Below are 143,801 nucleotides of genomic sequence, written 5' to 3'. Positions count from 1 at the left end.
ACTCCTTTTTCTTAAGTTAATTAAAGGGCAGAAAACTGTGTGTGTTTAAAAGGAAGAGGGGTATAACTAATGGCATTGCCCAGGGTAAAATATTGAGACCATGGCTTTTCTCAGAATAAAGAAACCTGGGCTTTGTGTAGGGGACACGATATCAACATGTCGACATTTACAAGTGAGACCAAAATAGAGAACACAGAGACGAGGACTTCAGGAGCAATACTTCTGAAGGTCAGATAAATCTACTGTGGAGAAATGAAAAGTGTGTTTTGGGAGGAGGAATGAGAGGCAATTAACACCAAATGGTAAGATTTAAAAGAGGCAAAGGGACAGAGTCACGTGCAAAAATCTTTTTATTAAAAAATAAAGATGGAAGCCAAGTAGATAAAGTTGCAAGTGGGATCCCGGGTGTGATGAATGGGAACTTGAGTACAAAAGCAAAGAGCTAATGCTAAACCTGTACATGTGAAGTTAGATTATTGTTCACGAGGCAGTCTCTTTAGGAAGGATGTGAAGACTGTGGAAGGGGTACAGAAGAGATTGAAGAACCATATAACCACAGAAGTTTATAAACAGGCTGATTAAAATAGGAAATGGCTATTTTCTTTTTTGGCAAAGAAAACATGTTGAAGGAGTATGAGGAAAGTGCAGGGGTTTGGGACAAGGGTGTACGATAAAGCTCTATGGAATTACTGCCTCCATCCCCACATAATTATTCAATATCTCACATTAGGATTTTATTTTACAGAAAGATTTAAAGACAAAAGAGAACTGGCCAAATCAAATTCACCTCAGCACAACCACTAGGAGACTAAGGGAACATTATCTGTTTTCAGTTGCCTCTTTGAGTTCCTTAGCATCTGCTGGGTCCCCTTCTTCCTGTAAATGTGCTCCCCTTTTCCGCCTGCCACAACTCATCGTACTGGGTTGTGTGTCTTCAGTAGACATTGATTTGACCTAGCTTCCTACAAAGCCCCACGATAGTACACTGCTGCTTGCTCATTTACTGTCTATATGATCTATCCAAAATGCAAATTGGTGTTTCATTTGCCATTTTAGCCACTTCACGGAATCCATAATGTATCAGGATGGCGGGAGTTGTTTAGCAGGCTTACAGGGAACTTTCTATTACATTGTTGCTGTCCTGACTCTTCAGGGAGCTGTCCCGTTTGATCTTGATGCCGAGATCATGCTTTTCCTCTGTGCCCGTGTTCCTTTATAACTCCTCTTCCCTCCCGTGCTGTTCAAGCCCTTGCTGTTCGTACTCTTACTCTTCATCTTCATCCAGCAGGCAGTATCTGGCGTTACGTCAGAGCGAGTGCATCTTACGTGCCTTATTTGCCTCCTCTCTGTGACCCCAAGGACGGGCATTTGCTTGTGGATGGCTGCTATGTAAACAATGTCCCAGGTCAGCACTACAATCGCTTCCTATCTACACTGGCCAGGCGGGGGACATTGCAAACTTGGGGCTTGGAAGGAAATTGAGCATGTGTGTGTTTGAAATCTCTTGTAACACCATTGACATTGAATATTCAATTATTATTGCAGTTCCTGAAAGCTGTGGGCAAAATAAAGATTTAAAAACTGGAAACCTGTAGTGGTAAATGTTCGACAGCACTGCACGGGTAATTGGCTGTAAATGTACTCTATGTCAAGCAATTCAGTGTTTTGTCCTGCTTTGTTTCCTTCTGAACCAAGTCTTTTCTATGAAGGTTTATTGTCCTCCAGCCCAGGAATAGGCAGGAGGTGGATAAGTCTTGTGTGGGGAACCACTCTGCTCTTTCGCAGCTGTGCTGCCAAACACTAAATCTGCACAGCATCAAGGGGGCCCCACGGGCTGACACAGGTTTGTTTTTCCTGGACTTACCGTCGGCCGCAATGATGAATTAGTAGCCTGCCAACTCTCCAGGTAGCCCTTTGACTTGTCCTCGATTCATGAGGATAGTGTAATGCTGCTGCTTCAGAATTCACTCTTTGCATTCTCAGCTGACAGCCACATCCTGTCAGACCCAAACCAATTTTGAAAACGAAGCTGCCCACCTGAATTGTCAGGTAGCCGTTCACTGACAAATAAACCAAACTCAAGATTGCTAGTGTTTTACAGTGGAATCCTATTCCGTGCCATAACCATGAATGGGTGGAATTATTTCGGCAGGTGATATAGATCATCTAACCGTCTGAATACTTAATCGAATGGTAATTTTAAAAAAAACCTGTAATTGTCTCATTTTTGTGAGGAGGGCGGCTATTTTGCTTGAAATGGTGAGTGGCGGTGACCTCCGAGAATTGAGCTTGGAGCTGGAACCTGGGGAGTGGAGGGAGCTGAATTGGTTCATGCCGACATTATAAAATAAGATTGAGGTAACAACTTGTATTTATATAGGGCCTTCAACAGAGTGAATGTCACTGTAAAAAGAGACGTTGAAGCTTTTCATCATGCACTCATCAGAATACCAATATAAGAGGGAAAACAGCTATTTATACCATATGAGAAGAGAGTGCTGATTGGTTGGCAAATGGACTCTGATTGGTAGAGGCATTGCCATGGAGAATGCAACAATTGATGGCGACTGACAGTTAACTGCCAAGCATTGTCTGAAATTTAAACTAGGCAGCTTGACCCTGATTGGTCAAGGCATTGCCCTGCGGAATGAGTCAGCAAATGGCTGTCACTTATTTTATTTAGCTGAAACAGGTGCATTGTGTGTACATGCAAAAAACAGGGCCCTTTGTATTAATACATGTAGCTTCCAGTACACGCAAGTGTGCCACATTTCAAACTCAACTGACGATCTTAAATTGGTTGTCAGTGTAATTCTTGGCACACTGAGGATTATTTAGCAAACGTCCAATTGTGGAATCGCATCTAATGTTGGACGCTGTGTTTTGAGTTTCATACACACAGGCTGGTAGGGTGAGGTCTGTACCTTGCCCGTTATGATCAGCAGCTGGGACGTGTTTATACAATCCACCAGTCTTTGGAATGTACGGCCTACACACCTGGCATCTCACTGGCACTGAATTTCATATACCGCATCATTCATTTGTGTAATCAGCAGGATGTCTTTTTGGCTAGACGGTAGCACCCTGTTAGTAGCGAATATCATTCGTGTCGCTACTGCACAGTCGGGTTTCTTACAGTTCCACGTGCTGTAAGATTGGTCTTACTGGCAACTTTGTAAATAGGGACCGAGCAATTTGCTCAGCATGCTAGCTTGATGCTGAAAGACATCGAAGGCATCCTGCGGGATAATAGCTACCCTGATCAGATCATTTCGTACTGTATATCTCTCAAACTCAGGAACGTGCCTAAGGCCTCAGATTACCCCAGAAGGGCAAGGTATCTCAAAAATTTGAGCAACAGGTGAAGCTAGCCGTTTCACGCTGCTGCTATGTAGTAGCAACACGAATGGTATTGGCCACTAACAGGATGCTGCTGTCACACAAATGAGTGATGTGGTATATGAATTTCAGTGCCAGTGTGATGCTAGGTATGTAGGCCGTATGTCCCAAAGGCTGGCAGATCATATCAAACAGCATGTCCCAGGCGTTGTTCGCATTGGGCAAGGTACAGACCATACCCAATCAGCCCGTGCTTGCAAATCTCAAAACACAAAGTCCAACATTAGATGTGATTCCACAATTAGACAATTTGCTAAATAACCCTCAGTGTGCTAATAATTACGCTGACAACCAATTTAAGATTTTCAGTCGGCCTCACAGTGTGGCACGTTTACGGGCACTGGAAGCTACATATATTAATACACAGGGCCCTGATCTTTGCAGACAGAAAGAACATGTACACACATTTCACCTGTTTCAGCTAAACAAAATAAGTGACAGCTGTTTGCTGATTCATTCCTCAGGGCAATGCCTTGACCAATCAAGGGTCAAGCTGCCTGGTTTAAATTTCAGACAATGCTTGGTAGTTAACTGTCAGTCACCATCAATTGGTGCATTCTCCATGGCAACACCTCTACCAATCAGAGCCCACTTGCCAACCAATCAGCACTCTCTTCTCATGCTGTATAAATTGCTGTTTTCCCCATATATTGGAATTCTTGAAGTGTCCCGATGAGTGAAAGACAAAAAGCTTGACCATGTCTCTTTTTCAGCAATATTGAAGTTCTGTACTACCAAACAACAAAGAGTAAATGTCCCAGAGCACATGAAGGGTGCAGGCACAGAGAGGTGAAGGGGAGCTGCTTAGGGAACGGGCTTATTGTTGATCCCGATACTTATTGTTGTATTGAATTAAATTTTGTTGTCTCTGCCAACCATCCCCACTCCTGTTTTTTGGATAGGTGAGTGGATGCTTGTCCAAAGCAGCAGGTTTTAAATAGCGTCTTAAGGGAGGAGAGAAAGGTGGAGAGGCAGACAGGTTTAGGGAGGGATTTCCCGAGTGGCTGAAGGCAGGGCCATCAATATTGGGGGGAGATGCAGGGAACCTGAATTATCTTGGAAAGCAGGAGGCAGCTACAGAGATAGAAGAATGATTTTTTTTTAAAGAAACCGATTGTGTAAATGTTTAAAACAGTTTGTCAATGGGATATTGGTTGTAGCAAGCGCACCAACTGATATTAGGAATTGCAGGTTACGTGGATTCCACTGTAATTGAACATTAAGCAACAGAGCGAGTGACTTTTTTGGCTGTTCTGCTGATTATTATGAAATACAAAGGAGCAATTGCCAGGCGAGTTGGGTTCAAAATAATTCCCCCGAGCAGCCCCCTCCCCCCCCACTCCAAAATCTGGGGTGCAGCAGACTTTGTGCTGTGGTGGTTTGTGCTGCTGTGCAGATTTACATAGGCCTGCGAGTAGAATGCTGTGACCCCCCCCCTTCCCCACCCTCTGCACAGAACACACACCTTGCGCTGAGGAAGTGGGGGAAGGGTGTGGGTCGCGCACATCTGTGCTCTTCTAGGCCTCTGACTGCATCTGTTCCTCGTGTGGTTAGGCTCGCTGTGGCGGTACGTGCGAGCTAGCATGTCCCTCTCGGGATACCTGCCACCACTCTGTGACCCAAAGGACGGACACTTGCTCATGGATGGAGGATACATCAACAACCTGCCAGGCAAGTATGTGACATTAGGATAGCGGAGGCAAAAGGTGAGACCTAAATAAGCTTCTCCTAAGCAAAATATGTTGAGTTAAGGGACTCTTCAGTTGAAGCACGTTTTTAAAAAAAAATTGTTGCAGCCCTGAAACGAAGAGCCTGCCCACGGTGGCTGATCAACTCTCCTTATTTGACCTTCCAAAAATCTAATCTTGCCCGGTTGCTTTGCAGAATTCACAGTTCCAATTGAACCCTGATGCCGATGCAAGAGTGAGACATTTTGTCACGAATCATTGGTGAAAAAGCAGCCAGCTGGTGAAATGGGATGGCACAATCCACCCACTTCACTGAGGCAGGAGCTGCATGGTAAACCAGTGCCCAATGCTGATTATCTCCTCACTGTATCAAACTGCTGGTTATACCAGAAGCATCTTTATTTAAAAAAGGCAGTTATGCCAAACAATTACCGGAACAAATTTGGCAAAAATTGAAGCCGCAGTTGCACTATTTTGACGTAATCCTCTGGAGAAAATGTGATTAATAAACCGCATGGAGTGTGAAACTTTGGCTGGCTGCATTACAGACCAGGGTCTAGTATTTGCTGTAAACTGTGTCCTCTTAGAGTCAGCTGACAGAGATGCACGTACAGAGGTGGGGAGTAGGGGGTGGTGGGGGACAGTTATATTTGAGATGATTAATGATGGTAATTATTCTCGTCTCCTGTTGATTTTCCATTCACTATCGGGGTTTTATCCTAATAACTCCCATATGGGGATTCCCCTGTGTCCATTTGACTGCTGCTCCGACCCAAACCCATCATCATGGCTATTTCTACCTTTTCCAAATCTTTCTCTTTACCCCTCCTAGAACCCTCTATTCTAGCATTGTGCCCATTTTCACTTCTTCACTTTCATGTACTCTGCCCTCCTATTTCATAGTTTATTGCCCTACTCTTCAATAAAGCTGTTAGTCCCATCCTGGCCGTTCCTTCAGTACAGCCCTCATCTCCGCTTCCTTAAGTCCAAGGAACGCAAACTTGAATGGACATGGCAAACAACCGGCTTACCCATTCACGGCCAGGTCTGGCTGGAGCACATAAAGCATCTGCTCCTGCTCATGTCTCTACAATTGCGAACAATTCCAGGATCGCCCTGGAATTCAAAGATAGCCCCCGCCTTCTTTTCCCTACTGCAAACTATCTTCTTAAACCCCTCTTCCCTGTCTCCACCACCCTCAAGTCCAACATAAGTGCAAAGAGCTCAGTGACTTCTTTGTCACTAAGATTGAGACTATCCGGTCAGCTGCCTCTGCTGCTTCCCTCCTTTCCCCTAGCCCACCAGGTCAGACTTCCTCTAAAGTTCTCCCTTGCCCTAGCCCTCAACTTGCATCTTTCACTAGTTTCTCTCCTACCTCCCTTTTATGTCCTGTTCTTGCTCAATCTTGTCTATGGGACCCACTTCCTACTTCCTGGACCTTATTCCCACTAAATTGCTGATCATCCAACTTCCCCTCCTGACTCCCATGCTAGCTGATATTGTAGGTGGTTTTCTCTGTTAAGGTGTTGCCCCTCTCCTTTAAACCTGCTATTAGCACCCCTCTCCGGCAAAGAAAAACCTTTGACCCTTCCAGCCTTGCAAACTACTGCTTCAAGCCCCACCTCCCTTTCCTCTCCCAAAAAGCACTGACCCTTCCCAAATCATTGCCCATCTTTCCTGGGACTCCATGTTTGAATTCCTCCAATCTGGTTTCCGCCCTAAAACAGCTCTTACCAAAGTCACAAAAGCATTCTATATCTGGATGGGACTGTGCCTGCCTGGTTCAATTCTTATTTATCTGATTGATTGTCAGCAGGGAATAAATAACCTGCAGTGGCTTCTCTTTCCATTCCTGGACCATTGCCCCCGACATTCCCCAAGGATCTACCCTTGGCTCCCCTCGGGCATCATCCAAAAATACAGTCAGCTTTCACATGTACACTGACCACACCCAGCTCTACCTCACCTCCGCTTCTCTCCATTCTTCCACTGTTGCTAAATTATTAGACTTCCTGTCCGAAATCCAGTACTGGATGAGCGGAAATTTCCTCTGATAAAATATTTGGCGGTCCGAAGCCGTTGTTATCGGTCACTGATTAAAAAACTCTACCCCTCTCCCTAGCAACAGTCTCCGGCTGAACCACACTCCTTGCGACCTTGGAGTCAGACTGGACCCCGCGATGAAGGTCTGGCCATATATCTGCACCATAACAAAGGCCACCTATTTCCATCTCCACACCATCACCTGATTCTGCACCCGCTTTCGACTCATTCGTTGCCGAAACCTTCAGCCATGCTTTTCTAGATTTGACTATTCCAATACATTCCTGGTCAGACTCCCACGTTCTACCCTCCGTAAACTGGAAGTTATCCAAAACTGTGCTGCATGCACCTTTACTTGCACCATGACCTGCTCCCTATCACCCCTGTGCTCACTGACCTACGTTGGCTTCCAGTTAAGTAACGCTTTGGTCTTAAAATTCTCATCCTTGTTATCAAATCTCTCCATGGCCTCGCTGCCCCCTATCTCTAAAATCCTCTCCAGCCGCACAGCCCTCCAATCATTTAATCCTGACCTCTAGTGCAGTGCCAACCTGAATCGCTCCCCCACTGGTGGCCATATTCTACTGCCTGGGCCTCAAGCTCTGCAATTCCCTCCCCAAATCTCTGTGCCTCTCTTTCCTCCTCTAAAATACTCCTTAAAACCTACTTCTTCAACCAAACTCCTGACCATCTGCTTGACCATTGCCTGTGAAGAGCCTTGGTGTGTTTTACTATATTAGAGGTGCTTTGTAAGTGGAAGTTGTTGTAATGCAACTGCACTGAGCATCTATGGGGAGGCTCCACACTGACGGTCTACATCCCTGGGCTATTTTAACGGAGCCAGAAGATTTTCTTTTACCAAATTGAACTTTCTCCAAACACACACCTTAATTTATCCCTTCCTTTTACCCCTTCCTTCAGTCCCTCGGAGCTGCATGATGTTCTGAGCCTTAAGGGTGATTGGGAATGTTAAGTGGTGTTCTTGGGTCAGTCATTAACAGGAGAGTGAGAGGGGAAATCAGGACTTGTCAATATGTTGGGCATGAACACACTTCCAACCTCTGCACTGTGCAACTCAGTCCACACACTTCCAAAAACTAATCAAAATATATTGGAAACTTTGCTGTCAGTGAATTTGTATAATATAATGATGACCATCGATGCAATAATGAAAATCTACTTAACAGGGTAAAGAAACCCACATATTTCTAGATTATATTGAACAGTAATTTAAAAAATGGTAAAACATTGTTGATGTTTACACAGTAAGAATGTGTTTAAAGGCAGTAATACATCCAGCTTTCAGAAGATGATAAACCTTCTACGCTAGCTTCAACAATACTGGCATGGTTCCATGCTCCCAATCCTCTGGCTTGCTTGCCTAGCACCATGGCAACCAAATTACCTACCCAATGGGACCCAAAACTTTAACCTTTTCTTCTCGTTAAGATGTCATTAACTGCATTGTCATACACTGTCCACATCATTAAACACTGTCACAATGTTAAATGTGCTGTTGCACTGCCACACTGTTAGATACTGTCAACTTTACTGACCCCTGTGTGTATAATGCACACTGACCTAAACGATAGTTGGTGTCACGTTACATACCATTCACATTGCCATACACTGGCCAATTTATTTTCAACTGGGCACATTGCACACATTGCTTCTGCCACACATCAGCTACATTTCCAAATACTGGCCACATTTTATAAGATGACCAAGCTACCACCTGCCAGATTGCTACCCCTCAGCCATCCTGTTATATACCAACTCTGTTGTTATATGTCTCTTTCCTCACTTTTATAGAGGTCACGTTACTGTACATTGGCCTCACTATTATACTCTGGTTAGGTGGCCATACAATGACCACATTACCCTGCAGTGGCCATGCTATTTACCTCTGACCACATTCCTGTAGCCCAGCAGCACAACTTCGCAGTGACCACGTTTTATGTTCCTCATTTTGCTCCACAGATGTGTTCCCTGTATAATGGTTGATCATCACTTGATTAATATTGCTAGTTTTTCATTGAGTTTTTAAGCATAGACCATCCCGCATTACTGTACCATTCTCTGCAGAAATAAACCTGAGATATTATGTACTCTACTCCCAACCCCACATCTGCATCTCATATTGCAGTAAGCTGACTGGTCTCAACTACTGTCGAGTTACATTTGGCATAATCTGAAGTACAGGATGAAATTACTGCCTTGAACTAATGTCCCAAGCATCTGTCATTCAATATGGAGTTCATTATTCATTGAAGAAGCTTATGCAAAAAGATATGTTTTAAATTTGTGTATTGGTAGAATATTTTAATTGTTGTAAACACCAATAAAGTTGCTCCTCTGCTAGTTTGTTTATCATCTTGTTTAAAGTGGATTACGGTAAGTGGAGTGCAATGCAGCTTGTATACATTGACAGTGTAATGAGAATGGAATATTTTTGCATTGTTTTTGGATGTGGTGCAAAAGCAGTACTGTGATTCTCGGAGGACTAACCAAATGTGTGTTCCTGGGGATAGTCTTCAGAGAGCTTCAGTCCAAGGGCCAGCTGGTGCACTGCACAGTGTGCAATATTCGTATCCAGTTCAGATCAAGTGTTAAATTTAACTATTTAAATAATTAAGTACATTGTTTTTGTTGCAATTGCAGCTGACATCGCCAAAACTATGGGTGCCAAAACCGTCATTGCCATTGATGTGGGAAGCAGGGATGAAACTGAGCTGAGTAACTATGGAGACAGCCTTTCAGGATGGTGGTTGCTTTGGAAACGCCTAAATCCGTGGGCAGAGAAAGTTAAAGTAGGAAACTCGCAGAAACGTCTGCTTTTCAGTCCGTTACACAGTGAACTTTTGTGAAGGAGTTGGAGTGAGTGGCTGGTGCAGTGAGAGGGGAGCTGGGGAAGTGCTTCCATCTCTCATAGCTAATCCATAGCCGCTTACTCGGAAAGCAGTTCAGCCCGCACTCTGAGCGCTATTCGGAGCATCCCGCCGACCCGTTGAATGACTGTGGGTCATTTCCACAGGGTTACTACTGTGCACTGCACACATCTGTCCATCATTCAGTGGACAGCCCCACTCACCGCCTAATCTCTAAGAATATAAATACTTCATCGAGGTTAAGATTAAGCCATTTTTGGTTACAATTTTTCCATTGTTCCTTGTGCAATCCTTCATTGTGTTGTGGCACTGCAGCAGGGAGATTTTAACAATTTGGTGCTCACACCTATACTGAGAGCTTAATGTTGGTATTTTGTGCGTAAAAATGTGAGGGAGTTTTCCTTTTCCCAGCCTCGCCATCTCCAGAGATTCTTACACATGCCCCCCTCCTTGTGTTTGGAGCCCAGATCTGTGACTGTCCAGAAGGAAAAACCAGCTCGGACCAGTACTCTTATTCCCCAGTTTTTACTGGGGTTCCATTTCAAGGTATACGAGACCAGTTCGGACCAGTACTCTTATTCCCCAGTTTTTACTGGGGTTCCATTTCAAGGTATACGAGACCAGTTCGGACCAGTACTCTTATTCCCCAGTTTTTATTGGGGTTCCATTTCAAGGTATACGAGACCAGTTCGGACCAGTACTCTTATTCCCCAGTTTTTATTGGGGTTCCATTTCAAGGTATACGAGACCAGTTCGGACCAGTACTCTTATTCCCCAGTTTTTACTGGGGTTCCATTTCAAGGTATACGAGACCAGTTCGGACCAGTACTCTTATTCCCCAGTTTTTACTGGGGTTCCATTTCAAGGTATACGAGACCAGTTCGGACCAGTACTCTTATTCCCCAGTTTTTACTGGGGTTCCATTTCAAGGTATACGAGACCAGTTCGGACCAGTACTCTTATTCCCCAGTTTTTATTGGGGTTCCATTTCAAGGTATACGAGACCAATTCGGACTAGTACTCTTATTCCCCAGTTTTTACTGTTTTTTCCTTCTGAGCAGTGTATTGTTTACTATGGTGAAGTGACTGCTCCCAGAATGTTTGCGCGTACTTTCTGAATTGTGTTAGGTGCCATCTCGTTTGTCCTTTGTTGCTACCTCTCACTCTCTACTTTCCCCCATCCCCTTCTCTCTCATTCTTGTACACCTCTGTGTACCTCACTCTCTGGCCTGAGTCATTGTGTGTGTCTCTCCCTTCTCTTTCTCTCTCTCTCTCTCTCTCGCACACATTTTCTCTCATGTACAAAGACCTAGCTACATTGGAACAGGTGTAAATATGAATGCTGTCACAGGATGATGCATTGAATCACAGGAGAGTCAACCAATACTCACGTGATTTATTATGACTAGTTCTCACTTGTGAGTAGAAATATATGAACTGAGAGATTTGAGATAAAAGGCATTCTGGGACTTGTACTGAAATACACTGCAGTCACTCCAGTTCAATAGACAGCCGTTGGTCATGGATTTTACTCAAGCTATGACACATGGAGCTGGGTTGTGTCCAAATCTGGCATCCAGCTGTGTATTGATGGGAAAATATCACTGAGAGCTGAGTGAAGCTTGTACGAGTTTACTTTGCCAGGGAAAGGATGGTGAAGAGAAGAAGCATGCAACCTCATCGACAGAATCATAGCGCAGATGCTTTTCACCATTTCAGATTGATTCCCCACCCGATTCACAGAGGGTCCACACCCCTTCATGAGTCACGGAGAGACTGTGAGCCTGTCTGATTCGCTGGGTGGGGGGACCGTACCCAAGCAAGATTTGCCGGAGTGGGGAGGGGGGTGGGGTGCATAGTGGACCATGCTCCTGTGCAATTCAAAAAAAAAAGTGAGGACGATAAAGGGCTGGGAATAATGAGCTGCCATAATGCTCGAATTTCCACCTGTGTTCAATGTTGCTGAGTCAAGAATCTTAAGGAACCCCTGACCGAATGATCAAATGATAAAAGAAATGTAAAGTTCATGTTAATGGCTCGAACTGCGATCCTCTTTCTCTGTGCTGATTAACACTCTTTCTTGCTTTCCCTCTTCCCCCCTGTTATTTTGTTTTCTCTCCATCTCCATCTCACTTGCTGTAATCTTGTTATGCAGTATGCGTTTCACTGTTAGCGAAAGTATCCCTGCGTATGTCATGGAGGGATCACACCTCCAGTATGAAAACGGGCTCCTTTAAGACAGATGTGCATGCCTTGTATGGCGATGTTTACAGATCCCATGTAACGCACCGTTGGTCTGATACATTCTAGGTGCCAGATATGGCAGAAATCCAGTCTCGACTGGCTTATGTCTCCTGTGTTCGACAGCTAGAGCTGGTAAAGAACAGTGCATACTGCGAATACATCCGCCCGCCTATTGACAGGTTCAAAACCATGGACTTCGGCAAGTTTGATGAAATTTATGTAAGTGTACATCTCTTAGCTATGCTCTCTGAGAATGCAAGGATAGGACAGCAAGAAGGAGGCCATTCAGCCCATCGTGGCACTTTGAAAGAGTTATCCAATTAATCCCAGTTCCCCCTACATTTTCCTTACAGTCCTGAACTTGTCTGAATCTCTCAGTAGTTCCGTTTGAAGTATGTGTTCACTATGGTTTCATGCACCCAAGTAGCCAGTGATTTGTCCTTTCCAAACACATTTAGTCATGTCTTTACACGGCTACCATCCAGTGCCTGTCTGCCTTCCCTCTCCCTCTGGAGTTTTGCAAACTTCTTGCATCTATTGTGTTGCTCAGTGTTTGGATCGAGGGTACGTGAAAGGTGAAATAGCTGAGTATAAGGGTCATCTTGAGGGGCTTGTCACCAATACATTATGAGCTGACTGTGTTTACTCTGTATGTGCCAACTTTCATTCCGTATTGGTTACATTGCACCTGTTAATTTTGCAATGTGTACGCAACTCACCAGCCAAAGCCAAAGGCTTGTGTTATTTAACCAGAGCAACAGACCTGAGCATTGAGAATCACAGAAATAGAATAAAAATACCTCCCACTCCATAGTCACCAGCCCCACTCTGCACATTCAGAGTAGACAGAGAGGAAGACTTGTATTGACATAGTGCATTTCATGACTTCAAAATGCTTTACAGCCAGTGGTGTACTTCTGGAAGAATAGTCACTGTTGAAATGTACTAAACCCTCACTTTTGCCTCCTAATTTTTCTTTTAATTGTTGCATGGGCATGTGGGCGTCGCTGGCTAGACCAGCATTTATTGCCCATCTCTAATTGCCCTTGAGAAGGTGATGGTGAGCTGCCTTCTTGAACCACTGCAGTCCTCGTGGTATAGGTACATCCACAGTGGTGTTAAGGAGGGAGTTCCAGGATTTTGCGACAGTGAAGGAACGGCAATATATTTACAAGTCAGGATCGTGAGTGGCTTGCAAGTGGACATACATCTGCTGCCCTTGTCCTTCTAGTTGGTAGCGACTGAGAGCTTGGTTGGTTGTCGAAGGTGCACACTGCTGCCACTGTGCGTTGGTGGTGGAAGAAGTGAATGTTTAAGTTGGTGGATGGGGTGCTGATCAAGTGGGCTGCTTTGTCCTGGCTGGTGTCAAACTTCTTGAGTGTAGTTGGAGTTTCACTCATCCAGGCAAGTGGAGAGTATTCCATCACGCTGCTGACTTGTGCTTTATTGATGTGGACAGGCTTTGAGGAGTCAGGAGATGAGTTACCACAGGATTCCTAGCCTCTAACCAGCTCTTGTTACCACAATATTTTTATGGCTAGTCCAGTTCAATTTCTGGTCAATGATAACCTCCCAGGATGTTGATAGTGGGGATTCAGCGAAGGTAATGTCACTGAATGTCATGGGAGATGGTTAGATTCACTCTTGTTGGAGATGGTTATTGCCTGGCACTTGTGTGATGCGAATGTTACTTGCCTCTTATTAACCCAAGCCTGAATGTTGTCCAAGTCTTGCTGCATATGGGCACGGACTGGGTCAACATCCTGGACCTACCTTCCTTATAGCTGTGGGAATGACTGCAGTGGTCAGGAAAGTGGCTCACCACCATCTCCTCAAGGGCAGCTAGGGATCAGCAACAAATGCTGGCCTTTCCAACAACACACACCCCATTAAAGAATTAAAGAAACCGCTTTGGGATGTTTGGTCATAAAGGGCACTACATAAATGCAAATAATTTTATGGTGTCTGATTTAAAGAGGCTCCCCTGTAAGAGCAGCAGATTGAATGGGAGGAGGAATACACAGGGATATATGATAAATTTGCAGGGCTCTGGAGTGCGAGCAGGGCAGTGGGTCTAATTGGATGGCTCTTTCAAAGAGCTGGCCAATGCACTGTGGGCTGAATGGACTCTTTTGTATGATTCTATTGAGACTGTCCTCCAGATTGAGACTTGCCTTGGTTCTCTTGTAAGAACATAAGAAGCAGGAGCAGGCTATTTGACCCTTAGAGGCAGCTCTGCCATTCAATTAGACCATGATTGATCTGATTGTGACATGAACTCTACACTCCTGCCTGCCCTTCATTGCCCTCAACTCTCGGGTCTGGTCCTGAAAATCCAGCCCTCGGTTCAGTTGCCCTACCTCATTCCCAGCTCCAGATCCAGAAATGTGTTGCCTGGATTTTCAATTTATTTTGTTGCTGGGTATCTGAGGGTAGAATAAAGGCTGATGGAGGCCAGGAAAGCCCCTACTGTTTCCTGAAGTCTAGGTTAAGTCCAACTGCATGGGTTATTGCCAACTATATGAAATGATGCACCACTTGAGGATGGCTGTCTACTTCAATTAGTGAATTGTGACCTTAGTTGCAGTTCAGTGGCTGGAATGACTTTTCAGGGCTTTGAGCTGTCAGCATTGTAGCTGGATTAAAACCGATCAGAACTAGCACGGGAGGAGGAGAGAGCCGCCCAAAATTGGGGAAGCTTGCCTCTCCCTCGCTCGCTGTAGGTCACTGGGGCATTATCGCTGTCACCCCTGAAACCCGTGCCAGTACCTGGAGGCTGGGAATCTGCTCCACGTTGATGGTTGAGTGTGTATTGTTTTGCTGCCTGGTATTATCCTGCCTCAGCTCATTTCCTGACTGCCCACAGAATGTCGGGTACCAGTATGGGAAGGTGGTGTTCAGTAGCTGGAGCAGGGGAGACATTATCGACAAGATGTTGAAGGACCGAAAGTCAGTCGACTATTACGAAATCAAGAAGAAAAATGTGAGTAACGGTCCCCAGGACTTAACCCGGCCCACTTTTAAAGCAGACAGCTCCGTCCAGCAGGGACAATACCATTAACTCCAAATTTCTGCTAAGGGCACCTTAAGCCCTCTGGTTATTATCCAGGAACAGCTAAGTTCACTCACTGGGTCACAGCCAATCATAAGTACCTGTAAAGGACACCCCTTTAAAATGCCTTTAAAGCAGCAGTAAGAATGCTGGCATCGGGTAGAGTGAGCAGATTGTCTCCGCTGTAAATGACAAGGATTGGATGGTGTTGAAGTGTTCGGTGCAGAATGGGTGAGGACCCGGGTCTGTACTTCTGGCCACAGTCTCTCCAGCCCATGGTTTGGTTGTGTTTTATTCTGTCTCTGCCCCTCTCTGTCTGTCCCTGTCCAAGCAGAACTTCACTGAAAATGAGGCCTGTCCGTCTTTGCTTATCCTGATAATACATCTGGTGCCTGTATGTCCTTAAGTCAGTCTCTCTCTCTCTCTCTGTATCCGTGTGTCTGTTTGTCAGAATCTGGGAGAGGTGTATCTGTTAGTCTGAATGTCTGTTGTCAGGGTCTCCCCCTGTGTCTGTGTCTGTGTGTTTGAGTCTGTTTCTCTCTGAATGTGTGTTTGAGTTTTTGTGTGCTCACATGTCTGTCTGTATAACTGAGCCTCTGCCTGTGCGCCAGGGAGCCTCTGCCTGTGTGTCTGAGTCTGAATTTCTCTGTGTAGTGTGTGTGTGTTCCATTTTAAATAAAAGAGGCTTATATCCTGTAAGAATGGTCTCTGTATCTGTCTCATTACAGTAATTGATGCCTGAACTAGCTGCTCTCTCAGTTATAACCTCCTGAGCATTCCTGATTTCAATTGTTCCACCTTTGGTGGTCAGACCTTCAGGTGTCAAGGCCCTGAGTTCTGGAATTCCCTTCCTAAACCTCTCTTCTCCTCCCTCCCCCTTTAAGACGCTCCTTAAAACCCACCCCTTAGATCAAGCTCTTGGTCATCAGCCCTAATCACCCCTTATGTGACTCCCTGTCAAATTTTGTTTGCTAACCCTCCTCTGGAGCGCCCTGGGGCGTTTTTACTATGTTAAAGATGCTGTGTAAATAAGAACCAGGCATGTCCTAATGTGAAGGATTCCACCTCCTCTGTTTGTCTACCAAGTTGCTGCACTCTGTCGGCAGGTCCATGCCCAGTGTCTCATACTGAAAGCTGCTTTATTGTGATGCATTCTTTTACAGGCCTTTATGTCGTCAAACGCTGCATTCACCGACCTTGCTGAGATAGTGTCTCGGATTGAACCCCCAAAGAGCTACATTGTGGCAGACGGTAAGCTGTGTCCACTTTCTGGAATTTTCTCAGTAAACACCCTCAAAATTCAACTTGAGACCAGCCCAGAAAGGCGAGGGCACAAATAATGATTGATTAAGGAAGACTTCCAGCTGTCATTTTAATGGATAATTCTGGCCCATTTCATTATATTTTGCAGTAAATCCTTTTTTTAACCCTGTGCCCACTTGCCTTCCAGAAGACAGAAGAAACTGGTAGCTCTATAAATTCTGTTTCCTGCTGCTGTGTACAATAATGTCACTTTAACCCACACACCCTTTCAGGAGCAGCTGGATGGTGAGAGTGCGATATTTTTGTTGGCTGACTGTGCTTTGGGTTTCAATGCCCTGCCCTCTGGGTCGTGTTGTATGATGGCTCTGGCAACCCATAGGTCATGTGCTCAAACCCCACTGGGACAGACGCTGGTCATCCATGGGCTGGCAACAGATACCACAATGACTGTGAATGCAGCTGGATCCTTAGAATAGCCCCCTGGGTCACTCCAGCCCCTCGGGTAGGTAACCTGTAATCCCGTCCCCTCTGGCCTACACGTGACTCCAGTCCCACGCCATGTGATTGACCCTCTGCCAGCCCCCAGCACTTTGGGAGTGGGCAATAAATGTGGCTTTGCCAGCATTCACCCCGCTGCCTCCTGTAGGATGCAGTTTCAGTGCAAGTTATAGATGCAGCTTTGGGTGAAGCCTTGGCACTTGCTGAGAGTGTTGCTTTGGCACTTGCCATGGGTGCACTTCTGCTCTACCTATCAATGCTGTGTGCTGAGAGTTTCATAATCGACAACAGAATACATTTCTAACTCATTTTGCATTGGGGATTTCTGTTTTCCAACCCAGAAATTGGGCTCGCAGTGTGGCTCACTTAAGCATCTTCAGCTGCTTCATCAATGACCTTCCTTCCATCATCAGGTCAGAAGTGGGGATGTTTGCTGATGATTGTATAATGTTCAGCACCATTCGTGACTCCTCAGGTACTGAAGCACTCTGTGTCCAAATGCAACAAGATCTGGACACTATCCAGGCTTGGACTGGCAAGTGGCAAGTAACATTCATGCCATAGAAGTGCCAGGCAATGACCATCTTCAGCAAGAGAAAATCCAACCATCGCCCCTTGATGTTCAATGGCATTACCATCACCGATACCACTATCTCTGTTGCCAACCCATGGACGAGCAGAGTTTGTCCCAGTGGGAATTGACCACATGACCTATGGGTTACCATAGGCTATCAACATCACTGATACCACTATCAGCATCCTGGGGGTTACCATTGACCAGAAACTGAACTGGACCAGCCATATAAATACTGTGGCTACAAGAGCAGGTCAGAGGCTGGGAATAGTGCGACAAGCAACTCACCCCCTGACTCTCCAAATCCTCTCCACCGTCTACAAGGCACAAGTCAGGAGTGCGATGGAATACTCCCTACTTGCCTGGATGAGTTGCAGCTCCCACAACACTCAAAGCTCGACACCATCCAGGACAAAGCAGCCCACTTGATTGGCACCACATCCACAAACATTCACTCCCACCACCACCGATGCAGTGTGTACCATCTACAAGATGCACTGCAGGAATTCACCAAGGCTCCTTCGACAGCACCTTCCAAACCCACAACCACTATCACCTAGAAGGACAAGGGCAGCAGACACATGGGAACACCATCACTTGAATGTTCCCCTCCAAGCCACTCACCATCCTGACTTGGAAATATATCACCGTTCCTTCACTGTCACTGGGTCAAAATCCTGGAACTCCCTCCCTAACAGCACTGTGGGTGTACCTACACCACATGGACTGCAGCGGTTCAAGAAGGCAGCTCACCACCATCTTCTCAAGGGCAACTAGGGATGGGCAATAAATGCTGGCCCAGCCAATCAAGCCCACATCCCATGAATGAATTTTTTAAAAAATGTAAATGCTCGAAACTACACATATTCACACACAGAGCCCTATCCTTTGCAAACAGAAAGACTATGTCCACCACACATTGTGCCTTTTCGAACTAAACGAAAGCTTGGGGGACAGCCATTCTGTGGTTCATTCCACATGGCAACGCCTTGACCAGTCGGAGTCGACCAGCCGGATTTGAATTTAAACTGAAGTTTGGCAGTTAACTGTTCCCTGGTGCATTCTACATGGCGATGCCTCTACCAATCAGAGCCCTCTTGCCAACCAATCAGCACTCTATTCTTATGCAGTATAAATTGTTCCCTTTACAATTGGTATTCTTACAAATCAGTCCTGATGAGTGCAAGATGAAAAGCTTTGACAGCATGTCAGTATTATGTCAGTATTACTCAAGTTCTGTACTGCACAGCAGCTAAATGTTTGTAAGCTGGTCAGTTTAGTAGTTCAAGGTGGTTAAAATGTGCCCTTGTCCCTGGGGTAGGATTGCCCATTCTGGTTGGAGGTATTCTGGTGGTTTTGTCACCTGGCCCCAGCTCCCAGCATTGGTCCAACAAGTCAATCACCAATTGCAAAGTGAGCAGAATCTTTATCCACTGACAATCAAGAATCATCCAAGTATCCTTTTTCTTCCCATCTCCAACGTTTTTGCAGTGCGTAATCAAAGTGTTCAAACCAAATGAAAACAAGAATGAGTTTTCTTTTAATTCCCCACTGATTTTTTTTTATTATTCTCCCCGGTTTGCTCCCAGCAGTGCCCTGGAGATCAACCTCTAATTCCTAGAGATTCCAGGCCAGCCCTGGAGGTTGGCAGCTCTGACCCTACAGCAGTGTCTGTTTACAAGTTAGAAACAAACTGCAGTCTGCACATAGTGTGTGTCTGATAGTGAACTGGTTTTGCATTTTGTCAGCCAGCATCACTGGCTTTGCTTTGCCTTGTTGGCCGAGTCTCATTGTACTGTCAAAGCCACTTCTGTTGTACTGTCGTAATCCTGAGTGTGCGTGAGTGGAGTGACTAACAAATCCTCCGCACATGAAATTGTGGTAGTGTCAATGCTTGTTCATTTATTTCTTAGTAACGCTTGGTGTTTATGTGATTTTATTATGGTCTCTGCCAGCGGGGTATTTTGCAAAAGCACTCTCAGTTTCGCTTCTCTTAAAATGCAACCTCGTCCAAACCTCAGTGAGAGCACAAAATGAGGGCACTCGGCATCTGTGGGCAGATTTTGTGGCAATAATTTCATCAAAACTCCATATTACAGAAAGACACTGAAGCACAAGGAAGAGTCGCAGAACTCAGAGGTTATTCCTGTCCGGGAAGAGCAAACAGAAAAGAGAAGAGTGAGAGGGTTACCTAATGCAGGCCTTCAAAATTGTAGAAGAGTTAGATTGGGTCAAGGCAGAGAAGACTTTTCCACTTGTGGGCGAGATCTAACCTAGGGGCCATAAATGTAGGATTGTCATTAATAAATCCAATAAGGAATCTTCACCCAGGGAATGGTGAAAATGTGGGATGCCCAAATGGATTGGTTGAGGTGACAAGCATAGATGAATTTCGGGGGAAGTCAGATAAGCACATGAGAAAGAAATAAACAAAAGGAATGATATTGCTCAAAAAGAGACATGTTATTGAAGCTTTTTGTCTTGCAGTCATCGGGACAGACACAAGAATGCCAAATTTCAAAGGGAGCAACAAGGATGAGAAGGTGGATGAAGTTTACAAGGGGGAGGAAGTCAGTATAGAGCATTGAGCAAATGGCCTTTTTCAATGCTACAATTTCTGTGTAACTTGTCATTTCTAGTGTGGGACGGAAGTGGTAACCAATCGTCTACCATTTCCATTTGTGTCCTAAGACCCTGAGAGAGAGGTGCCAAGTTTATTGATGGTGGTGTGAGGGCTCCAGGGAATTTGTCAGTGAAATGCTTTGTGTTTTCTTTATTTGATGGTAGCAGACGAATCAGATTATCTGACTGAATATGAGGACGATATGATGGATGCAGTGAGGGATGAGGAACAAGATGAGATTGAGGAGCTGGAAGACCAGGAACATCCGGTGTCCAACCACCCAGCTACTGAATGGAGTCAGGAATCTGCTTTTCAAATGGTAAGTGAAAGACAGAATTGTCACTTTTACAGAATTTCCCGTCCACAAATATTGCACATCAATTGTGAAAAGGCCCTCACAGTCCATCAAGCTCATACAGTGTTAGACTTCCAGTGAAGGATTAAGACTTTAGGAGCGGGGCAGGCTGCTCAACCCTTCAAGCCTGTTCCATCATTCAATTATAGTTGACCTGCACCTCAACTTCTTTCCCCACCCCAGTTCCCTTTCTGCCCTTACTCAGCAAAAATGAATCAACCTCACGGATGCAAGTTTGAGATTTCCACTAACTAAATAAGAGAAGAAAGATCTTCTGTTTCACTAGACATTCACAACCACAGAACAATCTAAATGGGTTACAGCCAATGAAGTACTTTTTGAAACGTAGCTATTGTTGCAAAATAGGGAAACAAGGGCTACCAGTGTGTGCACAGCAAGCTCCCACAAACAGCAATGTGACAATGATCAGGTAATTTGTTGCAGGATAAATGTTGACCGGCTCATCTTTGAACGGTACCATAGGATCTTCTGCGTTCACATGCAAAAGAAAGGGGTGCCTGGTATAACGTTACATCTGCAAGACAGAATTTCCAACAGTGCAATACTCCCTTAGTACTGCATAGAAATGCCAGTTGTGATGTTTTTACTCAAGTCTCTGAACGGGACTTGGGGCCCCTGACCACTCAGCTCAGGTGAGAGTGTTATGCGCTGAGCCGTGGCTGACATTTACTCTTTTTGTGAAATGTGCTCCCTAATTTGACTCCCAAATGTCCTAGCTCAGATTTCCCACACATCAATTAGGTCATCAAACTGATGGTCCATGGGTAGTGGATGACTTTGGAGTTGCATGTGCTATGTTGCATGCTCCAATAAAACACACTCCTTTCCAAGGTGTAGCCTGATGGAGATATGCTGGGCCTTGGGTACAGTGAGCGGCCCTCCAGTGCCTCACCAAGTGTCCCTTCCTCAAGTAACTGAGCTACAGTGGAGAGAATCACACACCCTAGAGGTTTTCGCCCCTTTTCTAGCAAGGGCCATTTCGAGTTGTGACTCTTCATACCGTCCCAAAGCCTGAGGACATTGCAGCTGATTGATACGCTAAACCCAAATTGAATTGGCTGAGTGACCCAGCATCTTTGGAAAGCTGGTGTGCAGTGCACCTGTGTAAAGTAATGGACTGGTGTCAGTCACTTTCAGCCTGTGAGGTAGACAAACTCTTAAGTACAGTTCAGAGAGGGTCGTTTTCTGTGCCTCGTTAACTGACCTCAAGTCAGAGAGCTGCTTTTTATTCATTCTTGGGATGTGGGCTTCGCTGACAAGGCCAGCACTTATTGCCCATTCCTAATTGCCCTTGAGAAAGCGGTGATGAGCTGCCACCTTGAAGCGCTAAAGTCCATGTGGTCCAGGTACACCCACAGTGCCTTTTTCCTGTGGGAGTTTGATACGACTTGAGTTGGCTTGCTCGGCCATTTCAGAGGGCTGTTCGGAGTCAACCCCGCTGCTGTGGGTCTGGAGTCACGTGTAGGCCCAGCGTGGTAAGGACAGCAGATTTCCTTCCCTTCCCTAAAGGTCATTATCAAACCAGATGGGGTTTTAACCACAATCTGGTTATTTTATGATTAATGAGATGAGCATTTTATTCCAGGTTTATTAATTCGTTGAATTTAACTTTCCCCAATGCCATGGTGGGATTTGAACTCATGTCTCCAGAGCGTTAATCCGTCCTCTGGATTACTAGCCTAGTAACATTACTATTATGCTACCATACCCCGCCACTACAACGGTCTCCGTGCCCCTATGGGTTTATGCCCCTGCTCACTCATGAACCCCCAAACTGGATAATCTGGCTCAGCAGGCCAGGGCTGGCCCACACCTAGTCTGAGTTCACCAGGGTCCATTACTGGGCACAAAGGGAGCGGGTTAAAAAAGCGGACCAAAATACAGAGCAGAAGCAAAATAAGGGGGCAGATCGAGATAGGAGTGCACAGTAGGAACTGACCAGTGGAAAATGTCCAGTGCAGAAAGACACGTGTTCCATCACCGACATTGTACGAGTACCAGGCAATAGTTGGTTTGCTGCTGACTGTGAGCTAGCTGGCAGTAACATTCATCGGTATAAAGGCACTTGGAGAGAAGAATAAAGTGCTGCTGTGTGTAAGGTGCAGGTTCTGTCAGTGATCTGATCTTGTAGAACTGATGTTGGACGTGATATCCAACCTTCATGATGTTTACAGTCAGTAGATCAAGGTTGCTGGTCAGCTAACAGTTTGAATCAGCCTTTAACTTCCTCTTGCTGTTGTGCAGACGAGCACTGAGACTTGTCTTGTGGCTTTACTGCAATACTTTGTTTTTATTACCAAGCTTGCAAGCAGATCAATTCCTTCCTTCAGCATTGCCATCCTCAGATTGGCCACTTATCGCCGATGTGCCACAGCTGACGAACTGACTTCACTAGGCAAAGGGTTAAACCCCTCTGTACACAGAAAACTGTGGGTAATTGTCGTGGCGTGAAATTGACAAACACTCCAGAGACTCGGGTACAAGCTGGGTGAGGTTTCCTGAAGCTTTTATTAAATAAATAAATTAATTTTCATCAATATATAAACATGCCCCCACTCGTGTGACACAGTCACATAAGGGGACATGTTTAAATAAATTTTCTACATCAATTCTTTAATTATTTTAATATCCATTCAATCTCCCTGAGGCAGCTCCATGCCTCGGGGAGATTTTTGCACTCTTTCACGCGCATGTGTGAAAGAGCGCTGGCCCCGACTCTCCCTCCAACCGCCCCCCCCCCCCCCGCCCGCGCAGGGAGTGCTGAGCGCTACCGGCCGCGTAAAACGCTGGGTGGGCCCTAATTGGCCCACCCGCGTAAAATGGCAGCGCGGAGCCAATTGCGGGCGACCCATTCCTGCCCAGCCCGTCTGCCATAGGAAAAATCCTGGCCGTAGTGTGGGAAAGTGTGAGGTTATACACTTGAGCAGGAAAAATAGAGGAGCTGAATATTATTAAATGGAAAAAGACTGAAGAAAGCTGCAGCACAGAGGGATTTGGGAGTCCTTGTGCATGAATCCCAAAAAGCTAATACAGATTCAGCAGGTAATAGGGAAGGCAAATGGAACGTTGGCCTTTATTTCAAAGGGAATGGAGTATAAAAATAGTGAAGTCTTGCCAAAACCATACAAGGCACTAGTTAGACCACACCTAGAATGCCGTGAGCAGTTTTGGTCCCCTTATCTAAGGGAAGATAACTGACATTGGAGGCAGTCCAGAGAAGGTTCACTAGGTTGATCCTGGGTATGGAGGGATTTTCTTATGAGAGGTTGAGTAGGTTGTGCCTGTACTCATTGGAATTTAGAAGAAAGAGAGGCGACCTTATTGAAACATATAAGATTCTTAGAGGGCTTGACAGGGTAGATGCTGGGAGGTTGTCCCCCCCTTGTGGGAGAGTCGAGGACCAGAGGGCATAATTTCAGAGTAAGGGGGTGCCTATTTAAAATAAAGATGAGGAGGAATTTCTTCTCTGAGGGTAGTCAGTCTGTGGAATTCTTTACCACAGAGGGCTGTAGAAGCTGGGTCATTAAGTATATTCAAGGCTGAGATAGACAGATTTTTAATCAGTAAGGGAATCAACGGCTATGGGAAAAGGCAGGGAAGTGGAGTTGAGGATTATCGTGATCTCATTGAATGGTGGAACAGACTCAATGGGCCGAATGGCTTACTTCTGCTCCTACGTCTTATGATCTTAAGAAAAGATGAACTTCTGACAATACTCCTTCACCCACAGCCAAACATTTACAGATATATACAGATTTGTAAGGATAACACACGTCACAAAGCTATCTTATACTCCAATGTACACAGTAAGTACCCAGTCCCTGTAAACCTATGGCACCTTGTGGTCAGATACACCATACTCTGAAACCAAGTGACGGGTGCCATCTCAAATGAATGCTATGGATCTCTCCTCAACTGCCCCCCCACCCCCCAAAGCTTGTCACACCATGAGCCAACCAGTCTCACTGAATTCCGTCCTTCACAAGAGGGCTTCCAATCTCCACTCTCCAAGAACTTGCCTTGGAATCTTCTCCCAAACCGACGCTTTCTCTCAGAAGCCTTCTGCAAGGGCTCACCTCCAGGGTTTCAAACTCTCCTTCCGATGTTCCTGTCTCCTGGGTTACCACATGCATTCAAGCTGTCTACCACGCACTCTGTCTCTCTGACTCAGCTGTCAACAGTACACTGCTGCTTCACATGCCCATAGCAAGAATTACAGACCTTCAGCTCTCTCCTTGGACCTTCTTGCCTCTTGCAAGCTGCTCTCACTTTAAATCTGCTTCCTGCAGCTTTTGTCTCTTTAAATCTGAAGCTTGGAGCTTTTCTCTCTACCCTCCCCCCCCACCCACTCTTAACTTCACTTAATGGGACCTTTTCCCAAATTCCTCTCCTTCCTTTGACTACAAGGTCTTAGGCTTTCCCGTCTTCCACTTCTCTGAATTTTTGTGGCTTTTCTTTAACTTGAGACTTCTGTCTGTCCCCTTTGCTCCAGTCCCTCCTGGCAACAAGTCCAAAACCAGCTGAACTCCCAACAGCTTCCAAATCAAACTGCTGTCTGTCTTCTGTGTGTATGTCTGTGGGAGGATGTTTTTGTTTTGGATTTGCAGCATCCGCAGTTTTTTGCTTTTATGTCTGTGGGAGGATCCTGCCTATCTGGCCCCCTGTTGCTAGGCAACAGTGTTATTTCTACTCTTGTGTTTACTTTTGTTTTACAGGGGTCATAGACTTCTCTTTAGAAATGTAAGTAGCTTTTCAAAGTGAAACTAAAGCTCCATTTGATGTCTCTTAAAACACATACAGAAATACAAATCAAACTGAAACTTTAAAGCTGAAACTAATTGCTAAAGCCCACAAAATACAAATATAACATATTTAAACTATCTCTATCTCCTAACACAAACTAATGGGACTAAAGGCAGACAAGTCGCCAGCACCTGATGGTCTGCATCCAATGGTTTTAAGGAAAGTGGCTGCAGAGATACTGGAGGCGTTGATCGAAATATTCCAGAACTCGCTGGGTTCTGGGAGGCTCCCAGCAGATTGGAAAATCACTAATGTGATTCCCCTGTCCAAGAAGGGAGGGAGACAAAAAGCAGGAAACTACAAGCCAGTCAGCCTAACATCGGTCATTGGGAAAATGCTAGAGTCCATTATTAAGGAAGAAATAGCAGGACATTTAGAAAAGCTTAACACCATCAGAGTCAACATGGTTTTGTGAAAGGGAAATCATGTTTGATAAATTTGCTAGAGTTCTTTGAGGATATAACATGCAGAGTTGATAAAGAGGAACCAGTAGATGTAGTGCATTTGGATTTCCAGAAAGCATTCGATAAGGTGCCACATAAAAGGTTATTGCACAAGATAGGTGCTCACGGTATTGGGGGTATTGTATTAGCATGGATTGAGGATTGGTTAACACACACAAGACAAAGTCAGGATTAATGGGTCTTTTTCAGCTTGGAAAGATGTAACTAGTGGAGTGCCACAAGGTTCAGTCCTAAGGCCTCAATTATTTACTATCTATATTAATGACTTGGAGGAGGGGGCAGAGTGTAATGTCTCCAAATTTGCTGACGATGCAAAAATAGGCGGGAGGGCAAGTTGTGATGAGGACATAAGGAATCTACAAGGGGATATAGACAGGCTGAGCGAGTGGGCAAAAACTTGGCAGATGGAGTTTAATGTAGGAAAATGTGAGGTCATGAACTTTGGTAGAAAGAATCAAAAGGCAGACTATTATTTAAATGGAGAGAGACTCCAAAAAAGCACAGCACAGAGGGATCTGGGTGTTCTTGTGCATGAAACACAAAGTTAGCATGCAGGTGCAGCAAGTAATTAAAAAGCCAAATGAAATTTTGGCCTGTATTGCTAGGGCGTTGGAGTTTAAAAATAGGGAAGTCCTCTTACAACTGTACAGGGTGTTGGTGAGGCTGCACCTGGAGTACTGTATAGAGTTTTGGTCCTCGTGTTTAAGAAAGGATATACTGGCATTGGAGGCAGTTCAAAAGAGATTCACTAGGCTGATTCCTGGGATGAAGGGATTCACTTATCAAGAATGGCTAAACAGGTTAGGCTTTTATTCATTAGAGTTTAGAAGAATAAGAGGTGACTTTATTGAAACGTACAAGATTCTGAGGGGGCTTGACAGGGTAAATGTTGAGAAGGTCTTTCCACTAGTGGGGGAATCTCAAACAAGGGGACATAGTTACAGAATAAGGGGACACTCATTTAAAACTGAGTTTTGAAGGAATTTCTTCTCTCAGAGCGTAGTGAATGTCTAGAATTTTCTACCCCAGAGAGTTGTGGAGGCTAGATCACTGAAACTATTTAAAGAGGAGGTAGATAGATTTTTGAAATATCGGGGAGTTGAGGCTATGAGGAGCTGGTACGAAAGAGGAGTTGAGGCCTGGGGCAGATCAGCCACGATCTTATTGAATGGCGGGGCAGGCTTGAGGGGCCGAATGGCCCACTCCTATTTCTTAGGTTCCTTAAGTTTCTTTTTTGCCATAAGAAGGGAAGTGCTGGTCCAGTTGCTTTGTTGTGCCACTGCAGTGCATCCTGTAGATTGTACACACTGCAGCCACAGGACACTGGTGAGGGAGGGTGACCGGTAGCACTGGTGGCCAACAAAAGAACTGTCCAATCCTAGCTGGTGTCACATTTCTTTCAAAAATATATACTTTATTCATCAAATTTGTAAAAGTGCATAACAGTTTAAATTTGACGTTACATAAAGTTCATACAGTTCAGTTTCCTTTAATAGAGTACATGGCACTCTGATTGCCTCGCTACATTTACACGATAAAGGCACTATATAAAGATAGGTTATTGTTACACTTACAATAGATATTTACAGGTTCCAGGCCCTTGGTATACTATGCCAGGAGGGCCTTAGACTGTGGCCTTTGCCCATTGAGCCTTTACAGTGGCTGCCCCAAGCTTTAGTGCATCCCTCAGCACATAGTCCTAATGGTGTCAGGTTTATTGTGGTGGTGCAGCTGTGTCCATCCAGGCAAAGGAGAGACTGGAGGTGACTGCAGCCTTGACATGTCAGAGTTGCTGTGTTCAGGTTAATATAGTAAGTGGTGGGGATTTCAGAGGAGATAGCAAGTTGCAGAGTAAGACAGACATACACAGTGACAGCGAAAGAGCGACACAGATACAGTGACAAAGAGAGAAAGAGATACACAGAGAGCGGAATTCAGTGCCCTCCATCGTGGTGGGTTTACCTGGTTGTTGGGGTCATTTAATCAGGCAGGAGGGTGGTGAGGGAGGACCCCACTCTTACCATCTCCACCCCGGTTAAGTCTGTAGTGGGAAGGCCTGTGGACAGCCTTCCTGCCTCGCTGCCAGTAGAGGCCTTTAAGTGGGCAACTACTGCCTACTTAAGGGTGTCATCTCGCTGCTGCTGGTCCAGCAGGGAAGGGGGCACTGACCATGCAGGGAGCATGACAAGCAGAACTGTGTGGTATTGCTCGCAGACTGCTTGAGGTAAGATTATTATCCAGGTCCTGCTGGAAAGAATAACAACAACTCGTCTGTATATAGTGCCTTTAACGTGGAAGGGCAGTTAGGGATGGACAATAAGTGCTGGCCTAGCCAGCGACGCCCACGTCCCAGGAGTGAATTAAAGAAATGCAGGAAGATTCTCTATTCACAACAACTCTGACATGTCAAGGCTGCAGTCACTTCCTGTCTCCTCTTTGCCTGGATGGACACAGCTGCACCACCACAATAAACCTGACACCATTATGACTATGTGCTGAGGGACGCACTAAAGCTTGGGGCAGCCACTGTAAAGGCTCAATGGGCAAAGGCCACAGTCTCAGGTTGTGAATAGAGCAGAACCCTGGGCATTTATTAATGAGAGAGTGGGGGGTCAGGGCGGATGTGTCAGGACAGAATGGGAAAAGAGCTTTTGGCATCCAGGAAAACTGGGAGCAGGAAATCTGGAATTACCGTGGGCACATGGGGAGGGGGAATCTGGGGGATGGGGCAGTGTTAGACATTGGGAATGTGGGGGATGGGGCGGTGTTGGAGATTGAGAATCTGGGGTATGCGGCAATGTTGGAGATTGGGAATCTGGGGGATGCGGCAGTGTTAGAGATTGGGAACTGGGGGATGGGGCAGTGTTGGAGATTGGGAATCTGGGGTATGCGGCAGTGTTGGAGATTGGGAATCGGGATGCGGCAGTGTTGGAGATTGGGAATGTGGGCGATGCGGCAGTGTTAGAGATTGGGAACTGGGGGATGGGGCAGTGTTAGTGTTTGGGAATCTGGGGGATGCGGCAGTGTTGGAGATGGGGAATCTGGGGGATGGGACGGTGTTGGAGATTGGGAATCTGGGGGATGGCGTGGTGTTGGAGATTGGGAATCTGGGGGATGGGGCAGTGTTGGAGATTGGGAATCTGGGGGATGGGGTGGTGTTGGAGATTGGGAATCTGGGGAATGGGGCGGTGTTGGAGATTGGGAATCTGGGTGATGTGGCAGTGTTGGAGATTGGGAATGTGGGGGATGTGGCAGTGTTGGAGATTGGGAATGTGGGAGATGTGGCAGTGTTGGAGATTGGGAATGTGGGAGATGTGGCAGTGTTGGAGATTGGGAATGTGGGTAATGTGGCAGTGTTGGAGATTGGGAATGTGGGTGATGTGGCAGTGTTGGAGATTGGGAATGTGGGTGATGTGGCAGTGTTGGAGATTGGGAATCTGGGGGATGGGGCAGTGTTGGAGATTGGGAATCTGGGGGATGGGGCAGTGTTAGAGATTGGGAATTTGGGGGATGGGGCAGTGTTAGAGATTGGGAATTTGGGGGATGGGGCAGTGTTAGAGATTGGGAATCTGGGCGATGTGGCAGTGTTGGAGATTGAAAATCTGGGGAGATGTGGCAGTGTTGGGGAATGGGAATCTATGGGAATGTTGGATGTGGGACTGTTGGAGATTGGGAACCTGTGGGAATGTGGAATGTTTCAGTGTTGGGGCTTGTGGGATGTAGGATTGTTGGGGAGTGGGAATCTGTGGGATGTGGGAGTGTTGGGGTGTGGGAATGTGGTTCAGCTTTTAATTCTTTAAGGCGCCTACCGTGTTTTAATCTTGCCCCTTAGTCTCATCAACCCCTACACATTTTCATTCCTTTCCCAAATTCACCCCCAAAGCACCACCAAATCACCCCTTCTTGACCTGACCATCACAGACTTTATAAACTAGACATACCAAATGCTACTAGATTCTGCAAATATTGGATGATATCTAATGAATTTCCCACCCTCCCCGGTAGGCACTTACCCTGAGGAATCTTTCATAAAGAAAACCACTTTAATTTTTTTTCTCCTTGTTCCACAGGATGAACAGAGTAATGTAAGAAATCGCAAACCTGGCAGTTCATCTCAGGAAGCCCCAGCTGCCTCTTACTGAAACTGATGCTTAAACTCTGCAGACTCAGCCTGGCTGACAACTTCTGCTACCATAACGGAACCTAGCGAAACAAAGGGAATTACAAAATTATCCTTGTTGAATAGCAAAACATCTCTTGCACCACTCTCTGGGAATGAGTTTTGCTTATTGTATCGTATCACCTTCTCTATCAGAGACTTTATCCCTTCCTGTTTACACAAGCTGGTATTACCAAGTTGCCAATGTCGGATCATCACGGACCACTGCAGTTGTTTGAGTTTGCCATCGGTTGCAGGGTTCCTTTTTAGCTTCGTGTGAGCTGAGCTGCTGAATCCATGTCCCACTTTGACCCGCAGGCTAAGCTAGGCTGTGTTTGTCCGCTCTGTTAATCCAGATTGGCACCAAATGAAAGAGGAACTCATTTTTACAAGGACTACTGATCACTGCCGATGATGGCCAGTTTTGTTGACGCCCCTGAAGTGAATTCTGCACCTCCCGCCCCCACCACCCCACCCATACTGCCCATTATCTTTCAGCAGAGCTCAATGCCCACTCTGTGTGTTCCCAATAGTGAGCTACCAGCTGAATTTACTGTCAGAAGTTCCGGTTAGTATTCTGAAAAACGAGAGCGATTTAATGATGCACTACTCTTAATGAGCCACATTGTGTGGGTTAACTTATTAGACGATCATGGCTGAATTTCACTCTGATATCCCCCATATGGTATAAATAACACCCAAATATTTCTTTCCACACCACTGCAGAAGAGTTACTGTATTTTTGTGTAAATACATCTTAACCCCTCTCCTCCCTTTCCCCCCCTCCCCTCGCTCTCCTCCCTTCTTCCCCATCCCCACCACAGCAAGTTTCAAATGGCCCTGACCCCTGTCGGTCTCAGTTAATGAAACTCAATCCGGGCCCTGAGGACGGACATGAAAATGTCCTACTCACTATAAACCTGTCAGCCTGTTCCCACAGACAACTTTCCTATTCCTCACAGCTGCTGGTTTAAAGCAGCGCTGAGGCAGCTGCCAGTCACTTTGAACCCAGTGTGCAGCACAAACTAAAGAGACGGGAAAAATCTATGAAACAAGCATCAGCAAACAAATAGTTCAAAGACATGTAACAATCAAGGAAAACCCCCAGGCAGAACGCTGCTGTTTGTGATGATTTAAATACTGTAAACTAATAGGAGCTGTTCAGTAAGCACTGGGTATGGGTGACCCTGAATCTGAGCTGTTCCAGTGATGGGCTTGTAACTCACCAAGTCAGGCCGGCTTACTGGGCTATTGATGCAATGAGACTGTAATATGGTCCATTTCCTTTCTGGCACTGATAATGTGATTGAAATGTTTATTTTTTATGGTAAGTTATTGTTTTGTAGCTCTTTAATCATTTACACTGCCCTTAATCTGTGACTTTAAATGGCCACTTTATTCCCTTGACTTTCTCAAGGTGCTGCTTTGTTTAGTTTGAGGGGAGAATGATGGTGTTTTTCGAGTGGACTAACAGCAAAGTGTTTTTACTGGATTTGATTCGATTGAGCCCTGGTGCAGAGTGCATGTGATTACAGTCTAGTTGCTGCTGTCTTAGGATTGACCCACCATTCCACAGGCCTATCCACACAGCTTGTATATGCTGGTTATTCGGTAGGGCCAAACTTGCCGTCTAACTGGCAGGTAGGCTGACCTTCCATCTCTGGCACCTGTGCTCAACCATAAGCAGAGTAAAGGAAGGAGAGGTCCCATTCATGGCTGCCTGCAGTGGCCCAGCGTGAACTGATCTAGGGAACATCCAACATCATTGCTGGTTCATGCGAATTTAAGAAACTGAACTGCTAGCTTGCAGTCTTGATCTGACTTCGAGGTCAGCAAAACTGCAGGTATGAAGCTCAGAAAAGATGCATTGGTGCAAGCGGGGAGTGGTCTTGTTTCAGATGTGGGGTTAAGGCATGTTGTTGGAGTGAGCGGCAGGTTGATTCTGTATCTGTTGCCTGGTCTGAGAGTGCATGATACTGATAGTGGGTTTAGAAAGAGAAAGGTGGCCTAATCTTTCACAGTAAAGGAATTCACCCCTAGCATAAAACCAATAGAAATGTTCAGGGCGGGGGAGGAGGGGTGGCACGAGTGGTAATGGGAGGGGGCAGGAATGGGGAGAAGGATGGGGAGGGGGACAGCTGTGGCCATGGGAGAGAGATGGAGGAAGAATGGTAGTGAGGAGAGGGTGCGGGAATGGTCAGGACTATGACACTCTGGCCGATTTCAGTCTCACTACATTTGTTGCTAACTAGACTTGATTTCAGCTCAAGCTCCTGCTAGTTTACATTTAACCTTTAGCCTTCTGCCCTCCTGTGTGACTCTTACCAGCCCAGGATAAGTGGCTTTTCTGCCATTTGGTGATGTCCAGTTAGTGCAATCCCCACTGAGCCTTTGCTAACTCATTTATCATCCTGTCCAGCTCACTTACCCTGTGAGCAGAGTGCAATACCTCAAGATGGAAAACTGTATTGTGACTGTAACTAGAACACATTCCCAGAGACTGTCCACCTGTGCCCTCCCCCCCACAGGGTCATTTGATGTTTGTGACACTGCCTAACTATGAATTGGGACAACAGCGCAGCTCGGAAGTAGCTGATGCATTGCTATACCAAACCACTCCAGGTCACCGCACAATAGTGGCCACTCCCTATGGTCTGCTTTACGAGTTACTCCAGGTGCGTCAGGGAGTGACTCCCTGCAATTTCTCTGGGTGCCGACAGGGAAAATGCAAAACTCTACAGAGTGACATTTTAATCACTGTTGAGTTGCTTTCGCTCCGAAGAATTAGCCACAGCTTCAGTGATGGGCGATTGTACACAACCTGTACATTGATTTTTGAAGCCAGTTATACAATTGTGACTAGTCGTATCCAATCAACAACACTCAGGTTTGGATGTTCCAACATTTCAATGGCACGTAGACAGGCTCCACTGATAGGACTTTAGTAAAGTGTCAGTACAAAGCGAAGCCATTGCCAGATCGTCACATACAAATAAGAACCATCGGCTCCTGAAATTGGAACTTTCAATTCAGGGTCCCAAAGTCAGATCCTTGACCGTTACGCTTGGCACCACAGCGGTGAGGGTGAAGCGCTTGCCTTGGGAAGGACTGACCTGTGGCCATCCTGGGGGTTAGAGGGCATTGGGTTGTGACACCCATGGGTGTTGCCCCCTTTTTACTCGGCCATTAGTGCAGGGTGCGTGCTGCCCCAGTCGGGATGCTAGATTATACAGGGAGCGCATGTGGCGAGTGGGGAGCACAAATATAACCAATGAACTGGGTGTTCTCAGCAACATTGCACAGGTATTTTAAAAACCAGCGGCCCCTCAAGTTGGTCGCCCCTCTAACACTAGTAAACTAACAATGCAATTTCCCATTGGATTTTTTTTTTAACCTGCTATTTGCACTGGTCAGTCATGGATGTTAAATAATTCTGTGCATTTTTTGTAGATGTTTCATTTGCAATGATTAACATGAGACTTATTTCTAAATTCAGTCAACGATACAATGAACCACTAACTAACAGGAGATATCACAATTTCATTTTGTAATGGTGTGAATATTTAAAGGAAGCAATCGGATTAAATACTATGAATCTATTTACTGCAACCCCAGGCTGTCCTGACTTTTGTGTGTCATTTTTCTAATAGTATCTTTATAAGTCTAACCCAGTTTCGGGTGTCTTGCTGTCCTTTGAACAGTGTGGAAATCTCTCCCTTGCTGCTAGGATGACAGTTTGGTAGCTGGTGGATGGTACACAGAACAGAAGGTATCTATCCTGAATATACTCCTGACCCCTCCACCCACAAAGCCCCTTAAACTACTTCATGAAGCAACCGGGTTGAGATCTAGGAAACCGCTCCCTTGCCTAGTTCACATCACTGTCTGTGGCCACTATCCCTGCTGCAGGAGCCAGACACTGCCACCTTATCCCCACTGGGGTTGTGAGGGGGTTGGGGGGGGTGCTGGGGAGAAACAGGCCTTTGGTGTAATGGTCGCATTCCTGCCTCCAACGCAGGGGTCAAAACCGACTCAAGGCAGACCCAACAAATGGAGCTCATTTTATAATTTCATAAGTCCAGCTCTCAATTCTGGGTTGACAGCCAGTGGGTTACCCACATCTGAGAGGAGTGTAAAGATATGAAAGCCATAAGGGGGCGCCACCCTGTTAGACTGCTCCCACTGCTTCCCAATCCGAGCTCTTGATCAGTAGCTGAGTGTATACTGCCTGATACATCAAACATCGGGCTGCTCAGCAATTTAACCTTGGCATCTTGTCATGAAGCTATTAATGTATATCATATTTTGGAAAATATTTTTTCTTTTATAGAGGTTTTGTCTGAGGGTATGCCTTAATTGGATTAAAGCCAGCTAGTCTGTGTGCTTTGATGTGTACTAATTTTGATATGTAAAAGAGATAACGTGCATTTGCAATTTTTTTTGAGTAGAGCATTCAAGAAGTGGGGTGAAAACTGATGCCTATCTAGCAGCTACCAAGCAATATGTTTATCTTACTAATAAAGTTGTTACTATGAAAGGGGTTTTATTGTTAGAGAGGTTTAGTTCAGAGGTTGTTGACACGATGAGAATTAACATTCAATGGGGCTGGTAGGTATAACTTAAGTAGCTTTCGGGTGTGCAGGGTAGAGGCAATGTAAGATCAAAAGGCAGCTGTAAGCCTCCAACTATCTCCACTGCAAGAACCTCATTTTGAATTCGTAAGGTGAAAATGCTTTGCCTGGTGTCTGGTTGAATCTATGGGTTGCTGTTGCCTTAATGGAGATTAGTTTGGGAATTTGTTAAAAGTTATGATAGTAGTAATTTGTAGCCATGTGTATATATACTTTTAACCTGCGTAAATTAAAATGTTTCCTTTACTTTAATGCAAAACCTCGAACTGTTGATATGATTCTCTGAATTTAGAGTCGCATCTCAACCATAACACTTAAAACAACTGCCATAACCTATAATTTTAAGTTTCCACATGAGAATTTTAAATAACTCCGCTTTACCAACTGCAAAGGTCATAACACATCTCTTAATTGAGCGCGTGTGTTTTTTTTTTAAACCTGGATGCTTTCTGTCCTAAAAAGAACTGTCAATAAATGAACAAGATACGTTGTAGACTGCAATTACTGTTTGCCTCCCTGGTCCAGCCTGCTGGGGAATTCAATGTTGTGTTATTGAGGTTATGTAAATCGATGAGGCAATCAAATATTTCCGAAGCTCCTCGCGGTATGTTGGGCAAGTGCAAGCCTGAGCCACAAACACAGCAGCTTCCTCATCCCACACTGTCCTGTCCTGTCCTCCGCTCCTTCAAGCCGTTTGTGGCTGCATCTGGATTCCACTGCGTACAGGTTGTAGTCAGCGTGAAGGTGCTGGAGTTCCCCGCTTTTAACCAGCGTGATTCATCGCTCCTTATCCAACGGCACGCCAGTGGTAGCACTTCCGGGAACTGCAAAGCTCGAGGAGAGAGTTTCTTTGCACTAAGATTTGTGGGAGAGTCAAATGCTTTACCACAAGGAGTGGCTGCGACAGAGACCCTCGCATTTCGTTAAATGGGAAAATTGGATAAATAATTGAAGCAGAGGAAGAATATTTCTCAGTTCCTTTTATTCAATTCCACAGCGATTACAATTTTAAGTAAAGCCATAAACTGCACATAAGGAGCTTACTCTTATAATAACTGGCTGCAAAGACTAACATAGGGTTAGGGTTCTGGAAGGAGCCCGTGATTTATTAAGTGTGTTTCAACCCCACGCCCTGCAAATATTTTTCATACATCAGTGGGTATACTGGAATATGATTGCATTTTTTTGTGATGGCCGTTTTGAAATGTTTCTTTCAGATATTTTATGAATAAAGTATATTTTTCCCCCAAAAAAGTGGGTATAAACTGAAAGCTCCTTTTCTCTTCGAGCTGCAGGCTGTCATTTCACGCTCAAGTGATTGCAAGTTGGGTAGCAAAAAATTTATCCCCCACCCTGTCTGAGTTTTCTTTCCCGCACCCCCCCTCCCCTCCCCCTCCCGACATTTTCATGTAGCAGTCCGCTAGCCTAGCCGCCCCGGCAGCAGCTCCAGTTTCAGCCAAATTCCTTGCTCGGTCCGGAGAATCAGCTCAGGTTTCCTTCGCACCTCCTGTGAGGTGTCGAGCGATAACTCGAAGCGGTGCAGAGTCAGCGCCACTGCCACCTTCATCTCGGACAGGGCAAAGTTCTGCCCGATGCAATTCCTAAACGCCGAGGGGAAGCGGGGAGGAGTTAGTGAGTGACCGCTCGAATCGACAGGGCCGCGAATGACGGGGCTCCCAGCTTACCTGTTCCAACATCCTCCGCCCGCAACTCAAAAGATCCAGGTTCGAAAATTGGGTTTAAGTGGAGGGCAGAGGCTTGTACTCCCTTGAGCAGAGGAGATTGAGGAGGGATCTGACGGAGGTGTTTAAACTATTTTAGATGATTAAACTATTTTACAAGGATGGATAGAAACTATTTCCTCTAGCTGGGGTGGGGGTGGGGTCCAGGTTGTTCAGGGCTGATGTCAGCAAGCAACTCTTCACACTAAGGGCTGGTGGAACTCTGGAACAGAATCTCACAGTGCAGAAGAGGCCCTTCGGCCCATTGAGTCTGCACCGACACGTGAGAAACTACGTGCATTAATCTGTGGGCTGTTAGCTAGGTTGCTGGGACTGACATCGTGGTGCTAGGCACATCTTAGAATAAAAGAAAGGACCAGAGGCTGTCAGCAGCAAGAGAACCCCCTTTCTGTATCTGAGAGGCGGGGAGAGCTGACCCCAACTTGGGTGGTGACACCATTATTGGATGGAGGTCATCTCGATTTCATTCTACAAGAAGCACTGCAGAAACTCAACCATCCTCCATCAACAGCACCTTCAAAACCTGCGACTTCTACCATCTAGAAGGACAAGGGCAGCAGATAGATGGGAACACCACCACCTGGAAGTTCTCCTCCAAGTCACTCACCATCCTGACTTGGAAATATATCGCCATTCCTTCACTGTCGCTGGGTCAAAACCCTGGAACTCCCTCCCTAACAGCACTGTGGGTGTACCTACACCACATGGACTGCAGCAGTTTAAGAAGGCAGCTCACCACCAGCTTCTCAAGGGCAATTAGGGATGGGCAACAAATGCTGGCCTAGCCAGTGATGCCCCCTTTTTGAAATGCAGTCACTGTTACCATGTAGGAAACGTGGCAGTCAATTTGCACACAGCAAGATCCCACAAACTCTGATGTGATGAGAACCAGAGAATGTCTTTTGTGATCAGGGCATCAGGAAGATCGCACCCTCTCTCTCAAAGTAATGCCATGGGATCGTCTACATGCATCTGAGGGTAGCCAGGGCCTCGATTCAAGATCTCATCTGAGAGGCATCACCCCAGTGCAACATTCTCTCAATAGCGCCTTGGACATGTTAGCTTTGTGCTAAAATGGGACTTGAACCCACAAGCTTCTGTCTCAGATGCAAGGGCTACCAACGGAGCCACAGCTAACACTGAGGTCTGCGTAACCACAACAGTTCTGTGTTTGTGTTCTGCAGTGTGGCTGGTTAATGTCTCATGGTAGATACAGAGGCTGTGAGCATTTTGGCACATTGTGAGGATAGGACAGGACTATATAAAGAGTTCCCTCTTCCCCACTGCACTAAAAGTGCAGGTTACTGGAGGATGCTGGCTCTCTCATATTTGCAGCTTGCAAGCAAGTTCTGTTACACATTGGTTCTGGTTTACGCTGCGATAAAGCCAGAGACCGCGAGCTGAGTTTTATCTTCCAATCAGTGATGCGAGTTGCAATAGCCTACCCTGGGACAGCCGAGCTGAATCAGACTGAACAACGCTTGGGTGTCGGCCGCTTTGATGCTGTCTCATCACCTCCCTCACCCACGTCTGCTCAGATAAAGCCCCGTGGATTGCAGTGCGCAGGGTAAACCAGACACCTCTCAGCCCACATTAAACAGAAGGTCCGTCACCCCATTTGCCTGCTCAGGGATTGGAGTTGGATGCTGATTCCCCAGTTCGATGTCACAGCTTGGAGCTGGGAGAAAGCTAGTTTGTCACCATCGTTAACACTTCATGTCAGATATTCTGAGGTTCGCTGTCGCCGGCATTTAAATATTAAATGCTGCACGATACTGCACCAGTGTCACATTCTTGGTCAAAGATCTGGAATGGGAATGACTACAGGAGAGAGACAAACAGACTGACTGTGTTCTGTAAAGTATGGAATGGACTAGATTGGTGGGAATCGATAGAAACAAGTGCCTGGTGCCTTCCAACAATGACAGAACACAAGGTCATCATCCACACAAACTACAAAGACCAGTTGTTTCCAAGCCTGTGAATCAACAATCTGTCTTACCAAGGACGATCTCTCACAGTGGAACAAGCTGTCAAAGGAAATAGTCACAGTCCCATCGCTTGGAATCTTCAGCACCCATCTCTAAATTATTTCCATTTGTAAGTGTTTCATTATCAGCACTACCATGTCAGTGGGTAATGCCTCGCTCAAGCCAGCACTAATTACATCGATGTTGGTGGAATATGGGTGTTAGTAATTGGTGCCAATGCAAGCAAAGCAGAAGCAGAAAGGCCAACTGTCAAAACAACCTCAAATGTCACTGATCATCTCATTGGTTTGGCTCTTTGGGACTTGGTGTTGCTCACTCCCCCACCCTGTGTGTGCCAGCGCCCAGAGTATCAAGGGGCAAGACTGGACACCCTGACATTGACCCTGACCCTCACATTGTCCCCTTACCGATACATGCCAGGTGCTGTCAGGGTCAATGTAATTGTACGAGCTGAATGGATGGGAGCAAGATGCCTTGGCGGGTCCAAGTATTTGAACGTCCCAGTAACACATCCTGTGCCAATTTGGAGGGTTCCACTGAAAGGTAAAGGGGGCTGTTGCTAGGCCACGACTGGGGGGCACTGCCAGCAACCTTGGTGAGGTTACGGGTGAGGGGATGAACCATTGTGTGTGGGTCAAGCTGGATCTTGCTGCTGTGTCTGACACTGGCTCAATGCCCTCGCCCATTCAGCAGGAAGCTGACGTGATCGGGAGCGACGCCGGTTCAACGCTCGGCCCCACTTTGCTGCTCACTGGAGTTGGCGGAGGGCAAGGTTGGAATGGGATGTAAATCCAGCATGCCCTGTGGTCCTGCGACACTCCACCTGATCCCCCTCCTCCCCCCTTCCCACCCAAAAACAGCTTATTTTCAGAATCCTGGCTCAGAGCAGAGTGCCTCACTGAAGCTTGGCACCTCCCAGCTGATCATTCCCTGCCGTCAGCCGCCCTGGAACCGAGGAAGGGGCAAAAACCCCATGCACTAACACCACAATGGAAATGGGCACGGAACTCACCTTGGACCAGCCGAGAATGGGATGTAGGAGTACGGTGCTCTCTTGTCCATGTTTGCAGAATCGAAGCGATACGGGTTGTACACCTGCAAAAGACAACGGGTGGGACTGTTAACAGGGTCAGACGTCACTCAGACAAACATGTCCAAGTCAGGACACCCAGCACAGGCAGCCATGGGCTCTTGCTATCCCCTGCAGCTTCATGAACTTCACCGAAGCTCGGAGGTGTACAATCTGAGCCGGATCTCAGTCTTGGGGATGTTACCATTCAGTGTGGATTAACTAGAGAATGTGAATAATCTCCTGGTTACCTTGGCAGAGAGCTATTTCCCAGCCTTGGCCACCACTGTATCGGAAGGTGCTGGGTTCAACTCCCACTCCAGACACTTGATGCTTGAACCCGGCAGGCTCTTCAATATTGTTAGGATTCCTGGGGGGTTTAACAAGGGCTGAGGATTGGGAGAATGGTTAAACGTAGGAACGGGAAGGTCAATCCCACTAATCACAGCTCTGCAGTCTAGTGAATTACTTACCTTCCTTGACAATGATTCAGGAGAGCTCCTCCGTTAGCCCCTTATTGTGCATCTCTACCCTTCAACGTCAACTGCCTCTTCACTAACAACCTCCACTCTTCAAACCTTTAAGTTCCCCAGAGTCTAACAGTGAGTGAATGTTTTACTAACTACACGTTTCAGCTTCCCCTGCCCCAAACCCCACCCCCAACCACCAACGATCGAATCTGCACAAACCTGGGATCTTTGTGCTTACAAAAGAACCTCTATCAATGCACCCCCCGCTCATTTTAGCCTTCAGATAGTTTCAGCATTTCACTCTCACTCTCCTGCCATACATATCTGCAAATCTGGACAACAGTTCGCCGATGCTCCATCGTGACTGCCCCTCTTGTATGAGATGCCTGAATGCCACTGTCATGTAAAGGTGCTCAGTAGAGCAAGGGTTAATGTGGGACTGAAGAATAGCACTGCCCACAGTATGATGTATAGAGTCACATGGTAATAGACTGGGAGAACCGTCTGGAGAGAACGCGCTGGAACCAGCCTGCATGCAAGATAGTAACCTGGGACCTGTAACTAGTTAAAGTCTAACAATAAAGGGTTCATGTTTAAATATGCAAGTCTCAAGATCTCATCACAGAGACATCTAAAGAACCCATATTACAACAGCACCCTGTCAAATTTATCCCACCACTGGACACCCTCCTATTTACCAGTAGGATATATAAATATCCTAACAATCCCAGTACGCAGGCCTGTGGAACTTTAGCACTCCCCATGTCCATTCACACATGCATTCTGGCTCCAGCCCTGAGCGCATCACTTCCACTTCACTCTTTCTCCCCATTTTTTTTCTTTTTATCCCCCCTCTCCTGTCATCAAGCCTCCTTTCACTTCGCCCTTTTTTAGGTACTTGGCCCTCCTTTCGGCACTTCCTGGTCTTCCCGCTCTTTGTCACCAGCCTGACTCGTCTCCCCATGACATCAGCCTACAGCTTCCCTCTGTGGCTCTCCCGACACCCTCGGAAGGACTTGTTACTAACTCTCATTGTGAGTAACAACCCTGTCCTACTCTCCTCGGCGAGCTGCCCAGCCAACACATCTGCAGGGGCTCATTTTCCCCAATCTCCTTCTCATCCAAGTGACCCTGTGGGCACTGCCGGTGAATCACTGCCCCCTCTCCATACCCCCACCCCCCCACCCCACTCCAGGATGCCCGTTTGCTTTCTGAACAAGTGCCTTGCCATCCCTGAGCTTACACTGCATCGACACCATGGTCTTTACAGAAACTTCACTGACAGCTGAAGACTTCTTCCCACCCCCCCACCTAAATAGGGCCTCCCCACTTGGCTACACTGTCTATGGCTCGCCCTGGGCAAAACTCTGGCAGTGGGGCTGTGGCTCTTATCCCTGAAACACATGTTGGCCTGACCTCCCTCTATGTCTCTGGCAATTTTTTCTCTGAGAATCTCACTTTGTTTCCCCCCCGCCCCCATCTCATTTCAAATCCTTATTCTCCTCCGCCCACCCCCACCCCCTCCTCCTCCGCTCTTCCAAATGTCCCCACGGAATTACCTTCACCGCTTCCCTCACTCAGCCGCTGCATCAAATGACTTCTCATCCTCAGTGGTTTCAATCTGTACCTCAACTCATCACATTCTCACTCCTTCAATTTAGTGATGTGTAATGAGGCAGATTTGATAAGGGAGCTTAAGGTGAAGGAACCCTTAGGAGGAAGTGACCATTAAATGATAGAATTTACCCTGCAATTTGAGAGGAAAAAGCTGGAATCAGATGCAACTGTATTACAGGTGAATAAAGGCAACTACAGAGGCATGAGGGAGGAGCTGGCCAGAATTGACTGGGAGATGAGCCTAGCAGGAAAGACAGTGGAACAACAATGGCAGGAGTTTCTGGGAGTAATTTGGGAGACACAGCAAAAATTCATCCCTAGGAAGAAGAAGCATATTAAAGGGAGGACGAGGCAACCATGGCTGACAAGTGAAGTCAGGGACAGCATAAAAGCTAAAGAGAAAGCATACAATGCGGCGAAGAGCAGTGGGAAACCAGGGGATTGGGAAGCCTACAAAGACCAACAGAGGACAACTAAAAAAGAAATAAGGAGGGAAAAGATTAAATATGAGGATAAACTAACCAGTAATATAAAAGAAGATTGCAAGAGTTTTTTTAGATATATAAAGGGTAAGAGAGAGGCAAAAGTGGACATTGGGCCGCTGGAAAATGATGTTGGAGAAGTAGTAGTGGGGAACAAAGAAATGGCGGAGGAACTGAACAGGTACTTTGCTTCAGTCTTCATGGTGGAAGACACGAGTAACATCCCCAAAGTTCAAGAGAGACGGGGGGGCAGAGGTGAGTATGGTGCCATTACCAAGGAGAAGGTGCTAGGAAAACTGAAAGGTCTGAAGGTGGATAAATCACCTGGATCAGATGGATTACACCCCAGAGTTCTGAAGGAGATAGCTGAAGAGATAGTGGAAGGGTTAGTGGTGATCTTTCAGGAATCACTGGAGTCAGGGAGGGTCCCAGAGGACTGGAAAATCACTAATGTAACCCCCCTGTTTAAGAAGGGAGTGAGGCAAAAGACAGAAAATTACAGGCTGATTAGCCTGACCTCGGTCGTTGGTAAGATTTTAGAGTCCATTATTAAGGATGAGATTTCAGAATACTTGGAAGTGCATGGTAAAATAGGGCAAAGTCAGCATCGTTTCATAAAGGGGAGGTCATGCCTGACAAAACTGTTAGAATTCTTTGAGTAGGTTAGAGTCACATGGAGGCCCGGTAAGGTTGGGGGGCAAGTTTCCTTCCCTATCGGACGTTAGAGAACCAGAACCAGATGGTTTCCTGGTCATCATCGGTCTTTTAATTCCAGATTTTTATTGAATTCAAATTTCACCATCTGGTGTGGTTGTGATTCAGAGCCGGGTCCCTGGAATACTAGCCCAATGACAATGCCACTATGCCACCCCTCTTAACCATCCCTAATTTTGACTGCTCCGTCATTGAGGGGTTGTACTTCAGCAGCTTGGGCTCAAAGCTCTGGAAATCCCTCCCTCAACCTCCCTGTTTCTCTTCCCTCCTTTAAGACCCCCGTTAAAACCTAACTCTTTGACCAAGCTTTTGGTCATCTAACCTAATATCTCCTTATATAGCTGGGTATTAAATTTGATTCAGTCACACTCCTGTGAAGACCCCTCACGACATTTTACAACATTCAAAGCGCTATATAAATGCAGATTGTTGTTTGTTGCAAGTTAACCCGAAGCGATGTTTACCCAAGTGGAGCCCACATAGGCATCAGCTACCTTGGAGGATAAGAAAGTGGGGTGTGAGGTGGGGGGTGCTCCTTAGTTTCATAGGAAAAGGACCCAATGTCTGCTGGAGTGTCCCAGTTGGTAAAGGATGCCCCTTTGTTTATCCTTAACCCACATGGCGGATGCTGCATACCCAGCTGCCATTTTAAGGCTTTAGTAGGCCGTGTAGTGCCTGAAAAATGGGTGCAGCTCTTCCAATTTCTAGGCTGCAGGCTCTGACACTCCCTCACAGACCCCTCAGCTCCTCCCTCTAATTCCATAGAATTAGTACAAGAGGGAACTTCCAGCAGCCAGTCGAGCACCAACCCTTTATTACTTTGTCTCATTAAAATGGAAGGTATCAGTACCTCAGGTTCTGGCCAGACTGCAGGATTGTGGTGGGTTCCATAAATACTGATCAGGCAGGTATTCCCTGAAAAATAAACAAATGCTCACAATTAGTAAATCAGTCAGAGAACGAAAATAACCAGTGTTGCAGATTAGCCCAAGGCTTGTCCTGGGAGGGGTGTGGAGCAAATGTGCAATAAGAGGAGAAAGCAGGGACTGTATACTGCGCGTACGCACACCCTCCAACATCCACAGCCTGTTAGGGAGAGAGATCCAGGTTTCCACTGTGTGAAACAATGCTTCAATCCTGACCAGCCGAGCCCTAAATTTAAGGTTGCGCCTCTGTGTGCTCACATCTCTCACCTCAGAATCGCAGAAGGAGGCCATTCAGCCCGTCATGTCTGTACGGGCTCTCCAAATGAGCAACTCACTTAGTGCCAGTCCCCCCTCTTCACCCCGTCACCCTGAACACTCCTCCTCTTCCAACAACAGTCTCGTCACCTTTTGAATGCTTCAGTTGAACTTGCCTCCACCTCACTCCAAGGCCGTGCATTGCAGAACCTAACCACTCACTGGTTTTTCTTCTCACGTCGCTTTTGACAATTACGTTAAATCCGTGCCCTTTCATCCTCGATCCTTTCCCGAGTGGGAACAGTTTCTCCTTACCTGCTCTGTCCAGGCCCCTCGTGATTTTGAGCACCTCTATCAAATCTCGTCTCAGCCTTCTCTTCCTGACAAAATATTTCCTATCAACCCTATCGAGTCCCTTTATCACCTCAATTAGATCATTCCCCAACCTTCAAATTGAAGGGATCAGAAGGCAGTCTTGGCCTTTTTTAACCCTCTAGGCCCCAGCACCGTGTACCGCCTCACCTTTGGGAATCACCCTGCCGTCAGGAAGCTTGATGTCCTCTGTGCAGCACCGAGCTACAGTGGTAACTGCCGGGTATAGCCGTAGACTCTCCTTGATGCACATGATGGTGAAGGGCATCTGGGAGAGATCATCCCTGTGGCAAAAGGACACACAGTGAGAAGGTCAAGGAACAGTAATCCCACTTGGCCCTAAAACAAAGGGAAAAGCACACCTTTAACGCTCACGCAAAGCAGAGAGCAGATGATTCCAAACTCTTCCTTCGAGGACTTGGGGGCCGAGACACATTAGCCAAGATTTTAAATAAAAAACCTCCCAGCATTCACCAGCAGAGTCTTCCCGACCCTCCAGGATTGTCCTGGCATCTCCAGGAATTGAAGATTAATCTGATTCCTGGGATGAAGGGGTTATGGGGAAAGGTCAAGCAGGTTGGACCTTTAATTCGGAAGAATGAGGTAACCTAATTGAAACATGTAAGATTCTGAGGCAACTGGACGCTGGGAGGGTGTTTCCACTTGTGAGGGAGTCTAGAACTAGGGGGCATGGTTTCAAAATTAGTGGTGTCCCGTTTAAGATTGAGAGGAGGGGAATTATTTCTTGTCAGAGGGTCGTTAGGCTGTGGAATTCTCTTCCTCAGCGAGCAGTGGAGGCTGGGTCACTGAATATTTCCAAGGCTGAGGTAGACAGATTTTTGATAGGTGAGGGACTCGAGGGTAATGGGAGGAAGACAGGAAACTGGGGTTGAGACCACGATCGGACGAGCCATGACCTTATTGAATGGTGGAGCAGGCTCGATGGGCTGAATGGCCTGCTCCTAATCCTTGTGTTCTTGTGTCCCCAGGCACAACAGTCAGCAAAACCCAGGAGAAAGATCATAGGCAGAATGAAACACAAATTGTGTTTTTTTTTAAATTCCCTGAACACCTTTATTTATCAATTATAAAAATATCGGGAGATGGGAAAACAGCAGTTTTAGTAAGAGTGAAGAATGGGGCTAACAAGGAGTCTGTAATTCAGTAAGGTAGAGAGAGAGAAACCATTTCCCCCAGACAGTGGTCAGAATGTGCATCTCACTTTAAGAGGGAGTGGCTGAGGCAAAGAGTTCAGATGCGGTTAAGGAGAAGCTAGATAAACACATGAGGGAGGAAGGGATAGAAGAGTACGCTGATAGTGTTTAGAGTGGGAGGAGGCTCGTGTGGAGCAGAGAGATTGGGATAGAGCAGTCAAGCCGAAAGCCCTGTTTCAGACGAGGTTTGTTAGATTGATACTGGAATGAGTGGGTTGTCTTTTGAGGAAAGGTTGGACAGACTGGGCTTGATTCCACTGGAGTTTAGAAGAGTGAGGGGTGATTCGATTGAAGTATACAAGATCCTGAAGGGCATTGACAAGGTGGACGTGGGTGAGTCCAGAACTAGGGGGCATTGTTTTAAAATTAGGGGTCGCCCTTTTAGGACAGAGATGAGATTTTTTTTCTCTCAGAGGTTGTGCAACTTTGGAACTCTCTGCCTCAGAAGGCAGTGGAGGTGGGATCACTGAATATTTTTAAGGCAGAGGTAGATAGATTCTTGTCAGGCAAGGGAATCAAAGGTTATGATGGGAATGTGGAATTCAAAAAACAAAGAGATCAGCCATGGTCTTATTGAATGGTGGAGCAGGCTGGAGGGGCTGAATGGTCTACTTCTGGTCCTACTGTTTCTGTGTCGTTAAAAAAAAAGAATCAGAATCGTCACGGGAAAAACATTTTCATGCAACAAGTGGGTAGGGTTTTGGAATGCACTCTGATTGGGCGGTGGGCACAGATTCAAGAGAAGGTTTCGAAAGGGCATTGGATAAGTGCCTGAAGGAGAAAAAACCTGCAGGGGTGGGGGTGGGGTGAGGGGGGAGGAAGAGTGGAACTAACTGAACTGTTCTTTGAAAGAGGCAGCACAGTCTCGATGGGCTGTGCTATTCTATGATTTCCAACAGTGAGTAAGACAGGTTTCAATCACAGGGTAACAGTGAAGGGGAAAACACAAAGATTTAAAATTGGGTTCTGGAGAGGGCAGATAAATAGCAAAGCAAGTTGTTTATTGTGGTGGGAGGGATATTGAGGGCACTCATTCTAAAATGGGGTACAGCAAGCATAAGGATTTTATAGCGCACAGGGAGAGAATCTCTTTCCTCTGGTGGAACATCCGGAACAATTCTTACCTGACAACAGTGACCTGAGGACTTTGTAAGTTCTGTGAAGCACTTTGGGACAGCGCGAGGTCATGAAAGGCGCTATAAAAATGCAAAGCCTTTTGCTTTAAATCTTGACATTAGAGCCAGGCCGATCAGAGCCAGGCTATTCAGGAGTGAAGAGAGAAAGTTGTTTCACACAAGGGGTACAGGAAATTGGGAACTTGTTCCTGCAGAAACAGCTGTGGGTTCAGTGGGAACGTTCCAACGTTCAAAACATGTTCAGAAGCACAGGTGGGAAAATGGTTCTGTAACAGCCATGATCTAATCGGATAATAGAAGGGCTGAATGGCCCACTCCTGTTAAATGTTGCTGTATCGTCTAACACTTGGGAATTTCTAGATGGAAAAGGACCGAGGTCCATCTGGTTCACCTTCTACCATCGCGATCCAATGATGATGGAGTTGTTGATTGATCACAATCAATCTCTGTCAATGAGTCATTAAGAGACCCAGACGTGAGGTGAGGAAAGCTGCCTGTGCTGGAATCGTGGGGAACCGTCGATCCAAAATCACCTCCCATTCCCCCTGCACTCACCACACTCCTCCAACTCTGGAGGAGCGCAGGGCCTCCAGGATTTTAAGATCATTCCCCAGGGCACTGCTCTGAACGGTGAGTTGTCACACTCCCAACGTCACTACAGCGGCTACGCTTCGAAAATGTTTCATTTCCTGTGAGCTGTGAGACAATGGACTTGTTGGCTATCCAACAGTGGTTGGAGGCGTGAGTTCAGGTGGTGAAATCTCCAGGAATGCACCTAAACAGGAGTTGGCAACCCTAGCCAGCTCTCGTCTTCTCTTTGGGAGCCTGTTTAATTTGTGTATCATCCTGTCCGGAAAAGCCATTCTCTCTGCCTCAGAGCCTCCATCCCTCAGCCCCTCAGAGCCTCCATCCCTCAGCCTCGGCCCCTCAGCCTCGGCCCCTCAGAGCCTCCATCCCTCAGCCCCTCAGAGCCTCCATCCCTCAGCCCCTCAGAGCCTCCATCCCTCAGCCTCCATCCCTCAGCCTCCATCCCTCAGCCTCAGCCCCAGCCCCTCAGCCTCCATCCCTCAGCCTCCATCCCTCAGCCTCCATCCCTCAGCCCCTCAGAGCCTCCATCCCTCAGCCTCGGCCCCTCAGCCTCCATCCCTCAGCCTCCATCCCTCAGCCTCAGCCTCCATCCCTCAGCCTCCATCCCTCAGCCTCCATCCCTCAGCCTCAGCCCCAGCCCCTCAGCCTCCATCCCTCAGCCTCCATCCCTCAGCCTCGGCCCCTCCACCCCTCAATTCTCTGTTTGGCTTCATAATGGGTGCGAGGTATTTCTTGATCATTGAGTCAAGCTAACAAATTGTTTTTCTTTATCATCTTTGAGGAACAATATTAAAGGCAGCTCATTTGCATCTTACTTCCCTGTCAAGAAGATATAATAATGTCCATAATGTTATTGGAAATTATTTTAAAATAGAGTTTAGTGGTGTCTGTGTCTATGTGTGTGTGTGTGTGTGTGTGTGTGTGTGTCTTAATTGGATTAAAGCCAGCTGGTCTAGAGGTTTTGAGGTAAAGAAGAGAAGTAAGTTTGAAATGATAATTAGATGCAGATGGGGAAATACAAGGTAAGGTGTAATGGGGGGAGTTTGCATTTTTAAGTAGAGCATTCAAAGGAGCAGGTGAAATATTACACCTAACCAGCTGAAGCTCAGAAACAATGTGTTTATTTTTTTTAAAAGCTTACTAGTAAAATGGATATTATGAAAGGGTTTTATTGTTAGAAGATTAAAGTTTAAAAAAAACATAGTGACAATGAGAATTTGCATTCAAAGACAAAAATATGTATAAAGGAAGAGAAGTCCATTGGAAAAAGGAGGAGGGATTCTAAGATCTAAACCCTCCAGCCTGTAAGCCTCACGTCCATCTGCAAGGACCTAGAGCTGTAAAAAACTCATTTTGAATGTGACTGGCCAGGTTGGGCTTTGCCAGGGGTCTGTTTAAATCAATGTATTTTACTGTTGCCTTATCGGGGGTCTAACCGAGTCAGATTAATTAGGGGATTTTTGTAATATTTATTATAGTAGTAATTTTGTAGCTATATGTATGTGTTTACAATCTTTCTTGTATTAATAAATGTTTAATTTGGTTTTCCAAAAAACCTCCTGAGAATCGGTGGTCTTATTACTACTGAATTCAAAGCCTGCATCTCGAAACATACAAATTACAAAATGGGTTCTGACAGTTGTTTCAAGATTCCCTCTGGGGTTTGAACAACTCAGCCTTTACCATCAGCTGTGTCATAATAACCTCTATTGCCTATTATCTTAATGGTTCTCTTCTGTAAAGATAAAAGGCTTCTCTTAAAATACTATGTAATTGGGAACTTAATGTGAAAAATAACTTTTCGTTTCCACAACCCGTCTGTGAAAAGTTGTCCAGGAAACGCTGTCACCTGACACCCTTATTCGGTCACTGTCACTGGGGAAATATCCCGGTATTCCCACATGGAATGAAATGGGTCAAGGTCCAGCACTATCTCCTCATGGCAGAGGGGGATGGGTAATACCTGCAGCCCTGGAGCAGATTAGACATGCAGATTAACTGAATTACTTCAAGCATCTTAATTAGGGGACAGCATTTAAGAGTAAGAGGTCTACCGTTCAAGATGGAGATGAGGAGAAATTGTCTCTCTCAGAGAGTTGTTAGTCTGTGGAATTCTCTTCCCCAGAGGGCAGTGGAGGCTGGCTCACTGAATATATTCAAGGCTGAGTTAAACAGATTTTTGATTAACAAGGGGGTCAAGGGTTATGGGAGGGGTGGGTGCAGAATGCAAAGTGAAGTGGAGACCACAACCAGATCAGCCATGATCTTATTGAACGGGACAGCAGGCTCAATGGGCTGAATGGCCTCCTCCTGCTCCTCAATCCTCTGTTCCTATTGGCCTGCTCTTGTTTGGGAATATCATTTTATTAATTCCATTCGATAGCTCTTTCCTTAATAAACTGATGATAAGGTTTAGATAAAGAAATAATCAAAGCCTTAATGGCTTCATCATCTCAGTTCATATCTCTCAGAATTAGAGATCGGGCTAATGTCCAGGCCCCTCTTCACCAGTACAATAGTCCTTTCTATCACGTACTTTATGCTAATGGGCTGTAACTTCCAACTCACGCCAGAGAAGAAATAAATACCTACTTACCCGCCCTTGACCATTACGTTGACACTTCCGTTCGCCAGAGACTGCTTGGGGCCTGCATCGAAAGGATCCAGTGGATTCAGGGAGGCCACGCCCTCCTTTTTTTATGGCACTTGCTGCCATAAAGCAGGTGAGTTTAAAGGGCCGGGGGAATTGACAGGCCAGGGAGAAGGCAGGTGTCTGAGGTAAGGATTTAGGGTTTGAGGGGTGGGGGTGTTTGTGGGGGTTGGGAGTGTGTCAGAGGTCCCGTGCGGAGACTGAGAGGTTAAACTGACGATCTCGGGTTCTGCTCAGGTAAAGGTGAGGAATCCCATTGGGAGGAGGGCAGTGAATGTGTCTCGGCCAACATTCCAACCTCAACCAATACCACCGGAACAGATCCACCGCTCAGTCGGCTCGTTGCTGTTGCTGTAGCCGGGATCTTGCTGGGCATAAAATGGCCACCAGGTTTGCTTCTTGCACAACAGCCACATGACTCCAAAAAGTAATTCACTCACTTTGGGACCTCATAAGATTGTGATAGGTGCTACATAAATGCAGGCTGAGATGAATAATATCGAAGGGGGAACTACTCAAGCACAAGACGGAGAAAGGAGTAAAAGGATATGTGGATAGGATTAGATAAAATTATTAATTTCTTATCCATCCCTGTCATTGGGGCCTGTACTTCTTCAACCTGATAGGCCAGATGGTCTGTGTCTGCTCTCTGCAAATTCTTTATCTATTTAGACAAAGCAGGGTGTAATATGGGAACAATGGTTTCTCCAGAGATATACAGAAGCAGTCTGGAATGAGAGGCTTGTCCGATGCTGACAGGCTGAGTAAAATGGGCTTATGGTCTATGAAGCTTAGAAGAATGAGAGGCAATCTCATTGAAACATCCAAGATTCTGTCGGGGTTTGACAGGATGGACACTGAGAGATGGTTTCCACTGGTCAGGGAGTCTAAAACACGGGGGCACAGTCTCAGGGTAAGGGCCCGATCATTTAGGACTGAGATGAGGGGAAATTACTTCACTCAAAGGGCTGTGAATCATTAGATACATTTAAGGTTGGGATAGACAGAGTTTTGGTCTCTCGGGGAATTAAAGAATACAGGGAGTGGGCAGGAAAATGGAGTTGAAGCCCAAGATCAGCCATGATCATACTGAATGATGGAGCAGGCTCGACAGGCCATCTGGTCTACTCCTGCTCCGATTACTTGTGTTCTTGTGTTTAAACTGTAATGTAAGAAACTTGATCAAAGGATTCAGTCACTGACCACTCCAGCTCGTTGTCATCTTTCCCCTTCATTAACTCCTCGATCTCCTCTCTACACTTGCTCTGGTACTCCGGGTGTCTGGCGAGGTTGTACAACACCCACGAGATCCCACTGGCCGTTGTGTCATGTCCTGGGAGGGGGCAGGGAGGGTGGAAAGAAGGAATTCAGGGCGGTTGCAGTGATCTTGGCAAAGTGAAATTATACTCTGAGCTGTGCTTTAGCCCAAACCCTGTGAGATGAACAAGAGGCCGGGGACAACCTGCTGCGGCTCCCCTCAGGAGATTGGAGGCTGCGGAGGGCGGAGGTGGGTAGGAGGCCGAATCAGTGTCTCGTCATCGTTAGCGTGGGGTCAGCCCGAGTAACCAGCTCCTCAATCTCATAAGCATGGTCATGCAGAGTGCGAGGGGGAAGCACAGAATGGGGGGATACCTCAGGGCTTATGGCTGGGATCATTACTCTTCGAGTTTGTATCCAGCAGCCAGATTGCCGGAACACAATGGGAATGGGCCAGGTTTATAGATATCCAGCTGTCCCAGGTCGTTGGGGAAGCGTTTACTGTTTCTGTAGCGGGCACAGAGGGGTAGGAGCAATCCTGGAATCCCCGCTGCCAGGCCAGTCCAAACCTGCCCCCTCTCCCACACCCTCCCCAACTCCAAACAGCCCTGCCAGCAACTTCAGGGTAGGGGACGACCAATTTCGCTCTCTCTCTGGAACAATCCCTCACTTCTCCCCCGTGCTGCTTCATATAAGGTGGGTCCATTTGAGTCAGAGCCATTTACAGCACAGAAGGTGGCCACTCGGCTCATCGGTTCCATGCTAGCTCTCTGTAGAGCAACGCAGCTGGTCCCATTCTCCCGCTCTATCCCTGTAGGGCCAAGTTTACTTCCTTCAAGGGCTCATCCCATTCCCTTTTGAAACGATCGATCATTTCCGCTGCCTGCACTGTCCTGGCCGGTGGCTTCCAGGTTATTACCATATGCGCTGTGTAAAAATGTCCTTCCTCATGTCCCCCCCTGCACCTCTTAGCCTAAACCTTCAGTCTGTCACTCCTGGGGGGAGGATTTTCCCCACGTCGGACGGGACAGTCGAGAACGGGTGCACGGGAATCTCCCTGAGTCACGGAGCTGCCTCTGGGAAATCATGTACGTACTGAGAATTTTTAATAAAGATGAAAATGATTTAGACGTGTCCCCCTCGTGTGGCAGTGTCACACGAGCTGGGACGTGTTTACCAATTGAGCAACAAACTGATTTACTTAATTTGATTAAAACCTTCAGGAAACCTTATCCTGCCCATGGACGAGGTTTCCTGAAAAACGCGGAGGCTGCTCAGGCTCTTCGCCTGCCCCCCACCCCCACCACCACCGCCCCCCCCCAACACCCCCCCCCACCCCCACCACCACACCCCCCCGCCCCCCCCAACCCCCACCACCCCCACCACCCCCACCCCCAACACCCCCCCCAACACCCCCCCAACACCCACCACCCCCCACCACCCCCACCCCCAACACCCCCCCCAACACCCCCCCACCCCCAACACCCCCCCCACCCCCACCACCCCCACCCACAACAACCCCGCCAACCCCCCCCACCCCCACCACCCCCACCCCCAACACCCCCCCCAACACCCCCGCCAACCCCCCCCACCCCCCACCCCCAACACCCCCGCCAATCCCCCCCACCCCCACGACCCCCCCCACCCCCCCACCCCCCCCACCCCCACCACCCCCACCCCCAACACCCCCCCAACACCCCCGCCAATCCCCCCCCACCCCTCACCCCCAACACCCCCCCACCCCCACCCCCAACACCCCCGCCAACCCCCCCACCCCCACCACCCCCCCCACCCCCCCCACCCCCACCACCCCCAACACACCCCCCACAACACCCCCCCCAACACCCCCCCAACACCCCCGCCAATCCCCCCCCACCCCCCCACCCCCAACACCCCCCCACCCCCCCCCCCAACACCCCCGCCAACCCCCCCCACCCCCACCACCCCCCCCACCCCCCCCACCCCCACCACCCCCAACACCACCCCCCACAACACCCCCCCCAACACCCCCGCCAACCCCCACACCCCCACCACCCCCCCCACCCCCCCCACCCCCACCACCCCCAACACCACCCCCCACAACACCCCCCCACACCCCAACCACCCCCCCAACACCCCCACCCCGCCAACCCCACCCCACCCCCCACCCCCAACACCCCCCCCACCCCCACCACCCCCCCCAACACCCCCGCCAACCCCCCCCACCCCCACCACCCCCCCCACCACCCCCCCAACACCCACCACTCCCCCCACCCCCACCACCCCCCCACCCCCACCACCCCCAACACCACCCCCCCCACCACCCCCCCACCACCCCCCCAACACCCACCACCCCACCACCCCCACCACCCCCCCACCCCCACCACCCCCAACACCACCCCCCCCCACCCCCCCAACCCCCCCCACCCCCACCACCCCCACACCACCCCTCCCCACCCCCGCCACCCCCCCCCCCACCCCCACCCCCGCCAACCCCCCCCCACCCCCACCCCCAACACCCCCCCCACCCCCACCACCCCCCCCAACACCCCCGCCAACCCCCCCCCCCCACAACCCCCAACACCACCCCTCCCCACCCCGACACCCACCCCCCCCAACCCCCCCCACCAAACCCCCCCCACCCCCACCACCCCCCCCAACACCCCCCCCCACCCCCACCACCCCCCCCCAACCACCCCCCCCCACCCCGACCCCCACCCCCCCAACACCCCCGCCAACCCCCCCCACCCCCACCACCCCCCCCCAACCACCCCCCCCACCCCGACCCCCACCCCCCCCACCCCCACCACCCCCCCCAACCACCCCCCCCACCCCGACCCCCACCCCCCCAACACCCCCGCCAACCCCCCCCACCCCCACCACCCCCCCCCCAACCACCCCCCCCACCCCGACCCCCACCCCCCCCAACACCCCCCCCAACCACCCCCCCCACCCCGACCCCCACCCCCCCCCAACACCCCCGCCAACCCCCCCCACCCCCCACCCCCAACACCCCCCCCACCCCCACCCCCAACACCCCCGCCAACCCCCCCCACCCCCACCACCCCCCCGCTAACCTTAAGGTTGGACGGGCAGAGCTGAGAATTACTTTAATTGGTTAACAGGCCTGTGACAGTCCGGCGGGCACGCAGCCAAGTGAAGGATCGGAATGAGGCGCGATGACACCGGGACCCGTGCCCGCCCCAGCTCTGGCCCTAGTCCCTGTAGCAGCGTCGGCGTTTCTCCCTGTCTGTCTTACTGCCGATCGGACATCCCATCACTCTGCTAACACTGGGGTAGGGTGCCTTTAAGACCACAAATTCTAATTGCTCTTCAGTAAACAGTGACTATCGCTCTTTACTTGGCTCCGAGGGAAAAGGTCAAGGGCCAAGTCCCACCCAAGTGCCTCAGCCTCTCAATCTTATAACCCAGGCCGACACTCCAGTGCAGTATCGAGGGAGTGCTGCACTGTTGGAGGTGCTGACTTTCAGATGAGACATTAAACTGAGGCCCCATCTTCTCTCTCAGGGGAGTGTAAAAGATCTCAAAGCTGTTCAAAGAAGGGCAGGGGCTATCTCCTCGGTGACCTGGCTCTTATTTATCCAGCAACCAATAAAAAGCACTGTACAGCCTTCAGGACAGCTCAACACTGAGTTCAACGTTTCAGGTGATAATCTTGGCTTCCATTCTGATAATGATCCCACTCTTGTCGGCTACACCCCCCTCTCACCCATCGCGTGTGTTTGCCCCTGGGTGGGATTTTACAGCCCCGCCCACCGCCCGGCCCCACCCACCGCCCGGACCCCCAACCGCTCGGCCACGCCCACCACCCGGCCCCACCCACTACCCAGCCACGCCCACTACCAGGTCCTGCCCAGCCACGCCCTCTGCCGGGACCGCCCACTGCCGGGACCACCCAGCCCCACCCACCACCCAGACCCGCCCACAACCGGGACCACCCAGCCCCACCCACCACCCAGCCCCGCCCACAACCGGGACCACCCAGCCCCGCCCACTACCAGGTCCTGCCCAGCCCCACCCTCTGCCGGGGCCACCCAACACCCGGCCCCGCCCACCACCCGGCTCCGCCCACCACCCGGCTCCGCCCACCACCCGGCTCCGCCCACTTCCAGAACCATCCACCACCCGGCCCCGCCCACTGCTGAGACCGCCCACTGCCGGGACCGCTCGGCCCCGCCCACTGCCCAGCCCCGCCCACCACCCGGCCCCTCCCAAAGCCAGTGGACTTTTGCCTCAGCTGCCGACTCTCCGGAGGCAGGTCCCACCACAAAGGGGGCAGGAAATCCCGGGACCTGTCCTCTTACCATCTTTCCCTGCGTCCTTTCATCTCTCCTGCCTTTCACCCTATTGCACACTCCTCCTTTTCTCCTTCCCCCCCCTCACCCCCTCTCCTTCCCCTGCCTCTGTACTTGTTTGTTGCATCGTTTTGCAAGACCTGAAATAATAACTTGGCTTCTCCCTGATTCCCAGATGCTGTCGGACTTGCTGAACGTCTCCAGCATTTTGCTGCTCTTATGGCCCCAAATCTGATCGGATTACGCGTAAATTGGTTTTAGCATTTCCAACCTTACAACCCTCGCTTATTAATCCAGAGGCCCAGAGCGAAAGCTCTGGGGAAATGGGTTCAAATCCCCCCCCGCCGGCTGGGCAGCTGGTGGAATTTAAATTCAATAAATAAATCTGGAATTGAAAACTAGTCCAAGTAATGGTGACCATGAAACTATCATCGACTGTTATAAAAACCCACCTGGTTCACTAATGCCCTTTAGGGAGGGGAATCTGCTGTCCTTACTCGGTCTGGCCTACACGTGACTCCAGACCCACAGCAATGTGGCTGACTCTGAGCTGCCTCAGTCATATCAGAGACCACCTAGGGATGGGCAGTAAATGCTGGCCTTGTCTGTGATGCTCACACGCCATGAATAATTTTTTTTAAAAAGCACCGCATCAGGACAAAACGAGGGTTATCTGTTATATTTACAGCCAATAAGAATTATAACGAGACACTTACCCTCAAACATGAAGGTGTCCGCCTCTGACTGGATCTCCTCATCTGAAAGGCCAATGCCATCCTCATCCTGGAGGCAGAAAGAAACAGATTCATTCCCCGTCAGCCCTGCACTCGGTTAGCTGTGAGTAACGTAGGCACTAGGAGCAGGAGTAGGCCATTCAGCCCCTCGAGCCTGCTCCGCCCTTCATTATGATCATGGGCTGATCATCCATGGAGGAATGCCAGCCCTGCCATCATAACCCTCCCACCCACTAAACAACCAGCCGCTGCACAGGGGAGATGGTGGGGGTCTTGCTGATGCCACTGGGCTGCAAAACCAGAGGCCCACATCTACGTGATATAAGCAGAAAGTGCTCGAAAAACTCAGCAGCTCCGGCAGCATCTGTGGAGAGAGGAACAGAGTTCAGGTTTCGACTCCAACATGACTCTTGTTCAGAGCGGAGCAGTTCTGAAGGTAGAGTCATAAAGTCTCGAAACGGTACCTCTTGTTTCTCTCTCCGCAGACACTGCGAGACCTGCTGAGGTTTTCCAGCACTTTCTGTTTTTATTTCAGGTCTGCAGTATTTTGCCTTTATTTTAGAGCCCACATTCCTGTTCTGGGGACAAGGGTTCAAATCCCACCACGGCTGGTGGGAGTTAAATTCAATTAATAAATCTGGAATATGAAAGCTAGTCTCAGTGATGGTGACCATGAAACTATCGCTGACTGTCGTAAAAACCCATCTGGTTCACTAACGTCCTTTAGGGAGGGAAATCTGCTGTCCTTACCCGGTCTGGCCTACGTGTGACTCCAGACTCACAGCATTGTGGCTGACTCTTAACTGCCCCCTGAAATGGCCCAGCAAGCCACTCAGTTCAAGGACAATTAGGGATGGGCAACATGAAAACATAAAAAACAAAACCAGAACGCTGGCAGAGGGAACCTGAGATGGAGCTGCTTGTAAGAGTATTCTTCAACAATTTGTTTACAATATAAAGCTCACTGTTTCCTGTGACAATGGGAAAGGGCAGGCAGCTTCTTTCCCCAAACACTTCACGGTGAAAGAAGCCGACTGTTTCCAGGCTTCCCGGCTTCATCCATTTCTTTGTTCCCTCCAGGCTCGGCTATTCCTTTGCTCTCCTATCCGGCCTCCCACCTCCATCCACCGGAGCCTATCCAAAATCCTGCTGTCCATATCTTCACACCAAATCCCTCTCATCCCAGCCCCCTCCGCCGTGCTCACTGACCTATACGAGCTCCCAGTTCAGCAACGCCTCAATTTTAAAATTCTCATCCTTCCTAATTTATTCTTTCACAGGATGTGGGTGTCACTGGCGAGGCCAACATTTGTCATCCATCCCTAATTGTCCTTGAACTGAGTGGCTTGCTAGACCATTTCAGGGGGCAGTTAAGAGTCAACCACATGGCTGTGGGTCTGGAGTCACGTGTAGGCCAGACCGGGTAAGCACAGCAGATTTCCTTCCCTAAAGGACATTAGTGATCCAGATGGGTTTTTACAACAATCAATGATAGTTTCATGGTCACCATTACTGAGACTAGCTTTCATATTCCAGGTTTATTAATTGAATTTAACTCCCACCAGCTGCCATGCTGGGGTTTGAACCCTTGTCCACCTCTGGGCTTCTGGATTACTAGTCCAGTGACATTACTGCTACCTCACCATTTCCTCCTGTTCAAATCTCTCCACGGCCTCACCCCTCCTCATCTCTGGAATCTCCTCCAGACCCACAACCCTCCGAGTATCTGAGCCTCCCCAGTTCCGGACTCTCGAACAGCCCTGATTTTAATCGCTCCACCATGAGCGGCCGAGTCTTCAGATTTTCAGGCCCTAAGTTCTGGACTTCCCTCCATAAACCTCTCCCTCTCCCTCTCCCTCTGCCTTTAAGACATTCTTTAGGGCCAACCTCTTTGACCAAGGGTCACCTGTTCTAAATATCTCAGTGTCCAGGTTTGTCCACTAATGCTCCCGTGAACCACCTTGGGATGCTTGACTATGTTAAAAGGTGCTTTATAAATGCAAGATGCTGTTGTTGAGGGGTTTTGAACAAAGGGACATGAAGCTTAACTGTGTAAGATTCGGGATGGAGAGTGGGAATGTTTACACAGAGCGTTGTGAAGCTGTGGAATTCCCTACTGGAACTAGTGATTGAAAGTCAACATTTCGGAATGGATTTGTTCGGAAGCTGAAGAAATTGGGGATAAAGGAATATGGGAACAGGGCAGGTAGATAGGCTACCTGCTGCCTGTTGTAATTTGTATATAATTCTACTTAGCAGCCGGACAATTAAACGTCGACTTGCAGTGAAATGTTCTTGAGATTAGAAACAGCCAGTGACACCTCAAATTAAAAGTACACAAGCAATATGGCTCCTTTATGAAAAAAGACAGCTTCTCCCAACTCTCTCCTTCTGCTTGCAGACTCTCTCTGCTGGTACAAGTCTGTATGGTAACTTCACGTGAACAATATGTACACATTGCAATTTCAAAATGCTACAACACTACACGCTCCTCTCCAGGAGGCACTGACTTCTTCCTGGGGTGCAGGTCACCGCTCCTCTCAGTTGGATATTTCAGCCACCAGATCAGGGCTTAGTTACGAAGCTAGGTGGCAGAGTAACTAGTTTCGATGGGAGCAGGAAGCTGGAAAGGGGCGTTGGCAGTTTAGAATGGGTAAAAACAGTGGCAGATGGAATTCAATGTACGGAAGTGTGCAGACATCCACTTTGGGTCTAGGAATGACAGATCAGAGTATTCTTAAATGGCAAAAGGCTATGGATGATCCCAGGCATTTAAGGATCAATGGAGCCTCAACTCCACTTGCCCACACAATGCCCCCCTGTGCTTCGATTGCCTTAGAGTCAAGGCCCACTGAATGTTTCCAGGATTTTCTGTTCCTATATCACAAAAATCAGATTAACTGGTCATTATTGTATTGCCGTGTTGGTGGGAGCTTGCTGTGCACCGACTGGCTGCCACATTTCCCTCATTACAACAGTGACCACCCCTCAAAAAGTACTTCATTGGCTGCAAAGTGCTTTGGATTGTCCTGAGGTTGTGAAAGATATTAAGAGAAATGTAAATCTTTCTTTGATATAATACCCGGGGGCTAAGATGGACAGAGGCTCGCTATCTAATGACCTGCACACCACGGTTACCCACACTTCACGAGTGACCCGGAGAGTGCGAGAATGGTGACGATAATGTGAGGAGGTGCCATTCGCTGTAGAAACAAGAAGGCTCCGCTTGTGTTAGTGCTGGTCTGTTCGCCGATGGCAGTGATAAAAGCCTGACCTTTGACAGCAGCAAGATGTCCAGGAAGTCCATGACTTTGCCCCGTTTGAACTGGAGCCAGGTCTCTGTCCCATGTTCCTTCAGGACCTCCCGACGACGTTGGACCACATCCATTGAGTAGGAGTGCACCAGGTTGCAGGCCCTTTCAAACTGCTTCCCATTGGAGGAGAACTTGTAAATTAAGTTGAAGTGATGTGGCAAATATCTCTCCCTCTTCACCACCAGTGTGCTCAGCTCATATATCGCAGCAATATAGTCACTGGACTTCCTGTGAAGGAACATAGAGACAAGAGCTGAACCGGCATTGTTAGTGCTGTACCACGTCAAGAGGTATAAGCCACAGAAAGTTCCCTATCTCCTCACCGCTGCTCTGAGGGGACTCTGAGCAGTTGCTGGGGGAGGGGGTGGGGTAGTATTCAGGACGCCCAGCTGAACTAGATTCAGGATCGTGAAATGGTCATTTCCTTGAAGGCATGGAGCAGCACAAAGATTCTCAAAGTGAGCCGGCTGGCCTGTCAGCTATGGTTCAAGGGGCAGCATGCTCCTCTCTGAGTCAGAAGGTCGTGGGTTCAAGTCTCACCCCAGGGACCTGAGCACAACATCCAGGCTGACACTCCAGTGCAGTGCTGAGGGAGTGCTGCACTGTTAGAGATGCCGTTTCTTTGGATAGGGCATCAAACTGAAGCCCCCGTCTGCTCTCTCAGGTGGGTGTAAAAGACCCCAGGGCAATAGTTTGAAGAACAGAAGGGGCGTTATTCTGGCCAATATTTGTCCCTCAGCCAAACTCATCAAAAAAAAACCACACATACCTGGTCATAACCACATTGTTGTTTGTGAGAGAGCTTGCTGTGCATCGGCTACTGCAAATACTACATCACAGCAGCGACTGCACTACAAAAGTATTTCATTGACTGTGGAACACCCTGAGGCTGTGAAAGCTGATACATAAATGCAAATCAATCTTGTTTCTATTCGTAGAGGCTGCTACATTTACACTGTGCTGGCTGACTCTCACATGAGATATCGTCACATGTTAAAATGGACTATGATCCTCGATCTTTTCACCTCACCCCTCATAACACTGAACGCTCTCCGGTGATGGTGACAGGCTGGAGAGAAGGGTGGGATGAAATGCTTAGGCCTGGCCCCTTACACTTATACAAACCGCACCCCCTCCACCGACCCAGAGCCCCCATTGGATCACTCAATCCCACCACCTCCACCTCGCACCCCGCCCCCCCACCCCACCCCCGGCTACTCACAGCTGACAGTTGCTGTCGTAGCTGAAGGTGCATTTTAAGAGGCTGTCCAGAGTCATGAGGCTGATGTGCTCGAACATCTCCAACGAGGCTGCCCCATCCGAAATCAGCTGGCGCCACTTCTCCTGTAAGTAAACACAAGCCGCGTGAAAGGAGAGCGTCAGTCCACAGGGTTTCTACCCGAGGCTGGCGATCCAAGCGTTTAACCAACGCCCGCCCAGCACAGGGGATGCCTGGATAAGCAGCCGGATAACTGAGGGACATAGTGGAGGGGTCGGGCTGAGGTGGACATGGGCGTCAGCAGCGTACACGCAGGACTTGATGCTACGTTTGTCGATGTCGATGACAGGCAAGAGGAGTGGGGGAGGGGGAGGTGCAAGCATAGATCTTTGGATAGGGTGGTGGGGGAGAGTACCAGAAGGAGTGGCGTGGGGTCAGGTAGACTGGAGTATAAGGGTCTAACACATAAAGGGTTAATTTAAGATTGAGTACGGTACCGCCCACATAGTGATGTAAGAGAACACATGACCCATATCCAGGGGTCTGCGTAGTGTTGGACAGAGCTGTGTGTAGAAGCAAGCATGGAGACAGCTCCGAGCTCAGGCCCTTCACTGATTCTATGTATAGTTTCCAGTAGTTAATAAATACTTACTGTTGAACTACCTAAGACAGCAAATGCCTTAATAAGACCCACTGAGCTACACCCAACACTTACAGCACAGACACACTGTTGCAAGTGATAAGAATGGATCCAGATGAGAGCAGGTGGATGACAGTAGAGGGGAGGTACAGAAGGATGGTGGGCAGCTTAACCATGGGATGCTGATGGGTCAAGGAGGACGAAGAGGAGGAACAGTTTTCTCTAAGTTCTCTTTGCGGTGCACGGTCTGTTTAATGCACTGTGTGGCACATCCCCAACTGCTGCACAGCCGCATCTCCACACAGCTTACAGGGCACACTGCTGAGTCTTCACGCTGGGACTCTGTGCTGTGCTGTCTCTATAGGAATCAGACGCTCCATAGCTACCCGCTGCATATATGTGTGTGTGTGTGTGTGTGTGTGTGTGTGTGTGTGTATATCCTGACAAGGTGAACGGGAGCAAGAAAGCAGGGTAGTAACTACCCCCAGGCAGTGCCAGCTCACACCCAGTCACGGGGTGATACTACCCCGGGCAGTGCCAGCTCACACTCAGTCACGGGGTGACACTACCCCCGGGCAGTGCCAGCTCACACCCAGTCACGGGGTGACACTACCCCCGGGCAGTGCCAGCTCACACTCAGTCACGGGGTGACACTACCCCCGGGCAGTGCCAGCTCACACTCAGTCACGGGGTGACACTACCCCCGGGCAGTGCCAGCTCACACTCAGTCACGGGGTGACACTACCCCCCGGGCAGTGCCAGCTCACACTCAGTCACGGGGTGACACTACCCCCGGGCAGTGCCAGCTCACACTCAGTCACGGGGTGACACTACCCCTGGGCAGTGCCAGCTCACACTCAGTCTGTTACTCACGTGAAGAATGTTGGTAGACTGATTGAAGATTTTCACGTAAGGTTTTAATATGTCAAAGTGAAAGGCGGGTGTTAAGAGTCGCCGGTGTCGGGCCCATCGCTCCCCTTTACTAGTCAGCAGGCCATCACCTGATAGGAGGAAGAGGAAAGGTCAGGGGTCAGGTTAGCCAATGACAGGAGTTTACTGTGGGTTGGGGGTGAGGGTGGGCTAGTCTGTGGAGCACTGAGCCTTCACTACAAGTTTCTAAACGCTGACAGTCTCCCCACCCCCACCCCCACCCCCACCCAGACGGCCAGTTTGTAACCTCGGGTCCGGGGGAGAAGGAGGGCATCGCCTGCCACACTCACACACTCCCTAACGATAAACCCAACCCGCGCTGGCAGACCCTTAACCCGAGGGTAAAGCACCAAGGCTTCAGAGACTGTGGAAGACTCACAACACACAAAGGTGTTGCCCTGCGCCACAGTGCACATTCCGAGCTCAGGGGCCAGCTGTAACTCGGTGGGTAGCCTGCTCAACACTAGAGCCTGAAGGTTGTGGGTTCAAGTCCCACTCCAGAGCACCAGGCTGACTCTGCCAGCACAGCACTGCCAACCTCACCAGACGTAAGCTGCAGACACCCCCCGGACTGAGACTGTCCAAATCGTTTCCAAAACACAGGCAGGTGGTCAGTGAACTTTCAGAATGAGTGAGTAATAAGTGAATTTCAGTGCCAGGGCGGCTACAGCACAGAAGGAGGCCATTCAGCCCATCGTCTCTTTGCTGGCTGTCTGGAGGGGCCATTCACCTAGTCCCACCCCCCTGCCTTTACCCCGTAACCCTGCACACGTTCTTCCTTTTCAAATAATAATCCAACTCCCTCTTGAAGGCCTCGATTGAAGCTGCCTCCACCACCCTCTCAGGCAGCGCATTCCAGACCCTGACCACTCGCTGGGTGAAGAAATTTCCCTCTCGTGTCGACACTGCTTCTTTTGCCAATGGCCTTAAATCTGGGCCCTCTGGTTCTCCCTGTGACAATGGGAACTGTTTCTCCCTGTCTGCTCTGACCAGACCCCCTCATGACTTTGAACAACTCGATCAAATATGAGGTTGAGGCATTTTGGGAGGGATACTGATGGAGAAATAGGAATCTAAATGGGGTGGAGGGGCAGAGGGATCTGTGGACACTGATACAAGTCAACACAGGCCGTAAATTGTGCAAACCAAGCACTGGGGCTCATGTCTAGAGGGGTAGGATTGAAAAGCCGAGAGGTTGTGTTACATTTAATCTACAGCCTTAGTTAGAAGGAGGGGGTTTGCTGATAGGGTTCGATGAAGAGGGGTGGGAGGAGGCCTGTGTGAAGCATAAACACCATTTGGGACAAAAGGTCTGGTCCTGTGCTGTAAATTCTATGCACAGGTCGAGTATCCGTTATCCGAAACCCTCAGGGCCTGACTGCATTTCGGAATATTTCGGATGCCACATATAAACTTACGTAGTTATAGCTTAATCCTACGCCGGCTGTCTAAAGTAAAAAAAAAGATGGCTAGAAAAGTGAGGTGTTTCGCTGAGTAATCCAGCAGTGCGGACAAACAACTAGACTTCCCACACTAAAGGCTGGTGACGTTCAAAACAAGGGTGCAGTTTTTGGTTGTGTTGGGATTTACGGGTAAAGGTTTCCTGTAATTGGTGCTTCAAATGGATTTGTTGTGAGTGGTGACATCAGGAAGCTGAGGCAGGGCTTTTAAGAAGGAATTTTACCCAGGGACCTGTACTGACCACACAAATATCCTGCACCATCGCAGCACTCAGCGCCACCACCCCACCCCCAAATCCCTCCCTCCACCTCCCCCCAACCCCTCACCGCCACCACAAATCCCCGAAGATTCCCCTTCTCACAACCTTCTAGCCAAGTCTCTGTGCTCACGTTACCCATGGGCGCTGGTGTCCATGGTGCCATCGGGCAGAGAGGCACCACCTGTTGGAGGAAGACAAAGAGACGGGACACAAAATGGCCACTGCTTACCCAGCCAAGGCTTGAGGAAGCCGTAGAATAGATTGTCCTTCGGGGCAATAGGAGCTGAAACGGAGGGTGAAGCCAAGCTTTAGAAACTCAAACTGTAAAAGGTAGGACAATCCACCACCAAGAAAATTAGAGGTAGGTTATATAATTAGAAATAGTAAATGCTCATTATCTAGGGTGGGTGGTGTTTGAATCTGTGCTGAGCTGAACTATACACACTGAGTCCCTGTTTGAAAATGTCACCATAGTCCTTTCCGATTGCTGAATCAGTCACTCCCTGATGCCTGCAGTCTTTAAAGGGCCATAGCATGGTGCAGGTTCACCAACGGCTCAGAGCATGTTACCACTGAGCTGTGACAAGAATGATTCACAGATCCCAGTCTCTTTTTTAAAATTCACTTATGGAGTGTTGCCATCGCTGGCTGGGCCAGCATTTATTGCCCATCCCTAATTGCCCTTGAGAAGGTGGTCGTGAGCTGCCTTCTTGAACCGCTGCAGTCCATGTGGTGTAGGTACACCCACAGTGCTGTTAGGGAGGGAGTTCCAGTGACAGTGAAGGAATGGCGATATATTTCCAAGTCAGGATGGTGAGTGACTTGGAGGGGAACTTCCAGGTGGTGATGTTCCCATGTAGCTGCTGCCCTTGTCCTTCTAGATGGCAGAGGTCATGGGTTTGGAAGGTGCTGTCTAAGGAGCCTTGGTGAGTTGCTGCAGTGTATCTTGTAGATGGTACACACTGCTGCTACTGTGCGTCGGTGTTGGAGGGAGTGAATGTTTGTGGATGGGGTGCCAATCAAACGGGGCTGCTTTGTCCTGGATGGTGTCAAGCTTCCTGAGTGTTGTGGGAGCTGCACTCATCCAGGCAAGTGGGGAGTATTCCATCCCACTCCTGACTTGTGCCTTGTGGACGGGCTTTGGGGAGTCAGGAGGTGAGTACTCGCTGCAGGATTCCCAGCCTCTGAGTCTGAGCTGATGTAACCCGGGATCTAAGCAGCGCTGTGAAGAGTGTGTCACAGGGGATGCAGCACGGCACAGAGGATTGTCTGAGCTGGCCTTGTATACCTTAAAATGGAACTCCAGTATAGCTGGTGCGCGCATTACTGATTTTTACTGGGAGTTGAACACTTTAAACTGGTTTATCTTCGAGTCAGATCTCTCAGTAATCCAGGGTGGACGTGGGGCCTGCACTTTGCCTCTCCAGCCTTCACGTTAACTCCAGGTAAAAGAAAGAGAATCACCTTCAGGTTCCCGTGGACGCCCCTTGCACTCCCTTTAAGGACCCCTTTGTCGCCTACTGTAAACGCCTGAGAATTAGCCAGAGCTCACGGAGCTCGAAGAGCTTCAACAGCTGGAGGAAGTGGGTCCTGCAAACCACACAGGCACCTCCGTTCCCGCCTGGATAAAACTCACCCGCCGCAGCAGGGGGCAGGGATTTCGGTGCCTGGTCTCTGTGCAGGACCTGGGAGAAAATTCACCCCCCCCCCCCCAACCCCCCCACACCCCCTGAGAATGGGGGAGGGGGGCTGCAGGGGGATGCCATTGGAGCGCAGGCTGTCCCCTCCCTGTGGGATCCCTACGATCAGTGCAGGGGTGACAGCATGTCCGTCCGGGTTGGGTTGGGGGTGGGGGGGGAGGGGGAATGAGAGGGGGAGGGTGCTTAAAGTATTTTTGTGCGTCCCACAATAATGAAAGAGGAGAGAAGTGCCAGCCATGGTGGAGCAAAGAGATGATGAACAGGCCAAAGAATTCTGCATCAGTCCACACATATCCTATACCAGGCTGGTTATTAACTGTGATTTTGATAATTGCAGACGTATGAACCCTTAATGCTGCACAAAACCCAAGGTGACTCAGAGGATAAATACCATTTTCATATCGAAGGAAGCTCCACTAACATCCCCCACGCCCCTAAACAGGATACAAGAGGAGCGTTGTGCTCTGGTAGACTTTGAGGTTCCCACCCTCACCGTCCATCACAACCTTTCTTAATTCGACTGCTGCCTCTCAAGCTGCAATCTGTCTCCCTTAACCCCACTCACAGCATTGAAAAGACTCTTTTTAACATATTTTTTCATGGGATGTGGGCGTCGCCGGCTGGGCCAGCATTTATTGCCCATCCCTCGTTGCCCTTGAGAAGGTGGTGGTGAGCTGCCTTCTTGAACCGCTGCAGTCCCTGTGGTGTAGGTACACCCACAGTGCTGTTAGGGAGGGAGTTCCAGGGTTTTGACCCGGCGACAGTGCAGGGATTTCCCGAAGTCCAAAGGTAATGCACAACCTTTGAAGGACAGCTCCGCTGGTGGAATTGTAGGTTCCAAACGTATCAGATCGGTGTGACCCACATGGGGAGACACCAGTCTGATCAGGCCACTTGCAATGCAAACTGGGATGGAGAAAGACACCACACCGTTTGGTGAAGCTGAAACAGAGGCACAGAGCTTTTCTTCACCGAGAGAGCTTATTGGCTTGTTCAGTCTCCCAGCTCTCCTCCCACTCAACCCAGTGCCCCAGCTATCCCCTATTTATAGTCTCTTTTGAATAGAACAAGTGATCGAGACATCAAACTAATGAAAAAGGGAGGGGGGTAAACAGCACCCCCTGATGGGGCAGTGTAACAAAAATCAAAACGTCAAAGGAAACTTAACTAAGTAACGCAAAATATCATTCCCGGGGGTGATGATGCACCCAGACCCTGTGATGCCCACTGATCACAGAAGGACACTGGTGTACACAGTGGACACGGTGTGCCCCCTCTCCAGGGTCAACATAGCCACGGAAGAGAGGCAGACAGTCGGGCAGGATGACCCTCTTGACAGCTCGTTGCCTGGACCTGTTGACAGTCACCGTGACCAGGAGCAGGCTCATGATGAGGTCCACCTCCCTCCCTGCCCGCTCTGGGCCAGGTCATCCCCTGTTTATAGGCACTTCTTGAGAAACAAATTGAACAAATTAAACTAAAAATCAGTGGTGGGGGTGGGGGGGGGGGGGGGGGGGCGGGGGGGGGTGGGGGGGGGGGGGGGGGGGGGTGGGGGTGGGCGGGGGGTGGGGGGGCGGCTGACAGCCCCTGGTGGGGCACTGTAACAAAAAAAACATGGAAGGAAACTTACAAAATCAAGTCAAAATGTCATTTCCAGGAGTGATGATGCACCCCAGTCCCTGCAGCGGACCCACTGTTTATATGTGCTCAAACACCATTAATGCCCATCACCTGTTTCTCTTCACTTTAACAATGTAATTGACTTTACAAATCTTAACAATGTAATTAACAGGACATTAACAACATCAACATTTACAATGGGCAAAATGCTCAGTAATTGTTCAGTCAAAGGATGAATGTCCCAACTTCTAACAGTGTGTACAATGTAGAGAGAATCCCACCTTCTCACAGTGTGTACACAATGCAGAGAGTATCCCACCTTCTCAGAGCGTGTACACAATGTAGAGAGTATCCCACCTTATCACTGTGTGTACACAATGTAGAGAGTATCCCACCTTCTCACAGTGTGTACACAATGTAGAGAGTATCCCACCTTCTCACAGTTTGTACACAATGTAGAGAGTATCCCACCTTCTCACAGTGTGTACACAATGTAGAGTATCCCACTTTCTCACAGTGTGTACACAATGTAGAGAGTATCCCACCTTCTCAGAGCGTGTCCACAATGTAGAGAGTATCCCACCTTCTCACAGTGTGTATACAATGTAGAGAGTATCCCACCTTCTCACAGTTTGTACACAATGTAGAGAGTATCCCACCTTCTCACAGCGCGTGCACTATGTAGAGAGTATCCCACCTTCTCACAGTGTGTACACAATGCAGAGAGTATCCCACCTTCTCAGAGCGTGTCCACAATGTAGAGAGTATCCCACCTTCTCACAGTGTGTACACAATGCAGAGAGTATCCCACCTTCTCACAGCGTGTACACGATGTAGACAGTATCCCACCTTCTCACAGTGCGTACACAATATAGAGAGTATCCCACCTTCTCACAGGGTGTACACAATGTAGAGAGTATCCCACCTTCTCACAGTGCGTACACAATATAGAGAGTATCTCACCTTCTCACAGTGTGTATACAATATAGAGAGTATCCCACCTTCTCACAGTGTGTACACAATGTAGAGAGTATCCCACCTTCTCACAGGGTGTACACAATGTAGAGAGTATCCCACCTTCTCACAGTGCGTACACAATGTAGAGAGTATCCCACCTTCTCACAGCATGTACACAATGTAGAGAGTATCCCACCTTCTCACAGCGTGTACACGATGTAGACAGTATCCCACCTTCTCACAGTGCGTACACAATATAGAGAGTATCCCACCTTCTCACAGGGTGTACACAATGTAGAGAGTATCCCACCTTCTCACAGTGCGTACACAATATAGAGAGTATCTCACCTTCTCACAGTGTGTACACAATATAGAGAGTATCCCACCTTCTCACAGTGTGTACACAATGTAGAGAGTATCCCACCTTCTCACAGGGTGTACACAATGTAGAGAGTATCCCACCTTCTCACAGTGCGTACACAATGTAGAGAGTATCCCACCTTCTCACAGCATGTACACAATGTAGAGAGTATCCCACCTTCTCACAGTGTGTACATAATGTAGAGTATCCCACCTTCTCACAGTGTGTACACAATTTAGAGAGTATCCCACCTTCTCACAGTGTGTACATAATGTAGAGTATCCCACCTTCTCACAGTGTGTACACAATGTAGAGCGTATCCCACCTTCTCATAGCGCGTACACAATGTAGAGAGTATCCCACCTTCTCACAGCACGTACACAATATAGAGAGTATCCCACCTTCTCACAGTGTGTACACAATGTAGAGAGTATCCCACCTTCTCACAGTGTGTACACAATGTAGAGAGTATCCCACCTTCTCACAGTGTGTACACAATGTAGAGAGAGGGTGGGACATTCACCCTTTCACTGAACAATTGCTGACATTTTTTGCCCATTGCAAATCTAGCAGTTGTCTTTCCCTTTGGCGCTGCAAACGGCCTGATCAGGCAGGTGTCTCCCCCACATGGGTTACAAGGATTTGGGACAAGGCCAGCATGGAGACACCAAGCACTTCCATTGCAGGCAAAGGCCAGCAGCAGTACGCAAGATACATGTGGAGTCAAGTCAATTGCCTCTGCAAGCAGACCATCGATGTAGTGAGGGAACAGATGGAGCAACCCGATAGAGGACAAGCTTCATCTTGATAAACCTGCACTCAGGATGATACAGCTCAGAAAGAGGCTGATTGGAACTGGCTCATTGTAGAACCTCTGTACTCACTAAGCATCCACTTCAGATTCTGCATTTATACCCTGATGTTCAGAGACATGCTGCTGATCCAAAGTGCAAGCAGCTTTAACGTTATATTTGTCAAACATTAAACCAGTCGTATCAACAAAGATCAGTTCATCACTGATCACTAACCCCACCCAGCCCTCAGAAAGTTGAAAACATTTTATGCACTTGACCAAGAGTCCAAATTGTTGTGGGGTAGAAATCTTTCACACCCAACACTTGGCATCGGCAGTTGGGTTTTTGTGTGTGAACTTGGCCCCATGAACTTGGCAGCGTGTTGAACACCAACAGCAGGAAGGCCTGAACCGTCAGGTGAATGGCTCCTCTTCTCACTGTGGGTGGGTCAAGTGTGGTGCCGGTGGGTGGGCCGGAGGGGGGCGCGTGTGGTAGTTGTCAGATAACTCCCCAGAGGTGGGGGGTCGTGGCGTATCCAAAGAACAAGATGAATATTCCCTTGCACCTGTCAAAGTTTCCATCCCAGGACTGACGTTGCTATGGGGAGAGATGGTGTAGAGGTAATGTCACTGGGCTGGTAATCCAGAGATCCAGGCTAATGCTCTGGGGGATGGAAATTCAATTTAGAAATCTGGAATTGAGAGTTAATGACCATGAAACCATTGTCAATTGTTGCAAAATCCCATCAGGTTCATTGATGTCCTTTAGGGAAGGAAATCTGCTGTCCTTACCTGGTCTGGCCTACATGTGACTCCAGACCCACAGCAATGTGGTTGGCTCTCAAATACCCTCTGAAATGGACTAGCAAGCCAATCAGATGTACCAAACCAAAGTCAAAAAGGAATGGAACATATGAACCAGGAGCAGGAGTAGGCCATTCAGCCCCTCGAGCCTGCTCCGCCCTTCATTATGATCATGGCTGATCTGACTGTAACCTCAGCCCCACATTCCCAAATACCCCCTATAACCTTTCACCCCTCCTTGCTTATCAAGAATCTACCTGGCTCTGCCTTAAAATATTCAAAGACTCTGCTTCTGTCACCTTTTGAGGAACAAAGTTCCAAAGACTTACAGCCCTCTGAGAGAAAAAAATTCTCCTCATCTGTCTTAAATGAGCGACCCCCTTATTTATAAACAGTGACCCTCCAGTTCTAGATTCTCCCACAAGAGGAAGCATCCTTTTCACATCCACCTTGTCAAGATTTCAATCAAGTTATCTCTTACTCTTCTAAACGCCAGCCTAACCTGTCCAGCCTTTCCTCTTAAGACAACCCGCCGATTCCGGGTATTAGTCAAATAAACCTTTTCTGAACTGTTTCCAATGCATTTACATCCATCCTGAACTCCCTCCCTAACAGCGCTGTGGGTGTACCTACACCACAGGGACTGCAGCGGTTCAAGAAGGCAGCTCACCCACCACCTTCTCAAGGGGCAATTAGGGATGGGCAATAAATGCTGGCCCAGCCAGCGACGCCCACATCCTGTGAAATAGTTTTTAAAGAAGACCAGCAAGTAGGTTGTCCAGGCTCTCGAGCTGAGAATACAGGTGGCAGGGAGGAAAAAGGTTTGAAAATAAAGCAGGATAAACGTGGCCTGTCTGAATTCAGCAGCTCCTGAAATAATGAGCAATGTTTGAGCCCACCGTTTTCTCAAGATGGCGACTGTTGAAAGGACCTCCCCACCTCCTCACACCTCACTCTGAATTACAACTTAGTTCCGTGAATCCAAAAAAATTGTTCGCTTCATTTTGTAAGGTCTCGGTGAAACAAAAGGGCCAGTAAGGTTGGATGGCTTTGAGGCTCATGAATAAATCGTCCGCTGGCTCTCAGTCGACCAGAAAGTGTTAAGAGCAGAACTTGGTGCTGCTGTCATAGAATCTTACAGTAGAGAAGGAGGCCATTCAACCCATCATGGCTGTGCCGGCTGTTTGAAAGAGCTATCCAATTAGTCCCACTCCTTCCCCACAGCCCAGCAAATTTCACCTTCCCAAGTATTTACCCAATTCCCTTTCAATGATAAGCTCCCTCAATCCCGTTCAGAAGTAACATTTGAACTCAGTGACACCGAGGATATTTCTAAATTAAACCAAATGCCTGAACCTCTTCCTCAGATTTTCAGGGTTGAAGCTCCTCTACCTGATGCCAATAGGACACATTTGATGTACGCTGGATGGAAGAGCCTCACTATTGGATAGATGGGTCCAAACCATGTGAGAGAGCAGTATACATAGCGTTTGACGATCTCATTAACCAAGGTAAGTCCCTCCTCATTACTGCGAATCTAAGGAACAAAGACCAGATTGGAAGCAAGAAACAAAGGACAATTAAGCAGAGAATCATGGGAAAAGCTCAATCAATCCATAATCACAGTTTAACCTCAGATACGGCCAATTCTTGCAGAGTGAAACAGGCAGAAAGTGAATTAGGTGTCCCATCAATCAATCTTCAAAAGCAATTTTATGTTGAGGTGGAACAGCAAGATCAGCCACAGCACAGCACGGCATCTGATAAGTGTGTTGGATCAGTCCAGGATGAAAAAGGAGACTGGGATTAAATAAATAACACACCAAGCCACAGATTTCACAGTGGACTTTCTCCCAGAGAATTTTGGAATCATCAGTGGGAAGATTAGATTAAGAACATATTCTAGCCCACAGCATGCTGAAAGGATTAGACATCATTGCAAAAAGTGTCCAAGGTTAGGACAGACTGACCCAGATTAAGCAACTCTGGAGAATTGAATATTGATGGTGTTTATGAAGACTCTGAGCCAATGGAAATTTATCAAAAACTCATGGCAGCATATTTCAAAATGGTGCATTCTTACACCATGACATCCTGCCTCATGCAGTGATTGTTTCTTCAATATTACTTTTGCAAGAGTAAACTTACCTATCTTATACAGCCCCCGTTCTAATTCAGTTTGTCTCTCTCGCCTCAACCCTTCAATGTAGTAAGTATTTGGGAGAGAGAGTCTGCTTGGAGAGGGAGAGGGAGAGGGTGGGGGGAGTTGGGGGGAGAGAGAGAAAGAGGGACAGAGGGTCAGACAGAGAGAGAGTGTTTGGCTTTGGAAATGCAACAGTGCAGCATGTCCCTCCTGGCTTTTGTAGTCAGGTGACCTCAGCCATGAGGCACAGTCTCTGTAACCAGACATCTTGAGATCAGTTCAATAAAGACTTACACTGAGAAGCTCTGCTATCTTTAAACACAAATCATGGCATCAGGAAGTGGAGATAAAACAGAGTTTTAGAATCCTAGAAATGCTGCAGAGGAGACACAGCTCGAAAAGGCACACAGAAATATTCAAATCTGCTAAAAAGCTGCTGAAAAAAAGTCAAGGAAAAGCAAACATATACCACAGGCTGCAAGTAAGGTACTGGGTGAGTGAATATGGCAATAAAATTTCCAATCCCAACTCCTGTTGAACTGAAAGGTGATATGTGGCAGAACTTTCAGTTTTTCCACTTGCAATTGCAAAACTATGAGCTTGCAAAAGAATTAATTAACAAGCCGGAACCATTAAGAGTAGCCACACTTCTAATACTGCTGGGGAGGGACTGTTACAAATTGTATACCACTCTAAATCTAACTGATCAACAAAGAAAACAGATGGCAGAGATTTGAATAGCTTTGAATGCCAGGCGAATGTTACTTATGAACACTACCTATTCAATACTAGAGCTCAAGGTGAAAATGAGACCATTGAACAGTATGTGTCTGCAATAACACAGCTTGTGGAATCATGTGAATTCGGATAGCTAAAAGATGATCTGATTAAAGATAGATTAGTCCTAGGTGTTCAAGACTCCTCAATGAGAGCACCTCTACTGAAAGATGAGAAACTGATGCTCCAGAAAGTGATAAGTCTGTGTAGAGATGAGCATGTGGTAAAATATCAGTTAGAGCAGATATATGGCAGAGCAGAGCAGGAGATACAGTACACTGAGAGATAGTCCAGGCTGAAAGAGCAGAGCAATCGCAGGTAAAGGATATGATGCAAATGCTGTGGAGGACATCGTACAAAGGAAAAGAAGGATTGCCCAGCATGGGGAAAGCAGTGTTTTAACTGCAAGAAGCAGAATCATTTTGCACACAAAGTGTTTGTCAAGGAAAAAGGCAAAACAAGCCAATCTAGATGGTCTCTGCAGAGTTATCAGCAGAAGAATCAGCAGGTTGGTTCCGTCAAGTCTATGGAGCATAAGTGGTTTGTGACTGTTACAATGATGCTGCAGGAGGAGAGTTTCAAGTGAACAAGTAATGTCAGATATACTGGTGCGCCTTGCAACATAGTGATCTTCACAGACCTGTGCAGATTGGCTCAACATGGCAAGCTGAAAATGAAACCCTTGAAAGTGAGGTTGAGGCTATATGATACTCATACCGAGAGGACAAGTCAGTCTGAGAGCTCAATGCAATGGTAAGAAGGAAGACCTTGAGTGCCAGTTCCAATTCCATAGAAGGGATGCCCCAGGCACTCATCTCAGCTAACGCAAGTCTAAATCTTGGACTGGTAACCCTAAACTTTTAAAACACTTCATATCCAAATTAATTAATTCAATATAATAGAGATGGCTGGGAAGGTGATGTGTTGCAGCTGTAGTATGTGGGTGCTGGTGGATGCTGGTGTGACCCACGGTGACCACATCTGCAGCAAGTGTTGGCTGCTCGAGGAACTTCTGCTCAGAGTTGATGAGCTGGGTACGAGCTGTGGACACTGTCGGATATCAGGGAGGGGGAGAGTTACCTGGACACTGTGTTTCAGGAGGCAGTCACTTTAGATTAATTACATCACACTTGGAGTGTCATCAGGGACAGGAGGGTGTGACTGCAAGTGAGGCATGTATGGGGATCCAGAATTTAACTTTGGAGGAGCCTCAGCTGGTGCCCTTGTCCACTAGGTATGACGTTCTTGCTCCTGATGTGGATGTAGGCACAGATTGGAGGGAGGATGAGCAAACTGACCACAGCACCATGGTACAGAGCACCATTCAAGTGGGGGGAGAAAAGAGAAATGTAACAGTAATAGGGGATAGTATAGTTAGGGGAATAGATACTGTTCTCTGCAGCAAAGACAGAGAGTCCCAAAGGCTGTGTTGCCTACCTGGTGCCAAGGTTAGGACATCTCCTCTGGGCTGGAGAGGAACTTGGTGTGGGAGGTGAAGGATCCAGTTGTCATGGTCCATGTAGGTACCAACGACATAGGTAGGATTAGTAAAGAGGTTCTGATGAGGGACAATGAGCAGCTTGGGGCTAAATTAAAAAGCAGAACCACAAAGGTGATAATTTCTGGATTACTACTTGAGCCACATGCAAATTGGCATAGGGTAAATAGATTAGAGAGGTAAATGCATGGCTCAAAGATTGGTGTGGGAGGAATGGGTTCCAATTCATGGCGCACTGGCACCAGTACTGGGGAAGGAGAGAGCTGTTCCGTTGGGATGGGCTTCATTTGAACCATGCTGGGACCAGCGTCCTGGTGAATCATATAACTAGAGTTGTAGATTGGACTTTAAACTAATTAGTGGGGGAGAGGGTTCAATTGAAGTGAAAAAATCAAATAGAAATGAGAGAGCAGAGGTGCAGGGTGGTGAAGATGTGAACAATAATCAAAATGTGACAAGAGGGGCAGAAAATATAAGCAGAAGAGTGCAACAGAAATTAGAACCAGAATGATTAATAATGGTAATAAGTCAAAGCTTAAGGCTCTTTATCTGAAAACATGCAGCATTTGTAACAAGAGAGATGAGTTAATGGCATAAATAGAAATAAATGAATGTGACTTGATATCTGTTATAGTGACATGGTTGCAGGGTGACCAAGTCTGGGAACTCAATATTCAACGGTATTCGACATTCCAGAAAAATAGGCAAAATGGAAAAGGAGGTGGGGTAGCTTTGTTAACAAAGGAAGGTATCAGTGCGGTGGTGAGGAGTGATATAGGTGCAATAGATCGTGAAGTGGAATCAGTTTGGGTAGAAATAAGGAATAGCAAGGGGAAGAAGTCACGGGTGGGAGTTGTCTATAGGCCCCGAAGAGTTGCCTCACTGTAGGACAAAGTATAAATTGGGAAATAATAGAGGTGTGTAAGAAGGGTGCTACAATTGTCTTGGGTGATTTTAATCTGCATATTGACTGGACAACTCAGATTGGCAGGGTAACATGGAAGACGAATTTGTAGAGTGGATCAGGGATTGTTTCTTAGAGCAATACATTGCAGAACCTATCCGAGATCAGGCTTATTTTAGATCTAGTAGTTGGAGTGCATTATTTGGGGATTCACATGAACCCCTATTAAATAGGTGCAGACTGAAACTGTGGCTGTAAGGTTAGGATTATGCTTGTAATGTTGAACTCTGTAAATAAGTATATAAGTGTAATGAGTGGTTTCAGTTCTATACTTCATCAACGAGAGTAAGGGAGAGAGACATACAGAAAGAGAGGGGCCACTCATACTACTTGAGAGGGACAGAGAAAGAAAGAGAAAGAGAGAGAAAAAGAGAAAGAGAGAGAGAGAAAGAGAGAGAAAGAGAAAGAGAGAGAGACAGACAAAGAGACTATTTGTTCCTGGGAGGGAGAGAGACCTTTGAGGAATGAATAGGGATGACGAGTGATGATTAATGTAAACCTGACACAGACTGAGAAGAAAGCTTAAGCAAAATTTCTTCCCACAGAGGGTTGTTGGAGCATGAACTGATTTGTCACAGGCAGTGGCTAAGGCAAAAATCATTCCATCTTTTAAGGGAAAACGTGGAAATAATTGATGAAGAGGAAGATACAGGAATATGGCAAAAGTGAGAGTGGGATTAGTTTGGGATTGATACAGGGCTATGGGGAGAGAGCGGGAGAGTGGGATTAGTTTGGGATTGATACAGGGCTATGGGGAGAGAGCCGGACAACGGGATTAGTTTGGGATTGATACAGGGCTATGGGGAGAGAGCGGGGCAGTGGGTTTGGTTTGGGATTGATACAGGGATATGGGGAGAGAGTGGGGCAGTGGGATTAGTTTGGGATTGATACAGGTCTATGGGGAAAGAGCAGGGCAGTGAGATTAGTTTGGGATTAGTACAGGGATATGGGGAGAGAATGAGGCTGTTGGAATAGTTTGGGATCTATACAGAGCTATGGGCAGAGTGTGGAGAACTGGGATATTTGGGATCGATACAGGGCTATAGGAAGAGTGACAGTGAACAGTAGGATTAGTCTGGGATCGATACAGGGCTATAGGAAGAGTGACAGTGAACAGCAGGATTAGTTTGGGATTGATACAGGACTCTGGGGAGAGGGCAGGACAGTGGAATTAGGTTTTCGATTATTGTTACAAAGAGATGGCAGAGATATGTTGGGCCAAGTGGCCTCCTTCTGTGCGCTAAACTTAGGTTTAAAAACAAATTGGGGATTTTGCAGGTTTCTGAATATTGGCTATTAATAGAGTCAAACACATACAGCTTGTGCTGTATAAAGAGTAAACATGTGAGATCCTGTGTGAACTAATATGTTTGTGCTCAGAAGGTGTGGATCTTACAGTTAGGTTTGTGCCAACGACCTCATTTTTATAACTGTAAAAGGAACAATTGACCCTCCAGGAGAGGGAACTACACAGAGAACAATCCGTCTCTCTCTGTCCAGACTTTTTCCTATCATTTGCATTCTTGTGGTCACCAGAGGCCTGCAACAGAGGGCCCTGTGAGAGAGGGAGGGCGGTCAGAAAGCCTGCACTGTAGGCCCGAGTGTGGCAGTCCAACCCTATGTTCAAAAAGAGGCGTTTAAAAACTCCGGGCCCTTCAAATGACAAAAAGTCATGAAGGATATTTCTGAAGTACGTTTGGAACTTTGGCTCCATCCTGAGAACAACTCATTCCTCAAAACTCTGGGCGTTTGATTTGACAGGAATGTCAAAAAAAGAGCAACGAAACCCATCTGCAGCTGGGGGCCTAAGTCCTCGAGTTGCTCAGTTTGAGCTTTCTGAAGCTTCACCTCTTTAAGCGATGGCACCTGAGCGCGGGGGAAGGGCAGGACATTCTAAATAAATGGGGTGGGGGGGTGGGGGAAAGGGTTAAAAATAATGTTAAAGGCAATTTGGTGGATTTTTAAAACTTGGAAACTTCTTATTTAAAAGTCAGGCTGCTGAATGGACGGGTGACAACAGGCCATGGGGAGCTTCCTGTGAGGTAGACACGATGCATCTGACAATTTTGCACTGTGATGAGAGAGATTACAGGGGGAGGAGCAGGAGGGTTGCCAAGTGAGAGATTAGGAGCAGCTCAGAGAAATCAGCCTCCAAACAATATCTCAAATCAGTGGGGACGGAGAGACAAGAGTTCCTCCAGGGTGGAATTACTGTGGTTCAGGGCTGACGGTTAAAGAGATCCAAACGGCAGTGTTAATGAGGTAGATAGTGATGGATTCAACCCTCAGAGGGGTCACAGTGGGTTGAGACTAAATTCACCCATTTGCCTTAGCACAGAGAGAGAGAGGGAGAGAGAGAGAGAGGGAGAGAGAGAGAGAGAGGGAGGGAGAGAGGGAGCGGAGCAGGAGAGATGGGGGAGAAGGAGAAACAAAGAGAAACGGAGTGAGATGGAGAAAGGGAGAGAAAGTGGAGGAGGGAAAAGGGGAAAGAAAGACAAAGAAAAAATGATGGTGAGTTAGAAAGAGGAGATTGAGAGAGATGTAGAAATGCAGAGAGAAAAAGGAGAGAGAGAGGCAGAGAAGAGAGGCAGAGAGACACTAAGGACAAAAGGTGCAGGGAGAGAGGCAGAAAGATAGCGAGGATAGAGAGGGAGTGAGAGAGAACAGAGAGGGGGAGGGGCAGATAGAAAGGGAGGGAGAGAGAGAGCGAGAAAAAGAGAGAAAAAGAGAGAGAGAGAGAGCGAGGGCGGTGGCGGGAGGGAGGGGGTGGGGGGCAGACTCAGTGGCAGCAACCAGGAACCTGGAGCTAAGGTACAGTGTTGTGACTCGAGTGCTCCTAGTTCAGCCTGCTGAATAGGAAACCATACCAAAGGTCAGAATTCCATTGAAGTGATGTGGACACCAGCCAAAGGCTACCGATGTCAACCTGCTTCCATCAGTGAAGCTGTTAGTGGCACACAGTTCACAAAATGCTTTGTCACAACAAGTCATTGGCAGCAGAGCAGTAAACATTCAACAGAGAGCAAAAGCAGCAGCTATGATGAGAACACCACTCTTAATGCAGGAGGTAAAGAATCTGTAGCCACAAGAAGATGTGCAAAATTAGTGGAGGGCCTAGAGTGTGTGAGCTATTCTCTGTCTACCTCATTGCAACAGTCAGTTCAATGCGCATCACCATGTGATCTTTGTGCTCCCACTGCCACATGTGGATCGCACAGTTTGTGCCTTTTGACTCAATCTTCAATGTTTTCCTGAATATATTTCAAAGGGGCCTTATTCACCGGATCGGTGGGAAAGGTCGCGTCCTCTTCTGCTTGACAGGATGACCAAATATCCCAACATTTTCCAACCACGCTTAAAACTCCACCCCTCAAAGGATTCTATTTCTCCAGCTCCTTTCACCTTTGACTGGGTCACACTGGGAGAGACACTGAGACGGACCCTGGTCAACCAACGGCCTTTTTGGATAATCCAGGGGGACATTTTCCGACATTGAGGAGGGGATCGTGTCAACTCTTGTTGGCGAGTTACCCATCCATCCCCCCACACCCCCACTCCTCCAGGGATGTGACCTGATTCACATTTTATCATCACAACTGAAGTTCTGTCGCAAGAGCGTTAAGATAAACAAGAAGGTTCTTCAAGCAAGGTCAAACTGGTTGAAGAGAACGTCCCTCCTCACTAATACCGGATGCCTCTCTTGCGATGGAAACCATTCTGCGTGAGGGCGGCCATTTTAGATGTGGGAAGCAGAATTGGTCAACTACTGAGGGCCTGAGATGGACCATGGATGAGGCCCATACACCCAGCGCTTTGGAACTGGAAAACGTGTCCATGGAGCTGGCTTCACTCCCTCTTATTATTCAACATGCCAAGGTGGCACCCATTGACCCATGATTAAACCCTCCTTAAACATCTAAGAACAGGCAAAATAAATAAACATCTTCCAGAGAAACCGGTGGGGGGGGAATTCAGCTCTTAATAATGTCTGAATAAGTCAGAAAAGAGCACAGAATTAGACGTCCCAACTTGCCATCCAAAGGTAGCGCACTGTGGAAATCAATGCTTATGAAGAGCGGCGGCAGTTCCGATGATGAGCTGATGACCTAACTTCCCCCCACCCCCACCAACTTTGCCGATTATCACTCTAAAAACCTGAGTCCACCGTTCATCCTGGTTCAGAAACAGTGCCACGTCTTGCTTAGTTTAAGTCTCAACAGCATAGGCAAGGGTTGCCAACTGTGATTAAATGGATTCCTGGAGGTTTCATCACAAGACTTGACCCCCCAAACCCCCCCACCCCCATGTTCCAGCCAGTAGTCGGCCAACATGTCCATCCTTGAGCCTTCCTGCGCCAATCGGAAAACAAAAAGACTCACTACCCAATTGTATTGTCAGCCAAGCAGCCTTCTCCCCATTTTCAATATTTTTATACCAGGTAAAGAGAAATGTTCAAAGAAAACAACAGAAATAAAAATCTTTTTTAACTGGTTTGTCTCCAGGGTTGCACACAGCAGTGTCCCGGAGACTGACCTTCAATTCCTGGCATCTCCAGGCCAAACCTTAGTGGATTGGCAGCCCCGGCACTGACATGACAGACTGAACATCCTCCTTCTGCACTAACACTTTCAATGGTCCTGTCATAGGTCTCAATTTCAAGTCAAGTAAAGCATTGCTACAGCGGCACTTTCAATCTGTCTCAGTTCCTCTGTCTCGGTCTGTATGTCCCGCCCAACCGCTCTCCTTCATCCCCCTGACACTGGCTGGGAACTGGAGTGAAAGCAGCCTGGTAGTAATTTTCTTGGACACACGGGGGTACAGTTTGAGCACTGTGTGTTCGAAATACCTGTAGGAAGTCAACTGTCCAGAGGCAGGGCTTATGCCAGCCACAGAGCTTCCTATGATTACGATTAAACAGCCCCCAGATTTGACTTAATACCTGAAGCCAATAGAACCGGCTTAATGTAATCAGGGTGAAAGAGCGAGATTAAGGGCAAAACAGGTCCAAGCCATGTCTTCATGCTGAGTGGGAACGTTAAAACCAGCTCTGACATCTTTCGCATTCCTTCCTCATCTGGATTGACCTACTCCCAGCGGAGTGGAGAAACAGAGGGCACATTACACACAGAGGCAGACTGAAGCAGAAGGCAAGGCAAAATAATTAGACAACAAACTAAACACTAACAGAGGGGCAGGAGTGGCCTAGGCATAAGCCAGACACACGGGAGCTCTGAAAGCAGGGGTTGTGAAGGATCTGCAGGAACCTCGACAGTGAACGGCACCTACCCACACCCTACCTCCTCCGCCCACTCTCCTCTACCCCACCTCCCCGCCCCCCACCCCTCTCCCCAACCTGGAGCCGCTACACCCCAGCAAGGAGGGGGAACGTTTGGATGAAGCCGCCTTCACAATACACAACTGGAGCGCCGCGCCCCCATTTCCATAGTGACGGGAAAAAAGAAAAGGCGTTCAAACAATGGAGGGCGGAGCCGACTTAACTTAACGAATTCGGCACGAGGCAGACGATGGGTCAAGGCTGCGGGTGTCAGGCCTCACAGTTCCACACTGAACGGTGCAGAGTGCGAACGGAAAGCCAGCTCCTGGGCCCGGGATTTAACCGGGCCCTAAATCCTTCTCTCTCTCTCTCTCTCTCCCTCTTCACACCCACACGAGCCTCCTGCTGCTGCCCGGTGTTGGAGCTGTAAGTTCATCTGGTGCTTGGAGTCTGAACAGAGACCAGCTCTGCTGGATGATGGGCACAAGCGCCGCCCGCTGAGGGGTAAGCAGGGCAGGGCAAGGCCCGGGGATGTGTTGCCCGCATACCCCACCCCACCCCATCCTCCTCAGAACTATTTCCCGGAATGAGTTACCCCCCCCACCGCTTCACCTGAACCTCGGAACTGCCCTCAATTGCCCCCCCACCCCCCACCCTGCCCCCCACCCACCCCCCGCCCACTCCCGATTTATATTTGGGTCGTTCCCAGGATCCCAGCAGGGAAGCCGCTGGCTCCTGGCGCCGGCCGGAGACACGGCTCTAACGCGGGCACAGGCCTGCCGGCCGGGGCTCCTCGCCGGGAGGGGCCATTACAGGGAGGGAGAGTCCTGGTGAAGGAGCTGCAGCTCCTGAGTGACTCCGTCCACCGGGGGGGGGGGGGTTGCGGGGTGGGGGGAGGGGGGAGAGGGAAGGGGGGAAATGTTGTCGGATTAATTACTGGTCATTCCTCACGCGTCTCCGCGCTGCCGTGTTTGGCTCGTTCCGCGGGCACCGCGCAATCGGCGTTCCTACCATCCCCAGGTGCCCCATCAGCCAGCTCCGCCTCGGGGGGCTGTCAAAGCACTTCAGCCGCCTGGAATTTTCCCGGAAGCGCCTCAGCAGCTGGAGGACGTGGAGGGCGGCCTTGACGAAGGTGGTCAGGGCCAGGGCGATAACCAAGCACCACAGGTAGGCCCGGATCGAACTCCGGCCCAGCACGACTTGGTCCACCTGCGGCAACATCCTGCCAGGGAAAGGGAGGGAGAGAGAGAGAGAGAGAGAGAGAGAATCGGTCAGCGGAGAGCAGCCACGCCAGCGGTCCGGGCACCGTCAGCCTGAGGTACGTTACGTGAACCGCACGCGGTGAACGCGGGAGGTCAAGGGAGGCAGAGAGGCCTCAGTGAGGATTCGACACCCGCTCGTGATAGTGGGGCGGAGGAGGGGGGGATGCGGGGGTGAAGAGGGAGGACTGGTTGGTCTCAGCAGGGGCATCGTGTCCAATTCTGGGCAGCTTTAGGAAAGAGAAGGAGGCTTCAGAGAGGAGAGAGTCACGAGATCAGTTCCAGGGATGAGGGGCCGCAGCTAGTCAGATCGATGGGAGAGGCCGGGGCCGTTTTCCTGCTGGAGAATAAGAGGAGGTTTGACAGAAGTGTTCAAAACCGCGAGTCGGCAGGGAGAAACTGCCCCCATTCGGGGAAGGGTCGAGAACCCGGGACACTGATGTGAGGGGATTGGCAACAAAAATGAAGCAACGGAGACATAAGGGGAAACATTTTGAACCCAGTGAGAGTTTAAGAGTCCGGAAATCACTGCCTGGAAGTGTGGTGGAGGCAGATTCAACTGAGGCCTTCGAGAGAGAATTCGCAAGAGGAAAAAATTGCAGGGGAAAAGGCAGGGGGGAGTGGGATGGAAGGGTAGGGGGGCTGTTCCTGCAGAGAGCTAGCACAGACAGGATGGGTCAATGGCCTCTTTCTGCGCTGTGACCATTCTATGATGCCCAGCAGGAATTTCTGACCAGCCACAAGCTGGTTTTATCCACATGCTTTAGTTTTAGTCGACAATGCCTAACACACAGGACAGGTAAAAGTTCTGATTAAACATCTTCCTTCAGTCATAGCGAATTACAGAAACATAAGTAATAGGAGCAGGAGTAGACCACACAGCCAGTCCAACCTGCTCCGTCATTCAATGCAAACATGACTGACCTTGGGCTCCAACTCCATTTTCCTGCCCACTCCACATCTCCCTTAATTCCCTGAGAGACCAAAAATCCTCGTATCCCAGCCTTAAATGTATTCAACAATGGAGCCAATGATGCAGCAGCCACTACACTCTGGGGTAGAGAATTCCAAAGATTCACAACCCTTTGAGTGAAGACATTTCTCCTCATCTCAGTCTGATCCTGAGACTGTGCTCCTGTGTTTTAGACTCCCCAACCAGGGGAAACAATCTCTTAGCATCCACCCTGTCAAGCCCCTTCAGAATCTTGTACATCTCGTTCTTCTAAACTCCAGAGACTAAAGACCCAGGTTATTCAGTTTCTCATCACACTACAGCCCCCTCATCCCAGGAACCAACCTTCATTTTACCACCTCTCATGCAAGTATATCCTTCCTTAAACATTGAGGCCAAAGCTGCATGCAATATTCCAGGTGCGGTCTCTCCAAAACCCTGTACAGCCAGAGCAAGATTCCTTTATTCCTGTCCTCTAATCCCCTTCCAATAAAGGCAATTTTCCCTCCTGATTGCTTGCACCTACATGCTAACTTCCTGTGTTCCGTACATAAGCACACCCAAGTCTCTCCGAACATCAACATTTACAAGTTGCGCACCCTTTGAGAAATACTCAGCCTTCCTATTCTCGCTCTTAACCTCACACTTCCCCACATTACACCCCATCCGCCATCTTGTTGCTCACTCACTTAACCCGTCTATATCTTTTTGCAGCCTCTGTATCATCCACTTAGCCTGCATTCCCATCTAGCTTTGTGTCATCCGAAAATTTGGATATATTACTCTGTGACTAAGGCACCAATCCTTCTTCATTCTTTTTCTTTTTTCCCACTCCTCCTCCCTCTCCCTCCCTCCCCCTCTCTCCCTCTCCCTCTCTCCCCGCCCTCCCTCCCCCTCTCGGTGCCATGTCCTAAGAGGGCATTGGGGGCCATGGACCTCCATGTTAATCCTGCCCTGGAGGCGTGGGTCATCTCCATTGGCGGTACATTCACCCAGTTTTCAAGGCTCTTTATAAAGACCCTTCTTTGTCCATCTCGATCCTGATAGAAACACAGCACCGCTCCTTGCAGCGCCCCACAAGTCACAGCTTGCCAACCTGAAAACGTCCCTGTTACGTACTCTGCCAAGGCCACAATGATCAGAGAAAAAAACCTGTGCACACTCATCAATTTGTGCTTAAACAGTGCCTCTCCGAAAAATGCCCCAAGGCACTTCACAGGAACCTTCATCAGACCAGCTTCACACAAAGTCACACGAAGGGACATTATCATCAGTCACAAGAGCTCGGTCAAAGAGGTGGGTTTTAAGGAGCATCTTAAAGGAGGATAGAGAGGCAGAAAGTGGGGACAGGTTTAGGGAGGGAATTCTGAGGCTCAGGATGCATGGGAGCTGAAGGCACGGCACCAAGGGCTGAGGGATTAAAATCAGGGATACGCCAAAGGCCAGAATTAGAGAAGTACAGATATCTCTCAGATGGTTGTCGAGCTGGAGGGAGGAGGTTACAGAAATAGGGAAGGGGGGAACGGAGCAGAAAATGCTGGAAATACACAGCGGGTCAGTCAACATCCAGGGAGATAGATTGTTCTGACGAACGGTGAAACATCAGCTCTCTTTCTCTCTCCACAAGCTCTGCCTGACCTGCTGAGTATTTCCAGCATTTTCAGTTTTTATTTCAGATTTCCAGCACACGCAGTACTCTGTTTCTGAATGAACGCTGCCAAACGCAGCGTGGGAATTTTAGAATTGAGACATTGCCGGACCAGGAGCCAGTGTGGGTCAGTGGGCACAGGGGTGATGGGTGAATGGGGCTTGGTTCGAGCTGGGACCCAGGCGACGGAGTTTAAGATGAGCTGAATTTACACGGAGTACAGTGTGGGAGGTGGGCCCAGATCGCGTTGGAATAGTCAATCTAGAGGCAACAAAGGCAGGAATGAGGGTTTCAGCAGCGGGTGAGGCTTGGCAGGGGTGAGGTCGGGCGACGTTACGGGGGTTTTAGCAGTTAGGGCAGCTTTAGCCCTGGTGCGAATATGCAATAGCGAGCTCATCTCCCGTCCAAATATGGCAACCCGGTTGAGAGCAATCTGATTCAGCCTCACAGAGCTGTAGAGGAGGAGGATGGGGTTGGTGGTTAAATCGGCCTTATTGACAAGCTCCTTTGACAATGCCTTCCAAACCTGCCAACACTATCACCTAGAGGGGCAGGGGCAGCAGATTCACCAGGCTAATTCCTGGGATGGAGGGATTGCCCAGTAAGGAAAGGCCAAATAGGCTGGGCCTTTATTCTCTGGAATTTAGAAGAACGAGAGGTGATCTCATTCAAGCACACAAAATTCTTACAGAGCTCGACAGGGTAGAGGCAAGAAGGATGTTTCCCTGGCTGGTGTGGGGAGGCTTCGGGGCGGTGGGGGGGGGGTCTAGAACCAGAGGACACAGTCTCAGAATAAGGGGCAGGCCATTTAGGACTGAGATGAATTTCTTCACTCAGAGGGTGGTGAGTCTTTGGAACTCTCTGCTCCGGAGGTCTGTGGAGGCTCAGCCACTGAGTATGTTCAAGACCGAGATCGATAGATTTCTACATATTAAAAACATCAAGGGAAATGGGGATAATGCAGGAAAATAGTGCCAAAGTAGAAGATCAGCAGTGATCTGACTGAATGGCAGAGCAGGCTCGAAGGGCTGAATGGCCTACTCCTGCTCGTGCTCCTTATGCTCTGACATTACCACCTGCAAGCTCCCCTCTCCAAGTCACTCCCCATCCCGATTGGAAATACAACGGCCGCTGCTTCACTGTCACTGGGTCAAAATCCTGGAGCTCCCTCCCTAACAGCACTGTGGGTGTACCTACATCACATGGACTGCAGCGGTTCAAGAAGGCAGCTCACCACCACCTTCTCAAGGGGCAATTAGGGATGGGCAATAAATGCTGGTCTGGCCAGCGACACCCACACCCCATGAAGGAATAAAAACACGTCTAACACAGGGCGTGACTGTAGGGAATGAGACGTCAGGGTTAAAAACAGAAATCAACTTACACATTTACTGCAGTTTAACTGTCGCAGCCTCAGTGAGCTGACTGGGAGAGTGCTTGCACAGTCATACCCATCAGGTTGTCACACTTCCTTATCAATTCTAAACTAATTAAAGGGACACTTCCTCATTTGCAGAATATGACCAAACAGGGTAATTGCAGAACTGCACACACTGTGCACAGTCCCGATCACTAAGAAAGATAAGCGTGGCACTCGCAAAGGCTCAAAGGAGGGTTTTCAGGGATGGCATCAGAACAGAGCGGTTCCAACTATCAGGGAAAGATGGAACAGGCCAAGGGGAGGAGACGGAGAGGTGATCTGACCGAGGTCTCGGTGAAGCCGCTCGATGGGGTGGACATAGAGAAAATGCACCCCCCCACCCCTGTTACTGGGGAAACCAAAAAGAGGAGTCATAAAGACAAGATAGTCACTGTTAAATCAAACAGGGAATTCAAGGGAAATCTGTTCACCAGAGAACAGTTAGAATGTGGAACTTGTCACAAAGTGCCATAGCTGAGGCGAATAGTTTCGATGCATTTAAGAGGAAGCTAGATCAGAACAGGAGGGAGAAAGAAAGAGTGGGTGAGACTACGCAAGGTGCGAGGAGGCTTGTGTGGAGCTTAAACACCAGAATGGACTAGCTGGGCTGAGTGGCCTGTTTGTCTGCTGTAAATGCAATGTCATTCGATGCACAGGTCCACACTGACCAGGTAGTAGTAGCCTGTGTCTGGGCTGAAGTGCTGAGGGGCTGTGTTTTCAGTGTTGGCTGCTTGTTTGTCATTGCCTCCCTCCACTATCTGCCCTACCTCTTAGAAACGGGGTAGGGGGCGGGGGCACTCAGCCTGGATGGCTCTGTGGTTTGGGGGAGGGAGGGTCGGTGGGTCTGGGGTGTTGTGCCTGGATTTGGGGGTGTTGGGGAGATGGTCTGGGGTTCGGAGGGGGATGGGTCTCGGGTTTGGGGGCAGAATGGGTCTGACATTGCAGGGGTCAGGTTTGGGTTTTGAAACTTGATATTTAGCTGGAGGGGGTGGAAATTGAGTTTAACCCCTGTGGACTCCTCGTGTCCATCATTAGTTAGTGGGAGGGGAGGACACGAGCCTATCAGCATCAGAGAGGGGCACCCCAGACATTGTTCCCACACCCAGTCCTGACTTGCAGTCTGACCTTGACCCTTCTTCTTGATCAATCAAGAAATAAAAGGTGGCAGAAAAGCAAGACAGCTGCTAAACATCTGCAGTGGATTCAATGATTCAGTTGACATGTCTCTAACCTCCCTGTTCACCCACTTGAGCCTTCATCATGTGCTGATTATTTACATAGTGAATCAGCCTCTGCAGGGAGCATGGCTCATTCAGGATACAGCCATATGTGCAGAGACCCCTCGAGCTGCAACTTACTGTGGGATTCTGCCGCTATCAGGAGTCCTGGAGTGTGGAACCCCCCCTACAGCCTCCTGCAGTCCACATGGGCCCTCACACCCAGCCGGTCTACAACTCCCCCCTACAGCCTCCTGCAGTCCCCATGGGCCTCACACCCAGCCGGTCTACAACCCCCCCTACAGCCTCCTGCAGTCCCCATGGGCCTCACACCCAGCCGGTCTACAACCCCCCCTACAGCCTCCTGCAGTCCCCATGGGCCTCACACCCAGCCGGTCTACAACCCCCCCTACAGCCTCCTGCAGTCCCCATGGGCCCTCACACCCAGCCGGTCTACAACCCCCCCTACAGCCTCCTGCAGTCCCCATGGGCCCTCACACCCAGCCGGTCTACAACCCCCCCTACAGCCTCCTGCAGTCCCCATGGGCCCTCACACCCAGCCCCTCGATCCCAGGCAGATGTGGTATCTATGGTTTTATCTAATGTGTTGTATACTTTTAAGAATTTGTATAGCCAACAGTGGAGTAGTGGGAACTAACTCTGTAATTAGTTAGTAGTTAGTTGGAAGTCAGTTGTCTGCAAGTGAGCAGCAGGAGTACTTAGATAGAGTTTAGTGTAGAAACACACATGCTGAGTACCTTGTAAATAAACACAATGTGCTACACCTAAGAAGTGTCTGCAGAACTACTCTATCTAAAGTACCAGCTCGGTCACCCTGCAACACTCGTGCAAGTGTGACTCACAACAGCTCGGTCACCCTGCAACACGCGTGCAAGTGTGACTCACAACAGCTCGGTCACCCTGCAACACGCGTGCAAGTGTGACTCACAACAGCTCGGTCACCCTGCAACACGCGTGCAAGTGTGACTCACCACAGCTCGGTCACCCTGCAACAAGCGTGCAAGTGTGACTCATCACAGCTCGGTCACCCTGCAACACGCGTGCAGGCGTGACTCACAACAGCTCGGTCACCCTGCAACACGCGTGCAAGTGTGACTCACAACAGCTCGGTCACCCTGCAACACGCGTGCAAGTGTGACTCACCACAGCTCGGTCACCCTGCAACAAGCGTGCAAGTGTGACTCATCACAGCTCGGTCACCCTGCAACACGCGTGCAAGCGTGACTCACAACAGCTCAGTCACCCTGCAACACGCGTGCAAGCATGACTCACAACAGCTCGGTCACCCTGCAACATGCGTGCAAGCGTGACTCACAACAGCTCAGTCACCCTGCAACACGCGTGCAAGCGTGACTCACAACAGCTCAGTCACCCTGCAACACGCGTGCAAGCGTGACTCACAACAGCTCGGTCACCCTGCAACACGCGTGCAAGCGTGACCAACAAGTCACAACAGCAGCTCAGTCATTATTTCTGGTTTCTCTCCCCAGCGAATAAATCCCACACTGGGTCTGGTCAGATCCGCAGTTTTAGACAGTGTAATTTAACCCACAGGCTACTAGGGTCTCCTACAATTAATCAGACAAGGTTATAGTCAGCAGTGAGTGAAACATAGGAGCCAGGTAACCCCTTGAGCCTGTTCCTGACATCAGGGTTGATCTCCCTATCTATTAATTCCATATTTCCACCTTTGCCCCATATTCCTTAGTACCTTAGGTTAATGGTTAACAAAAAATTTATTCATCTCAGATTTAAAATTAATAATTGATCCAGTATCAATTTTTTCTTTATTATTCATTCATGGGATGTGAGCATTGCTGGCTAGGCCAGCAGTTATTGCCCATCCCGACTTGCCCTTGTTCAGAGGGCATTTAAGAGTCAACCACATTGCTGTGGGTCTGGAGTCACATGTAGACCAGACCAGGTAAGGGCAGCTGATTTCCTTCCCTAAAGGACGTTAGTGAACCAGATGGGTTTTTATTACAATTGGCAATGGCCATCATCAGATTTTTATTGAATTCAAATTTCACCATCTGCCATGGTGGGATTTGAACCCAGAGCATTACACTGAGCAATACTCATTCAGTGATAATACCACTGCTCCACCGCCTCCCCCAAATTGCCATTTGCGGAAGAGAGTTCCAGATCTCTACCACCCTCTGTGTCGAGGTGTTTCCTAACTTCACTTCTGAAAGGTCTGCCTCTAATTTTTAGACCATATCCCTGAGGGTTCCACTCCCCAACCACCAGAAATAAACTTTCCCTATTCTGTCTCTTCACAGTATCGCAGAGTCTTTACAGTGCAGAAGGAAGCCATTCAGCCCATTGAGTGTGCACAGACACTCTGAAAGAGCATTCTACCTAGTCTCACCCCACCCCACCCTGCCTTATCCCCATAACACTGCACGTTCTTTTCAGGTGGCAACCCAATTCCCTTCTGAATACCTCGATCGAACCTGCCTCCACCACCCTTTCTGGAAGTTCGTTCCAGACTCCAACTCTATTCTGTTCGGCTTAATATCTTGGAAACTTCAATCAAATCACCCCTTAACCTACTAAATTTCAGGGAACACAATGTTAGCTTGTGTAATCGGTCCTTGCAATTTAACCCTTGCTGTTCATGTATCACTCTGGTAAATCGACACTGCACTCAAGGCCGATATATCTGAATGTCTTGTCGCTGCTGCTTCCTTCCTCTGCCCACACATTACTGAGACTAGCAGTGAACTGATAGCCCACTGTCAGCAAGTTCCAGTTGGTAGTTTTAAAGAGCAATATTCTCCATTTCTTACGTATCTGGACAGACACTCACTGCCTCTGCCATTATCTGCCAGTGTTAAACTCTCTTATCAGAGCTCCTGAAAGGGTCTGCAGTTAGAATCAGAGAATGGTTACAGCACAGAAGGAGCCACTCAGCCCATTGAGCCCATTCTGGTTCTCTCCAAGGGTAATTTAGCTCCTCCCCCAACCCCACCCCTGTCCTCTCGCTGTGGCCCTGCAGACCTTCCCTTGCAAGCACTTATCCTTTTCCCTTTTAAAAAGCCTCCACCACACTCTCAGGCAGCATGTTCTGGACTCCATCCACTCAAACATACAAACGTAGGCATCAGGGGCAGGAGGAGGCCATTCGGCCCCTCGAACCTGCTCCGCCATTTGGTAAGACCATGGCTGACCTGATTGTGCCCTCTACTTTCTTGCCTACCCCCTGTGACTTCCACGTCAGTCAGCCTGCTGTGCGAAAATAGTCTTCCCACACATCGTCTTTTGCCGTTCAGGTAAAATCAGCGCTCCCCCCCCCAACCCCCCCACCGATTCTCAATCCTTCGGCCAACGAGGACAGTTTGTCCCGAGCTCCTCCGTCCAGGCCCCTAATGATTTTGAGCAGCTCGGTCAAATCTCGAGCTCGTCTCGACCCCCTTCCCCATAGCAGAGCGGCCCCACCTTTCCCCAGTCTATCCATGTAACTGAAAAGTGCCTGGTCTCCAGACCCGTTCTCGGGAATCCTCCCTCCGTTCACAACTGTCCTAAAGCGTGGTGCTCGGGGACTGGCCGCATTACTCCAGTGTTTTATAAACTTTCTTGCTGTTGCCATCTTTCTCCCCTATTTACAAAGCTCTGGACCCCATAAGCTTTTTTAACAACTTTCCCAACCTGCCTGTCACATTTGCATCCCAAGGTCTCTCTCTGTTCCTGCGCCCACCTTCGAATTGTATCCTGCATTTTATATCACCTCTCCTCATCCTCCCTACCGGAATGTATCACTTCACACTTTTTGCCGTAAATTACATACCTTTCCGCCCATTCTCTATGACCTCTTAGGGTCATGGCGCCTTAACAGGGATTAAGGCACAGAAGGAGGCCATTGAGCCCTTCGAGTCCATGCCAGCTCCCTGTAGAACACTCCAGTTAGTCCCATTCCCAGCTCTACTCCCTCGAGTGCCCCATCCAATTTCCTTTTGGAATCATTCATCGTCTCCCCTTTCCACTGCCCTTGTGGGCCGTGAGTTCCAGGTCATTACCGCTCACTGCCCACTTGTCCTTGTTTCTATCAGCTAATGGGAACAGCTTCACCTTGTCCACCTGTCATCATCTTGTACGCCTCTATTAAATTTCCTATCAGTCCCCTTTGCTCCAAGGCAGTCAGCCCCAGCTTCTCCAAACTAACCCGACAGCTAAAACCACCCAACCCAGGGAGCATTCAGGTAAATCTCCCCTCAAGGGCCTTCACGTCCTTCCTAAAGTGTGGTGTCCAGAAGTGAACATAACACTCTAGTTGTCACCTAACTAGAGCTTTATGAAGGTTCGGCAAAGCTTCCCTGCTTCTCTACTCAATTCCTCTATTTATAAAGCCCAGGATCCCAGATGTTTTGCTAACCACTGTCTGAATATGTGCTGCTACCTTCAAAGGTCAATGCATGTGAACTCCCAGCTCCCTTTGTCCCTCTCACACGATTACAACTGTGCCACTTAATCTATGATGCCTCTCCCTATCCTTCTGCCAAAATGCATCAGCTCACACTTCTCCGTATTAATTTCCATCTGCCACTTGTCCGCCCAACCTGCTAGCCTATCTATGTCCTGTGGCAGTCCATTTTGAAGGTTTACTCTGCCTACAAACAAAGTAATTTATATATATATCAAAAAAGGCAGTGGTCCTCGCATTGACCCACCATTGAGCACCATTGTCTACCACCCTCCAGTTTGGCAAACAGCAACCTATTACACCTCAGAGAGATGGTGGTGTTGTGGTAATGTTACTGAGCTGGTAATCCCAAGTCTCAGGCTCATGGTCTGGGGATATAGGTTCAAATCCCACCGTTTTGGTCTCTAAATTCAATTAATGAATCTGGAATTGAGAGCTAATCTCAGTAATGGTGACCATGAAACGATTGTTGTAAAAAGCCATTTGGTTCCCTTTAGGGAAGGAAATCTGCCATCCTTACCTGGTCTGGCCTATATGTGACTCCAGACCCACAGCAACGTGGTTGACTCTGAAATGGCTGAGCAAGCCACTCAGATTAAGGGTGGGCGACAAAGGCTGGCCTTGCTAGCATTGCCCACATCCCAGGGAGAAATAAACTTGCTGTTTTCTGTCCTTAAGCTTTCACTTCTATCCAAACTGACACTGACTCTCCCATTCCACCAGCCTCAATTTTGTTAGCCGGCCTTTCAGTGGTACTTTGTCAAAACACTTCCTTGCAATCCAGGCAGAGAGCCATTGAATTTCCCCCTATCAACCTTCTCTCTGTTACTTCATCAAAAAATTCGGTTCATCAAACACAATTTGCCTTTAACAAGTCGATGCTGACTCTCCTTAGTTAACTCAAACCTTTCCAAGTGCCTTTGATTCTTCTTGCCTGAATACTGTTTTAAAACCTTACCCACCACTGACTGGCCTGTTGTTACCAGCAATGCCTTTACACCCTCCCACGAACAAGAGTGTCACATTTGCCACTCTCCAATCTGCTGACACCTCCCTGGTTTCTTGAAGTCTATCACTATCCTCCTCACAGTTCACAATATTCCAAGTTTGCGCCATCTGCAAATTTATATATATATATATTTTTTATTCATTCATGGATGTGGGCATCACTGGCTAGACCAGCTCTGAGAAGGTGGTGGGTGAGCTGCCTTCTTGAACCGCTGCAGTCCCTGTGGAGTAGGTACACGCACAGTGCTGTTAGGGGGGGAGTTCCAGGATTTTGACCCAGCGACAGTGAAGGGACGGCGATATATTTCCAAGTCAGGTTGGTGAGTGACTTGGAGGGGAAATTCCAGGTGGTGGTGTTCACATCTGTCTGCTACCCTTGATCTTCTAGATGATAGTGGTTGTGGGTTTGGAAGCTTGATGAGTTGCTGCGGTGCATCTTGTAGATGGTACACACTGCTGCTACTGTGACAGGGTCAGGGTCAGTGAGGGTGAGCGAAGGTGAGTGATGGTCAGTGACAGAGTGAAGTTGCGTGCAGGGTCAGTGACAGAGGGAGGGTGAGGGACAGAGTGAAGGTGAGTGGGGGTCAGTGAGAGAGTGGGGGTGAGTGGGAATCAGTGACAGAGTGGTGGTGAGTGGAGGGTCACTGACAGAGTGAGGGTGAGTGGGGGTCAGTGACAGAGTGAGGGTGAGTGACAGAGTGAAGGTGAGTGGGGTCAGTGACAGAGTGAGGGTTAGGGACAGAGTCAGGGCCAGAGAGAGAGGGTCAGAGACAGAGTGAGAGTCAGTGAGCATAGTGAGGGTCAGCGGCAGAATGAGGGACAGTGACAGAGTGAGGGTGAGTGGGTGGTCAGTGACAGAGTGAAGGTCAGAGACAGATTGAGGGTCAGTGAGGGTGAATGAGGGTGAGTGAGGGTCAGAGACAGAGTGAGGGCCAGAGACAGAGTGAGGGTGAGTGGGTGGTCAGTGACAGAGTGAGGGTCAGAGACAGATTGAGGGTCAGTGGGGTGAATGAGGTTGAGTGAGGGTCAGAGACAAACTGAGGGTCAGTGACAGAGTGAGGGTGAGTGGGTGGTCAGTGACAGAGTGAGGGTCAGAGATAGATTGAGGGTCAGTGGGGGTGAATGAGGGTGAGTGATGGTCAGAGATAAAGTAAGGGTCAGTGGCAGGAGGCTTTTAATAAGGTGCCACATCAAAGGTTATTACAGAAAATAAAAGCACATGGTGTAGGGGTAACATATTAGTACGGATAGAAGATTGGTTGACTGGCAGAAATCCGAGACTATGCATAAATGGGTCGTTTTCGGATTGGCAGGATGTGACGAGTGGAGTCCCACAGGGTCTGTACTGGGGCCTCAACATTTTACAATTTACATCAGTGACTCAGATGAGGGAAGTGAAGGCACGGTGGCTAAATTTGCAGATGACACAAAGATAGGTAGGAAAGTATGTCATGAAGAGGATGTGAGGAGGTTGCAGATGGATGTAGATAGGTTGAGTGAGTGGGCAAAGATCTGGCAAATGGAGTTTAATGTGGGAAAATGTGAAGTTGTTCACTCTGGCAGGAAGAATAAAAAAGCAGAATATTACTTAAATGGAAAATGGCTTCATAATTCGGAGATGCAGAGGGATCTGGGTGTTCTAGTACATGAGTCACAAAAAGTTAATATGCAGGTACAGCAAGTAATTAAGGCGGCTAATGGAATGCTGTCCTTTATTACACGAGGGATTGAAAATAAAGGGATGTTATGCTTCATTTGTACAGGGCATTGGTGAGACTGTACCTTGAATACTTTGTACAGTTTTGGTCTCCTTATTTAAGGAAGGATGTAAGTGCATTGGAGGCGGTTCACAGGAGGTTTACTAGGTTGATACCTGGAATGAGTGGGTTATCTTAAGAGGAAAGGTTGGACAGACTGGAGTTTAGAAGAGTGAGGGGTGATTTGATTGAAGTATATAAGATCCTGAACGGCCTTGACAAGGTGGATGACGAAAGGATGTTTCCTATTGTGGGTGAGTCCAGAACTAGGGGGCACTGTTTTAAAATTAGGGGTCACCCTTTTAGGATCGAGATGGGGAGAAAGCTTTTCTCTCAGAGGGTTGTGCAACTTTGGGACTCTCTGCCTCAGAAGGTGGAGGCGAGTTATTGAATATTTTGAAGGCAGAGGTAGATAGATTCTTGTTAGGCAAGGGAATCAAAGGTTATCGGGGTTAGATGGGAATGTGGAAATCGAAACACAAGATGATCAGCCTTAATCTTATTGAATGGTGGAGCAGGCTCGAGGGGTTGAATGGTCTACCCCTGTTCCTATTTCTTATGTTCTTATCAGTGGGGGTTAGTGATAGAGTGAGGGTGAGTGACAGAGTGAGGGTCAGCAACAGAGTGAGGTAGTGGGGGTAAGTGAGAGTGAGGGTGAGTGACAGAGTGAGGGTCAGTGACAGAGTGAAGTAGTGGGGGTAAGTGACAGAGTGAAGGTCAGAGACAGAATAGGGGTGAGTGGGATCAGTGACAGAGTGCGGGTGAGTGAGGATCAATGAGGATGACTGAGGGTGAGTGAGGGTCAGAAACAGAGTGAGGGTGAGTGAGGGTCAGGGACAGAGTGAGGGTGAGTGAGGGTCAGAGACAGAGTGAGGGTGAGTGAGGATAAGTGAGGGTGAGTGAGGATGAGTGAAGGTGAGTGAGGGTGAGTGAGGGTCAGAGACAGATTGAGGGTGTGAGGATGAGTGAGGATCAGTGAGGATGAGTGAGGGTCAGAGACAGATTGAGGGTGAGCGAGGGTGTGAGGGTGAGTGAGGGTCAGAGACAGAGTGAGAGTGAGTGAGGGTGTGAGGCTGTGAGGGTCAGAGACAGAGTGAGGATGAGTGAGAGTGAGTGAGGATGAGTGAGGGTGAGTGAGGGTGAGTGAGGATAAGTGAGGATGAGTGAGGGTGTGAGGATCAGTGAGGATGAGTGAGGGTGAGTGAGGATGAGTGAGGGTGAGTGAGGGTGAGTGAGGATAAGTGAGGATGAGTGAGGGTGTGAGGATCAGTGAGGATGAGTGAGGGTGAGTGAGGATCAGTGAGGGTGAGTGAGGGTGAGTGAGGGTGAGTGAGGATCAGTGAGGATGAGTGAGGGTGTGAGGGTGAGTGAGGATGAGTGAGGATGAGTGAGGGTGTGAGGATCAGTGAGGGTGAGTGAGGGTGAGTGAGGGTGAGTGAGGGTGAATGAGGATCAGTGAGGGTGAGTGAGGGTGAGTGAGGATCAGTGAGCATGAGTGAGGGTGTGAGGGTGAGTGAGGGTGTGAGGGTGAGTGAGGATCAGTGAGGGTGAGTGAGGGTGAGTGAGGGTGAGTGAGGGTGAATGAGGATCAGTGAGGGTGAGTGAGGGTGAGTGAGGAACAGTGAAGATGAGTGAGGGTGTGAGGGTGAGTGAGGGTGTGAGGATCAGTGAGGGTGAGTGAGGGTGTGTGAGGGTGAGTGAGGGTGAGTGAGGGTCAGAGACAGATTCCAGCAGAGGGACTGCGGACACTGGGTCACTTCAGCAGCTTCAGTGACAGGGTCACTTTAAACTGAGAACACAGCCTGTAATGGAATCCGGATTGGCACCGGGATCTGTACCTGCTCCAGGATCTGCTCCGGGATCTGCTCCTGCTCCGGGATCTGCTCCGGGGTCTGCTCCTGCTCCGGGATCTGCTCCGGGATCTGTACCTGCTCCTGCTCCGGGATCTGCTCCGGGGTCTGCTCCTGCTCCGGGATCTGCTCCGGGATCTGTACCTGCTCCTGCTCCGGGATCTGCTCCTGCTCCGGGATCTGCTCCGGGATCTGTACCTGCTCCTGCTCCGGGATCTGCTCCGGGATCTGCTCCTGCTCCGGGATCTGCTCCGGGGTCTGCTCCTGCTCCGGGATCTGCTCCGGGATCTGTACCTGCTCCTGCTCCGGGATCTGCTCCGGGATCTGCTCCTGCTCCGGGATCTGCTCCGGGATCTGTACCTGCTCCTGCTCCGGGATCCGCTCCGGGATCCGCTGCGGGACCTGCTCCTACTCTGGGACTCGAACCCGGATCCTACTCCAGCTGTTCCCCAGCTGGGTCCGTGGTTCCACCTCCCGAATTTGAATTAACTGAGCAGACACATGATGCCCCGCCCTCTAGCTTCTCTTTGGATCATCCATTGGCTGGAGACTGACTGCTCTGCTGTCCAATAGGATAAAGGAAGGTCTGTCACCAGCTGGTGTTTACTCAACTGAGTTTGAGGGAAAGAGAGATAGAGAGAGGGAGAGGGAGAGATAGATAGAGAGAGAGAGAGAGATAGAGGGAGAGAGAGAGAGAGAGAGATAGACAGACAGGGATGTGGAGAGAGAAATATGGAGAGAGACAGGGAGGGGGATAGGGATAAGGGGGAGAGAGATGGGGATAAGGAGAGAGAGAGAGGGGAATTGGGAGAGAGGAATAGGGAGTGAGAGAGAGAGGGGAGGGATGGGGACAGAGAAAAATAGATAGGGAGAGAGATAGAAAGGGATAGGATGAGAGGAAGAGAGATTGAGAGCGGTAGGGTGAGAGGTAGAGGAGATTAGGGGAGGTGGTGGAGCTGTGGTATTGTTACTGGACTAGTAACCCAGAGACCCAGGGTAATGCTCTGGGGACCTGGGTGGAATTTGAATTCAATAAAAATCTGGAATTAAAAGTCTAACGGTGACCATGAAACCATCGCTGATTGTTGTAAAAACCCATCTGGTTCACTAATGTCCTTTAGGGAAGGAAATCTGCCTCCTTTACCTGGTCTGGCCTACATGTAACTCCAGGCCCACAGCAATGTGGTTGACTCTTAAATGTCCTCTAAACAAGGGCAATTAAGGATGGGTAATAAATGCTGGCCTAGCCAGTGACACCCACATCCCATGAACGAATGAAAAAAAAAGGAGATAGAGAGGGATGGAGATATGGAGGAGGGACAGAGACGGATAGGGGGAGGGGAGAGAAGAGAGCGAGGGATAGGGGAAGAAGAGAGAGTGGGATAGATTGGGAGGGGGTGAGAAAGTAGGGATGTAGAGAGAGGGAGGGGGCATAGGGAGAGATACATGGACAGAGATAGAGACAGAGAGAGTGAGACCTGGGATAGGGGCAGGGAGAGTCTGACCCAGGAGAGGGGCAAAGAGAGTCGGGCACTGATCTGAAATCAAGGCCAGCACAAGCACAATGAGAACTGGGTGGTCGCCTAGGGTGGCAAGATTTGGGGAGGGGGGTGTGATGAGGCGAGGCAGCATGGCATCTTTAAAAGGCTCGCCGGAAACCCATGAAGCTAGGTCTCAATCTCCCAGTACTAAAGAAAGTATTCAAGGCGATTTTAAAACAATGTCTTAAAAAAATGACCAGAATTGGTCATCAGTAGTCAAGTGGAATGAAGTTCCAACTCCCATCACCATGAGGCATTGCAAAGGGGACTGGAAGACACAAATATCCTTAGAATGGCTTTCATACCCTTCCCAATGCAGTAACATTACTGCTTCACCAGTCCGAGTTTCCATCTTTACCTTTCCTCAACACATTGGAATCAGAAATATTAGATTCACAATCCTCCCTTTGTTTGAGTCAGGTCTCCGTTCTTTTCTAATGCTTGCATGGGCTGTGGGAACTTGACCCAGCGACAGTGAAGGAACATCGATATATTTCCAGGTCAGGAGGGTGAGAGGCTCAGAGGGGAACTTCCAGGTGCTGGTGTCCCCCATCATCATTGATGACTGATTTGAGCAAATAGTCTATGAATGACCTGCTGACGAGAAATGGTAAAGATACCCTGCTGTCTATACTTTATGTGGAGGTCTTAGCCCAACTGAAATAAATTAGCCCATTTTTCTACTGAATGCAGTGAGAGCAGGAATGCACCAAGTGTTTGTGTTACCGTGGCCATTAACATCTTGGCTCTTTAAAAGTGTACAGTACTCTCATGCAACACTTTGGACACAGCAAACATCCCAAGGAGACTTTGCATTATTACAACAGCGATGCCTTTATGTAGCACCCTCGAGATCCTAAGCTGCTTCACAGAATTTCAATCAGGCAAAAAATGAACACGGAGCCAAAAGGAAACACTAAGAGGGGTGATTAAAAAAAGCTTGATGAAAGAGGTCTTAAGTGGTAAAGGTGGGGATGGGGGTGCAAAGTGCGAGGGACAGAATTCAAAGCATTTTGGCCGATACTACACCCAAGGATAGAGAAGGAGGAAGCATCTGTGGAGAAGATGGGGGGAAGAATCGAGTTGAGAGAAGGTGAGGAAAGGCATGGCTGATTGAAGGATTCCAAAGTCCCAGTTCACTTGGGGAGAGAGTCCAAAAATATGGTTGAAGAGGGGGAAGTTAATTACAATAAGAGCAGCAAACAAGACCCAGACTGTCGGGAAAGTTTGGAATTGTGTGGGCTGATTGTGATGATTGGATCTGTTACAAAATGAGCGCAGCAGAGGAAGTTCAAAGTTGAAAGACTGAAGCAAGCGTGCTACAGTACAGAGCTGCGAAAGGTTGGAGAGCTGGGGGAGGTCAGAGAGATAGGGAAGGTTGGAGAGCTGGGGGAGGTCAGAGAGATGGGGAAGGTTGGAGAGCTGGGGGAGGTCGGAGAGCTGGGGGAGGTTGGAGAGCTAGGGGAGGTTGGAGAGCTGGGGGAGGTTGGAGAGCTGGGGGAGGTTGGAGAGTTGGGAAAGGTTGGAGAGCTGGGGAAGGTTGGAGAGCTGGGGAAAGTTGGAAAGCTGGGGAAAGTTGGAAAGCTGGGGAAGGTTGGAGAGCTGGGGATGGTTGGAGAGCTGGGGAAGGTTGAAGAGCTGGGGGAGGTTGGAGAGTTGGGGCAGGTTGGAGAACTGGGGAAAATTGGAGAAATGGGAGAGGTTGGAGAACTCGGGGAGGTGGGAGAGCTGGGGGAGGTTGCAGAGCTGGGGGAGGTTGGAGAAATGGGGGAGATTGGAGAGCTGGGGGAGGTTGGAGAGCTGAAGGAAGATCAGAGAGCTGAGGGGTGGTCAGAGAACTGGGGAAGGTCGGACAGCTGGGGGAGATTGGAGAGCTCGGGGGAGGTCAGAGAGCTGTGGAGAGGTTGGAGAGCTGGGGGAGGTTGGAGAGCTGGGGCAGGTTGGAGAGTTGGGTGGAGGTTGGATAGCTGGGGAAGGTCAGAGAGCTGGGACAGATTGGAGAAGTTGGAAATGTTGGAGAGCTGGGGAAGTTTGGAGAGCTGGGGAAGGTAGGAGAGCTGGGGGGGTTGGAGAGCTGGGGGAGGTTGGAGAGCTGGGAAAAGTTGGAGAGCTTTGGGAGGTTGAAGAGCTAGGGGAGGTTGTAGTGCTGGGGAGGTTGGAGAGCTGGGAAAGGTTGGAGAGCTATGGGAGGTTGAAGAGCTAGGGGAGGTTGTAGTGCTGGGGCGGTTGGAGAGCTGGGGGAGGTTGTAGTGCTGGGGAGGTTGGAGAGCTGGGGGAGAGTGGAGAGCTGGGGGAGGTTGGAGAGTTGGAGAAGTTTGGAGAGCTGGGAAAGGTTGGAGAGCTGGGGAATGTTGGAGAGCTGGGGAAGGTTGGAGAGCTGGGGAATGTTGAGAGCTGGGGAAGGTTGGAGAGCTGGGGAAGGTTGGAGAGCTAGGGAATGTGGGAGAGCTGGGGTAGATTGGGGAGCTGATGTCAGGGAGCTGCGGGAAGTTGGAGATCTGGGGGAGGTTGGAGAGTTGGGGAAAGTTGGAAAGCTGGGAAAGGTTGGAGAGCTTGGGGGAGGTTGAAGAGCTAGGGGAAGTTGTAGTGCTGGGGAGGTTGGAGAGCTGGGGGAGGGTGGAGAGCTGAGGGAGGTTGGAGAGTTGGAGAAGTTTGGAGAGTTGGGAAAGGTTAGAGAGCTGGGGAAGGTTGGAGAGCTGGGGAAGGTTGGAGAGCTGGGGGAGGTTGGTGAGCTGGGGAAGGTCGGAGAGCTGGGGAAGGTTGGAGAGCTGGGGGAGGTTGGTGAGCTAAGGGGAGGTCAGAGTGCTGGGGGAGGGTGAAGATCTGGGGAAGATTGGAGAATTGGGGAAGGTTGTAGAGCAGGGAAAGTTGGAAATCTGGGGGAGGTTGGTGAGTTGGGGGAGGTTGGAGAGCTAATGCGAGAGAGCTGGGGGAGGTTGGAGAGCTGGGGAATGTTGGAGAGCTGAGGGAAGTTGGAGAGTTGGGGAAGGTTGGAGAGCTGGGGAATGTTGGAGAGCTGGGGGAGGTTGGAGAGTTGGGGAATGTTGGAGAGCTGGGGGAGATTGGAGAGTTGGGGAAGGTTGGAGAGCTGGGGAATGTTGGAGAGCTGGGGGAGGTTGGAGAGTTGGGGAATGTTGGAGAGCTGGGGGAGGTTGGAGAGTTGGGGAAGGTTGGAGAGCTGGGGAAGGTTGGAGAGCTGGGGGAGGTTGGAGAGTTGGGGAAGGTTGGAGAGCTGGGGGAAGTTGGAGAGTTGGGGAAGGTTGGAGAGCTGGGGGAAGTTGGAGAGCTGGGGGAGGTTGGAGAGCTAATGCGAGAGAGCTGGGGGAGTTTGGAGAGCTGGGGGAGGTTGGAGAGCTGTGGAAGGTTGGAGAGATGGAGGAGGTTGGAGAGCTGGGGAATGTTGGAGAGCTGAGGGAAGTTGGAGAGCTGGGGGAGGTTGGAGAGCTGGGGAATGTTGGAGAGTTGGGGGCGGTTGGAGAGCTGGGGGAGGTTGGAGAGCTGGAGAAGTTTGGAGAGCTAATGCCAGAGAGCTGGTGGAAGTTTGAGAGCTGGGGGAGGTTGGAGAGCTGGGGAATGTTGGAGAGCTGAGGGAAGTTGGAGAGCTGGGGGAGGTTGGAGAGCTGGTGCCAGAGAGCTGGGGGAAGTTGGAGAGCTGGGGGAGATTGGAGAACTGGAGGAGGTTAGAGTTGGGGGGAGGTTGGAGAGCTGGGGGAGGTTGGAGAGTTGGGGGCGGTTGGAGAGCTGGGGGAGGTTGGAGAGTTGGGGGCGGTTGGAGAGCTGGGGAAGGTTGGAGAACTGGGGAAGTTTGGAGAGCTGGGGAAGTTTGGAGAGTTGGGGAAGGTTGGAGAGCTCGGGGAGGTCAGAGAGCTGGGGAAGGTTGGACAGCTGGGGAAGGTTGGACAGCTGGGGAAGGTTGGAAAGCTGGGGGGAGTTGGAGAGCTTGGGGGAGGTCAGAGAGCTGGGGGGAGGTTGGAGAGCTGGAGGAGGTCGGAGAGCTGGGGAGGGTTGGAGAGCTGGGGGAGGTTGGTGAGCTGAGGGGTGGTCAGAGTGCTGGGGGAGGTTGAAGAGCTGGGGAAGATTGGAAATCTGGGGGGAGGTTGGAGAGCTGGGGGAGGTTGGAGAGTTGGGGAAGGTTGTAGAGCTGGGGAAGGTTGGAAATCTGGGGGAGGTTGGAGAGCTGATGCCAGAGAGCTGGCGGAGTTTGGAGAGCTGATGCCAGAGAGCTGGGGGAAGTTGGAGAGCTGTGGAAGGTTGGAGAGCTGGGGATGGTTGGAGAGCTGGGGGAAGTTGGAGAGCTGGGGGAGGTTGGAGAGCTGGGGGAAGTTGGTGAGCTGGGGGAGGTTGGAGAGCTGGGGAAATTTGGAGAGCTGTGAAAGGTTGGAGAGCTGGGGGAGGTTGGAGATCTGATGCCAGAGAGCTGGCGGAGTTTGGAGAGCTGATGCCAGAGAGCTGGGGGAGGTTGGAGAGCTGGGGGGTGGTTGGAGAGCTGGGGGGAGGTCAGAGAGCTGTGGGAGGTTGGAGAGTTGGGGAAGGTTGGAGAGCTGGGGGAGGTTGGAGAGCTGGGGGACATTGGTGAGCTGGGGGAGGTTGGAGAGCTGGGGGAGGTCGGAGAGCTGGGGGAGTTTGGAGAGCTGGGGGAGGTTGGAGATCTGAGGGAGTTTGGAGAGCTGCAGGAGGTTGGAGAGCTGGGGGAGGTCGGAGAATTGGGGAAGGTCGGAGAGTTGGGGAGGTCGGAGAGTTGGGGGAGTGTGGAGAGTGGCGGAAGGTTGGACAGCTGGGGGAAGTTGGAGAGCTGGGGAAAGTCGGAGAGCTGGGGGATTTTGGAAAGTTGGGGAAGGTCAGAGAGCTGATGCCAGAGAGCTGGGGGAGGTTGGGGAGCTGGTGTCAGAGAGCTGATGGAGTTTGGAGAGTTGGGTAAGGTTGGGGAGCTGGGGGAGTTTGGAGAGCTGGGGGTGGTTGGAGAGTTGGGGAAGGTTGGAGATTTGGGGGAGGTTGGAGAGTTGGGGAAGGTCGGAGAGCTGGGTGAGGTTGGAGACCCAGGGAAGGTTGGAGAGCTGCGGAAGGTTGGAGAGCTGAGGGACGTTGGAGAGTTGGGGAAGGTCGGAGATCTGGGGGAGGTTGGAGAGTTGGGGAAGTTTGGAGAGTTGGGGGAGGTAGGAGAGCTGGGGGAGGTTGGAGAGCTGGAGAAGGACGGAGAGCTGGGGAAGGACGGAGTGCTGGGAAAGGTTGGAGAGCTGGGGAAGGTTGGAGAGCTGGGTTGAGGGTGGAGAGCTGGGGGAGGTTGGAGAGTTGGGGAAGGTTGGAGAGCTGGGGGAGGTTGGAGAGTTGGGTGATGTTGGAGAGCTGGGGGAGGTTGGAGAGTTGGGGAAGGTCAGAGAGCTGGGGATGTTGGAGAGTTGGGGGAGGTTGGAGAGTTGGGGAAGGTTGGAGAGTTGGGGAAGGTTGGAGAGCTGGGGCAGGACGGAGAGCTGGGGAAGGTTGGAGAGCTGGGGGAGGTTGGAAAGCTGGGGGAGGTTGGAGAGTTGGGGAGGACAGAGAGCTGGGGGAGGTTGGAGAGCTGGGGGAGGTTGGAGAGCTGGGGAAGGCTGGAGAGCTGGGGGAGGTTGGAGAGCTGGGGAAGGACAGAGAGCTGGGGGAGGTTGGAGAGCTGGGGGAGGTCGGAGAGCTGGGGAAGGTTGGAGAGCTGGGGGTGGTTGGAGAGCTGGGGGAGGTCGGAGAGCTAGGGAAGGTTGGAGAGCTGGGGGAGGTTGGAGAGCTGGAGGAGGTTGGAGAGCTGGGGGAGGTTGGAGAGCTGAGGGTGGTTGGAGAGCTGGGGAAGGACAGAGAGCTGGGCGATGTTGGAGAGCTGGGGGAGGTCAGAGAGCTGGGGGTGGTTGGAGAGCTGGGGGAGGTTGGAGAGCTGAGGGAGTTCGGAGAGCTGGGGGTGGTTGAAGAGCTGGGGAAGGACAGAGAGCTGGGGGAGGTTGGAGAGCTGGGGGAGGTCGGAGAGCTGGGGAAGGTTGGAGAGCTCATGTTTGGAAAGGACCAACAAGGCTGACGAGGTTTATAAAAATGCACAACGTTTGAATTCAGTGCACTGATATCCCAGTGCCAGGTTGCTACTAGAAGGCAAACAATGTGAACTGTATTTTTCGTCATATTCTCACTCGCACCTCATGATGATCCACCCACCCAGTTTTCGTGAACATTGAGCATTAGCGGAGAAGTGGTTCCTAAAGAATTTTCCATAACATTTCGAGTTGTCTGAAGTTGTCTGTCAATCCCGCTTTGAGACTGCCACAGCTTCCAAACTAAAGCTGATTTCAAGATGGCTGCCCATTGTTAAGCGCTCCTTGCAGGGTTGTGTAAACCTGATTCTTTCAATGACTGTAGATGTGTCTGTGCAACTCTAAATGATGCAGCTAAACTCTTAACTCACTAGTCATTCAATATGATGAGTAAAAGTTGAGCGGCTCCCCTGGCTGGACATGAAGAGTGGTGCAGCAAACAGTTCACTCACAAACCCCTCAGAGACCGAGAGATAAAAAGTCAGGCAAAACCTCACAACAATGAAGAGACTGAGGTGTGTACATGGGTAACACCGAAAAGTAATCTAGCGATGAATTAAACTTTGAGCAGGGTCTGGGAAAGCTGCAAGTCAGTAATAAAGGTATGATTGACAGCTTTAACTCTCCGTTTACATTATGTTGCTTTTCAATATTAGGGTGCAAGGGACAACATAATTTGGTCATTATCATAATCCACCCTGCTCAATCCCAGCCTTCAATTCATCTCAGACACAATCCCAACAAAAGGACTTTGGTTATGCAATAGGTCTGCTCCCAAGATGGATAAAACAGCACTGACCATCAGCATCATTATAATAACATCAGCCAAGATCAACATCCCACACTCATATAAAACAAACACACTGCCATTTATCACACATCCCTCAATAACACATCACACACCCACCCCATCCCCTCACTGTAACACATCACACACCCACCCCATCCCCATCCCCTCACTGTAACACATCACACACCCACCCCATTCCCATCCCCTCAATGTAACACATCACACATCCACCCCATCCCCATCCCCTCACTGTAACACATCACACACCCTCCCCATCCCCATCCCCTCACTGTAACACATCACACACCCACCCCATCCCCTCACTGTAACACATCACACACCCACCCCATCCCCATCCCCTCACTGTAACACATCACACACCCACCCCATTCCCATCCCCTCAATGTAACACATCACACATCCACCCCATCCCCATCCCCTCACTGTAACACATCACACACCCAGCCCATCCCCATCCCCTCACTGTAACACATCACACACCCACCCCATCCCCATCCCCTCACTGTAACACATCAAACACCCACCCCATCCCCTCACTGTAACACATCACACACCCACCCATCCCCTCACTGTAACACATCACACACCCACCCCATCCCCTCACTGTAACACATCACACACCCACCCCATTCCCTCACTGTAACACATCACACACCCACCCCATCCCCATCCCCTCACTGTAACACATCACACACCCACCCCATCCCCATCCCCTCACTGTAACACATCACACACCCACCCCATCCCCATCCCCTCACTGTAACACATCACACACCCACCCCATCCCCATCCCCTCACTGTAACACATCACACACCCACCCCATCCCCATCACCTCACTGTAACACATCACACACCCACCCCATCCCCATCCACTCACTGTAACAAATCACACAACCACCCCATCCCCATCCCCTCACTGTAACACATCACACACCCACCCCATCCCCATCCCCTCACTGTAACACATCACACACCCACCCCATCCCCATCCCCTCACTGTAACTCATCACACACCCACCCCATCCCCATCCCCTCACTGTAACACATCACACACCCACCCCATCCCCATTCCCTCACTGTAACACATCACACACCCTCCCCATCCCCATCCCCTCACTGTAACACATCACACACCCACCCCATCCCCTCACTGTAACACATCACACACCCACCCCATCCCCACCCCCTCACTGTAACACATCACACACCCACCCCATCCCCACCCCCTCACTGTAACACATCACACACCCACCCCATCCCCATCCCCTCACTGTAACACATCACACACCCACCCCATCCCCAACCCCTCACTGTAACACATCACACACCCACCCATCCCCTCATTGTAACACAACACACACCCACCCCATCCCCTCACTGTAACACATCACACACTCACCCCAGCCCCATCCCCTCACTGTAACACATCACACACCCACCCCATCCCCATCCCCTCACAGTAACACATCACACACCCACCCCATCCCCATCCCCTCACTGTAACACATCACACACCCACCCCATCCCCATCCCCTCACTGTAACACATCACACACCCACCCCATCCCCAACCCCTCACTGTAACACATCACACACCCACCCCATCCCCTCACTGTAACACATCACACACCCACCCCATACCCTCACTGTAACACATCACACAGCAACCCCAACCCTATCCCCTCACTGATGCTTCACTTGAAAAGAGTGTTTGGGCCCTTGGACGGTGAGGAGAGAGGAAGTGAAGGGGCAGGTGTTACATCTTTTGCGTGGGCATGGGGAGGTGCCATAGGTGGGGGTTGGGGAGTAGGGGGTGATGGAGGAGTGGACCAAGCAGCATTTCACTTGCATTTCCCCCAACTTAGTCTACTGCATTCGTTGCTCCCAATGCGGTCTCCTCTACATTGGAGAGACCAAACGTAAACTGGGCGACCGCTTTGCAGAATACCTGCGGTCTGTCCGCAAGAATGACCCAAACCTCCCTGTCTCTTGCCATTTTAACATTCCACCCTGCTCTCTTGCCCACATGTCTGTCCTTGGCTTGCTGCATTGTTTCAATGAAGCCCAATGCAAACTGGAGGAACAACACCTCATCTTCCGACTAGGCACTTTACAGCCTTCTGGACTGAATATTGAATTCAACAACTTTAGATTCTGAGCTCCCTCCCCCATCCCCACCCCCTTTCTGTTTCTTCCTCCTTCCTTTTGTTTTTTCCAATAAATTATATAGATTTTTCTTTCCCCACCTATTTCCATTATTTTTAAATCTATACCTATTATGCCCTTTTAGTCTTTCCACCCCACCCCCACTAGATCTGTACCTTGAGTGCCGTACCATCCATTCTTAATTAGCAGATTCATTTAGATAATATCACCAACTTCAACACCTCTGTGTTCTTTTGTTCTTTTGTCTGTGATATCTTTTGATTATTTGCTCCTATCACTGCTTGCTTGTCCCTACAACCACACCACCCCCCCTCCACTTCTCTCCCTCCACCCAACACCCCCCACATTAAACCAGCTTATATTTCACCCCTCTCTTTATATTCACCCAGTTCTGCTGAAGGGTCTTTAGGGCTCGAAACGTCAACTCTTTTCTTCTCCGCCGATGCTGCCAGACCTGCTGAGTTTTTCCAGGTAATTCTGTTTTTGTTTTGGATTTCCAGCATCCGCAGTTTTTCGTTTTTATCTTTTTTGTTTTTATCTCAGTGACCAACCGACAGATGATTTTAAGGTGGCTGCCCATTGTTAATCGCTTCCTACGGGGTTGTGTAAACCTGATTCTTTTACTGACTGTAGATGTGTTTGTCCAACTCTTAAATGATGCAGCTAAACCCTTAACTCACTATTCGTTCAATGTGAAGATTAAAAGTCGAGCAGCGCCTCTTGCTGGACATAAAATGTGGTGCAGCAAAACATTCAACCACAAACTCAAAAACGACAAAAAAAACGTCAGACGGAATCTGACAGACAAGTAAGGACACCGTGGTGTGTAGAGAGGTATATACTGAATTTTAATCCGGCTATGAATTAATACCTGCGCAGGGCCTGGCAAAGCAGTTAACCAGGAATGAAGATACTGTTGTATATTTTACATCTTTGAGCTATGCAGAGGTGACACTAGTTCCTACGGGCAGAATTATTCCATCGGGGAGCTGGGGGGCTGGGCTCACTGGCTGACGCTGGATGACATCAGGAGGAACCCCGGATGTCATCCCGCCCCCATTTAAATCTTCAGGAAGGTGGGGGCACAGCGTGATCAGCTGTCGGCCCGCTGACCTGTCAGTGGCCAATTGAGGCCAATGACAGATAATTAAGCCAATTAAAGGCCCCGACCGTCCAACCTTAAGGCTGGTGGACAGGCCAGGAGCCCCGGCGGGCTTCTGATAATACATGAAACCTCATCCACCGGCGGGATGAAGCTTCATGTCGGTTTTAAAAAAAACTTTACTAAACTTCATGTGATATTTATTAACAGGTCCCATCTCGTGTGACATTGTCACATGAGGGGGGGACATGTTAATGATTTTTTTATTTTTCTACTTTTCAGCTTTCAAAAACTGTCAGCGATCTCCCTGAGAGATGTGCGGGGAGACGTGCGCTCTTTCGCACACTCTGACAGGTGGAGAATCCCTCTCCACCCCTGCACAGGAAGTGCATAGCGTTTCCCATTGGATGGCCCCGCTGGGCGGGCCTTAATTGGCCCGCCCACTCAAAATGGCAGCGGGGCCCATTTCGGCGGTGGCGATCAGCTGCCTGCCCACAGCCGAGCCGGTGGGGCCACCCACTCATCAAGGGCAAAATTCTTCTCTTTGTGTGTAACAGATTTTATTCAGTGCTTTAAAATGTCTGCTCCATGCTTATAGCTCTGGCTTCCAGCTCTTACATTTTGCTTACTTTTCTCTGAGCCCACACCCAGGCTTAACCAATTGAGTAAAGTGAGAGTCAATTGTAAACAGAAACACATAACCAAACACAAAACAATTGAACATTACAGGTATGAAGGTGACAGTTTAACTTACTGTTCATCATAATACTAATTTTCAATATTAGGGCACAAAAACTAAACCTGTTCTGTCCTAGTCTTCAGTTCAACTCAGACACAGTTCAACCATCAGGGCCTTTGTCACTCATTATACCCATTCCCAGGATGCATTGAATGACAGTGATCATCAGCAGTATTGTAACCACCTCAGCTATAATCAACTCCTCACTCATATTACACGCTCACGCTGCCCATCGCCAGACCCCCACCACAATACATTACACACTCACCCTCTCACCGCTATCTCGCTGCAATGGCCACAGTCTATAATGTGCTGTTGTGTAATGAGAGGGTATGTAATGTATATGATGGGCAGATTTATATCGAGCAGGGTGTATGTTGTGCGTGTGTATTATGGGTGAGGTGTATACCATGTGGAGCGCAAAAAAAGGAATTTCTAATGTCTGGGGTTTATATCGATGGGATATCTTTTGGACGAGCTATGTGGTGGGCATGTGTGATATGGGCATTATACTGCTATTGCATTGAATGACATGAAGTTGTCCCATTTGCACCACAGATATGAATTAAATTTACCACATAAAAATAAGTCTTAGCTATTTCAATCTAAGTCCCTTCTAACAACATGCTAATTGTTAAATAACGCCAAACAACCTCTCTGACACTGAAAATTAGCTTTTATCATGCAGGTTGTTATTCTGTTATATTATTTGTACAAAGCTAGGAATTAATTATTATGTGAATATATATCCCAGGGGGCCACATTTCACTGCAGCACTGCTATCATGTGCCTAGTGACAATTATCAGTTTATCAGTCTGCCAACCGCATGGAACGATGCAAGAAAACACACTCGGTGATGCTCCAGCGTTTCGAGTCTAATATTGTGATTACTTCTAAGTTCTATTTCTGACAGCAGAAAATCCCTCCTCGTCTTCCGAAAGTGCCTTCCACCTGGGAGGGAGGGTAGGTCCTCGGTTCAATGTCTCACCTGAAAGACGGCACCCCTGACAGAGCGGCACTCCCGCAGTACTGCACTTGGAGTGTCAGCGCAGATTGTGTGCTCAGGTCTCTGCGAGAGTTGGGGGGGCGCGGGCCGCTTGAACCCACGGTGTGGTGCACATGGGGCTAGAGTCACCTTTAGGTTACTGGACTCGTAGAACTGAGGCCTGCATTTATAAATCCGGAGACGTGAATTTAAATCCTGTACTGGCAGTCTGAGAATCTGAACTCAGTGTTTTAAGAAAAATATAAAGAAATAAAAGCTGATTTCGGTGGCAGTGACAGTGAGGTTGGGCTGTGGTAGAGACCCAAACCTCTTCACTGATGTCCTTTAAGGAAGGAATCTTTTCTCAGTTTGGGCCTATATGTGACTCCAGTCACCAATCCAATATGGCTGATTCTTCACTGCCCTCTGAGGTGGTCTGGCAAGACACTCAGCTGTACCAAAACCGTGCCACAGCAGTTCAAGAAGGCCTTGCACCACATTCTCATGGCAACTAGGGACGGTTACTAAACACTTGCATACCAACAATGAGAAAATAGGCTGGTCTGGGCCTAGCGAATTGGGGAAGGCAGGCCGTGTGTACCATAAACATGGAGTCCCAAGACCAGCCCGAAATTGGGGCTTGGACCCCATTGAGTTGCCGTTGCCTGTCATTCCAGAGTGACAGAAGAATATTGGGCTGTCTGCCTTACTGGTAGAGACAAATGTCAATACTGGGAGTGGAATTGGAGGGTGATTAGAAGATTGATGTATCATCACAATGACAGTGGAGTTCAGTTTCTTTGTGGACCTAGGACAGGCCTTTAGCCTCTTGCTTCCATTGTTTAGGGGCCTGATGCTCTTTGTAGGAAGTTGCCAGTTGCCTGAAAAATGGACGGAACCAATTTTGGTCTAATCCCACACTTTTGCTCACTCCCTATACCTCTTGGTGTTTCATCCAGTCTAATCCCAGCACTCTTGCCTACCTAAGGGGTACATCACCACCTCCAAGTTCCCCTCCGAGTCACACACCATCCTGAATTGGAAATATATCGCTGTTCCCTCGCTGTCCCTGGGCCAAAATCCTGGAACTCCCTCCCTAATAGCTCTGTGTGGCCACCTTCACTACACAGATGGCAGCAGTTCAAGAAGATGGCCAATGGGGAGATGGTGGTGTAGTGGCAATGCCACTGGACCAGTAATCCAGCTGCTGCTCTGGGGACATGGGTTCAAATCCCACCACAAGCAGCTGGTGGCATTCAAATTCAATTAATAAATCTGGAATATAAAACAAGTCTCTGTAATGGTTATTCTGACAATTATCATTGATTGTTGTGGGAAAAAAAAACTCTTCCAGTTTACTAATGTCCTTTAGGGAAGGAAATCTGCCATCCTTATGTCATCTGGTCTACATGTGACTCCAGACCCACAGCAATGTGGTTGACTCTTAACTGCCCTCTGAAATGGCCTGGCAAGCCATTCAGTTCAAGGGCAATTAGGGACGGGCAACAAATGCTGGCCTTGCCAGCGACACTCAGATCCCACCAAGAAGGCAAAATCAGTTTGGAGCAGTGCTCCTTTTTACTGGTGTTCCATTTTAAGGTCTCCATTAGAAGACCAGTTCAGACCAGCATCTTTTCCCAGTTTTTACCGTGTTTTTCATTCAGGGCATGAAAGAATAAAGAAAAAACACACCCACCTTCTCAGGGGCAACTAGGGATGGGCGTTAAGTGTAGGCCTTCCAGCAATGCCCACGTCCTGTGAACGAATTTTTAACAAACTCTCGAGCCTGAGGAACATCCAAGTGAACTCCGCTGCATCCTTTTACATCCAGCCTGTGCCCAGATACTCCAACTACCCCCAGCCCAACTCATTTCAGCAGTACCTCACTGTTTCTGTATTTAAACAATACACAAAAGCAATGATTCTGTTTGCCTGTTAATGACTTTCTTTACTTGCACTGTCACTTTTAATGTCTCCTGTATCTGCTCACCTTGGGTCCTCTACTCTGTTTAAAATCCCACCCTTTAAAGTGAGTTTCCTTTTCATATTCTTGCTTCCAAATCTCTTTTTACCTCACGTTATTCGATAGAAAATAATGATGTTTTCAGCTCAGATAAACCTGCACGCTGCACTTAAATATTGTCTTTAAACAATTTATTTCGAATCATTTCACCTGCCCTGGGGAGCAAGGAATATCTCAAACTGCTTCACAAACTGCATAATTGTGACAAAATTTAAGATCGCTGCAGCATATTATGATGAACAACGTGTGTGTGTGTGTGTGTGTGTGTGTGTGTGTGTGTATACTGATGTGTCTGTATATGTGTGTTTGTGCGTATATGTCTGTGTGTGTGTGTCCACATGTGATTGTCTATTTGTGTGTGTGTGTGTATGTCACCAATGTTTTAATGGTGTTTCCCCAAAGTTGCCCATGAACAATGTAGAACCATAGAAAAGTTACAGTGCAGAAAAAGGCCATTCAGCCCATCGTGTCTCCACCAGCCAAAAAGAGAAAAAAGAAACTAGCCGCTTGTTTTCATCCCACTTTCCAGTGCCTGGTCCGTAGCCCTGCAGGTTCCACACTTCAGATGCAGATCCAGGTGCCTTTTAAATGAGTCGAGTGTTTCAGCCTCAACCACCAACTTAGGCCGTGAATTCCAGATGCCCAACTATTTTCCTCATGTCCCCTCTAATCCTTCTACCAATCATCTTAAATCTATGCGCCACCCACCCCAGTAATTGACCCCTCAGCCAGGGGAAACAAGTCTTTTCTGTCTACACTATCTAGGCCCCTCATAATTTTGAACTTCTCAGTTAGATCACCCCTCAGCCTCCTCTGTTCTAAGGAAAACAACCCCAGCCTATCCAATCTCTCCCCATAGTTGCAATTTTCAAGCCCTGGAAACATTCTTGTAAACCTCCTCTGCACTCTCTCCAGAGCTATTATATCCTTCCTGTAATGTGATGATTGGAACTGTACACAAAATTCCAGCTGTGGCCTAACCAGCATTTTATACAGTTCCAGCGTTACATCCCTGCTTTTGTAGTCAATACCTCATCCAATAAAGGAAAACATTCCATGTGCTTTCTTGACCACCTTGTCCACATGTCCTGTCACCTTCAAGGACCTGTGGATATGCACCCCAAGGTTTCTCACTTCCTCAATCCCTCCCATTAACTTCCTGTTTATTCAGCATTCCCTCACTTTGTTTGCCCTTTCCCAATGCATCACTTCACACTTCTCTGGATCGAATTCCATTTGCCACTTCTCTGCCCACTCAGCCAAATCAGTGATATCATCCTGGAGTCGACAGCTATACTCTTCACTATAAACTACACGCCCAATTTTTCTCTCATCTGCAAATTTCCCAATCATGCCTTTCACATTTAAGCCTAAATCGTTAATATATACAACAAACAGCAAGGGCCCCGGCACTGAGCGCTGTGGAACACCGCTGGGATCCATGTTACATTCACAAAAGCATCCATCGACCATTACCCTTTGTTTCCTGTCACTGAGCCAGTTTTGGATCCAACCTGCCACCTTCCCCTGTATCCCAATGGATCTCACTTTCCTGACTAGTCAGCCATGTGGGGCCTTGTCAAATACCTTACTGAAATCCATGTAGACAACATCCACTGCACTACCCTCATCAATCCTCCTTGTTACTTGCTCAAAAAATTTAATTAAGTTAGTAAGACACGAACGTCCCCTAACAAAACCATGCTGACTATCGCTGATTAATCCATCCCTTTCTAAGTGCCAGTTTATCCTGTGTCTCAGAATTGATTCTAATAATTTGCCCACCACAGAAGTCAGACTGACTGGCCTATAATTACTTGGTCTATCCCTCGCACCCTTTTTAAATAATGATACAACGTTCGCAGACCTCCAGTCCTCTGGGACCTCACCTGTATCTAGTGAGGGTTGGAAAATGATCCTCAAAACATCTGCTATTTCCTCCCTGGCTTCCTTGAACAGCCTGGGATACAATCCATCCGGCCCTGGCGATTTATCCACCTTCAAGAATGCCAGTCGCTCTAGTACTTCCTCTCTCACTAGGCTTATTGTATCTAATGTTTCACACTCCTCCTCTTTAACTAGAACGTCTGCATCATCCATCTCCTTAGTGATGACAGAGACAAACATTGAGAACCCTGCCCACATCTTCAGCATCAACGCAGAAGTTACCATGTACATCTCTGATATGACCTCCATTTCCCTTAGTTATTCTCTTGCTGTTAATGTACTGGTAAAACATCTTTGGGTTTTCTCAAATTTTACCTGCCATCATTTTTTCATGTCCTCTCTTTGCTTTCCTAATTTCCTTTTTTGCTTCACCCCTGTACTTTCTCTACTTCTCTAGGCTTTCGGCAGTATTCAGTCTTTTGTGACTGTCATAAGCTTTCTTTTTCTGCTTTATCTTGGCCTGTATGCATCTGGATAACCTGAGGGCTCTATATCTGGCAGCACCACCATTTTTCTTGGTGGGAACATATCTACACTGTGCCTGTAGAATCTCACGTATGAATGCCTCCTACTGATCTGACGCAGTTTCTCCTTCTAATAGCTGCACTCTCGCCTGCTCACCTCTCAACTTGGTAAAATTTGTCCTCCCCCAAGTTAGAACTTTTACTCTATCCTTGTCCTTTTCCATAATGATGCTAAACTTAACTATTATGGTCACTATCTCCAAAATGGTCCTCCATTGCTATTTCATCCACTTTCCCAGCTTCATCTCCTAAGACTGAATCTACAATTGCACCCCATCTCGTTGGACTTGTTATGGGCTGGCTAAAAAAGTTCTCTTGAATGCAGTTCAGGAATTTTGTGCCCTCTGTGCCCTTCACACTGTTCTTACCCCAATTGATATTAGGGTAGTTGAGGTCCCCAACGATTGTTTTTGAACTCAGAAATCTGTTGACACATTTGCTCTTCTAACTCCCTTCCACTATTAGGGGGTCTATAGTACACCCCTAGTGGCTGCCCATTTTTTATTTCTGAGCTCTACCCATATGACCTTATTTGATGCTTCATGTAGTATAGCATCCCTCCTCGCAGCTATAATTGATTCTTTAACCAATAATGATACACCCCTACCTTTTTTTTATTCCCATCCCTATACCTGCCTGAAGACTCTATATCCAGGGGTGTTGAGCTGCCATTTTTTTCCACCTTTCAGCTAAGTTTCCATTATAATGATGATATCATGTTGCCCTGTGTCTATCCATGCCCTCAGCTCATCAGCTTTATTTAGTATGCTCCTTTTAACGCTGCCAAATTCCTGCACTGTACACTTTTTAACCTGTGCTGCTTCTCTCTTTCAGAGTCACTGACTAATTTTCCATCTCCTGTTCCCTGCTCTGAATTTGCCCTCAGGCTCCCATCCCCCTGCCAACCTAGTTTAACCCACAGCCCTCCCCCTTCCCCTCCCTAACAGCACAAGTAAATCTCCCTGTGAGGAAATTCACCCCAGTCTTGTGCAGGTGTAGGCTGTCCAGCTTGTACAGGTCCCACCTTCCCCAGAACCGGTCCCAATGACCCAGAAACCTGATGCCCTCCCTCCTACGCCGGCTTTCCAGTAACGTGTTTATTCGCTCAATTCCCCAATTCCCATACTCTCTTGCACGTGGGACCAGGAGTAATCCTGAGATTCCTGCTCTTGAGGTTCTGCTTTTCAATCTCCTTCCTAGCTCCCCAAAGTCTGCTTTCAGTACCTCATCCCCTTTCCTACCTAATTCATTGGTACCAAAGTGGACTACGACCTCTGGCTGATCCCCTCCCCCCCCACCCTGCCACAGTAGAATGTCCAGCAGCTGCTCCATAACATCCTTGACCCTGGCACCAGGGAGGCAACATACCATCCTGGAGTCACGTCTACAGCCGCAGAAATGCCTGTCTGTTCCCCCAACTAATGAATCCCCTATTACGACTGCTCTTCCCCTCTTCTTTCTCCCCTCCAGTACAGCAGAGCTGCCCGTGGTGCCACAAACCTGGCTCTGTCTGCACTCCTCTGAGGAACCGATTCCCTCACCTGCATTCAAAGTGGAAAACTGATTGGTGAGCTGGACTCCAGGGGACTCCTGCACTACCTGCCTAATTTTCTTGTACTGCCTGGGGAGTCACCCTTTCCCTTGCTGCCTCCAGGCTCCTCAGCTGTGGTGTGCCCACCTCTCTGAATGTGCTATCCACGTAGCTCTCAGCCTCGCGAATGCGCTGCAGTGACTCCAGTTGCCGCTCGAGCTCTGAAGCCCAGAGCTCAAGGTTCTGCTTGCTGGCAGCACTTCCTGCACATCGGGGCTTCTAGGACACTGGCAGCGTCCACAACTTCCCACATATTACAGGACACGCATTCCACATGACCGAGATGTGCTGCCACAACTTCAATTTACTCCTGCCATGTGTGTGTGTGTGTGTGTCTGTTTTCTTATCCGTGAAGTGAGAAGTTCAATTTAAAATAACCCAGCAGTAAAGCCTTTTTACTTAAAAAAAGAAAGGGTTTGTTTATTTCACTCTACCGCCCTGGAAGTTACCAAAGAAAAGATGAAGTTCCTATCATATATACACTCAAAGATTAGTTAAAAATGAAGATAAAATGATATTTATAAGTGTAAATCTAGATTGGTCCATATTCAGTGTAGGCCGGATATGTTTTGAAGTCGAGGTGTTGCATTGTCTGAAGTGAAAATCTTGAGGTTGGATAGTTGTCACTGCAGCTGTGATGGCTTCCACTGTTGAATTGCCAGATGTTGCTTTACCAACTGATCTTAGTCAGTGGAATCAGGGTTTACAGGGAGGAGAGAAGTTTCCTTACTCTTTTTCAGGTGTGGCACTTTTAGCTGCCTAGTTACTTTGCAGCAGATCAATATCTGTTTTTTGATGCCTATGTCTGTTTCCCCCTGGGTTGAAGCTTCTTCAAGGTGGAGCTTTGTGGATCTGCCATTTTCCTGCTTTATTCAGGTAAGGCTGGTGACCTGTACAACAATGCCCAGTCACTTTCTAAAGGGGGAGGGCAAACAGACAGAGATCGTGGTACATATTGATACCAACAACATAAGTAGAAAGAGGGATGAGGTCCTGCAAGCAGAATTTAGGGAGCTGGGAAACAGATTAAAAAACAGGACCTCAAAGGTAGTAATCTCTGGATTACTTCCAGTGCTATGCGCTAGTGACTTATAGAAATAGAAGGTTAGTCCAGATGAATGCATGGCTGAAGAGATGGTGAAGGAGGGAGGGCTTTAGATTTCTGGGACATTGGGACCATTTCTGGGGGTGGTGGGACCTGTACAAGGCAGACGGGTTGCACCTGAACTGAAATGGGACCAACATCCTTGCAGGAATGTTTACTAATGCTGTTGGGGATGTTTAAACCAACTTGACAGGGGGGTGGGATCCTGAGAGGATGTTCAGCAGGGGGAGATGCACAGCCAAAATTAGAGGAGAGAGCAAGTGAGTCTGGAAGGCATAGAAATTATAGGCCAGTTAAGGCACAATGGAGTTTGGCAAGGTTGGATGGTATTTATTTTAATGCAAGGAGTCTGATGAATAAGGCAGATGAGTTGAGGGCACAAATTAACACATGGAAGCATGATGTCATTGCTGTCACAGAGACGTGGTTGAGAGAGGGGCAGGATTGGCAGCTCAGTATTCCAGGATATAGGGTCTTCAGGCGAGAAAGGGAAGGAGATAAAAGAGGGGGGTATCGCAATATTGATCAAGGAAACAATTACAGCAGTAAGGAGGGATGACATCTTAGAAGGCTCCTGAAATGAAGCTATATGGGTAGAACTGAAAAACAAAAAAGGAGCAGTCACATTGCTGGGAGTATAGTATAGGCCCCCAAACAGTCAGACAGAAATAGAAGAGCAGGTATGTAGGCAAATTTCAGAGAAGTGTAAAAATAATAGGGTAGTAATAGTGGAGGATTTCAACTTCCCCAACATTAACTGGGTTAGTCATAGTGTGATAGGTTTAGCGGAGCGGAATTCCTAAAATGCATCCAGGAGAGCTTTTTAAGCCAGTACGTAGAAGGTCCTACAAGAGAGGGGGCGGTCCTGGACTTAATTTTGGGGAATGAAGCCGGGCAAGTGGTAGAGGTATCAGTGGGGGAGCATTTTGTAGATAGTGATCATAACTCTGCTAGATTCAAGGTTGAAATGGAAAAGGACAAGGATGGGCCAGAAATCAGAGTTCTAAATTGGGGGAAGGCCGATTTTAAAAAGATCAGATATAATTTGGCTAGAGTGGACTGGGAGCAGCAACTTTTAGGTAAATCTGCATCAGAGCAGTGGGACTCATTCAAGAAGGAAATAGGGAGAGTCCAGGGCCAATATATTCCAGTAAAGATAAAGGGTGGGACCAACAAATCCAGGGAACCCTGGATGTCGAGGGATATACAGGATTGGAGAAAGAGAAAAAGGGAGGCTTATGGCAGATACCGAGGGCTCAAAACAGCGGAAGCCCTTGAGGAGTATAGAATGTGTAGGGGGGACTAAAAAAGGAAATTAGGAGAGCAAAAAGGGGGCATGAAAAAACATTGGCAGGTAAAATAAAGGAAAATCCAAAGTTATTTTACAAGTACATTAAGGGTAAGAAGATAACTAGGGAAAGAGTAGGGCCCATTATGGACCATAGTGGTAATTTGTGTGTGGAGCCGGAAGGTATAGGTAGGTTTCTAAATGAATACTTTTTGTCGGTGTTCACTAGTGAGAGGGACAACGTGGGTATGGAAATCAGGTAGAAGGACTGTGATATAATTAAATAAATTAGCATAGAAAGGGTGGAAGTTCTAAGTGGTCTGGCAGGCTTAAAAGTAGATAAATCTCCAGGCCCGGATAAAACGTATCCCAGGCTGTTGAGTGAGGCGAGGGAGGAGATAGCAGGGGCGGTGGCAATAATTTTCAATACCTCTCTGGCCACAGGAGAGGTGCCAGAGGACTGGAGGACAGCCAATGTGGTACCGTTATTCAAGAAGGGAGGAAGGGCTAAACCAGGGAACTACAGGCCAGTCAGTCGAACCTCAGTGGTAGGGAAACTATTGAAAGCAATTCTGAGGGACAGAATTAATCTACACTTGGAGGGGCAGGGATTAATCAAAGACAGTCAGCTTGGTTTTGTTAAGGGGAGGTCATGTCTGACCCGTTTGATTGAATTTTTCGAAGAAGTGACCAGGTGTGTAGATGAGGGCAATGCATTTGACATAGTCTACTTGGACTTCAGCAAGGCTTTTGATAAGGTCCCACATGGGAGACTGATAACGAAGGTAAGAGCCCATGGGATCCAAGGTAATTTGGTAAATTGGATCCAGAACTGGCTGAGTGGCAGGAAACAGAGCGTGATGGTTGAGGGGTGTTTTTGTGATTGGATGCCTGTGTCCAGTGAGGTTCCACAGAGATCGGTGTTGGATAAACGATTTAGACTTGAATGTAGGAGGGTTGATCAGTAAGTTCGTGAATGACATGAAAACTGGTGGGGTGGTAAATATTGAGGAGGATAGCCTTAGATTACAGGAGGATATAGACGGGCTGGTCAGATGGGCTGATCAGTGGCAAATGGAATTTAATCCGGATAAGTGTGAGGTGATGCACTTGGGCAGGACAAGTAAGGCATGGGAGTACATGATGAATGGTGGGACCCTGGGAAGTACCAAGGATCGGAGGTACCTTGGTGTGCATGTCCACCGGTCCCTTAAGGTAGCGGGACAGGTAGATAAGGTGGTTAAGAAGGTATATGGGATACTTGCCTTTATTAGCCAAGGCATAGAATATAAGAGCAGGGAGATTATGCCAGAACTGTATAAAATGCTGGTTAGGCCACAGCTAGAGTATTGCGTGCAGTTCTGGAATCTGTATTATAGGAAGGATGTGATTGCACTAGAGAGAGTGTAGAGGAGATTTACCAGGAAGTTGCCTGGGCTGGAGAGTTTTAGTTATGAGGAGAGATTGGATAGACTGGGGCTATTTTCCCTGGAGCAGAGGAGATTGAGGAGGGACATGATTGAGGTGTATAAATTATGAGGGGCATAGAAAAGGTAGACAGGAAGGAACTTTTCCCCTTGCTGGAGGGATCAATAACAGGGGGCATAGATTTAAAGTAAGGGGTAGGAGGTTTAGAGGGGATGGGAGGAAGGGTTTTTTCACCCAGAGGGTGGTGGGAATCTGGGACTCACTGCTTGAAAGGGTGGTAGAGGCAGAAACTCTCATAACATTTAAGAAGTATTTGGATGTGCACTTGCAATGCCGTGGCGTACAAAGCTATCGTGCTGGAAAATGGAATTAGAACAATTAGATACTTGTTTGACCGGTGCAGACTCGATGGGCCAAAGGGCCTTTTTCTGTGCTGTAGACCTCTATGACTCTATGACTCTATGACTTTCAAAAAAGACAAGTGGTAATTCTATTACAAAGTCTCCTTAACCCCTGTCATGATCAAACTAGTTCACACTTTACAGCTGCTCATCAGTCAGTGCCTTTGTGTTTGGAGGAAAAGCCATCAAGTCAAGGAGTTTCTCGTTATTCTTTTGGAACACTTATTGATTTTTAAATGTACATATCTGAGGAATGCATCCTTGTCTCCTTGGAGGTAAGAGAAAGCTGTTTGAAATCCATGGCAGCCTGAAAGTATTTTGAGAACAGCCTTTAAACTCAGTCCAAGATCTTTTTAGATGTGACGTTCTGTACATTTGTTCATTGATTTGTAATATCATAACTGCACACTGGAACAATGTGTGAGCGTCTACATGTGTGTGCGTGTGGACATGTCTGCATGTGTACATGTGTGTTTACACTTGATTGGCTGTTTGAGTGTATATCCATGTCTGTATATGTGTCTTTGTGTGTCTGCTTGAGTGTCTAAATGTGTGTGTACCAGTGCCTGTTTGTGTGAGAATATGAGTATTTATGTGTGTTTGTGTGTGTGTGTGTGTGTATATGTGTGTGTGTGTATGTTTGTATGTGTGTGCGTGTATGTTTGTGTGTGTGTGTGAGTAGGTGTGTCTATATAAGTGTGTTTGTGTCTATGTTGGGGGGAGGGGGTGCGGGTGGAAGGTGGTTGAAGCTGTTTCTGTCAGGTTGTGCCCCATTCTGCCCACCCTCAACAATTAAGACAGGAAGGCAGACATTCGTCTCTCCTCTTGTTGTGACATCATAGCTAAAGGCGGAGCTGGTGGGTTGGCATTTCCCAGAGGGGTTCCTGCAGTCTTGCCCAGTTTACAGTGATGTACATGACCTTTCACAATGCCAGTGTGCCTCACTACTCTAACCAGGGCCCACTGGGCCATTTCTTTAAGGAAGGCTCTGATTAACCAACGTTCTTGCATTCTTTGAAGGTGTAACAGGAGGAGACAAGGGCGATGCGGTGGATGTGGTAAACATGTACTTTCAGAAGATCAGATGCCACATACGGGACCCCTGGGGTAGAGATCTGGGTGTGTGGTGTCCGAGGTCAGCCAGAGGATGGCTATAAAACTGAAAATAGAGACATGTTTCTCAGGTAGTGGGAAGTGGGGTCCCACAGGGTTACCCAGACCTCGGTTGTTCACTGTATGCTTAAAGAATTTGGACTCAGAAATTGGAGGTACTGCATCCAAATTTACAGATGATACATGGTTGATGACCAGGATACGTGAATTGGAGGAAGGCTAAGAGGGTTGTAGAGCTGGAGGAGGTTACAGGCATGGGGAGGGGTAAGGCAGTGGAGAGACTTAACATTTTAAAATTGAGAAGCTGCCAGCGAGCAGACTGAGGCTGGGCGAACAGGACTTGATGTAAATTAGGATAAAAGCAGAAGAGTTTTGAATGAAAAATTTTAAGGAGACTGCAAGATGCAAAGCCAGGCAGGAAGAGTCGATTCCACAGGAGGAAGCCTTGGTGATGGCGAGAACATAAGAACAGAAGAAATAGGAGCAGGAGTAGGCCATTCGGCCCCTCAAGCCTGCCCCGCCATTCAATAAGATCATGGCTGATCTGCCCCAGGCCTCAACTCCTCTTTCGTGTCAGTTCCTCATAACCTCAACTCCCCGATATTTCAAAAATCTATCTACCTCCTCTTTAAATAGTTTCAGTGATCTAGCCCCCACAACTCTCCGAGGTAGAGAATTCCAGGCATTCACTACTCTCTAAGAGAAGAAATTCCTTCGCATCTCAATTTTAAATGAGTGTTCCCTTATTCAGGAACTACGTCCCCTTGTTCGAGATTCCCCCAATAGTGGAAACATCTCAACATCTACCCTGTCAAGCCCCCTCAGAATCTTGTACTTTTCAATAAGATCACCCCTTATTCTTCTAAATTCTAATGAATAAAGACCTAACCTGTTTAGCCGTTCTTGATAAGTCAACCCCTTCATCCAGGAATCAGCCTGGAATCTCTTTTGAACTGCCTCCAATACCAGTATATCATTTCTTAAATACAGGGACCAAAACTGTACACAGTTCTCCAGGTGCAGCCTCACCAACACCCTGCACAATTGTACCAAGATTTCCCTATTTTTAAACTCCAATCCCCTAGCAATACAAGCCCGAATTCCATTTGCCTTATTAATTACCAGCTGCACCTGCATGCTAACTTTTTGTGTTTCATGCACAAGAACACCTAAATCCCTTTGTGCTGTGCTTTTTTGGAGTCTCTCTCCATTTAAGTAACAGTCTGCCTTTTGATTCTTCCTACCAAAGTGCATTTCCTCACATTTTCCTACATTAAGCTCCATCTACCAAGTTTTTTCCCACTCGCTCAGCCTGTCTATATCCCCTTGCAGATTCCTTATATCCTCATCACAACTTGCCCTCCCAACTATTTTTGTATCGTCAGCAAATTTGGAGACATTACACTCTGCCCCCTCCTCCAAGTCATTAATATAGATAGCAAACAATTGAGACGCAAGGGCTGAACCTTGTGGCACTCCACTAGTTACGTTTTTCCAACCTGAAAAAGTCCTATTAATCCCGACTCTCTGTCTTCTGTGTTAACCAATCCTCATTCCATGCTAATACATTACCCCTAATACCGTGAGCTCCTGCCTTGTGCAATAACCTTTTATGTGGCACCTTATCGAATGTCTTTTGGAAATCCAAATACAGTAGCAGTTTTCCAATCCACTGGGACCCTCCCGAAACCCAGTGAGTTCTGGAATATTTCGACCAACGCCTCCACTATCTCTGCAGCCACTTCCCTTAAAACCCTCGGATGCAAGCCATCAGGTGCTGGAGACTTGTCTACCTTTAGTCCCATTAGTTTGTCAAATATTTTGTCCCTCGTGATAGAGACTGAGACAAGATCCTTCCCCCCATTAGCTCCTTTCTTATCTGATATCTTGTGAATGTTTATAGTGTTCTCCACTGTGTAGACCGATGCAACATATTGGTTTAAATTATCTGCCATTTCCCTGTTCCCCGTTATCAATTCTCCAGTTGCATCCTCCAAGGGTTCCATGCTCACTTTAGCTGTTCTCTTTCCTTCAGCACAGTGGGTGTACCTACAGCACATGGACTGCAGCGGTTCAAGAAGGCAGCTCACCACCACCTTCTCAAGGGTAACTAGGGATGGGCAATAAATGCTGGCCCAGCCAGCAGTGCCCACATCCCGTGAATAAATTTTAAAAATTATATACCCGTAGAAGCTCTTGCTGTTTGGTTTTATATTTCTTGTTAATTTACTTTCATAATCAATTTTCTCCCTCTTTATTAACTTTTTAGTAATCTGCTACTGGTTCCTAAAAGAATCCCAATCCCCTGGCCTTTCACTAGTTTTCAGCGCTTTGTATGCCTTAGTTTTTGATTGGATACTCTCCTTGACCAACTTTGTTAACCACGGGTAGCTCATCCTCTTCATCGAGTCTTTCTTTTTGACTGGGATAAAACATTTTTGCTGAGCGTTCTGAAATATCTGCTTAAATGTCTGCCACTGCTCATCCACTGACCTCCCCCTTAGTCTATTTTTCCAGCCCGCTTTAGACAACTCTTTCTTCATACTTGCCCTTATTTAAGTTGAGGACACTGGTTTGAGACCCGAGTTGCTCACTCTCAAACTGAATTTGAAATTCTACCATGTTGAGATCACTACGCCCTAGAGGATCCTTAACTATGATATCTCTTATTAATCTCACCTCATTGCACATTACTACATCTAAAAAAGCCTGCTCCCAGGTAGGTTCTGCAATGTATTGCTCTAAGAAACAACCCCTGATCCACTCTACAAATTGGTCTTCCATGTTACCCCTGCCAATCTGATTTGTCCAGTCAATATGCAGATTAAAATCACCCATGATGATGGCAGAGCCCTTTTTACATGCCTCCTTTATTTCCCAATTTATATTTTGTCCTACAGTGAGGCAACTCTGTGGGGGCGTATAGACAACTCCCACCCGTGACTTCTTCCCCTTGTTATTCCTTATTTCTACCCAAACTGATTTCACTTCATGATCTATTGCACCTATATCAATCCTCACCACTGCACTGATACCTTCCTTTGTTAACAAAGCCACCCCACCTCCTTTTCCTTTTTGCCTATTTTTCTGGAATGTCGAATACCGTTGAATATTGAGTTCCCAGACCTGGTCACCCTGCAACCATGTCACTATAACAGATATCAAGTCACATACATTTATTTCTATTTGTGCCATCAACTCATCTATCTTGTTACAAATGCTGCGTGCATTCACATAAAGAGCCTTAAGCTTTGATTTTTACCATTATTAATCATTCTGGTTCTAATTTCTGTTTCACTCTGCTGCTTATATTTTCTGCCCCTTCTTGTCACATTTTGATTATCGTTCACGTCTTCACTACCCTGCACCTCTACTCTCTCGTTTCTATTTGATTCTTTAATCTTCACTTCAACTGAACCCTCTCCCCCCACTAATTAGTTTAAAGTCTGATCTACAACTCTAGTTATACCATTTGCCAGGACACTGGTCCCAGCATGGTTCAAATGAAGCCCATTCCAACGGAACAGCTCTCTCCTTCCCCAGTACTAGTGCCAGTGCCCCATGAAATGGAACCCATTCCTCCCACACCAGTCTTTGAGCCATGCATTTACCTCTCTAATCTATTTACCCTATGCCAATTTGCATGTGGTTCAGGTAGTAATCCAGAGATTATTACCTTTGTGGTTCTGCTTTTTAGTTTAGCCCCGAGCTGCTCATTGTCCCTCATCAGAACCTCTTTACTAATCCTACCTATGTCGTTGGTACCTACATGGACCATGACAACTGGATCCTTCACCTCCCACACCAAGTTCCTCTCCAGCCCAGAGGAGATGTCCTAACCTTGGCACCAGGTAGGCAACACAGCCTTTGGGACTCTCTGTCTTTGCTGCAGAGAACAGTACCTATTCCCCTAACTATGCTATCCCCTATTACTGTTACATTTCTCTTTTCTCCCCCCACTTGAATGGTGCTCTGTACCATGGTGCTGTGGTCAGTTTGCTCATCCTCCCTCCAATCTGTGCCCTTGTCCACACCGGGAGCAAGAACCTTGTACCTAGTGGACAAGGGCACCAGCTGAGGTTCCTCCAAAGTTAAATTCTGGATCCCATACCTACCTCACCTGCAGTCACACCCTCCTGTCCCTGAGCACGGATCAAATTTGATGTAATTAATATAAGGGGTGTGACTACCCACATTGCACAGGTAACTCTACCTGTGCCGGAAGTGTCACAGAGTCTGTAGCTCGGACTCCAGCTCATCAATCCTGAACCGAAGTTCCTCGGGCTGCCAACACTTGGCGTAAATGTGGTCATCGTGGATCGCACTGGCGTCTACCATAACCCACATTCTACAGCTGCAACACATCACCTGCCCAGCCCTCTCTATTCTATTCAATTAATTAATTTGGATGTTAAATATTTTAAAAGTGAACTTTTTAACTGTACTCTTCAGCTGTAATAATGTCTCCTGATTTAAAATTGGACAATCGAAAGAGACACAGAAGAGTCAGATACCTGTTTTCCTGTAATGTCACACTTTTGCTCTGCCAGGTAGAAACAGGTTGAAGGGGCTCTTGGCCGCCAGTTTTCATGTCCCACCACCGCTGACCTTCTAACGCCCGTCCACTCTCCGTGTCCGAACTCCCAGCTCTCCTCCCATTGCTTTAATCTATGAAAATCCTGGCTCTCCTCTCGCTGGTCAGAATTTTCTGTTTGTCAGTCAGGCGGGCGGCCGATTGCCGCTGGAGAAATGGGCCGCACCACTATTTTCCGCTTTTCCAATTAAGTGACCCCCGTGGAGAACGGGAAAATAGTGGCGGGGGCAGGGGGTCTCTGACTGCCGGTTCCAATGGGGAGCCGGCGGCCTGTATAAAGAGTGGCCAGGCAGCCTGCTTGAGGCAGTGCACCATGGCCACTCGGGGAGCGAGGGAGGGAGGACTGAGTGGAGAGCAGCATGTGCGGGGGGGGGGGGGGGGGGGGGGGAGGGGTGGGGGGGGGTGGGGGGGGGGGGGGGTGTCGGGGTGGGGGGTGGGAGCAGCCGGACTATCTTCTGGTGACTGATCACCAGTCGTGTGGACAGGAGCTGCTGGAGGCCTCAGATGGGCCACTGTGGTTGGGGTGCAGCGTGCGCGTGCTGAGTACATGAGCGATCAGCCCCAATAAATCCTCTTCTCTCTTTTGCAGGCAAAAAGTCACCACAATGTCCGGGAGTGCCTGAGGACTGGAGGTGGGTGTGCCCTCCTGCAGCACCCATACCTTTTGAAGAGCATTCCATGGAGCTGGGGAGGAGGTAGGAGGCCAGGTCAGCAGGTGTCAGCGAGGCTGGGATCCAGCGGCCAGGTATTTGAGGGCTACAGTCCCACCCACTCTGTCTCCCCACCATCCAAACCATTGATGGTTGCTGCAATCGTTAATGCTACAACACTGCTCATTCACTAACTGAGACACTCTGGTGTGTGGGTCATTCAGGTCTCCCCACTCCTTTGGTTTATAACATGCCATGTGGCATTCCTGAAGCCATCTGACCAGCCTGTCTGCATGTGTGTTTAATATTTAGGGCTCGTCTTGACTCTTTTTCACCTCACCAATGTTCTTCTCCTTAGGGTCTTGAAGGGTGAGTGACTTATGAGGCTGGGGGGGGAAGGGATGAAAGGTTGAACTGAATCTACACTAACTGATGCACAGTCCTTGTTGTTAATTTCAGCATCCCCACCGGAGTGACCCGCACCTCGACCCCGCAGCCCCCCCTCCACACCTGAGGGCCAACAAGTGCAACTTGCAGCAAATCATTTCAGCCAGCCAGGCACCAGCGCAGACACACACATCTCGGTGGGGACTTTACCGTCGGCTAGTGTCCCGGGTCACAGTAGAGAGGGCGCATCACAATCGCTGGAGGAGATGGTAGGGGCAGAGAGTGCCAATGGTGCCAGCAGCCAGAGGGCTGCAGGGGATGAGGCAGATGCTGAGTCCGGCACTGATGACATGCCTCTGGAGTTGTCCCCATTGCAGCAGCTGCAGGAAAGGTGGCAGGAAGTGTGTTTGCATCTGGCAGGGTTGTATGAGGGAATGGTTCAGTTGCTCTCTGCGACGGAGGAGTCTAGACAGAGTGCACGCGAAGAATCGACCCTCAGGGCAGAGCATCAGGATTCCTTCAATGAGAGATTGGCCACTCTCATAGAGAGGGGCTTCCACCAAATGGACCAAAATATGATTGGGTTACACTCTGACCTGCACGCCCCTCACAGAAGTTCTGGCCACGGTAGGTCATTCCCGATGTGGGAGATGTGGGCACCAAGCGTCGGCGCTCAGTGCCCATGCATCTGTGGTTAGCGGGGAGGTAGATTTGGACCTCACGTCGGCGCAGACACTGCCTGTCATCGCTGCGGGCTCCTCTCAGGGCGCTCCGGATGAGGGCAGCAGCTCCTCCGACCCTCTGCAGTCAACGTTGCTTCCACTGAACTGGCCATTCCCTCCCAGGCGGGGCCATCACAGGCTCCACGGGCCAGAGGCCGTCCACCAAGGTCATCGAGGCCAACAGGACAGCAGAGTCAGCAGGCTGTCTCACAAGCCACGCTGAGCGATGGGGCAGCACCAAGACGTAGCACCCACAAACGTAAGTATAAGGCACATTAGGCCCACCACGGGTTTGTCCCTGGTGATTTTGTGTTGGCCTTAGAATATGGGACCCATATTTTTGTGATTGCTAACAAGTGCTGTGTGTTTTTGCTTTGGACAAAATAAAGCCCACCTTTGTAACCATGGCTGAGTGTCTTTGGTTTATGGTCCAGTTTTCTTTTTCGCATACTCATCACGAGTGTTTGAGTGGTCTTTGATGTTTCTGTACTAAGCCCTTATTTGTAGCAGAACAGATGGAAGATGTGGCACCTAAGGGCCACGTGTGGGAGTGCCAGACAATGCTGGTCCTGATGATCCAAGCGTGTGGAGCTAGTGAAGGTTCGCTGGATTAAATTGTCCCAGGTGTCCCTCCCTCCTTGGTGTAAATGCGGGTCATCATTCAGCCCATCATCATCACCCTGTGCTGTATTAAACTGTAAAAAAAAATCAGTTCGCCTATCGCTGGTTTAAACAGTTAATATCTCGACTGTGCTCCCTCTGTTTTAAAGTATGAAAATGTCGGCTCTCCTCTCAGTTTTAAGCTGAGAAAATCCTGACTCACCACTCACTGTTTTCAACTGTGAAAATCCCGGCTTTCCTCTCGCTGTTTTAAACTGTGAAAATCCCGGCGCTCCTCTTGCTGTTTTAAACCCTGAAAATCCCACCTTTCCTCTCGTTGTTTGAAACCCTGAAAATCCCGGCTCTCCTCTCGTTGTTTTAAACCCTGAAAATCCCGGCTCTCCTCTCGTTGTTTTAAACCCTGAAAATCCCGGCTCTCCTCTCGTTGTTTTAAACTGTGAAAATCCCAGCTCTCCTCTCGTTGTTATAAACTGTGAAAATCCCGGCTCTCCTCTCGCTGTTTTAAACCCTGAAAATCCCAGCTTTCCTCGCGTTGTTTTAAACCCTGAAAATCCCGGCTCTCCTCCCTCTGTTTTAAACTGTGAAAATACCGGCTCTCCTCTCGCTGTTTTAAACCCTGAAAATCCCAGCTTTCCTCTCGTTTTAAACCCTGAAAATCCCGGCTCTCCTCCCTCTGTTTAAACTGTGAAAATCCCGGCTCTCCTCTCACTGTTTTAAACCCTAAAATCCGGGCTCTCCTCCCTCTGTTTTAAACTGTGAAAATCCCGGCTCTCGCTGTTTTAAACTGTGAAAATCCCGGCTCTCCTCTCGCTGTTTTAAACTGTGAAAATCCCAGCTTTCCTCTCGCTGTTTTGAACTGAGAAAATCCCGGCTCTCCTCTCGCTGTTTTAAAATGTATTAATCCAGCCTCTCCTCTCGCTGCTTTAAATGTGAAAATCCCAGCTCTCCTCTCACTGTTTTAAATTGTGAAAATCCCGACTCTCCTCTCACTGTTTTCAACTGAGAAAATCCTGGCTCTCCTCTCGTTATTTTAAACTGCGAATAATCCCGGCTCCTCTCTCGCTTTTTTAAACAATGAAAATCCCAGCTCTCCTTTCACTGTTTTAAACTTTGAAAATCTCGGCTCTTGTCTCGGTGTTTTAATGTGTGAAAATCTCAGCTGTGCTCCCTCTGTTTCAAACTGTGAAAATATCAGCTATCCTCTCGCATTTTTAAACAGAAAATCCTGGCTCTCCACTCACTGTTTAAAACTGTGAAGATTCCAGAATCTCCTCTGACTGTTTTAAACTGTGAAAATCCCGAATTTCCTCTCACTGTTTTAATTTATAAAACTTCCGGCTCTCCTCTCGTTGTTTTAAACTGTGAAGATCCCGGAACTCCTCTCGTTGTTTTAAACTGTGAAAATATCAACTCTGCTCTCGCTTTTTTATACTGCGAAAATCCCAGTTTCTTCTCGTTGTTCTAAATTGAGAAAATCCCAGCTCTCCTCTCGCTGTTTTACATTATAAAAATCACAGCTCTCCTCTCACTGTTTTAAACTGTGAAAATCCCGGCTCTCCTCTCATTGTTTTCAAGCGTGAAAATCCCAGCTCTCCTCTCGCTGTTTTAAACTGTGAAAATCCCGGCTCTCCTCTCGCTGTTTTAAACTGCGAATAATCCTGGCTCCCCTGTCGTTATTTTAAACTGTGAATAATCCCATCTTTCCTCTCGCTGTTTTAAACTTTGAAAATCTCGGCTCTTGTCTCGGTGTTTTAATGTGTGAAAATCTCGGCTGTGCTCCTTCTGTTTCAAACTGTGAAAATATCAGCTCTCCTCTCGCAGTTTTAAACTGGGAAAATCCTGGCTCTCCACTCATTGTTTAAAACTGTGAAAATCCCGAATGTCCTCTGACAGTTTTAAACTGTGAAATTCCCACCTCTCCTCTCGCTGTTTTAAACACTGAAATTCCCGGATATCCTCTCGATGTTTTAACCACTGAAAATCCCGGCTCTCCTATCGAGTTTTCAACTGCGAATAATCCCGGCTCTTCTCTCGCTATTTTAAACAATGAAAATCCCAGCTCTCCTCTCGCTGTTTTAAACATTGAAAATCTCGGCTCTTGTCTTGGTGTTTTAATGTGTGAAAATCTCGGCTGTGCTCTTTCTGTTCCAAACTGTGAAAATATCAGCTCTCCTCTTGCTGTTTTAAACTCTGAAAATCCCGGCTCTCATCTCGCAGTTTTAAACTGGGAAAATCCTGGCTCTCCACTCACTGTTTCAAATTGTGAATATCCCGAATCTCCTCTGACTGTTTTAAACTGTGAAAATCCCGACATTCCTCTCACTGTTTTAATTTATAAAAATCCCAGCTCTCCTCTTGCTGTTTTAATTTATAAAAATCCCGGCTCTCCTCTCGCTTTTATAAACTGTGAAAGTCCCGGTTTCTTCTCGTTGTTTTAAACTGTGAAAATCCTGGCTCTCCTGTCGCTGTTTTAAACTGTGAATATCCCAGCTTTCCGGTCGCTGTTTTAAACTGTAAAAATCCCGGCTCTCCACTTGCTGTTTTAAATTGTGAAAATCCCGGCTCTCCACCCGCTATTTTAAACTGTGAAAATCCCGACTCTCGTCTCATTGTTTTCAAGCATGAAAATACCGGCTCATTTCTCGCTGTTTTAAACTCTAAAAATCCTGGCTCTCCTCTCACTGGTTTAAATTGTATTAATCATGGCTCTCGTCTCGCTGTTTTGAAATTTAAAATCCTGGCTCTCCTCTCGCTGTTTTAAATTATAAAAATCCCGGCTTTCCTCTCACTGTTTTAAACTGTGAAATTGCCAGCTCTCCTCTCATTGTTTTCAACCGTGAAAATCTCGGCTCTCCACCCGCTGTTTTAAACTGTGAAAAACCCGGCTCTCCTCTTGCTGTTTTAAACTGAAAAACCCGGCTCTCCTCTCGTTATTTTAAACTGCGAATAATCCCGGCTTCTCTCTCGCTTTTTTTAAACAATGAAATCCCAGCTCTCCTTTCACTATTTTAAACTTTGAAAATCTCGGCTCTTATCTCGGTGTTTTAATGTGTGAAAATCTCGGCTGCGGTCCTTCGGTTTCAAACTGTGAAAATATCAGCTCTCCTCTCGCATTTTTAACCTGAGAAAAACCTGGCTCTCCACACACTGTTTAAAACTGTGAAGATCCCGAATCTCCTCTGACTGTTTTAAACTGTGAAAATCCCAGCTTTCCTCTCGCTGTTTTAAATTGTAAAGATCACGGTTCTCCTCCCTCTGTTTTAAACTCTCCTGTCGCTGTTTTAAACTGTTAAAATACCGACTATGCTCTCGCTGTTTTAAAATGTATTAATCCTGCCTCTCCTCTCGCAGTTTTACCACTGAAATTCCCAGCTCTCCTCTCGCTGTTTTAAACTGTGAAATTCCCGGATATCCTCTCGATGTTTTAACTTCTGAAAATCCCGGCTCTCCTCTTGTTATTTTAAACAATGAAAATCCTGGCTCTCCTTTCGCCTTTTTAAACTGAGAAAATCCCGGTTTCTTCTCGTTGTTTTAAATTGAGAAAATCCCGGCTCACCTCACGCTGTTTTAAATTATAAAAATCCCAGCTCTCCTCTCGTTGTTTTAAACTGTGAAGATCCTGGCTGTTCTGTCGCTGTTTTAAATTATAAAAATCCTGGCTCACCTCTAGCTGTTTTAAACTGAAAATCACGGCTCTCCTATCGCTGTTTTCAACCGTGAAAATCCTGGCTCACCTCTCGCTGTTTAAACTGCAAATAATCCCGGTTCCCCTGTCGTTATTTTAAACTGTGAATAATCTCGTCTTTCCTCTCGCTGTTTTAAACTTTGAAAATCTCAGCTCTTGTCTCAGTGTTTTAATATGTGAAAATCTCGGCTGTGCTCCTTCTGTTTCAAACTATGAAAATATCAGCTCTCCTCTCGCAGTTTTAAACTGGGAAAATCCTGGCTCCACACTCACTGTTTTAAACTGTGAAAATCCCGACATTTCTCTCACTGTTTTAATTTATAAAAATCCCGGCTCACCTCTAGCTATTATACACTGTGAAAATCCTGGCTGTCCTCTAGCTGTTTTAAACTGTGAAAATCCCGGCTCTCCTCTCGCTGTTTTAAGCTGTGAAAATCCCGGCTCTTCTCTCGCTGTTTTAAACACTGAAAATCCCGGCTCTCCTCTCGGTCTTTTAAATTTTATTAATCGCAGCTCTCCTCTCGCTGTTTTAACTGTTAAAATACCGACTATGCTCTCGCTGTTTTAAAATGTATTAATCCCGCCTCTCCTCTCGCTGTTTTAAACTTTGAAAATCACGGCTCTTGTCTCGGTGTTTTAATGTGTGAAAATCTCGGCTGTGCTCCTTCTGTTTCAAACTGTGAAAATATCAGCTCTCCTCTCGCAGTTTTAAACTGGGAAAATCCTGGCTCTCCACTCACTGTTTAAAACTGTGAAAAACCCGAATCTCCTCTGACTGTTTTAAACAGTGAAAATCCCGACTTCCCTCTCACTGTTTCAATTTATAAAAATCCCAGCTCTCCTCTCGCTGTTTTAATTTATAAAAATCCCGGCTCTCCCCACGCTTTTTTAAACTGCGAAAATCGCGGTCTCTTCTCGTTGTTTTAAACTGTGAAAATCCCGGCTCTCCTCTCGCTGTTTTAAAATGTAAAAAGCCCGGCTCTCCTCTCACTGTTTAAACTGAAAATCCCAGCTCTCCTCTCGCTGTTTTAAACTGTGAAAATCCTGGCTCTCCTCTCGCTGTTTTAAACTGTGAAAACCCTGGCTCTCCTCTCGCTGTTTTAAACCCTGAAAATCGCGGCTCTCCTCTTGCTGTTTTAAACACTGAAAATCCCGGCTCTCCTCTCGCTGTTTTAACCCTGAAAATCACGGGTCTCCTCCCGCTCTTTTAAATTTTATTAATCGCAGCTCTCCTCTCGCTGTTTTAAACTGTTAAAATACTGACTATGCTCTCGCTGTTTTAAAATGTATTAATCCCACCTCTCCTCTCGTTGTTTTACCACTGAAATTCCCAGCTCTCCTCTCGCTGTGAAATTCCCGGATATCCTCTCGATGTTTTAACCTCTGAAAATCACGGCTCTCCCCTTGTTATTTTAAACAATGAAAATCCTGGCTCTCCTTTCGCTTTTTTAAACCGAGAAAATCTCGGCTCTCCTCTCGCTGTTTTAAATTGAGAAAATCCTGGCACTCCTCTCGCTGTTTTAAACTGGGAAAATCCTGGCTCCCCACTCACTGTTTCAAACTGTGAATATCCCGAATCACCTCTGACCGTTTTAAACTGTGAAAATCCCGACATTCCTCTCACTGTTTTAACTTATAAAAATCCCGGCTCACCTCCAGCTGTTATAAACTGTGAAAATCCTGGCTCTCCTCTCGCTGGTTGAAACTGTGAATATCCTGCTGCCCTCTCGCTGTTTAAACTGTGAAAATTCCGACTCTCCTCTCGCTGTTTTAAACTGTGAAAATCCCGGTTTCTTCTCGTTGTTTTAAATTGAGAAAATCCCGGTTTCTTCTCGTTGTTTTAAACTGTGAAAATCCCGGCTCACCTCACGCTGTTTTAAACTGTGAAAATCCTGCCTCTCCTCTCGCTGTTTTACCACTGAAATTCCCAGCTCTCCTCTCGCTGTTTTAAACTGTGAAAATCCCGGATATCCTCTCGATGTTTTAACCTCTGAAAATCCTGGCTCTCCTCTTGTTATTTTAAACAATGAAAATACTGGCTCTCCTTTCGCACTTTTAAACTGAGAAAATCCCGGTTTCTTCTCGTTGTTTTAAATTGAGAAAATCCCGGTTTCTTCTCGTTGTTTTAAACTGTGAAAATCCCGGCTCACCTCTCGCTGTTTTAACCCTGAAAATCCCAGCTCTCCTCTCGCTCTTTTAAATTTTATTAATCGCAGCTCTCCTCTCGCTGTTTTAAACTGTTAAAATACTGACTATGCTCTCGCTGTTTTAAAATGCATTAATCCCGCCTCTCCTCTCATTGTTTTACCACTGAAATTCCCAGCTCTCCTCTCGCTGTTTTAAACTGTGAAAATCCCGGTTCCCCTCTCGCTGTTTTAAACTTTGAAAATCTCGGCTCTTGTCTCGGTGTTTTAATGTGTGAAAATCTCGGCTGTGCTCCTTCTGTTTCAAACTGTGAAAATAACAGCTATCCTCTCGCAGTTTTAAACTGGGAAAATCCTGACTCCCCACTCACTGTTTAAAACAGTGAATATCCCAAATCTCCTCCTACTGTTTTAAACAGTGAAAATCCCGACTTCCCTCTCACTGTTTTAATTTATAAAAATCCCAGCTCTCCTCTCGAACTTTTAAATTTTATTAATCGCAGCTCTCCTCTTGTTGTTGTAAACAAAGAAAATCCTGGCTCTCGTCTTGCTGTTTTAAATTTTATTAATCGCAGCTCTCCTTTCGCTGTTTTAAACTAAGAAAATTCCGGCCCTCCTCTCGCTGTTTTAAACTGCGTAAACCTCGGCTCACCTCTCACTGCTTTAAGCTGTTAAAATACCGACTATGCTCTCGCTGTTTTAAACTGTGAACATCCCGTCTCACCTCTCGCTGTTTTAAACTGCGAAAATCGCGGTTTCTTCTCGTTGTTTTAAACTGTGAAAATCCCGGCTCTCCTCTCACTGTTTTATAATGTAAAAAGCCCGGCTCTCCTTTCGCTGTTTTATAATGTAAAAATCCCGGCTCTCCTCTCGTTGTTTTAAACTGTGAAAATCCTGGCGGTCCTCTCGCTGTTTAAACTGTGAAAATCCCGTCTCTCCTCTCACTGTTTTAAAATGTAAAGATCCCGGCTCTCCTCTCGCTGTTTTAAAATGTAAAAAGCCCGCCTCTCCTCTCGCTGTTTTAAAATGTAAAGATCCCGGCTCTCCTCTCGCTGTTTTAAAATGTAAAAATCTCGGCTCTCCTCTCGCTGTTTTAAAATGTAAAGATCCCGGCTCTCCTTTCGCTGTTTTAAATTATAAAAATCCCGGCTCTCCTCTCGCTGTTTTAAATTATAAAAATCCCGGCTCTCCTCTCACTGTTTTAAACAGTGAAAATTCCGGCTCTCCTCTCACTGCTTTAAATTGTTAAAATACCGACTATGCTCTCACTGTTTTAAACTGAGACAGTCCCGTCTCCTCTCGCTGTTTTAAACTGAAATTCTGGGCTCTCATCTCGATGTTTTAAATAATGAAATTCCCGGTTCTCTTCTCACTGTTTTAAACCGTGAAAATCCCGACTCGCCTCTCATTCTTTTCAAGCGTGAAAATCCAGGCTCTCCTCTCACTGTTTTAAATTGTATTAATCATGGCTCTCCTCTCACTGTTTTAATCTGTGAAAATACCGGCTCCCCTCTCACTGTTTTAATCTGTGAAAATACCGGCTCCCCCTCACTGTTTTAAACTGTGAAAATCCCGGTTTCTTCTCGTTGTTTTAAATTGAGAAAATCCCGGCTCACCTCACGCTGTTCTAAATTATAAAAATCCTGGTTCTCCTCTCGTTGTTTTAAACTGTGAAAATCCTGGCTCTCCTCTCGCTGTTTTAAACTGTGAAAATCCCAACTCCCCTCTCATTGTTTTCAACCGTGAAAATCCAGGCTCTCCACTCGCTGTTTTAAACTGCGAATAATCCCGGCTCCCCTCTCGTTTTAAACTGTGCATAATCCCGGCTCTCCTCTTGCTGCTTTAAACTGTTAAAATACCGACTATGCTCTCACAGTTTTAAACTGAGACAGTCCCGTCTCTCCTCTCGCAGTTTTAAAATGAAATTCCGGGCTCTCATCTCGATGTTTTAAGTAATGAAATTCCCGGTTCTACTATCACTGTTTTAAACTGTGAAAATCCCGTCTCTCCTCTCATTGTTTTCAAGCGTGAAAATCCAGGCTCTCCTCTCACTGTTTTAAGTTGCATTAATCATGGCTCTCCTCTCACTGTTTTAATCTGTGAAAATACCGGCTCTCCTCTCACTGTTTTAATCTGTGAAAATCCCGGCTCCCCTCTCACTGTTTTAAACTGTGAAAATCCCGGTTTCTTCTCGTTGTTTTAAATTGTGAAAATCCCGGCTCACCTCACGCTGTTCTAAATTATAAAAATCCCGGTTCTCCTCTCGTTGTTTTAAACTGTGAAAATCCTGGCTATCCTCTCGCTGTTTTAAACTGTGAAAATCCCGACTCTCCTCTCACTGTTTTAAACTGGGAAAATCCTGGCTCTCCTCTCGCTGTTTTAAACTGTGAAAATCCCAACTCCCCCCTCATTGTTTTCAACCGTGAAAATCCAGGCTCTCCACTCGCAGTTTTAAACAGTGAAAATCTTGGCTCTCGTCTTGCTGTTTTAAACTGTGAATAATCCCGGCTCCCCTTTCGTTTTAAACTGTGAATAATCCCGGCTCTCCTCTTGCTGCTTTAAACTGTTAAAATACCGACTATGCTCTCACTGTTTTAAACTGAGACAGTCCTGTCTCTCCTCTCACTGTTTTAAACTGAAATTCCGGGATCTCATTCTCGATGTTTTAAGCAATGAAATTCCTGGTTCTCCACTCGCTGTTTTAAACGGTGAAAATCCCGACTCTCCTCTCATTGTTTTCAAGCGTGAAAATCCAGACTCTCCTCTCACTGTTTAAAATTGTAAAATTCCTGGCTCTCCTCTCACTGCTTTAAATTGTATTAATCACGGCTCTCCTCTCGCTGTTTTAATCTGTGAAAATACCGGCTCCCCTCTCGCTGTTTTAAACTGTGAAAATCCCGGTTTCTTCTCGTTGTTTTAAGTTGAGAAAATACTGGCTCACCTCACATTGTTCTAAATTATAAAAATTCCAGCTCTCCTCTCGTTGTTTTAAACTGTGAAAATCCTGGCTCTCCACCCGCTGTTTTAACCTGTGAACATCCCGGCTCTCCTCTCGCTGTTTTAAACTGTGAAAATCCTGGTTCTCCTCTCGCTGTTTAAACTTTGAAAATCCCGGCTCTCCTCTCGCTGTTTTAAAATGTAAAAAGCCCGCCTCTCCTCTCGCTGTTTTAAACTGTGAAAATCTCGGCTCTCCTCTCGCTGTTTTAAAACGTGAAAAGCCCGCCTCTCCTCTCGCTGTTTTAAAATGTAAAAATCCCGGCTCTCTTCTCGCTGTTTTAAACTAAGAAAATCCCGGCTCTCCTCTCGCTGTTTTAAAAAGTGAAAATCTCGGCTCTCCTCTCGCTGCTTTAAACTGTTAAAATACCGACTATGCTCTCACTGTTTTAAAGTGAGACAGTCCCGTCTCTCCTCGCGCTGTTTTAAACTGAAATTCCGGGCTCTCATCTCGATGTTTTAAATAATGAAATTCCCGGTTCTCCTTTCACTGTTTTAAACTGTGAAAATCCCGACTCTCCTCTCATTGTTTTCAAGCGTGAAAATCCAGGCTCTCCTCTTACTGTTTTAAATTGTATTAATCTTGGCTCTCCTCTCGCTGTTTTAATCTGTGAAAATACTGGCTCCCCTCTCACTGTTTTAAACTGTGAAAATCTCGGCTCTGCTCCTTCTGTTACAAACTGTGAAAATATCAGCTCTCCTCTCGCTATTTCAAACTGAGAAAATCCTGGTTTGTTCTCGTTGTTTTAAATTGAGAAAATCCCGGCTCTCCTCTCGTTGTTTTAACCTGTGAAATTCCCGGCTCTCCTCTCATTGTTTTCAACCGTGAAAATCCTGGCTCTCCAATCGCTGTTTTAAACTGTGAAAAACCCGGCTCACCTCTCGCTGTTTTAAACTGTGAAAAACCCGGCTCACCTCTCGCTGTTTTAAACTGTGAAAAACCCGCGGGGCCCTCCTCTCGTTATTTTAAACTGCGAATAATCCCGGCTCCTCTCTCGCTTTTTTAAACAATGAAAATCCCAGCTCTCCCTTCGCTGTTTTAAACTTTGAAAATCTCTGCTCTTGTCTCGGTGTTTTACTGTGTGAAAATCTCGGCTGTGCTCCTTCTGTTTCAAAGTATGAAAATATCAGCTCTCCTCTCGCATTTTTAAACTGAGAAAAACCTGGCTCTCCACACAGTGTTTTAAACTGTGAAGATCCCGAATCTCCTCTGACTATTTGAATTTATAAAAATCCCAGCTCTCCTCTCACTGTTTTCAACTGTGAAAATCTCGGCTCTGCACCTCATGTTACAAACTGTGAAAATATCAGCTCTCCTCTCGCTTTTTCAAACTGAGATAATCCCGGTTTGTTCTCGTTGTTTTAAATTGAGAAAATCCTGGCTCTCCACTCGCTGTTTTAAATTATAAAAATTCTGGCTCTCCTCTCATTGTTTTAAACTGTAAAAATCCTGGCTCTCCTCTCGTTGTTTTAATCTATGAAATTCCCGGCTCTCCTCTCATTGTTTTCAACTGTGAAAATCCTGGCTCTCCAATCGCTGTTTTAAACTGTGAAAATCCAGGCTCACCTCTCGCTGTTTTAAAATGCGAATAATCCCGGCTTTCCACTCGCTGTTTTAAATTGTGAAAATCCTGGCTCTCCTCTCGCTGTTTTAAATTGCGAATAATCCTGGCTCCCCTGTCATTATTTAGCTGTGAATAATCCCATCTTTCCTCTCGCTGTTTTAAACTTTGAAAATCTCGGCTCTTGTCTCGCTGTTTTAATGGGTGAAAATATCGGCTGTGCTCCCTCTTTTTCAAACTGTGAAAATATCAGCTCTCTTCTCGCAGTTTTTAACTGTGAAAATCCCGGCTCTGCTCTCGCTGTTTTAAACTTTGAAAATCTCAGCTCTTGTCTCGGTGTTTTAATGTGTGAAAATCTCGGCTGTGCTCCTTCTGTTACAAACTGTGAAAATATCAGCTCTTCTCTCGCAGTTTTAAACTGGGAAAATCCTGGCTCACCACTCACTGTTTAAAACTGTGAAAAAACTGAATCTCCTCTGACTGTTTTAATGTGTGAAAATCCCGACTTCCCTCTCACTGTTTTAATTTATAAAAATCCCAGCTCTCCTCTCGCTGCTTTAATTTATAAAAATCCCGGCTCTGCTCTCGCTGTTTTAAACTTTGAAAATCTCGGCTCTTGTCTCGGTGTTTTAATGTGTGAAAATCTCGGCTGTGCTCCTTCTGTTACAAACTATGAAAATATCAGCTCTCCTCTCGCAGTTTTAAACTGGGAAAATCCTGGCTCACCAATCACTGTTTAAAACTGTGAAAAACCCGAATCTCCTCTGACTGTTTTAATGTGTGAAAATCCCGACTTCCCTCTCACTGTTTTAATTTATAAAAATCCCAGCTCTCCTCTCGCTGCTTTAATTTATAAAAATCCCGGCTCTGCTCTCGCTGTTTTAAGCTTTGAAAATCTCGGCTCTTGTCTCGGTGTTTTAATGTGTGAAAATCTCAGCTGTGCTCCTTCTGTTTCAAACTGTGAAAATATCAGCTCTCCTCTCGCAGTTTTAAACTGGGAAAATCCTGGCTCACCACTCACTGTTTCAAACTGTGAAAAACCCGAATCTCCTCTGACTGTTTTAAACTGAAAATCCCGACTTCCCTCTCACTGTTTAAATTTGTAAAAATCCCGGCTCTCCTCTCGATTTTTTAAACTGCGAAAATCGCGGTTTCTTCTCGTTGTTTTAAACTGTGAAAATCCCGGCTCTCCTCTCACTGTTTTATAATGTAAAAAGCCCAGCTCTCCTTTCGCTGTTTTATAATGTAAAAATCCCGGCTCTACTCTCATTGTTTTAAACTGTGAAAATCCCGGCTCTCCTCTCGCTGTTTTAAAATGTAAAGATCCCGGCTCTCCTCTCGCTGTTTTAAACTAAGAAAATCCCGGCTCTCCTCTCGCTGTTTTAAACTAAGAAAATCCCAGCTCTCCTCTCGCTGTTTTAAACTTAGAAAATCCCGGCTCTCCTCTCGCTGTTTTAAACAGTCAAATCCCGGCTCTCCTCTCGCTGCTTTAAACTGTTAATATACAGACTATGCTCTCACTGTTTTAAAGTGAGACAGTCCCGTCTCTCCTCTCGCTGTTTTAAACTGAAATTCTGGGCTCTCATCTCGATGTTTTAAATAATGAAATTCCCGGTTCTCTTCTCACTGTTTTAAACCATGAAAATCCCGACTCTCCTCTCATTGTTTTCAAGCGTGAAAATCCAGGCTCTCCTCTCACTGTTTTAAATTGTATTAATCATGGCTCTCCTCTCACTGTTTTAATATGTGAAAATACCGGCTCCCCTCTCACTGTTTTAATCTGTGAAAATACCGGCTCCCCTCTCACTGTTTTAAACTGTGAAAATCCCGGTTTCTTCTCGTTTTGAATTGAGAAAATCCCGGCTCACCTCACGCTGTTCTAAATTATAAAAATCCTGGTTCTCCTCTCGTTGTTTTAAACTGTGAAAATCCTGGCTCTCCTCTCGCTGTTTTAAACTGTGAAAATCCCAGCTCTCCTCTCATTGCTTTCAACCGTGAAAATCCAGGCTCTCCACTCGCTGTTTTAAACTGCGAAAATCTCGGCTCCCCTCTCGTTTTAAACTGTGAATAATCCCAGCTCTCCTCTTGCTGCTTTAAACTGTTAAAATACCGACTATGCTCTCACAGTTTTAAACTGAGACAGTCCCGTCTCTCCTCTCGCTGTTTTAAACTGTGAAAATCCCAACTCCCCTCTCATTGTTTTCAACCGTGAAAATCCAGGCTATCCACTCGCTGTTTTAAACTGCGAAAATCTCGGCTCTCGTCTCGCTGTTTTAAACTGCGAATAATCCCGGCTCCCCTCTCGTTTTAAACTGTGAATAATCCCGGCTCTCCTATTGCTGCTTTAAACTGTTAAAATACCGACTATGCTCTCACTGTTTTAAACTGCGAATAATCCCGGCTCTCCTCTCACTGTTTTAAACTGAAATTCCGGGCTCTCATCTCGATGTTTTAAGCAATGAAATTCCCGGTTCTCCACTCGCTGTTTTAAACTGGGAAAATCCCGACTCTCCTCTCATTGTTTTCAAGCGTGAAAATCCAGGCTGTCTTCGCACTGTTTTAAATTTTAAAAATCCCGGCTCCCCTCTCACTGTTTTAAATTATAAAAATCCCAGCTCCCCTCTCGCTGTTTTAAACTGTGAAAATCCCGGTTTCTTCTCGTTGTTTTAAATTGAGAAAATACTTGCTCACCTCACGGTGTTCTAAATTATAAAAATTCCAGCTCTCCTCTCGTTGTTTTAAACTGTGAAAATCCTGGCTCTCCTCCCGCTGTTTTAACCTGTGAACATCCTGGCTCTCCTCTCGCTGTTTAAACTTTGAAAATCTTGGCTCTCCTCTCGCTGTTTTAAAATGTAAAAAGCCCACCTCTCCTCTCGCTGTTTTAAAATGTAAAATCTCGGATCTTCTCTCGCTATTATAAATTATAAAATTCCCGGCTCTCCACTCGCTGTTTTAAATTATAAAAATCCCGGCTCTCCTCTCGCTGTTTTAAACTAAGAAAATCCCGGCTCTCCTCTCGCTGTTTTAAACTAAGAAAATCCCGGCTCTCCTCTCGCTGCTTTAAACTGTTAAAATACCGACTATGCTCTCACTGTTTTAAACTGAGACAGTCCCGTCTCTCCTCTCGCTGTTTTAAACTGAAATTCCGGGCTCTCATCTCGATGTTATAAATAATGAAATTCCCGGTTCTACTATCACTGTTTTAAACTGTGAAAATCCCGACTCTCCTCTCATTGTTTTCAAGCGTGAAAATCCAGGCTCTCCTCTCACTGTTTTAAATTGTATTAATCACGGCTCCCCTTTCACTGTTTTAAATTGTATTAATCACGGCTCTCCTCTCGCTGTTTTAATCTGTGAAAATACCGGCTCCCCTCTCGCTGTTTTAAACTGTGAAAATCCCGGTTTCTTCCTTGTTTTAAATTGAGAAAATCCCGGCTCACCTCACGCTGTTCTAAATTATAAAAATCCCGGTTCTCCTCTCGTTGTTCTAAACTGTGAAAATCCTGGCTCTCCTCTCGCTGTTTTAACCTCTGAAAATCCCGAGTCTCCTTCCATTGTTTTAAACTGTGAAAATCCTGGCTCTCCTCTCGCTGTTTTAAACTGTGAAAATCCCAACTCCCCTCTCACTGTTTTAAACTGTGAAAATCCAGGCTCTCCACTCGCTGTTTTAAACTGCGAAAATCTCGGCTCTCGTCTCGCTGTTTTAAACTGCGAATAATCCCGGCTCCCCTCTCGTTTTAAACTGTGAATAATCCCGGCTCTCCTCTTGCTGCTTTAAACTGTTAAAATACCGACTATGCTCTCAATGTTTTAAACTGAGACAGTCCTGTCTCTCCTCTCGCTGTTTTAAACTGAAATTCCGGGCTCTCATCTCGATGTTTTAAGCAATGAAATTCCCGGTTCTCCACTCGCTGTTTTAAACGGGGAAAATCCCGACTCTCCTCTCATTGTTTTCAAGCGTGAAAATCCAGGCTCTCTTCGCACTGTTTTAAATTTTAAAAATCCTGGCTCCCCTCTCACTGTTTTAAATTATAAAAATCCCGGCTCCCCTCTCGCTGTTTTAACCTGTGAAAATCCTGGCTCTCCTCTCGCTGTTTTAAACTGTGAAAATCTCAGCTCTCCTCTCGCTGTTTTGAACTGTGAATAATCCCAGCTCTCCTCTCGCTGTTTTAAACTGAAATTCCCGGCTCTCCTCTTGATGTTTTAACCTCTGACAAACCCAGCTCTCCTCTAATGTTTTAAACTGCGAATAATCCCTGCCCCCCTCTCGCTATTTTAAACAATGAAAATCCCGGCTCTCCTCTCTCGCTTTTTTAAACAATGAAAATCCCAGCTCTCCCTTCGCTGTTTTAAACTTTGAAAATCTCGGCTCTTGTCTCGGTGTTTTACTGTGTGAAAATCTCGGCTGTGCTCCTTCTGTTTCAAAGTATGAAAATATCAGCTCTCCTCTAGCATTTTTAAACTGTGAAAAACCTGGCTCTCCACACACTGTTTTAAACTGTGTAGATCCCGAATCTACTCTGACTATTTGAATTTATAAAAATCCCAGCTCTCCTCTCACTGTTTTCAGCTGTGAAAATCTCGGCTCTGCACCTTATGTTACAAACTGTGAAAATATCAGCTCTCCTCTCGCTTTTTCAAACTGAGAAAATCCCGGTTTGTTCTCGTTGTTTTAAATTGAGAAAGTCCCGGCTCTCCACACGCTGTTTTAAATTATAAAAATCCCGGCTCTCCTCTCATTGTTTTAAACTGTAAAAATCCTGGCTCTCCTCTCGTTGTTTTAATCTATGAAATTCCCAGCTCTCCTCTCATTGTTTTCAACCGTGAAAATCCTGACTCTCCAATCGCTGTTTTAAACTGTGAAAATCCAGGCTCACCTCTCGCTGTTTTAAAATGCGAATAATCCCGGCTTTCCTCTCGCTGTTTTAAATTGTGAAAATCCCGGCTCTCCTCTCGCTGTTTTAAATTGTGAAAATCCTGGCTCACCTCTCGCTGTTTTAAACTGCGAATAATCCTGGCTCCCCTGTCATTATTTATCTGTGAATAATCCCATCTTTCCTCTCGCTGTTTTAAACTTTGAAAATCTCGGCTCTTGTCTCGGTGTTTTAATGTGTGAAAATCTCGGCTGCGCTCCTTCTGTTTC

General features: G+C 47.8%; 2 protein-coding genes across 8 annotated transcripts in view; one reads left to right on the top strand and one right to left on the bottom strand.

Annotated features, from left to right (window-relative positions):
• Positions 1–32,139, top strand: part of pnpla6 (patatin-like phospholipase domain containing 6) — a 187,504-nt gene extending 155,365 nt beyond the window's left edge. For all 4 annotated transcript variants that reach the window (XM_041176990.1, XM_041176991.1, XM_041176994.1 and 1 more), the window contains 8 exons: positions 1,289–1,405; positions 4,954–5,070; positions 9,792–9,940; positions 12,329–12,481; positions 15,129–15,245; positions 16,478–16,565; positions 20,437–20,591; positions 29,986–32,139. In XM_041176990.1, coding sequence (XP_041032924.1) covers positions 1,289–1,405; positions 4,954–5,070; positions 9,792–9,940; positions 12,329–12,481; positions 15,129–15,245; positions 16,478–16,565; positions 20,437–20,591; positions 29,986–30,057 — 968 coding nt within the window. In that variant the 3' untranslated portion in view covers positions 30,058–32,139. The remainder of the gene's footprint in view (positions 1–1,288; positions 1,406–4,953; positions 5,071–9,791; positions 9,941–12,328; positions 12,482–15,128; positions 15,246–16,477; positions 16,566–20,436; positions 20,592–29,985) is intronic.
• Positions 32,140–35,670: 3,531 nt separating this feature from the next.
• Positions 35,671–96,963, bottom strand: LOC121271294 (cytochrome P450 4F22). Of its 4 annotated transcripts, none has more exons than XM_041177178.1 (13): positions 96,476–96,963; positions 81,944–82,154; positions 80,597–80,741; positions 64,270–64,323; positions 62,264–62,391; positions 60,754–60,875; positions 59,492–59,759; positions 56,200–56,266; positions 51,135–51,264; positions 44,494–44,627; positions 43,641–43,705; positions 39,451–39,533; positions 35,671–36,306 (listed from the first exon to the last, which is right to left on the bottom strand). In XM_041177178.1, exons 2-13 carry the CDS (start codon positions 82,151–82,153, stop codon positions 36,126–36,128), a joined length of 1,587 nt encoding a protein of 528 aa, XP_041033112.1. In that variant the 5' UTR covers position 82,154; positions 96,476–96,963; the 3' UTR covers positions 35,671–36,125. The 4 variants fall into 4 exon arrangements, with proteins under 4 accessions (XP_041033112.1, XP_041033111.1, XP_041033113.1 ...); XM_041177177.1 differs by lacking the exon at positions 80,597–80,741 and adding an exon at positions 71,668–71,812; XM_041177179.1 differs by lacking the exons at positions 80,597–80,741; positions 96,476–96,963 and adding exons at positions 71,668–71,812; positions 86,176–86,263.
• Positions 96,964–143,801: the final 46,838 nt, after the last annotated feature.

The sequence above is a fragment of the Carcharodon carcharias genome, chromosome 30, assembly GCF_017639515.1.
Source record: "Carcharodon carcharias isolate sCarCar2 chromosome 30, sCarCar2.pri, whole genome shotgun sequence".
Lineage (NCBI taxonomy): Eukaryota > Metazoa > Chordata > Chondrichthyes > Lamniformes > Lamnidae > Carcharodon > Carcharodon carcharias.
This window is presented reverse-complemented; position numbering and strand designations above follow the sequence as displayed.

Coding starts and splice junctions, on each gene's coding strand:
- LOC121271294 (XM_041177178.1), bottom strand. CDS start 82,153: ATGTTGCCGCAGGTGGACCAAGTCGTGCTGGGCCGGAGTTCGATCCGG. Junction 64,324..80,596: donor GCCGGTTCTATTGGCTTCAG/GTATTAAGTCAA, acceptor CCTCCGTTTCAG/CTCCTATTGCCCCGAAGGAC. Junction 60,876..62,263: donor AGTCTACCAACATTCTTCAC/GTGAGTAACAGA, acceptor GTTTACTTACAG/GAGAAGTGGCGCCAGCTGAT.